At 43.4% G+C, this 144,179-nt stretch overlaps 3 protein-coding genes across 11 annotated transcripts in view; 1 reads left to right on the top strand and 2 right to left on the bottom strand.

The window, feature by feature from the left end:
- Positions 1-21,844, top strand: part of Ctxnd1 (cortexin domain containing 1) — a 43,013-nt gene extending 21,169 nt beyond the window's left edge. Inside the window, exons 2-3 of the mRNA XM_057756222.1 lie at positions 14,996-15,128; positions 16,456-21,844. Of these exons, the coding sequence (XP_057612205.1) occupies positions 16,515-16,694 (180 nt within the window). The 5' untranslated portion in view covers positions 14,996-15,128; positions 16,456-16,514 and the 3' untranslated portion in view covers positions 16,695-21,844. The remainder of the gene's footprint in view (positions 1-14,995; positions 15,129-16,455) is intronic.
- A 1,699-nt stretch (positions 21,845-23,543) lies between these two features.
- On the bottom strand, positions 23,544-45,219 carry Fah (fumarylacetoacetate hydrolase). The gene is made up of 14 exons (XM_057756355.1): positions 45,024-45,219; positions 41,306-41,416; positions 40,262-40,383; positions 40,020-40,069; positions 38,461-38,551; positions 36,703-36,800; positions 36,543-36,595; positions 34,681-34,780; positions 33,645-33,775; positions 31,945-32,020; positions 29,650-29,696; positions 28,453-28,554; positions 27,748-27,865; positions 23,544-23,710 (listed from the first exon to the last, which is right to left on the bottom strand). Exons 1-14 carry the CDS (start codon positions 45,102-45,104, stop codon positions 23,631-23,633), a joined length of 1,260 nt encoding a protein of 419 aa, XP_057612338.1. The 5' UTR covers positions 45,105-45,219; the 3' UTR covers positions 23,544-23,630.
- A 7,317-nt stretch (positions 45,220-52,536) lies between these two features.
- Zfand6 (zinc finger AN1-type containing 6) lies at positions 52,537-115,558 on the bottom strand. 9 transcript variants are annotated; one of them, XM_057756069.1, is made up of 9 exons: positions 115,374-115,550; positions 83,627-83,787; positions 74,147-74,300; positions 66,929-67,099; positions 66,472-66,580; positions 65,235-65,335; positions 59,143-59,187; positions 55,701-55,808; positions 52,537-53,453 (listed from the first exon to the last, which is right to left on the bottom strand). In XM_057756069.1, exons 4-9 carry the CDS (start codon positions 67,080-67,082, stop codon positions 53,305-53,307), a joined length of 666 nt encoding a protein of 221 aa, XP_057612052.1. In that variant the 5' UTR covers positions 67,083-67,099; positions 74,147-74,300; positions 83,627-83,787; positions 115,374-115,550; the 3' UTR covers positions 52,537-53,304. The 9 variants fall into 9 exon arrangements, with proteins under 9 accessions (XP_057612052.1, XP_057612048.1, XP_057612050.1 ...); XM_057756065.1 differs by lacking the exon at positions 115,374-115,550 and adding an exon at positions 104,058-104,123; XM_057756067.1 differs by lacking the exon at positions 83,627-83,787.
- Positions 115,559-144,179: the final 28,621 nt, after the last annotated feature.

Raw genomic sequence — 144,179 nt, 5'->3', positions numbered from 1 at the left:
TTTTTGTTCCAGCAACTCAGATTGACCAACAAAAGGAGCAGAAAGTGAGTCTGTACAAATGCTGCAAGAAAGGCCAATCGGATCTGTAATTTACATTGAGACTGCATTGTCGTCCTAAGGATAACAATAGCCAGACAAAATTCTTTGGGTTGCGCTCAGGTGATAATCACGTGATGCCTATCAGCATTCTCCAAGTTACCTCTTCCCCTCGGAGTTATGTAATATTCTAATCAATAATGAATAGCAAGTTAAACAAAGGAACAGGACAGAAACTCAAATGACCTCAAAGGCACCAGTCACAGCAGCACCCAGCTAGACACAGGAAGACCTGTAGGGACCCTTTGGTTCCATTAAAAACTTGGACATCTTTTTCTCAGCAGAAGTGTGTGAGCATGTGTTCACGCCTGTGACATTTAAGAGGTTATGAATATTTAAGAAATAGGAACTGAAAGTCCTCCTGCTTGCTAATGGAGGCGACACCCACATCAGGAGAGGCTTTTAGCGACACTCATCAGGCCCGCCAGCCCGGCAGGATACAATCTGCAATTACTTCCCCGCAGATCTGGAAACAGAATTGATTTTACCTTACGTAATCCTACTGACCCTACAGCTCTAGAAAGCCACCGTGGAAATGAGTCAACAGATCCGGGGCCTATTCAGGAAATAACTCCCAAGCCCAAAAGTTCAAGTCCTTAAAACAATTCTAAATATGATCGCGCATTTCTGGCATGCTTTGGCGGAAATTGAGAAGGTTGACCTCACAAAAATGCATAAGATACATGACATGGAGTTTCTAAAATATCCACTTTCACTTATGTCAAACAAAAATTCTATATTTCTATCTATGTCAGCAGTATTTTCTTACTACGTGAAGAAGGTTTGCAGTCAAGACAAAATATTGCCTTTAAAATCCCAAATAAAGAGAACCAATGATGCTTTTACATCCATGAGTTGCCACTGCAGTATCTAGACCACAGTTTCTTTGTTCTGTGGGGGAGCAGATGTCTCCACACTCACACCCCATTGTGGCTGCCCTGGCTTGTGGCTCTAGAGTAGAATATCATGCACACTGATACACATCTCAGGTTTGCCAGTGAATGCATGCTTATTGTTTTTACTACTTTCCCACTGGTTATGGTTTTGTACATGGCATATCTGTGTTACCAAGACCCAAGAGGCGCTATGTGCAGCCCACACAATACGAATCTATGCCCTGTTCAAAGACAGAGTGTCCCTGCCATGCAGTTACATGCCACTATGATAGTGGACTGCTTTAAAGCACTCTCTTGTGTTTACCTCAATGTGAGCCTGTCACAAGATGTCAAGGAAAGATCAGATAGAACATTTAGAAGCCCTAAAACCCTGTCCATTTCAATCTGGGAGCCTTGGAGATAGAAGGAGGAGACAACGTGAGAAGGCATTAGGAACACAATCTCCCAGCTTCACTCTAGTCCTCCCTAAGGACTTTCAAAACACCCAGACTCATATGGAGAGTTCAAGGGCATAATACCAGTGCTCATTCACTGAGCATGGCCCAGAGGCTGCAGGACTCTGGACATGCCCAAACCATAGTTAGCATGTATGTAAGAGAAGAATGGAATGGAGGTAATGAGTCAAACACACACGAACTCATGTTCTTATTTCCATCTTCCTGTTTACAGTAGGCAGGGCACCCCGATATCTCATGCAGTCATCCTCCAACAAGCAATGGCAGGACAGCAAAGCTTCAATGTTAGAAGAAAGGGAGAGCATTAGCGAGGACTTAGCTACAGGGACAATTGTTCCACTTCTCCCAAAAGGCTGGATGGACCTGACATATACAACAGTCACCCTACCAGGGAACAGAAGCCAGCATGGGTCCAGAACCCTCTGTATGGATCTCAAAATCCTCAGCACCCCACCACAGGGGCATAATGACCCTATATACACCCACATGTCAGCTGGAGGAGAAGAGAGGAGGCGGGGCTTAGAATGCCTGAAAAATGGAACACTGAACTCTTCCTGGGTCAAAAGCAAGATAATAATAACATCATCAACAACAAAAGGCAGATGGAAAAGGACATTTAGTCTAACGCAGGAAGTACAGGTGCATTTTCTTCATGCATCACAGGACTATGGACATACGTCTTGCACATCAGTTTCTTACTTTTTTGCTTCATAACATTAAAGAAGAAACAAGAATTTAGGAGTCAAAAGAAACACTGAGAAAATGATAGATTTCCCCAAACCGAAGTAAAAATTTAAAAGCATCTGCTGTGAGCATGCAATGAAACTCAGTAAGCCACTAGCTCCATGAATAAGATATGAGGAACAGGCTAGTTAACAGGCAGAGGAGCCAAAAGAGGGGGGCATCCTGCTTATCACAAAAGGGTGATTGATTACTCGTTCCTCTCTCTTTTTTTACATCCCGGGGAAACTGGCAAATTAAGAAAATAATAGATGCAGACGCTGAAGCAATATTGGCAAACAAGTTAGGATGCCCTCTGAGAAACTGCAGAGTCAGAGTAGCAGACAGGGGCACCCCCATGTCAAAGGGAGACCTCCATCAGGAGAAGAGCAGAGTTCTGTCCCCAGAAGAAGAGCCACCGAGCCTTGGGTCATAGTGAAAGATATTTCAGTAAAGAGGACCCGGAGCACTCTGCCCTGGCGATAGGAGAAACTGAGGCAGTCCAGAGTTGGAACTGGTTCCTCTCATACACAAAAGTCTTACTATGCACTCTAGGCTCATGTGTCATGCTTCTTCCCATCTGAACTAAGGAGCATGCTCTAGGAGTCTCCTAACACAGCCAGGAGAACTGCAGGATAGGAAGGACAGTGGTTTGAGTGACCACAGGAAACATGGCATGGGGGATCATTTTTCAGAAAGAAAATATCCAGGACTTATTATCTTATTTCCTGCTAAAATATACGTCCTCGTTAATATTAGATCCCTCTCCAGATCTCAACATCTGGGTCTGAGGGAAGAGCAGGCACAGAAGCGATGCACAGCAGAGAACGCCTAAGAAAGTTGATGAAGCTCTGCCCTGAGCCAACCAGGCTGCTAACATGTCAAGGACTCACTCTCATCTCTTTTCTAAAGTAATTTTTATTGCACATGTGCTCACGTGCACATGCATGCATGGGGCACGAGTGCACCCATACTAAGGTGCATGTCTGGAGGTCAGAGGGAAACTTGGGAGAGCTGAGTTTCTCCTTCCACCTTATGAACTCTAGGGATTGAACTTGGGTTGCCAAGCTTGATGACAAGCTCGCTTCCCCATTGAGCCATCTAGCCAGCCCCATCTTTATACATATATAAATCTGTATTGTTCTACATACCAAAACAGTCTGAAGATATAAAGAGAAAAAGATATTACTGATTATATCAATGCTAAAAACACAAAATATCTTGAAATAAACAGAAAAATAGCTTTCTTATTAATAAAATTATAGAACACAACTAATTGACCTGATTGAGAGTCTAAATAACTTTCCACGAATACAAAGGCTTGATATAATGTACATAATAATTCAGTACAAATTCAATTATAGTTTCAATGCAAATTTAGTCAACATCTCTATAGAGTTCTTCATTGACTTAACAAGATGCTCCTAGCCTGTATGCAGTGAGGAGTTAGGATATTCTTGAATGAAAATTACAAGGGGAACCAGCAGCAGCATCCTGCAAGATGCATGATAATGCTATTTTAATGCAACTCCAGACAGTGTGGAATTGGCTCAGATATGGACAGTAAACAAATTCAAAGTGATAAAGCATCCAGAAATGGACGCCTGTGGAGATATGAGTTGGGAATGGCATTATAAATTCTGAAGGAAAGGACAGAGTAGTCAATAACCAGAATAGGAAATTGCTGATGTATATAGGAAGATGCATAGCTAAAGTTCTACATGGAAATCAATTTCAGATGCACTATAAACCTGAATGTGAAAGATGATTCTAGAATATGCAGGTAGAACACGCAAAATATCAGGGAAAGAAAGAAGTTTAAGAGTCACACAAAGCATAAACAATTAATAAAGGAATAGGTTAATTAAGCTTGCTGCATAAAAGCTGTGAATAGAAACAACCGTAACTTTACCAAAATTATTTACAGAAACAGACACACAACATCATGAATTTAACAAGGATTCTCCATGGGCTTTGTCTGGGCCTGATCTTGGGAGACTTGTTTCAATTTCATAGACTTTTCTTTCATGGTGGAAGCTTGATTTGTTGCTATTCTACCCACAATGATAGAGTCCCAGATTTTGACAGATGTGCAGGTGAAGAGAGAGAGAGAGAGAGAGAGAGAGAAGAAGAAGAAGAAGAAGAAGAAGAAGAAGAAGAAGAAGAAGAAGAAGAAGAAGAAGAAGAAGAAGAAGAAGAAGAAGAAGAAGAAGAGAGGAGGAGGAGGGAGTGAGGGAGGACAAGTTTTGTCTGTTGTGTCCTAGTGGTACAAACTACCTTCTCTGCAGCTGGAACCAAGTCAAGGAAGCCAAACATTGACTGAGTTGTCAATGTTGTGGAGAGCTGCTGCATCAGCAACCAGAGTCCCAGGGTTCTGTTTCCTGTGGGGGACATATGGGAATCCTTTATCAAGTCTCTCTCCCTGCCTGAGCCTGGTTCTCTTAAACTCTGAGATGGCCTCCCTAGGTTGAATGATCTCACGGCTTCCAGCTCTATGGGAAAAGATGGATGATCCGTTGTCAAGGCCCACATCCTTCTGTGAAGACAGTGCAGGATTGCTCCCCTGGTTTCCCCCACTGCCATTTAGCAGCTGTGAAGTTTCTAAGGAGGAATGTGAAGAACTCAATGCATGGAAGCACAAGAGAGATGATCTTGGAGCAAGAAACAGCTCTTCCCTAATCTGCAGAACTTGGGGCTTTTGTCCACGTACAGAAATTCAGAATCTCAATTTAGCTCTGCAGAGGGAAATCTGCATCAGTTTAAGGAAAGTACTACTGAAAGACAGTGTGCTTTTGCCCTGTGTCTATTAGGAGCAAAGTCAGAAAATACATGCTCTGTGTAGTGTGGTAGAGCCCTCAAGAATGGAGACACCATACTAAAAATTTTTTTCAAGAAAGCTGAGATAAAGACAGACTTTAAAATAAAAAAAAATCATCTTGGTTCTATATTGCTGAATATACAAAGAGATAGAATTTACCATTTCTTTCTGAGACATAAGCTTTAGTGATCAGATCTTGGAAGATGCCAGAAAGATCCAGGCACATACACCAAAGGTGCCAAGAACCCTTAAAAGTGAAGACTTAACTAATGGTCCTCTCCATTCTCTGAAGGACTGAAGACATAGACGTTTGCTTCTATATCTTTGGTACCCAACATTAAGGTTTCTGTCACCCCAGTATCTACGGTCCTAGCTCATTTCCTTCCTAAGGGTATGCATTTGTTTTTTCTTTTCTAGGGTTAATGTAGCACAAGTTTGTCTAGGGCAAGCTTTAACCAAGAGCCTGCTCTAGGGCTTGTTTTTAATTCTGCTGGTTTGCTTTGTCAATTATTAACTACCACTCTTAACTCAGCTAACCTCATCCTCCAGCTGTCCTTGATGCTGACTGCACAACTTCTTTGGCTGGGTCTTTGTTTCACTGTGTTTGCTTCCTCTTGCTCTGTGACAAGCAGCATGATTTTGCCTCTGGGTATAGTCAACAGCTGCCACCCATAGGTTTTACTATATCCTATTCTTATAGAAAGTTTTTCTAAACATTCTATAATTGCACTTTGCCATTAACCCAATCAGTATTTTAATGCTATTTAAATCACAAAGCTATTGGTTTGTTCTGTTGTTTAATCCTTTGTGCTTAGAATGGCTGCCATAAAATTTCAACTTCTTAGAATTTATGGGTAGTTTTACGTATATTCTTATATTAAATCATTGCTCTTTGGGCATCTAAACAGAATGAGTAATATCTCCCGGCAGTGAGAATGTCCTTTAGAGAGAAAAGATGACCCAGTAGACAACCAGCACATTTCTCCATCTCTAAGAGACTAAGAAAAGGCACAGATATAAGCAGAGGGAGGTGGTGTGGAAAGACGCGGGGGAGCAGTTGGTAGACAAAGATCAGGTGAAACTCAGAACAGGTGTTCAAGTTTTCAAAGAAACAACTCTAACACAGAGCGTTTGGCAACACTCAGGGAAAGGATGAGATCCCCTCAACAGGACTTTAAGCCAAAGAGCGTCCCAAGGTGTGCAGTCCTGCACTCTGCAAAAAGAGTTTAATACAAGAGACCTGAGAGCTGCACAGTAGGCAGATGCAAACGGGATAATTGCCCTTATCTTCTGGTTTGTTCAGTGGTGCTGGAGCAAAGAGCCGTCCTAAGAGGGTCTTACCATCAAGCCGAGTCCATGTAAATGAGAAATGACCCCGTGTCTCTGATATTTAAATGCATGGTCCTCTGTGTGGTTGGTAGCCCAGTTTGGGTAGGTTATAGGAATTTTAGTCAATGGAGCCTCATTGGAGGACTAGGTCACTGAGGATGGACTTTGGGAGTGTATATCCTCACCCACTTCCAGTTCACTCTCTCTGCCTCACGTTTCTCACTCTCTCCGCCTCACGATCTCTCTGCTGCCAGCTCCAGCATTCATTCAACCATTACAAACTCTTCCCCTGGAAACAGAAGCGGAAATAAACTCTTGCTGCTCAAGTTGCCAAAGTCATGGTATTTGATCACAAAACCAAGGAGTAACTAACACAACCTAATAGAGATGAAACCTAACAAACTGGCCAGTGACATTAAACAGAGAAGGAGTGAACTGAGGGGTGGGGACAGAGGAAGGGAGGAAGGGAGGGAGGGAGGGAGGGAGGGAGGGAGGGAGGGAGGGAGGGGGAGAGAGACTGGGAGGAGGGGCTGGAGGGGAAACTGGCCAGAATGTAAAATTAATGAATTTTTAAAAGCCATTGTACTCAACAGGGAGAAAACAGAAAACACTTCTTCTAAAACTAGAAATAATATAAGAATGTTCACTGCTGCCGCTCCTAGAAGTGCTTGAAATCTTGGCCAGAGCAACACAGAAAGAGAAACAACTAAACGGAACACATTAAGGAAGAGGACCCCTGAGTATCCCTGTGTGCCAATTATATGATTCTCTCCCCTATAGAGCCCACCTGAAAATGCCAGCATTGGAATACAATGTTTCCGCAAGTGTCAGAATAAAAGTGACCATCCCAGCAGCAGTGGCTTTCCCAGTGGCTTTCCAACACACCACAGCTGCCTTACTAAAACAGAAGGAGGGGAAGCAACTGTAGCCACAGCAGTCATAACAAATGAGAGGCCTAGCGATTACTATCATCAATGGGGTTAAAGACTGCCACAACAGGGGGCTGGAGAGATGGCTCAGTGGTTAAGAGTTCAATTCCTGGCAACCACATGGTGGCTCACAACCATCTGTAATGAGACCTGGTGCCTTCCTTGCCAACAGTACATTGTATGCTTAATAAATAAGTCTTTAAAAATAATAATAATAATAATAATAATAATAATAAAGACTTCCACAGCAATGGAAACTTTCTAGCCCTGACTGGAGGAAGAAGCTGGTGAAGACTCTAGAACAATGGTTCTCAACTGCCCTAATAATGTTTGGACCCTTTCATAGTTTCTCAGGTTGTGGTGACTCCCCCCCAACCATAAAATTATTTTTGTCTCCACTTTATAACTGTAATTTCATTACTGTTAAGTATAGTAATGTAACTATTTTTTGGAGAGAGGTTTGCCAAAGGGGTCGCGACCCACAGGTTGAGAACCACTGTTCTAGAAGCTCAAAATAGACCTCAGTGAAATCAATACCATTAAAACGGGCACATCACTGAAAGAGATTTAGGGCTTCATTACAACCTCCTAAAATCCCAATGACATGCAGCATTTGCATCAGGTTTTCTCAACTTCAGGGGAAGCAAAGCTCTCCTTGATATTAAAGGTTGACGATATCAGACAGGAGCCAATCATGGACAGGAGTCAGCCTCCTCCTGTGTCATCAAAGGCTAGGTGTGGAGGGTGGCTTTGTGGTGTCCTCTCCCTTTCAGTGAGTAACACCGGAGGGAGTCACTATGGGCCAGATACCAGAAGGATGTTCTTAGTAAGGCAACATGTAGGCCAAGCTGGAGCCAAGATTGAGTATCAAGACAAAACGGCATAGGGCTCTGGCCATATGTGGCCAGAGCCAACAAGAGAATCCAGATCTGTGGTTATACACCAATTATGTGAACCAAGTAGAGCAAGGTTCCACTAGTGGAGGACTGAGGAAGTATAGGCCCCGGAAAGATAGCTCTTGTCTCCTGTCCACGTGAAAACCCCTTAAGATAGACCTGCCTTATTTGACAGACAGGGAGAGATTCACTCTTTCCCAAGGTCCTCCAGCGATGCACACAAGATTCGCACTCACACAGAGGTGTCTCCGCAGTGTGTGTTTATCTCGCGTGAGACTCTGGTACAATTGTGGAGAATACTCATTCCATTGGTTCTCGCCCTTCACAAACAGTGCAAGGCAGTGTCCACCTGTGGGTCTTTTTAGTTCCCCATCAATTACAAATGAATATGTTATATGTGAGAGTGATTCTGTAAGGGACAAGAACTCTCCAAATCTGCTTGGAGGAGAGGGTCTTTTAGCGCAAGGCCAAGCAAGATCATTGCCTCACTTTTCTCTCATAGCCTTCCAGGGCTGTTCCTGGTGTTCTTACTTGAGCGTGCCAATGTAAGGTAGACGCAGACTGCTGCACCCTGATGGGTCAGTGGGTCAGAAGACAGGCCGTGTAGAGCTGCACTAGTAAGCATCCCTGCCTTCACCTTGGTGCTACAGCCTCTGGATACCATAGTGAAGGCTCTCCTTGGCTTTGCATAACTTCTTTCTCCCCCTTTCTCCAGTTGTACGACTGACATTGTCTGGTGCGGTCCATGCCCAAAGTTGGTGTGCACTTCCTTCCCTCATTTTGGTCCTTGGTTTGATTTTAAGGTGCAGTGTTTCTGACAACATGCCAGTGTGTGGTGCTTCATCTAGTCAGTAAACACCATGCTCTTGTGTGCCCTTGGCTGATTTGTTCCCATTCCTCTGAGCTTAGGGGAATAGTGCAACGAAGCTTGTGTCTTTTATAGACTGGACATAAAGAGCTAAGGGATTAGCCAGGCTTAGGTGCATGGTGAGACCCTGTCCCGAAACAAAGCAGAACCAAAGCAGACAGTGGCTGCTTGTTGTAACCACACAAAAGTAGTGGCAAATGGGCAATCTGGATTCCCCAGATTTATAGAATCCATCTTTAGCAATGGGCCACCCTAGGGTGACAATTCCCAGGTACTCTCAGCTCTGTACATGGAGTATGTACATATGTCTTAGAAGCCCAATGATAAGAGTCTAGGAAGTTGTGGTAGTGAGCTGTTAGGAGAGAATGGCACAGGGGCTGGAGGTGCTGTATATGAAATGACAAGGGGGAATCTGGATGACCAACAACACAAGCACCATGTTAGAAAATCACACAGTGAACTGGTGTGGGGGCGTGCGCCTTTAATCCCAGCACTCGGAAGGCAGAGGCAGGTGGATCTCTGAGTTTGAGGCCAGCCTGGACTACACAGCGAGTTCCAAGACAGCTGGGATGTTGTTACCAAAAACCAAAACAAAAAAGTTTGTAGTAGTTAAAAACGTGGTACAATGGCTGACTACATGTGCTCCTAGCAGAAATACTGTTTTCTCTTACCTGAAGCAGTGCTATGACATGTTGCATTCTTGACTGGAAAGCTTCTAACCCAGAAATGCTCAGATGTTGGAAGTTAAGCCCTGACCACCATACTGAGTTCCCCCAGCTCCTCTGCCAATGTTCTGCCCAGTCCTAATGGTCGTCATGGTTTCCATTATCAGTTACCATGCACTCATCACCTTCCTCTGAGAGCCCAACTAGGTGCTCTGACAGAAGAGTGAAGGGGCCGGGTACCCTCCCACTAGGCATGTGATGGGTTCCCTATGGCCTGAGAGAGTGTCATCCGCTTAACCATTTTCTTAAGCTGGGGAGGTGATGCAGACAGGTCACCTTCTATAATGGTTCTGCTTCTATTTATAGAACTAACTGATGGATGCTTATGGTCAGCCCCGAATCGTGTTGGCCTGCATGAATTCACAATGCCGCTGTAGCCTGCTGCTTGTGCCTTCGGTGGCATGTGCCCCCAGCACCTTCACTTTCTGCCCTTGGTGTCCGGAGGGAGGCCAGGAGGGGTGGACCCAGGCCTGGTCTAAGGTGACTCAGGAGGCAGAGGTAGGCAGATCTCTGTGAGTTCGAGGCCAGCCTGGTCTACAAGAGCTAGTTCCAGGACAACTAGGGCTGTCACACAGAGAAACCCTGTCTCGAAAAACCAACAAATTAAACAAACAAAATAAGAAGGCTGACAAGAGAGGATCAGAAGCAGTCAAATACAGATGGCACATGATTAAAAAAAAAGATGCTGGGGGAGGAACTACAAGGAGGAATCAGAGGTGGGAGAGATGGGGAGGAGAATCACTGAAACACACTTGGTTTGAAAATGTCATAATGACAACTAATACCTTATATACTAATTTTCTTTTTTCTTTTTTTTCTGGTTCTTTGAGACAGGGTTTCTCTGTGTTACAGTCCTTAACTGTCCTGCAACTAGCTTTTGTAGACCAGGCTGGCCTCAAACTCACGGAGATCTGCCTGCCTCTGCCTCCCGAGAGCTGGCATTAAAGGTGTGCACCACCACCGCCCAGATTATAGGCTAATTTTAAAAATAAAAAATATACAAAAATATTAAGTCTGCCACAGTAGTGGAATCTCAATCTAACAATAGCATTAGTGACCTTGTGAGGAGGTACACATACCAGTTGTGTCTGGTGGTTCGTGTGTGTAATCCCAGTTAAGGAGCAGAACAAACTCCATTTTGAGAAAGAACTCCCATTTTAGACAGGACCTAATGAGGGGAGTGAATCCAGCCCAGAAAAGTCACAAACACTTCTAAGGAACTGTGCCTGTCTTGGTCAAAGTGACCCACCAGGGTGTCCAAACAACATCTGCTTGCTTCAAACATCCTTGTAGGTATCTGATTAACCGCTGCTTTGAAATTCTTGTCTGCTCACAGTCACTCTTTTGAAATTCTTCTATATCCCAACCAACGAATTCAAAAGTTGTATAAGTTTCACCCAATTCTGAAACGCCAAGGCTTGTGTCAACCTGTTTTGTGGTTTCTTTCTTTAAAAATCCCTTCCCTGAAGGCTCAGGGCTGTTGTCCCCACGTGCTTCATTGGTGTGTTGGATTGCGGTCCAAGATGTCTTGTATTCAATAAACCCCACTGTGTCTGCATTGCATAATGGCTCTGGGGTGGTCTCATTTGGGGGTTCCGTGTGATGCGGGCACAGCACCAGCACTCAGAGGGTGGAGGTAGTAGAACAGCCTGAGGTAGTGAGTGAGACCCCGCCTCGCAAAGAAATGGAAAACCAAACAAGACCCACAAAACCACTTCTGGCTCATTGTGTCTGAGTTTTGCTCACAACACTTCCTGATACTAATATGTGTGGTCATCTCAAGTTAATTTACATCAGTGCTTAGTAATAACTCTTGGTACACTACCTGGAAAAAGTCTGGCTTTGCCTTGTGACCACTTAGCTCCCAGAGAACAAGAGCAACAATCAGAGAACAGCAAACAAACACAACCAAAGACACTCATCAAATGTTTGCCACGACAGACCTGTACTGATGTGGACACAATTGGAGAGGGAATTCCAGAAATGTATTCTAAATTCTGAGGATGTTTAATGTGATTCCCAGCCCTTCTGCAGCAGACAGACAGACAGAGAGAGAGAGAGAGAGAGAGAGAGAGAGAGAGAGAGAGAGAGAGAGAGAGAGAGAGAGAGAGAATGAGAATATATGCATGTGGAGGCCAGAGGACATGAAGTGTCATTTCTCAAGATCTGCCTCCCTTTTATTTCTTCTCTTCTCCTTCATTGTTCGGGAACTCATCAAATAGGTTGGCATGCCATCAAGCTTCACATCTGGGTCTTCCTAAAGTGGGGTTCTGGAGATCAAACTCGGACTCTTCCTTGTGCTTCCAGGTACCTTACTGACTGAGCCATCTTTGTAACCCCTCAATCAAGCAGATTTTGACTCTACAACTTTTTGCTGAGTTTGGATTCATATTTACATGACTAAATACAAACAAACAGATAAGGTCTCACTTTGCGGGGATAAATGGCTGTAATTGGCAAGTTAGCAAATGTTACCAATGCTGTTATGAGTTCAGCTGAGGTTCCTCCAAGCCAAAGTCAAAGAGACGAGGATGGGCTGACAGCCTGCCCTGGGCATCTCCGATTTGGCCTGGTGTGGTACACACATTTGCACATAAACCCTGTGTCTGTTCACTAACTCAGTTGGGATTACCTTATCCCTAGGTTTTTCTACACTTCTGACTCAGACTTTGGTCCCAGATGCTACATTTTGTTTTCTTTATCTCACCCCCTAGCTTTCCATAGCATGTGGCAGGACTCTTTCCTGCTTGGCTCTTCTACGCCCCAACCACGCATGATACTACAGACTTTGACCAGTATGCAGGGTCAACCCAGAAGACACTTCTTACCTAAATGTCACTTGTTCACCATGGTCAGAATCACCAACACCGACCCTTCTCCCTGTAGCTAGAGAGTGGAGGACAAGCACTGGCTTAGAACACACAGTGAGAGAAGAGGATGCAGTTCTGTCCGCACCGACTGTGCAGGTGACTGTGACGGCCTCCAGATCAGTTCCCAGGATACAGCAGCTGAGTGCCAAGTTGAGTTCCCTCCCAGATGTCACGTCCTCACTTTGAAACAGAGCTTGCTAGGACAGGTGCCTTTCTAGTAATTAAGGCTAATGATATTTCCCCTCTGGGGAGCAGCATGGGGGAGTTTGCTCTTTGAGGCCACATTCCTGATTGACACTTGCCCCTGGACCAGGAGACACTGATCATATTCCCCTGGGGTGAGTCTCCAAGATCTAGAGCCAGACAAGATAGGAGAGGGTCACAGGTGCGTCTGCTGAGGTCTGACCCACACAATGTACAAACTATCTGATACTAACCTGAGGCCACTTGCCTAGAACGTCGGTCGGCTCTTGAAAGACCAGAGGGCTTAGCTCTGCTCTGCAACCCAGGAGCAGAAAGCTCAGCGTTTCTTCCTCTCGGTGACCACGTGGAGGCGACGCTGGCTGCAGGGCCTGAAGCCTAGGGAGGGGTGACAGAATCCTGGGCTTGCCACAAGTGCCACTGTGGCAACATTCTGCATTCCGAAACCACAAACAAGCCCCGTCCTTTCCCCGCCTCCCAAGTCTCTTCATCTCTGAAATTCTCAACTTATAAAAACAGCATACTTTTTTAAAAAAGAAAACTCTAATGAGGCCCAGTGAGATGACTGCCCAGCCTGATGATCTGAAATAAGGCACACACTCACATGGCGGAGAGACAAGCTTACACAGGTAGTCTTCTGACGTCCACCATACATGAGCCATGGGATGTGTGAGTGAGGAGACACACTCACACCGAAAGTGTGATTTGAAAAAAAGAGACAAGGGACAGAGAGTGAGTTCCAGTTACCGGTGTGAATGCTGCAGTCTCTGGGGGGAGATGCACCTATGTCTGCATCTCACCTAGTGCACACTCGACAGAGAGAGCAGACAGGCAGCTCACTGGCTCTGAGTGTTACAACTCATTCAGCTTTTCTGCATGTTTGAGAATACTGATATATATACCTCTAGAAGATGTCATCCCCCAAATTGGCAAAAAATTAAAAGTTTAAAAAGCCCTGGGCATGTAAGGAAGGACTCTAAGTCAATACTATGCCACAAAGACTTGTACATCCATATTATTATGCTATTCGCAATAGCTAAGAAATGGGTCCAACTTAGATGTCCAACAAATGAAGGAACAACAAAAAAGGGACACATATGTAGTGATATCTTATATGTATTTTTTAATAAATAAAGCTTGCCTGAAGTTCAGAGAGTAAAACAGCTGCACTGATCATCCTTACAGACCAGGCAGTGGTGGCACACACCTTTAACCCCAGTAGCCACACTAGTTTGCGATAGAAACTGGGCAGTAGTGATGCACGCCTTCAATCCAAGCCCTAGAAAGGAATAGAAGATGGGAGGAGACAGCTCTCAGACTCAGTCTCATTCTGAGATTCCTGGAGGCAGGATCTCCATTTCAGACTGAGGTAGAGGTAAGAGTCAATGGTTGGCTCTTTTGCTTTTCTGACTTTCAGACTGAACCCCAATTTCTGTCTCTGGGTTTTTATTAAATCGTGCTACACACATACACAAAGGATTTTATGTGGCCATAAAGAAAATGAAATAATCATCTTTGCAGGAAAATGGATATGACTGGAAGCCATTATGTTAAGTGAAGTAGCTCAGATGTCTCTCCTCTGAGAACTTTAATTTTATAACTGTGTATAGACATAGGGAGCTTTGGGTATAGGGCTTGAAACTAAGAGGGGGCAATGGGAAGGGGACGCGAGAGATCATAAAGAAGGGCTGGGGAGGGGAAGGAAAAAAAGGAGATAGAATAAATGTGACATGATATCACGATAGGAGCATCTCACCAGGGATCAGCAAGAGCAGGAGGGGAGGGGGAAAATCAGTGAAACAAAATAAAGCATGTATGAAAATTCTATAATGAAACCCATTTCTTTGTATGCAATTTTTTTGCTTCTTTGTTTTTAGAGACAGAGTTTCTCTGTGTAACAGTCCTGGCTGTCCTGGAACTTGCTTTGTAGCTCAGGCTGGCCTCTAACTCACTGAGATCCACCTGCCTCTGCCTCCCAAGTGCTGAAATGCTGAAATTAAAGGTGTGCACCACCACCGCCCAGCTTTGTATGTAATGTTTAAAAACTAAAACTAATTGGAACAAAAAAAGAAAATCCATCATGAGCCGGAGAGTGTGTGGAGGGGCTGCGGTGCACCCTTCCTTCCTGTCCAGTCATGGTCTCACTTGGGGTAGAAGTCTCCAGAAGCAACCACTCCTCTGTTCTGTTCCAGTCACCTACGGCTCTGCTCTCTGAGAAGTCACGCTGACTCGTTGGCTCTGGCTGTGATGTTCTGCTGTCCATCTTGGCTGCCGGAACAGCTCAACCCAGGGTCTTCCTGAAGTGGTGACCACTCCAGCTGGCAGGTCAGTAGTCCAGGAATGGTTGAGGACAGAGGGGGCCTAAGGGCAAATGAGGATGCTTTGAGGTTGGGGTTGGGATGTTGGCTGTCAATTACCTGCTTTGTAGCTAAGCTTCCGTATTTACCAAACGATCCTCTGTGAAGTGCTGGGCAGGCCTCTCATTCTTGCCGCATACCGCGCCCCCGTGTCTGCACTCTGTGCACTGGCACCCAGTTCGCAAGCTTTGGGCAAGGGGGCTGGAGGTTAACATACACAGACAGACAGAGAGACAGCGACATGGGTCTTCCTTGAATTCCCCAAGAATGCTCCCTTTATTGTGTTCAGGGACAGATTATACAGAGATAGCCACGCCCCAGCCAAACCCACCAGAAACCACTCTCCTGCCATCAGGAACTCCTGAAGGTCTCGTGCTCAGAGCAGCTGTAGGCACTCAGATCAGGGGAAAACAAGTTGTTTACAAGAAATTCAGGATCTGGGGTCTCACTGCTCCCAACACATTCTCATGTTCTTTGCCCTGCCATTGGCCTCTCTGGGAACCAAGCTAAACCTCCTCGCCTGTCCCGCCCCAGTCCTATGTCAGCCCACTTATTTGTCAACTGGCCAATCCCAGGGCCAGAGGCTGTGCTGGACTTCTGAACACGGGATCAATTTTACTTAACGCACAGGTCCCCATAAGGCAGGTAGGGTTGGTTGTCTGCACTCAGCAGGGACAGCACTGGGCCTGAAAGTCTGGAAGGCACCCCCAGGTGTTTGAGGGATGGCCCAGACCCGTTACAACAGCAGAACAGCAGACCAGGGCTGGGGTCTGCCTGACAGCTCCAACCTTGCACCTTCTGTCCCCAACACATCTTTCAAGACAGGCTGAGCCCCTGATAGTCCTGGGGAGCCCCGGAAGAATGTGCCCCCACTCCTCAGCTCTTATCTGCCTCTTCCTACTTGTTGGTCGGTCCTCCACTTCTTTAGAAAGCGTTCTACTGAATACTTTAAAAATATTCTCCCATTTTTTTAAAGTGTTTTGATTATGGTCTGCCCCTGCATTTGCTGAGTGGAACGTGTTGCCCTCATGACTTCCTGAAGGGCTTTAGAATTGGAGGTAACCACAGGGCACTGCTCTCAAGGTGGTCCCTCAGCCCATTCCACCATGTCCTGCTGAGAGTCACTGTCACTTCACCACCACCACCCTGGGGTGTGTATTGCTGGAAATAGAGATTGCCTACAAGGTAGAGGGCTGTGACCATCAGCGCCCCTAAATGGGGGTATCTTTAGCAGTAAGCTCTTGACCTTGGGGGTGAATTACCCCGACTTCCTCACTGACTGGTTCTCTCTACAGGGGTAGAAAATGATTCCAGTCAGGCCGGAGCCCTGGGAGTCCACAGTCACAGCTGCAGGATGGAGGAACCCACTCCCGAGCCAGTCTATGTGGATGTGGACAAGGGGCTGACCTTGGCTTGCTTCGTTTTCCTCTGCCTCTTCCTCGTCGTCATGATCATCCGCTGTGCCAAGGTCATTATGGATCCTTACAGTGCCATTCCCACGTCGACCTGGGAGGAGCAGCACCTGGATGACTGAGGCACAGGACGTGTCACAGGACCCTAGGATGTCCCTCTTTCTACCCTGGCCGAGCCCCAACAAGCACTTGGAGGCTGGGAGTGACTATGACCACTCAGAGATGGAGAAGGCTTGCCTTCACCTTATTGCTTCTCGCATGACCGCCGGAGGGAAATGCCAGCATGCTGGAGGCGAGGCAGTTCGGGGAAGCCTGGGAAGTATGCTAAGCCATGACTCGGGCAAGTGGGGTCTATTCTGGGACTCCACTGGGAGACTACAGGGTGACGGTCCCCTGTCTAGGCTCCTGCGCATCTATGGAAAATGAACCAAGAACAGAAACTCTGGTCTGCAAACAGTGGTCAGAGGGGAGACTGCCCTTCAAATACACAGCACAGAGAGGCTGCTGAGAGCCCAGGATCTTACCCACAACCTAGCAGCGGAGGGGCAGGAAGAACGGAAAATTCAGGGGGCTTCTCCTGCAAATTCTCACAAGGCACACAGCTACTTCCAAACAGTGTTTCTTTATTTAACTAAAATAGAGAGGGGATATATTTTTCCTGTTAAGAATGAGATGTGCATTTTAGACACTTGGGAAAATACAGAAGAAATATAAATATAATAAAAGAAAACTACAACTAGAAGGAAGGGATGTGAAAGCACTTATAACCCAACTTCCCAGAAGCCATCATTTGATATACTTCTCCAAGTCTTTTTTACAAGAAATTTTTTTAGTAATTCACACCGTATGCATGATGCTGCATTGATTCATACAACAGCTCAAATACCTTCTGCCTCTCAAGATACCATGGCTGGTTTCACTGACTGAAGAGTGTACTGTCTAGGTCATGACTGAATATAGTCCTTTTCTTTCTCTTTAACATTTGCACAATGTTCTCACCCAAATCACTTCACCTAGCAACCTTCAGAAGCTCTGCATCCCCGGAGCTCCAGGCAAGATTTGGGTTCTAGTCCTGCTTCAGCTACTTAAAGGTTGTACGATCTTGAGAAAGTCACTTCTCCTCCAGGTACCTCAGTTTCACCATTGTAAGATGAGAAGGGGGAGTCTGCCTGTCTGTCAGGGTAAGCAGCCATGCTACCATGGGAGCTGAAACTAGGCTGCTGGTGATTACTCTTCTCTGGTTTCCTTCATCCACTTCTCCCACACACTGTCACCGACATCTATGACCTTGCTGCAAGGGTTCTAGGTCAGAGCCCACATCCCCCTCCCAGCCTCTACTCCCGTGCTCTTGTTATATGACCCCTCAATAAATCAGCACCTGTGAGCACCAATTTCCTCATCTATAAAACAGGGGATCACATCTACCTCACACGGTTGTTGTAGAGAGAAGATGTAGAACGTGAGCAAACAGGGGTATCCCTTCCTGAATTTCTCACTCTTGGGAAAGAACCCTGCCTTCCAAGAGCCAGAGCTCCCAGCCAGTGCCACTGGCCTACAGGACATTCATAGCCACCTCCTCGACACATGACACCCCCGGGGTCTCCCGACTCACATGGTTGTCGCTACTGTCAGTGTTATTGCATATGTGAGGTGCATCTATTGTGTCCTTCCAGGGTAGGACCTGCTGCCGTATCAAAAGAGACCTGTGCTGTGGACCTTAGACCTCCCCCATCACCTACACTCGAGCCACGGGTCCCCATGCACCTCAGGCTACCCAGAAAAAGGTTTCCAAAGCGCTGTCACTGCTAGGTGATCCCTAAAGGTGGACAGATGCTGTTGAGGTGGCTTTCCAGGGCATGCCCAGTCTCTCTCTCTCTCTCTCTCTCTCTCTCTCTCTCTCTCTCTCTCTCTCTCTCTCTCACACACACACACACACACACACAGATGCACAAAGAGACAGCTGGCACAGACTCCAAACATGGCTATGAGGCATCACCTTCAGCCAAGCCCTTCCTCAGAAACCTACCTCACAGATGGGCAGGCATTTCTGCAGGAACCTGTTAGCATGGGTTTGCAAAGTCAGCCAAGGCCTGTTCCCAGCTATTAATGACAAAGCAGCAGGAATTGAGAAGATATCTGAAGAGAGCTCTGAAGACTTGCTTCAGGACCTCTTCCTTTTGGAGGGAAAAAACAGGATGCCCCAGGCTGTGTTCCTCAGACTGCCTGCTGAGGGAAAACCACACCTTCTCAGGAGGAGCCTGCTAGAAGCCCCTCTTTCCTCCTCATGCCTACAGACTTGGTAGACTAGAATCAGACTAGGCAGCCTGGGCCAGACCCCTTGATGACAGCACATTCCTGTTTGAGAAGCACTGCCAGGACCCCTGGTTTCTGACAAAGTCCCAAACCTAGACGTCCTAGTACTTTTCACCTTATCTCTGCGCTGTTTTCACGGCGGCATGGGGAAAGAACGTTTGAGAAAAGAGGTGATTTTAAAATCCACTCCGCCCCTCCAGAAGCTTCCGACAAGCCAACAAAGCACTCTCCCGTCTCCTGTTCATCCTCTTGCCAGCTGTCCCTTGTTTGAGACAGTCTCTTCTTTGTTCACACTTTAGAGCCCAGGTTAGATGGCCCACGAGCTTTCAGGGATTCTCCTTTCTCCACCTGCCACCCCCCACGGGAGTACTGAAATCACAGCTGTGCACTGCTGGCCCCACCCACCTTTGCACATACGTTCTGGGGATTCAAACTCAGGCCCTCACACTTGCACAGCAAGCACTTGGCTTCCTGAGCTAATCTCCCAGCTTCCCCTTCTTCCATCATATTTAAGGTCTGTTTTTAAATGGATCCCCTCATGCATGTGCATAGCAATGCAGACCACGACAGCAAATACATTGTTTTCCTTTTTCCCATTGAACGTGCGCTGAGAAGGATTTCCCATTGAACGTGTACTGAGAAGGATAGATAGAAGTGGCTGGGCTGAGCCTGGGGTTGGCTCAGGAAGACTGAGAGCCCACTTCCGGCAAGAGTGAAAGGGAGGTCCCTATCTCTTTCGCTGGGCCATGCAAAGGCAAGAGAGGTGGAGAATTTCAAGGTTTTCTTCTCTTGTGCTTTCTGTTCTGAAGGATGGAGGAAGTGGTCCTTTAGTGACCAGAGCACCCGCATCCGTTCCTGCTAGCTAAACAAAAGCCTGTAGCTGTGGGTAGAGAAGGAAACACTGCAGCAAAATATCAGGCTGCAGGCTGGAAGCTGGCAGAGAGGAAATGAAGAGAGGCTGGAGAAAGGGATAGCTGTGGAGCCAGCTACAAGCCAGAGAAGAAGGCAAACTCTGGCAGGGAATGGATGACAGACAGAATCTCCAGACAGAGGCATCTAGAGGCTGGGTTCTGGTTGCTGCCTGTGATGTGCTGTGTGGAAGTCCCTAGGTGTCACCTCACGCTCTCGGCAAAGGCAGGCACACAGTCCTTTCACGCCTGTGTAACCTCAACAGTGGGTCCATCTCCGTAGACGGCCACAGAGAGGGCCCAGGTGGCCCAGAGACAAATGGGGTAATAAAAATATTCAGAAGCAGGAAATCCAGATGATAGCCACCAGAAGGAAGTTGGTCCCTGGGCATGCTTAGAGGATGGGAGTGATGGATGTGAGTGGTGGGACCCAGCTGCCCGAGCATGGCATATAAATTGCCATCACACCATTTTACTTTTCCAGTTAATTTTCTTGTTTCCTTTTTTATTTATTTTTTTAAAAAAAACTTTTTTTCATTATACATACCAATCCAAGTTCTTATTCTCTCCCCTTCTCCCAGTCCCACCCCACCAATTAATTTTCAAATGTCTCCATTTTGTTTTGTTTTGGTGGAGTGGTTGCATCGTTGGGTATGGAACTCATGGCCTTGTACATATGAGGCCAGCATTGTGTCGTTGATATTTGTCCCTAGCCCCACGTGTCCTTGCTGGAATGAAAACAAGTTGCTCTTCCCCCATAACTGCCCCCAAAACCCCAGAGGTTTCCAAAAGAGGCCAGCCCTGCTTTCAAGCACCAAGTGGAGATAATTGCAAAGTCTTTTGTCCATGAGACCAGGTCCCTGTCCCATGGTCTTGCTGTTGAGGATTGGTCCCGCTGTGTAGGATGCATAATGGCCATAGTAGTCCCTGTAGCTGATGGCCCAGGCCACTGGGAAGTGATCACACTGAACCTTCCACATCAGTTCTGGCACTGATAGAGACAGGCAGCCTCAGTTATACACCTGCTCCTGTCCTTCGGTACTGACTCCATAAGTGCTTGAGAGTCATCTCCAAAGACCACAGAACTAATTAGGAATTTGAACCCTAGACTTACAGATGTATCAAGTATCCCAGTGACCCCTTGGGCTCTAGCGTGAGCTCCTTTGCCCTTGTGGGATATCAGTAATCCCGTAGCTTCTAGGCTATGGGAAAATGTTGCCGGACATGCGGCCATCCCCTTTTCTGTACACTGGTTCACCTAATCGGCCCCAAATGGCACAAAAGTCATCTTCCAAGTTACCAGACTCCCACCATGTTCGCTGGTGGAAGCATTCATTCTGAGTCACCACGGATTCCCAATCCAGAACATCTACGGTTATTATAAGGGTGGAAAAGTCAGTTTCATGAGTCACAACCCCCCTAGCTGGAAGATACATTAACACAGCCATGACAGAAACAGCATGGGGGTTCCTTATGATCTTAAAAGTAGACATACCATATGATCCCTCATTGGGGTTTATTGGTGTGTCTAAAGGAAATGAAACCAGTATTTCTAAGGACTCCAATCCCACATTGATTGCAGCACCAATCACAGTAGCCAAGAGCTGCGAAGCTTATAAATATTCATCAGTGGATGAGCGGATGAAGAAAATGTGGTGCCTAAGCACAGTGGAAGGATGAAGTCTTGTCATTGGGACATGGATGGAACCGGAGCCAAATACAGAAAAGCAAGGCCTCGTGATGTCACTGATGGAGTTAAAACTGTTGCTTCCCCAGAGACTGAGAGGAGAATGGTGGTTACCAGAGACTAGGGGAGGAGTGGGGACCCTGGTCACTGGATCCTAAGGAAATAAGTTCTATTGTATTTCTATGCTGCGGATTCAAAGGAGCTGGGAGAAAGGATTTTGAATGTTTCTACCACAACGAAGTCATGTTTGAGGTGATATATAGGGTTGCCCGGACTTGGCTCTGCACAATATACACATATCAACACACCCTATGATATGCTATAAATATGTACAATTTGTGTATCAGTTTTAAAAAATAAAATATAAAAGGCGTAGATATTGCTTTTTTTGTATGTCAGTCACTGAAATGAAGTCTTCCAAAAAACCCATTCTATACTACAGTTTTGTCAGCCGTTTCTGGGGGTGGGAGGCAAGGTAGATGGAGAAAGTGTCCCCTGGGAAGAAGGCTGCAGCTTCTGCACTCCCTACACATTGCTGCCCATTGCTGCCCAGAGTGGTGACTAGGGCACCGTAACCCATAAAATCTATTGCCTCTGGGTAGGTTGCATGCCGGAAGTAGACGTTCAGTCTGTATTTCTGAAAGCACACACATGCTTTGGCTAAAGGACCTGTAGGAATCAAGCTGAGACTGACCTGGAGGCTCCCCCTCTGAGTGGGTTCTGCAGAACCCAAAGGTGCTATACAGGCCTCAGAGGAAAGCTTTTCACCGATGGTCCTCCTTGATTATTGACCTAGTGTCTACTGTACCATGCTGTCAACAGGCCAGGCAAGATGCGCCTGCTGGCACAAAAGTGGAATGGTTGCGAGAAACGCACTCAACCACGCTCTGAATAGAGTTAAGGTCTGCTCTATGTTTGGAATGAAAGGTATCCTATGTCTGAAACTGTAAGCCAGGGCATAACCCAGCAGTTGGGGACGTGACTCTTGTTTGTTAAATAGAAATACGTGCCTATCTTATGATCTCCTGAACATTTGCACACATACCCTGTGATTACTGCAACTATCAGGGGAACTTTTCTTTGTAGTGGGCAGGAGTTACTCTGGAGTTTCATGAGGGGTCGAACTGGAGAATAAGTGGCTGTTGCCGTGGCATAGTGGCCCCACGCTAAGATATAAATGGAAGGAAGTAAGCAGACTTCTATAGCATCCTCTCTAAGGCTCAAGGAACACTCCAGAAGAGAGAGGGGAAGGCTGGAGGAAGGGGCGGAGTGCTGTGTAGATATTTCCTCTAAAAGGAAGGTAGGAGTAAGGGTTATAAGACACATCAACAAACAAAACGAGGAGCTCAGGAAACTCCTAAGGCTCAGGAAGGTCAGAGAGGTACAAAGCTCATGAATGAATAATGAAAGGCATTAATTATTAGCAGGCCTGAATTCTCACTCATCTAGCCCAAGTAGAGTCATGGTTATCTTATCCTCTTCCATCTCTCAGAAACTAGGCCAAGGCGACTGTGTAGACTGGGTGGGGACAGAGACTGGGCAGCATCTGAGCTTCAGTGGGTATGGAGGATAAAGGTGAGCACCAGGACCCTCGCTCATCCTGTCCTTGGCTCAGGTATACACGTTGGACTGGGTTACCTGGTGACAGCCACAAGAGAAAAGAGAATTTTGCCAGATAACCTGCACTACAGATTTGGAGCTTTAAGTCTCTATAATAATCCCCCCCCTGTGTGTGTGCGCGCGCATGTGTATGCATGCATGTGTGTGTTTAATGTGTCTTTCTTTCCATCCATACACATGTGTATGTGTACATGCATGCATGCCGTGCATACATACACACACACACACACCCTGGCTGTATCTCTCTGGGGAGTACTGAACACTTCAGGGGCCATTCTCTTCCCATATTCCAGGGAGTACTGAAGGCCTGAGGAGTCTGATGAAGAACCCCTACCAAGGCCTTCAGTCCTATGGCTGGAAGAGATGAACTAATGACCATTATCATGGGAGCAGCGACCCACTGTACAAAACCAAGGACAGAGAATTCTGTGGTCCTTCCCACAAGCCAAGGACTTTATTTGTTCCCAGATGAAGGGCAGTCGCAGCAGCGTCCGCAGTAGGCAAGGCTGTGGTCTGTGGTTTCTGGAACCTCAGGCTGGCGAGAGGGCAGGCAGCACCTTTCCAGCGCACTGGCCGAAACCAACACGGTAGCCATCCCCCTGGCAGTAACCTGAAACATAGTGAGGCAGGATCAGCCATGGAACCGCGGACCTCCTGGGCTCAGGTGCTTCAGAGCACGGACTGGGGCAACATAAAGACAAAGGCGGCGTTGCTCAGGGTGGAGGGCAACCTGTGGCTTTGCATACCCCTACCCCAGAGACAGGTGCCCTGCCTGGAACTGTGCCTCCTGCTACTCAGTGGGAGAAGGAAAAAATGGAGAGAAATGAGAACTCAGCTGCCAGTGGAAGAAAACACAAACAATCCTGAGAAGACAGGAGGTCAAAAAGCCCAATGGTTCTGTGGACCAGATGGGCAGCAGATCTGTACAGGGAAGGATTAACAGACACAGAGGCAGGTGTGAGAGATGCCCTGTCACATGACCGCATGGAGGGAAATGGGTTTCTGTCACACTGTTTCAGATGCTGAGACGGAAGTCTCAACTAACAGTAAGCTGAAGGGCAGTGGGCAGTGAAGTGCCAGTCTCCGGGAACAGATCCCTGCGGGTCCAAAGCAGAATGCCCAGAGAGGACAGAAGGCAAGGCTTGGGATTGATGCCTGAAGCCACTTGCTCAAATGGATAGTGTTTGGTTTCTTTCTTCTCCTGTGTGACTCCCTGCAGGGGCCCAGATTCAAATCCTGACTCTGTGCGACGCTGAATAAGGATGCAGATTTCCGTTGTGGTCTCCATGTGTGAAGGATGAGGACTGAGTACACATGGACACACCTTGTACCGTGTTTCATATGAACTGCATGAGAAGCTACCGCATACTCGGTCATCAGGGAGTGATGTAGGGATTTGTCTCAGCAAGGAAAGCAGAAAGCAGGGAAATGACAAGATTAAGGAAAGTCAGAGGAAGTCAGTAGGAAAGAGCCAAGGAGAGCCAGAGTAGGTGAAGCCGGAAGGCAGTATATGGGCCCTGGGCTCCTGTGGATCCTGCTTCCCACGACCACACAAAAAAGGACTTTCCCTGCCTTCTGTGGTACAAACATCCAAGAACACCATGGGGCTTGCTGCCTCAGCCCTGGGGCCCTCTATTCCAGGCCTGACCTGAGAGCTGCAGAGACAATTCTGCATTGTTTGAGGCAGCTTATTCAGTCTCTCTCTCTCTCTCTCTCTCTCTCTCTCTCTCTCTCTCTCTTACACATCAACATTGTAAAAAGCACGTTCCATAGGCCCCCACAGCAGGACCTGAGGTTGGCTGGTGGGCACTGAAGCAACACCAGACACAAAGCAGGCGTACAGCAGTTGGCGTCCTTGCTGGACAGGCAGAGGTCTAGCCTTGGAGAGCAGCTCGCAACGGGAACTGTATCCTGACCTTGCCGTCTGTGTGCTCTGCCATGAGTCACCTCCCTTATACGCTGCTAGGTTTTTTTACTTTGCAGAACTGGGGCAACGACACATTTCCAAAAGGCTCGGGTGAGTAGGAAGAGAAAGCATGGAAGCAGACACACCTCCAACACCGCTGGGCCCTGCAGACATTTAATAAGCACAGTCAGCCCTCGGCGTCTCCAGGGTAAGCCCCTGGGCAGTCTGCATAGAGCCTACACACACACGGTCCCTACACACTTCAAGTCATCTAAGGGTGGCTTACAGTGCCTAAGACAATACAAATGCCATGTCAAGAGTTACACTGTATGGCTTAGGGAATAATGACAAGAAGACTGGCCATTTTCAGTACAGACACAATGTTTCTTAATATGTTGCCTCTGTAACTGGTTGGATACATGGACATTGAACAGACACCACGAGGCTCTACATAGTTAACCAGAATTAGGATCAGTGGGAGCAAAGCGGGTAGTGATCAACCCTGGGGTGCTGCTTGCTGTTTTGAGCTCTGACTGTACCTTTCTCCTTAGTTCAGCCCACTAAACAGTATGCCTAGCTTGTCACTATGTACTTCAGATTGAGCTATGAACTCCAACGATATCACATCCCACACTGGCATCTACTTCACAGAGCAGAGGCTTTCAGGTGTGACTATGGAAAGAATCCTCAAATAAGACTATCTGCATGGGTTTGGAAACTAACACAAGTATGTCATAGGAGGCAAGGAGGGAGGTTCGAGGAACAGAACAAGACTGTGTGTTGATGTGAACAAGGACTAGAGCTCTGCTGGTGGCGCTATAGCTGGAAGGCCAAGAATAGGCCTTTCCCCCAGACATCTGTAAGGAGCGCAGCCCCCCATCAGCTCCACAGTGGACTTCTGTCTTCCAGAACTATGAGAGAAGGCCATCAAGCTCACGAGCTCTTAGCGCAGCACAGGAAAGGAACAGGAGACCTTGGCTGGGTATGGAAGCTGACAGTCATGCTGCCATCTTGAATGACATTGAGCTGCTAGCAGAGGACAGAGGTGGCAGGGAAAGCTGTGCCAAGCTGTGCCAGGCTGTGCTAGGCTGAGGTTGGGGTCCACAGCTCTGAGAAAAGTGATATGTGATAGCAGAGGGTCTGCAGGAGAAAGAAGCTGAGTGAGCCACGCAGAATCCCATGCTAAGAGGTGATAGATTGTATGTGGCAGCAGATGGGTTTCACGAGGGGATCTTGGACAGAATAGGAGCGTTGTGGAGCAAGCAGGAGGATTCCGTGAACAGGACTGACTGAAAGGTCTATTGCTGAAGCCCTGTGAGGGCTTCAGCTGTGGATCCATAGGCGATCTAGGGCACACCCTCTGCACAGAGGGGACAGGGCACCTTAAAAATATATCCAGCAGACTACTATGAGGAAATGAGTCCAAGGTTCCAGTCCACAGGACAGAGACTTTTGGTACCAGGATGGCATCAAGGAACTACGGGTCATCAGAAGATACCCAAAAGGAAACAAGTGGCTGATGAGAGCAGACCAGGCGGGAAGGTAGGAGACAGTTATAGGTTTCATCAAAGAAAGGTCAAGATCCTCATCTCTCTAGAGACAGCCATGTAAAACAGCAGAGGGCAAGAAGACCTAAATACACATCAGCACTAGTTCAAGTACTTTAGCTGTAACATACACTCCAGGTTTTAGATGCCCCAAGGTGAGAAGAATTGGGACTGGACAGATCCACTGCCTAGAGGGAAAACCAGACTTCCTTATTCACAGTCTACAAAACCTCCACGGAGTGCCAACTTCACTGTGTAACCTGTATAATAGTGCACAGGCAACACCGCAGTGTGAGCCAATGAGAGTCACCTCAGTGTGAGTCAATGAGAGTCGTCACCTCAGTGTGAGCCAATGAGAGTCACCACAGTGTGAGCCAATGAGAGTCACCACGGTGTGAGCCAATGAGAATCACCTCAGTGTGAGCCAATGAGAGTCACCACAGTGTGAGCCAATGAGAGTCACCAGATTCACTGCAGTGTGAGCCAATGGGAGTCACCACAGCATGAGCCAATGAGAATCACCGCAGTGTGAGCCAATGAGAGTCGCTGCAGTGTGAGCTACTCCTCATCTCTAGAGTTCCAGAAAGTCCTCCAGGGAACTCAGCAGGGGTCCAGCACACTTCTACCAAGAGCACAGCTGTTGGCATAATCCCAGAACTCTGCTATCAAACTGTAAAGATGAGGACAATCAAGTCCCAGAATGTTGAGTGACTCAATTGTCACACTGTTGGTGAGTCCCTGGGAGGTCACCGGAACGGTGATGACTCCAAGAAGTGGTCTTCTAATCATGGACCATGCCTTTCTTGCTATTAATAAACAGGAGAAAGACAGAATGGCAACCAAAGATATAGAGCCTCCAACTTCCTGGAAAGGGCTGGTGAGAATATTAGGTACTACCATAGTCATGCCCTCCTGACCCCAGGTTCAGATCAGCCCCTGATACATTGTCCAGAAAGCAAGGGCCCCACCATTACTGGGTAATTTGCTCTGTGTGTATGTGGTGGTGGGAATGCAAAATGGGCTCTCACTATGTTTCCTATGTGGACACTAACACATGAAGTTTCCAGAAGTCCAGGCAATAGCCCAGGGCATACAGTGCAAACACAGAATCCAGAAACTCCAGTAAATGCACAGCAGACAGATTGCTCCATTGCCAGATGGGTATTCTCAGCCTGAGGGGTTTGTGGGCCGCACCTGTTATGATGACTTCATCACCATCCAGCAGGAAGGTCCTGGTCTGGCCCTGGCCCAGATCGATGGCCTTTGTTCCCCTCCAGGACAGTTCTAGCATAGAGCCAAAGCTTCCAGGTTCCTTTATAAGAGAAAAGGGGGGGGGCATGCATTTATATCTTGGTGATATAAGAGGTCAGCTCTAATGTGACAGTACGGTGAGACACAGGGGCCCGTAAAACCTTTGAGGCCACTGCAGATGCGTCCTGGTGGCTCAAGAGGGTGTGCCTCCAATCTTCCTGTAAGCATGTTGTCTATTACGGGTTCTGTGCCTATAGCATGCTCAGGGGCCTGCTTTAGTGTGCCTTCTCTTTCCACCGACTGCAGCTCACAACCTCCATGCAGTACCATGCCCAGCACTATGCCACTGACGAGAGACTGTCACCTCCCAGGCACCAAGGCAAGGATCTCACTGAGTGAAGTCAACCTATTCACCACCCCACCTCACTATTTCCAAGTTGTGCACCCCTGTCCCCAGGCCCATGGTGGTGCCAGGGCAGATGAGAAGCCTGCAGCAGTGAGGTCACCTCCTTCTGTGTTAGATGGAGTGACTGCTGCTTTCTGGGGAGACAGTCAAGCTCTGGTTCTCACACAGGTCTCCTTTACCCCCAACTTGCTCAACTGGCCTATCTTTGGCTTGGGGACCCAGCGGGTATTTTTGACACTCACGGATCCACTGATGGTTCCGGAAGCCAGGAGGTCCCCGGGTCTCAAGTTGCATCCATTAGCGGAGTGGTGTGTGAGCTGCTGCAGCATGGTCCAGTACATATGCTGAGGGCACAGACACAGGAGGACATGTGTGGGCAGCCTGCTTCCTGGGCGGGATGTCGTCACTTGCTCCATGCCCATGCCTTTCCTACCCCCCCCCCCCCACTCCATGCATACTTACAATGCCTGTCTCATTTCAGTTGAGATTCTGCCTTCCTCTAGTCTCTCTCCAGATGACCTGCTGTCCACCCGCCTAAGGTTCTGAGCCCCCTTGTCTGTCAGCTTCTACATGGCTTCCTCTGGAACCTCATCTCTCCCAACATCCTTTTCTAAGTTGCCTGAAAGCTGCATCTTCTTAGCCTTTTCTGTCTGCTCAGGTCTACATGTTCATGAGCACCTCAGGCCTGGGAGTTCCTCCTTACTGTCCCTCCTGCAGTAAGGCCTGGCTGACCACCCCCCACTCCAGGACTTGGATCTGACACTATCCCCGGAGCCGAAGTGATTTTAACAGAATGTCTGAGCAGGATGGCAATGACAGGATGGGACGTGAGGTTTTATTTTTAAAGGTTTGATCAAAAATAAGTGGGCTGCTGAGATGTCTCGGTTAGTAAAGCTTGCTGCACGGGTATGAGGGCCCAAGTTTGACTGAGTCCCCGTGGCCCACAGAGTGTGGTATGAGCCTGTAATAATCTGGGTGCGATGTGTGCCTGTAATCTCCGCACTAGGGTGGAAGAGACAGCAGGATCCCTGAGATTGCTGGCCAGTAGGCCTAGCCCATCCGTGAGCTTCAGGTTCAGGGAGAAACCCCGTCTCAAAAATAAAATGGAGAAAGACTAAGGGAGACAGCCACTGTCAGCCTCAGGCCCCTTCATGTATGCATCCACACAGCACTTCCAATCAATCCAGTCCGCGAGGACACGGGATCCAGAGGCTGGACCTTACAGAATGCAAAATGCACCCAGAAAACTTTGGTCACATACATACAGCATCCTCCATCTTGACAGGACTCTGTGATGCCACACATGTCTAGAAAGGACCAGGGTCATGGGGACTTCAGGCTTTCACGATGACTGTCATCTCATCCCTAGTGGCTGCTATTCTCCTGTTCCTGTCCCCTTCTTCCCCTCCACAAAGCAGTCCAGCAGCCCCCAAACTCACCTTAAAGTTGGACCTGCAGATGGTAGCCGCCTGGCTCATTCCTTCTCCTGTCAGAGATTGAGTAGTGACACTCATAAGATTTAGTCCCACTGATCGGAAAGGAAAACTTTCAAATTGGCTCCACTTGTCTGCTAGGATTACACTTAGTCTGTGGAATAAGCTTAGAGGGTGTCAGAGCTTGGATATGCCCACTGAGGCTACCTAGTCCAGGGAGGGCAGAGACGTGCACCTAAGCTACCAGTTTTTCTTCCCATCCAGAACAAGCACTGTGTGCTGCTGAGTTTAGACACAGCTTCAGAGTACCCCTTCCTACAGTGTTCCTAACATCCACCACATAGGCTGAAACTTACATATTACCTTGCTCAAACACAGCCTGAGACTCTCTGGACAACTGGTCTACCTGCTACACTTCTGTACTAATAGATAGTGTAGTCATTCACCATTAATGTCGCAGTCCTTCCTAAGCACCTACTTCATTCAAGAGCACTGCCATCTTCTGATAGTATGAACCCCTACAATGTGCTTTCCTCCCTCAAATCCAGCCCCTCTACCACAGGAGGTATGCTCTGCAGCCCCACGGGAAGTCAGGGTGCCTACAGTGCAGCTTTGCCTCCCTGTTATTCTGATGTCAGCTTGGAACCTCAAAACTGTGACTTGAGCTCTGTACCCCCGGATGTTGTGGCTTCACTCCCATCCCATCCCTCTCCATCAGTGCCCTTCATTGACACAGGGAAATGACCAGAACAGGAGCAAGATAGGAAGGCACTGCAAGGATGTGTCTGGGAGTGAAAGCACAATCTTGGAGCTTACAACACTGGCACTTAGATCCAGTATGAGCCTAGCCAGCCCTGTCGGGAGCAGTGAGACCCCAGATCCTGAATTTCTTGTAAACAACTTGCTTTCCCCTGATCTGAGTGCCTACAGCTGCTCTGAGCACGAGACCTTCAGGAGTTCCTGACGGCAGGAGAGTGGTTTCTGGTGGGTTTGGCTGGGGCGTGGCTATCTCTATATAATCTGCCCCTGAACACAATAAAGGGGGCATTCTTGGGGAATTCGTTGTCTCTCTCTCTGTGTGTGTCTGTGTATTTTAACCTCCAGCCCCCTTGCCCGAAGCTCGCGAACTGGGTGCCAGCACACAGAGTGCAGACAGGGGGGCGCGGTGCGCAGCACAGCCCCATGACTCAGGGTGATCCTTCCTCTCTGAGCCTGTTTCCTGACTTGAAACATGAAAGTATGGGGCCAGCAGATTCCCAGAGGAGGGTGCTGCTATGGCTCTTAGATTTTTCCTAGATGGAGCATCCTGATATTTGATCCTTAAGAAAAGAAAGAAAGAAAGAAAGAAAGAAAGAAAGAAAGAAAGAAAGAAAGAAAGAAAGAAAGAAAGAAAGAAAGAAAGAAAAAGTCGTTTCCTGCCTCTCATGAGGACTGAAACCCAGGAATTGGCCTTAAGGACACAGAACAGAATGTGTGTAATCACAGACCAAAGGAGAGAAATTGAGGGAACAAGGATCTAGCTAGAGTTTGGCCTTGAGGAACTAAATGTCTCCAAATGTGTCCCCAGGCAAGATCTCTTCCACCCCAGACATAAAGATGACACCTGCCCCTTCCTAGTGAAGGTTCTGTTCTAGGTTTAGGTCTATGAATTAGTTTCCTTGGTCATCACATTGTACCATAAACCAAGGCTATAGTTCCCCTCTAACACAGACGGCAAACTAGTGGATTACCTGGTAACTTGCCCAAGCCCCAAAGCTGGACAGGAGTGATGCGGAGACCGGACCTCCACCACAGCCTGCACAGCAGCCCCTCCCACCACAGCTTGGTCTGTAGAGCCACTCACTCCACAGTTCAGTCTGTGGAGAGGCTCAGTGGAGGCAGGTCATCAGCATCGGATCTCTGGGCTGCCCAACCTGCAGTTCAGGGCTGAGCCCTGCTTCCCACAGTCCCATGAGCCTCTGAGATAAGGCTTTCCAACAGGCATTTGATGAAATGTGCCACACCTCTGGGGTGCAGGGTAAGGGTGGTGGCAGGGACAGATGTGACTAGAGACTAGGGTAGACTCTGGCTGGGAGAGCAGGCAGACACAGAATGAAGGACCAGGGTTCCCATGTGGGACAATGCCTCTAAACTGGAGGATGGCCCTCACATTCTTCTTTTCTTTACAAGAGCCCTGTGTGGCTCCAGACTGAAGCAGGTGCCTCTAGTGTCACTCAGCAAAGCTCAGAATCCATTGGGGCAATGACACCTGCTCATGCCTGCCTGCTGAACATGGATAACACCGCTCACCCTGAAACATACCTTTCAAGGCAACAGACAGGTTGATATCAAATGTGTAGGGCTGGCTGTGGCAGAGATACGGCAAGGGCTTGGGGTCCTAGAGGGAAGAGGAGTACATCAGAGAGAAGTGCTGAGTTCCAGCAGCCTCTGCACCCCAGCACAGAGTGTGCCAAGTGGCAGCAATGTTTCTTTTCCAGAGACCCAATCCCTGCTCACTATTCATAGATAGGACAGGAGGTCACATGTGCTAGATTTGAGAAAGTAAGCCGAGGAGGGGGTGCATAAGCAGGTTAGAAGTCACAGGGCCAAAGGAACAATGCTGTAGAGATCTGGGGGATGACAGACTTGGGAAGGGGACCATGGGAAGCAAGATGGTCCATAGAGCCTGTAAGGAAAGACCAGGACAATAGAGGGGGAAGGCAGATGCCCTAGAAAGCAGAGTGCCTAGCAACAGTGAATCTGGCAGAGTGAATTTGGTGCTGGGACACCTGGGGAGGCAGCTGATGGCCAGGCAGAGAGCAAAAAGAGCATTTCCCCAAAAGACAATACAAAAATCATTTAGCGGGACGTAAGATCATGCTGGGTGATTTGAACAGTTGTGTGTTTCTAACAGCCAGTGTGACCTGTGATGCTAAGTGGGAATACAGCTCTTTCCCAGTGAATGAAGGGTTAAACTCGAAACTGCTTTTGAGGAGAAGCAAACAAAGAAGCAAACAAACAAAAATTATGATTAGTTGGTAAGGGACAAGAGTGGTGACAGCTATATATAAATGGTACTGGGCAAGGACAGAGACACCTGGGGTCCAGACAGATCTGTGAAGATGGACCGGGAGGGAGGACAATGAGGGAGGATGTGGGCCATTGAAGGCAGGGGCCCAACAGGCCCTGCGAAGGCAGAAAAGAAGAGGGAGGGTGGAGGGAGACAGAGAAATGGGAAGGAGACCAGCAGAGGGGAGAAGTGGGTGCTATGATGGGGACAGCTAGGGAAGATCCAAGGAGACGGAGTGAAAGTCTTGCAGGGTCTTTTATGAAGGGCCGATTTGCAGGGAAAGTCCCCCAGGTTGTGGAAGCACAAAGATACATGGATGAGTGAGGGAGAAAAGCGGCAGCACACAGGCTCAGGAGACAATGCCAGGGAGAAAGCAGAGAGCCCTGAGCAGAACCTTCTGGACGAGAGTTGGACCCAGAGACAAGGGAGAACCAGAGAGGTCATCTGACAGAGCTATGTTTAAGAGAACATCCATGAAAGCTGGGGCCTACACAGTGTTGGCCTTAAGGCCATAAAGGCAGGGTGACTGCAGTGAAGGGGTGAGACAGGGCATAATGGGACAGAGTGGGGGATGGCAGCGAGGACCACTGGCCCAGCCCTGGGCAAGGGGGTTGGGAAGAGTGACAGAGACAACGCACTTTTCCCTATACCCTCTACTCTAATGCATTCTACAAATTAGACTCCAGAGGGAGCCATTGTACAAAGCTAAATTGTGCTATGGCGCAACCATTCAGTTTTGTCAGGCAGTTTCTTGAGTGCAGAGAACTCTAAAAGCTACAAAAGTATGTTTTCCCTATGAACTGTTAGAGGGACAGAAACCCCTGATGTCACGGCTGCCTGACCTGCACCACGATCCTGCAAGCACGGCACTGTCTCTGTATTTGCTCAGAGGGCAGCAGAAAAGGGCAGAAACAGGAACGTAGAGCAGAGCTTTCGGCAGAGGGGCGTTTACCTGCTCCGGGTTGGACACCACAAAGGGCATGAGGGCATCCATGGGCACCACCCATGGGGAGATGGTGGTTCCAAAGCTCTTCCCCAGGAACGGCCCGAGAGGGACGTATTCCCATTGCTGGATGTCTCGGGCTACAGGAGAAGAGCAAGCTTAGGGTTCATGATGATGTACAGGCTCACTCTAACCTGCTTCTTGACCTGCATGTGATGGAGGTGGGTCTTGTATTAATCTGTTGCTTTCATTGGTTAATTAATAAAGAAACTGCCTAGGCCCATTTGATAGGCCAACCCTTAGGTGGGTGGAGTAAACAGAACAAAATGCTGGGAGAAAGGAGCCGAGTCAGGCAGTCGCCATGATTCTCCCACTCCAGACAGACGCAGGTTAAGATCTTTCCTGGTAAGCCAGCTCATGGTGCTACACAGAATATTAGAAATGGGTTAGATCAATATGTAAGAGCTAGCCAATAAGAGGCTGGAACTAATGGGCTAGGCAGTGTTCAAAAGAATACAGTTTCCGTGTAATTATTTTGGACATAAGCTATGCGGGCGGCCGGGTGCCGGGGACGCAGCCCTGACGCTCATATTACAACATGCATGGACCTCTCCACAGGGCTCTGGCAAGCCAGACCTCCCAGGGTGTCCTTCTGTATATGTGTTGCTTTTATTGGCTAATGAATAAAGCTGCTTTAGCCTATGGCAGGACAGAATATAGCCAGGCTGGAATGAATATATATATATATATATATATATATATATATATATATATATATCCCTCCACACTCAGCTCTTCATCAGCAGAATGAGATGCTGGTGCTGGCAACAGGGAGTGGAGATAGGTGGGGCTTGACAAAGGTTTAGGTACTGTCAGCACCGTCCTTCCATTTATGAGGAAGCCCCTAGGGGAAGCTGTGACTGGCCCACATCCCCAGAGCCACACATCTGTGCAGCAGCCCCCTTGTAGTCCTTGGGCTTCCTGTCCCACAGTCAATCCCCATGTGCCTGTGCACAGAGCAGCGGTGGAAGCCACCAGGTATTACCACTCCAGTCATTCATGAGGACCATCCCAAAAATGTGCTCGTGGGCTTTGGAGATAGGGATCGGCTCTCCGTATCTGTTCCCAGGGCCTACAAAAAAAGCCTGTCACAGGGAAAGTCGGTTAGAATCAAGACAGCCTGTAAGCCGAGTGGTGGTGGCGCACGCCTTTAATCCCAGCACTCAGGAGGCAGAGGCAGGTGGATCTCTGTGAGTTCGAAGCCAGCCTGGTCTACAAGAGCAAGTTCCAGGACAGGCTCTAAAACTACATAGAAACCCTGTCTCAAAAAAACAAAAAACAAAAAAATAAAACAAACAAAAAGACCACCTGTCATTTGGGGTCACTGCCGGTTGCAGGGCAAGGGGAAAGTATTTCCAGCCTGGGGACGAGGTACTAATTCACTGGATCTCTAAGACAAGAACTGCACTCACGTGTGCCCTGTTTTCCTAGCAGCCCCATGATCGTTTCCTCCTGACACTCAGGGCACCGCAGGCCTTTCTGCTCCTTTCTTTGTTCCCTATAACTATAACATGACTGCATAACCTAATGTCTGACAGACAGCTCTATGATGCTCGTGAAGAACTGAAGCATCAGGTAGACAGACTGACACAGCACCTGACACAGTGGCACACATTACAACCTGTCCCCAGAGGAATGAGATGTGTGTGCCAGCCATGAACCAACAGAACCTCCAGTCATGTCCATGGGAAACTAAAAGGTGCAGGCAGGGTGGGGTGGGGGTTGGGGGGTGGGGGGTGGCTCCTTCATCGGCACAGAATCAGCTAATTCATGAAGTCAGGGTTGGTTTTATTTGTTCGGTGACAGGGCAAAGTTTTCATCAAGATAAAAAAAAGAAGAGAGATCCAAGGGCAGCGAGGCATGAAGGATGCCATCACGTTCAAGACCAGGGGATCTCCACCTCATTTCTCATAGCTGCACACGGGTCTTTGGCACTCCCATAATAAAATGTGTAATTTAAATAAAAAGCAGAGCCTGACTGGGAGGAGAAACTTTTGGGGAAAAAATGATTTTAAAATATAAATAAATGTTTAAAAAAGCGGAGCCTTGGTGTAAGCATGTTTCTGAAACGGTGCAGGCCGTGCCACAGGAGTAACAAGGTGACGAGGGCTGCTTGATGCTTGTTGCTCACATATGAACATATAATATCACCATGAATGCCAACAGAACAGGTGAGACTCTGCTCCCCCCAGAGGCAAAGAAATGGTTTTTTGCATCTCCGGCTGCAGCACTCATCAACAGACCAGTCAGCCGTTTTATCTAACCACACTTTAGTTCTTTTTGTTAATGGCATCTGCTCTAGCGTCAGCTCATCAGCACTGAATTCCCCGTCGAGGGCTGCAGCTCAGGGGTGAAGGAGGGTTTTCCAGCACGGGTCTATAAGGGACCTCTGCCCTCTTGCAGTTAGGAGCGCACAAGGGCTCTCCACTCGGGGGACATAATAAATAACAAAATCAACTCAAAACACATGAGTATGTGGGAAATACGGGGGGGGGGGCAGACCAGAAAAATAACACGTGTTTATAGAATGAGATCTGAAACAAGAAGACAGGGAGCCCAGTGTGACCTCCACCGAAGACAAGTGTATGCATCAAGGAGACTCAAATTTTCCACTTCTCCCTGTGGCAATGACTTGTGTTACTATTTGGGTTGCAAATAAGTTTAGCGAGTAGGTGAATTCACGAACACAGGACCTGAAGGGCGAGCATCAGCTTCCCTCAATGGTCCCATGGGGTCACGGGGCTGCTGTCTGTGACTGGACAGGTGTGAACTGCTGCCCCAGAAAGAGAGCTCGCCCGCTGCAGGCCTTTTTGGATCCCACTCAGTAAGGCTTGGCACGTAACTCACCATCTCCAACTCCATGTCCAGGAGTTTGCAGGCACCATACACGGGAGGCTTTGCTGGGGAAGATAGCACATAAAAGGAGCCATCAACACCAGAGTACAGAGCTCATAGCAACAGGGCGGGGCTGGGCGTTGCCAGGGCCTGGATATTTGGAGTCCCTTACAGTTATCAGGTCTCATCTGTCCCATGGGTCTTCGGATTGGGGTGCCAGATACCACGACGGAGGAAGCTCGGCCATGGTATCCCACAGGTAAGTGGAGCCTAACAAAGGAGGGAGAGAGGGGTGTGGGTGCCAGAGATGTTACATGTGGTGTAAAATAAACTTCAGAAAGAAACAATCAGTTCACACTTACTATTCAAAAGTTCAAACATGTGCCCAAGTGTCCACGGACAGAGGAATGGAGAAACCAAACGCAGTACATCACAGGGGGCGGGGTGGGGGTGGGGGGTGGGATGATTCAGGTTTAATAAGAAAAGGCGGCAGGGTGTGCCTGCAATCCCAGCACTGTACTCAGAAAGAGAGCGCGGGCAGAGGCGGGAAGAGGACCACAAGCCTGTAGCAGCCTGGTGTACATGGTAGGTTCTAGGCCAGCTAGGGCTAGCTCCACAGTGAGGAAGAGAAGGAGGAGGAGGAAGAAAAATAAAGAACCTGAGTTTCTCTGACTACAGACAAGAGTTCTGCTGCTTCCTTTGTGGACCCTGCTTGGAACAATAGCTATCCAAGGCTGGGGAACACTTTCAGAGGATGCTTGGAAGACAAGACTATGGAGAGGAGATCAAAGAGCTTTCCCAAATATCAAAGCACTACCGAGCAAGGTGGGGCCGGGGTGCTCTTAGATGAACACACGGACCTACATGTAGCGTATGATACACACCAATGGTTATTTTGAATAAAGCAAGAGGTTATGCCTGCAGAGCAGTGAGTGGCGGCTCCCTCGAAAGCTCTGCCTACCTATACCCCAAACCCCCAGGAAGATGGAGGAATAATCTTTTTAGACGTAACTAACAACCTTGGATCATCTGAGAGTCCCTATATCCCAGAGGGCCTTTGTACAAGGTAGAAGACACGGAGAAGACAGGGGCAGCTAAGAGTGATATAGCCACAAGGACTGTCCACGGCAGCAGGGAAATGGAGAATAAAGGTCAGTCTTGCAGGACACAGCAGGCTGGGCCCGGTCTCCAGACTCCTACTTCAGGTGTGTAGTTACGACAGACTGCCGTCCTGTGCAGGGCCAGGGTGCACTTATCTATCATAAACCGTATGTTCTCATGACCTCAGGGAAAATGATACACAGACTGTCTAGTCCCCAAAGGAGCTGCCTGTCACCAAGTTGCCAGAACGTGTCTAGCCAAAGACCAGGGCTCAGGAAGTAAGGGGCAAGGCCAGTGAAGATATGCTTCCTTACCCTCATCTGGACCAAACTGGGAGCCACAGCCTTTGACTGGCAGCTCCTTCACAGAGTAGGAACAAAGGCCTTCTCCGCGTGATTCAGGGTGGTCCCCGTGCTGCCTTTGTTTATATTATGCACAAGTTCTTTACTACAAAGATCATTTGGGTTGAGCCTCCCTCCTCTAAAATGCTTGAGACTGGAAGTATTTTTGAGTTCTGATTTTTTACCCAGAATGCTCATGGGCTAGACCATAGGCAGTTGGCCAATGAAAGAATCTAGAGATCAAGCATCGCAGGGGATTCATTCCCATGTCTGTTCTCCGGGGGGAGCTGAAGGGACTGACCCACAGGCTCTTGACAGCCCTCCACCCCTAAAATCTGAGAGAACCAGAAGCTAGGTCTGCTGTTTCTAGAGGCCGTGACTTCATCCCTTCTAGTTTTCCCCCCAGACTGCTTTGACCAAAGAGGGTCTTTGCAGCTCCTGGGGAGAGATGATTTCGAATTCATCCCAACGTCTGGTCTAGGACATACCAATTGGGCATCAGCGCGTTCTCCTTGCCCCTGAACATAATGCCAACGTTAGTGGCGTGCTGCCGAGAGGAGTAGAAGTCCGTGTAGTCTCCTGCAGAAGGAAGACCCAAAACAGCCAGTGACCCAAGAGGAGGGATTCACACCCCTCTTCAAGATTCACGGACCCCTTCAGGAAAAGTAGCCCACACTTCCTGATTCAGACAGTGAGATTTAAATATGAAATGGCTGCCCCCACTCCCTCCCACCTGGACCACATAGAGCTGCTATGGCCCTCACTGGGCAACCCTTGGCATGCCTTTGTTTAACATATGCCTGCTCCCTAGCCTCACTTCTCCCTCCCCTCTGTCAGTTTAAATCCTGGCAAGGCCTAGGCCCCACTTCTATTTTTTTTAATCTTTTTTTTAAATTAATTAATTAATTTATTTATTTCTTAAAGATTTCTGCCTCTTCCCCGCCACCGCCTCCAATTTCCCTCCTCCTCCCCCAATCAAGTCTTCCTCCCTCACAGCCCAAAGAGCAATCAGGGTTCCCTGCCCTGTGGGAGGTCCAAGGACCACCTACCTCCATCCAGGTCTAGTAAGGTGAGCATCCAAACTACCTAGGCTCCCACAAACCTAGGCCCCACTTCTGAACCCTTCTTTGGGGTGGGCTTCACTGCGCTCCAATCCCATGCATGCAGATCTTCGAGAAACTGTCACCATTCAGGCCGGTCCCAGAGCAACCCTCAGCACCAAGAACAAGGCATCTTGTATCTGTATTTGGACTTGTATATCAGTGCCTAATGATTGTGATGAACGTGGAAGTTCATGAGCTTCAGGTGCCCTTCTCTCACATGTGAACGAATTACTGAGATCTGCCAGGAAGCCCACTTACGGTACTTTGCTTACCCATCTTTCCTGAACCTTGTACCAACCCCCCACACACACACACAGCAAAGCTGAGTACCCCAATCCAAGCAGCTTGGACAAGAAGTGGAGGTGGAAAGAGAAGGAGAGGGCACAGTCTAGGAACCAGCTAAGCAAGGGGCGGCCAGCCTGAGACCTGCTCACTACTTCCCACCTTCAGTCCTGGGCACAGAAGCAAGAGCGAGTGTGTTTGCCAGAAAATAAACAGGTCCATGACCATAGAAACAGGAAGTCACAGTATCCATTAACTAGAAAGGATGAAGGACCCCGAGAACTAGTTTGCCTTGAAAGTAGAGCATAGTCCTGAAGGGAAGCAGGAGATGAGCCCATCCTCAAGCCGGTCTTCCACCTAGCTGTGGGCATTAGAACCTTTGCAAGACTTTGCCGAGTGGAGAAACGGGTTCAGGAAATTCCATCCTTCCAGGCAGAATTGTGCAGCTCTCAGACCACAGGTGTCCAGGCAAAAGCAGAGGCTCCCTCTCTTGGCTGACATAGAAGGATGCACCCTACGCCTGGCCTCAGGCTGGTGGGCCCATTTCATTTTCAGTCAGCAACTTGCTGATTCGGTCAAATCGGATGCCATGCCAAGCATCTGCCCAGCCAGCCAGGCCCACTAAACTACTCTGGATGACCTAACAGGGAAGCAGGACTCACCTATGGTCGCAGGAAGGTGCATTGTGGCAGCAGCCTGGGAGACGAAGGCACTGAAACACAGAATCAGGGGTTCCATCTGGTCTTCCAGACCCAGAGCCCCCCCCACCCCCACCCCACCATGTGCAACCCAGAACAGGGCTGGGTGAAGCTGCCAGACAGCCAAGCAATGATGCATAAGGCACTGCTAACTACCCCAGCCTCATCCCCCCTGCCATGTCCCTCTTTCCCCGTGTGTTCCTCACCGCTGCAGAAGCTTATTGTCATCTCGGAGCCTGGCTTGGCTGGCAGACAGCAAGTCCTGCAAGGATGCTCTTGCCTCCTTCCAGGCAGCTTGACCCAGGCCCATAAAGCTGTTGAGAGTTGTCTAAGGCCAAAACAGGATTAGAGATGGTTATGCCCGAGAAAATCCTTGAGCCATCTCTTCTGCCAGAGTCTGAGTTCTCTCCATGCACTCACAAGCTGGGACCCTTGTTCATATGTTTGTCTTCTCTGCATAAAGCTAGAGAAAGCTGGTCATCTTTCTTGACACCCCATCTGTTCCTGAATATGCCCCCCCACAATGCTTAATAGCTATTATGTGGACAGCCACCCCAGAACTGCACAAGTCCCACTTGTCTAGTGACAAGACTGACTCCAGGCCAGAGGATGGCCAGGAGGACCGACAGGGAAGATGTGTGCAAAGTTCCTGCACAAAAGAGGTCCTCAGGGAACACCACAAGCACCCCTGCCTGTGTGTCAGGAAAAATCGGATCCTACAAGCCGACCTGTGATGAGGGAGGAAAGTTAGACCCATCCCCCATAGACATGGAGGCCAAACTGGCTGCCTCCAGGCACAACTGCACACCTAGAGGGCAGGGCAGTCACTCTACGTAGACACAAGCAAGGACGGATGCTCCAGGACTGTTCTTTTGAAGGACTGGGCAGCCATCCCCCATGAACAAGAAAGCCAGAATGACTGTATCAAGCTGTACCCCAAATCTGGACTGTAACAGTCATGGTTCCTTATCTCAAGGTTTTCCTGCCTTAGAACACCAAAGCGTGAATAGCCCAGGATAAAAAGAAACCAGAGTTATATACTATCCTCATCTCGTAGGCAACTTGAGAGACCCACTGGAGTCAGGGGCTCACATTCTGCTCAGAGACCACCCTAAGGTGTCAAGGCTACCTCCTGTCACCTCTATGTGTCAACAGCTCCCACTTACCCAGGGATAAGCTGTGACTAAGGAAACACTATCTCATTCACAGTAGGTAGTAAAATGGACACAATTTATGACACAGTGTCCTACCTCATCGAAGACATGTTGGTGTTTGGAAAGGACAGGCCCGGTGAAGAGGTGTTTAATGACACTGAGGTCCAAGATCTGGTCACCGATGGCCACACCAATCCGTGGCTTTGGCTGGGAGGAGAAAGACACAGTCAGTTCTGATAGGCCAGTTCATTCACTGTAACAGAAACCCAATACTCAGGGACCCATGGGTTCCTTTGGGACAACCCTCATAAGGAGAGGACTGAGGACCAGGATCCAGGATAAGAAAGAAAGCAAAGTTGTGACCTCTTGATGGAAAATTAATCAAACACCCCCCCATAGACTAGAGGAAGACCAGGGAGCCTATGGAGGCAAAGTTCCCAGCATTGCTTGCCTGCATCTAGTGATGAGCTGCTCACCACCTTACCAAGAACCTGAATTCCTTTTCATACTGGTCCTAGGACTTTGCTCGGGGCCATTCTCTTACGAAGCAGAGCAGCGAGTGCTCCACATGTTGTAACTTGGAGCGACAGCTCTGTGGTAGCCTGAACGCAGCAGAACTCAGGTGCTGAAGAAGCAACGGTGCTCTGACCACAGGAATGAATTTTGCTTATGCCCCCATAAAAGCTCTGCAGGAGTTTAGATGGATACAGCAGACCAAATATTTTGTCAAGGCTGGCCCCTGGCCCCACAACACTAAGCACATCAGAAGACTTCACTTCCTGGAATTCTGTCCTAAGTCAGGCTTCCTTGACACCTGAACCAACAGTCCAGCCATTCTAGGGATTTCATGGGAGTTGAAAGGCAGACTTCTTGGCTGACCCTGTCTCCAGTGCCTGCTCCTTTCAGTGGGCAGAGAGAAGTACCTGCAAGGCACACCCTAAGTGTTAGGGATAGACCAAGGCCACACGACCCTGAGAAGCTTCACCAGAGAACCCATATGTCCTCAGCTCTGTAACTCTGTGTGCCTCAGTCTCCCCACTCTGCTTCAAAAAACACAGAGCTGAGCTACACGGATCCTGGTGACAGTCAGCTCGGGTGATATATAGGACAGTGTTACAAGGAGAGGGTCCCTTGTTTGTCCCAGCCGCCTGGCTAGCTTATATCCGAAATAACCACACAGAAACTGTATTAGTTAAAACACTGCTTGGCCATTAGCTCTAACTTCTTATTGGCTAACTCTTACATATTAATTTAAGCCATCTCCATTAATCTGTGTATTGCCACGTGGCTGTGGTTTACCGGAGATTCTAACTGATACCCATCTCAGGCAGAGGATTCATGGCTTCTCTGACTCTGCCCTTCTTCCCAGCATTCATTTCTGTCTTCTCTGCCTACCTAAGTTCTGCCCTGTCAGGCCCAAAGCAGTTTCTTTATTCATTAACCAAGGAAATCAACACATGAACAGAAGGACCTCCTACACCAGGACAGACCATGGGGCAATCATCCTATGCCTTGCTGAAGGCAAGACAGAACCTCTATCATTGTATCACCTCTGTGACCTAATCACAGGCATTACCTGCCTGGTCATACATGAACCAAGCCTATACTGCGTCACTTTGGTGCTATAACAGCTGTCAAAGGAGAGGAGTAATCGGTAGTCCTATCCAGACCTAATGCCCATGAGCCACAGCTACCACTGCAATAGCACACTATCCACAATGCGGCAATAACGGCACTTATATATTTCCCAAGGCTAACCAATAGCTGTCTAATTGGACTTAGAGCCTGCTCAACATGAGGGAATCCATGCCTGTTACTATAAACCAAGTCAACTGCCCATGGCTGGCGAGGTCACAGACCCAAGAGAAGAACCTAGTATTGTCGCCCAAATCCCATGCTATATCTGCAATGCAATCCCAACTCCGACGGCTCAGGGAAAATCACCCAAGAGGGAGCAGAGAGACAGTAAGAGTCAGTGGCCCAGGACACCTGTTGACAGATCATTTCCCCTAGACATGACCAGGGAACTCCACCTAAGAATTCTCAACAATATAGTTGACTAAACAAGACCAGCACAATGACACCAGTTGACCTGCCAATCCTGATGCGAAATTCTCCATGTCCCCGCCCCTAGATGAAGAGCTACAGGTCAATCAATAGTTGTCTCCAGGAACAAACTCCTATATAGATGGACCAATTCCAAGCAGTCAGCCCTGGACACAGGTACATATGAACAAAGCTAAATGTGTCCAAGGGGTTATATATACATATGAATATACATGTAACAACAATAAAGAAGGGATCATGAATTTGGGAGGGGGAAGAAAGAAGTTGGAGGGAGGAGCTTCCAGGAATGATGTAGTGCTTACATAAGAAATTCTCAAAAAATTAAAATTTAAAATTAAAAATTAAATTTTTATTACTACTAAAAAAAAGAAGCTGGGCATAGTGGCACATGCCTTTAATCTCACACTCAGGAAGCAGAAGCAGGCAAATTTCTGAGTCTGAGGTCAGCCTGGTCTACAGATCTAGTTCCAGAAGAGGCATGGCTATTTCAGAAAACCCTGTCTCAAAACAACCAAAATGATGATGATGATAAAGAAACAGCAGAGTATAGTGTCTGGAAAGCCTCTAGTCGCATATAAAAGAACAGTAACTTCAGATTCCCCTGCGAGGGCAAGCCAGAGTCCCTTACTACTCAACCAAGTGCTGAGGATGGGCTTGCATGCACAAACTTTCCTGCCTGACCCACCTGGTGCTCCCAGAAAAGACTGAGAGCATCTCTACTGAGGGTAAAGTACTTTCTAGGGGAGGCCAGAGGGAGTATTCTGCCCCCAGAAGGTGGTTGGCTGGCACAGGTTAAGGCTCCACACACCTCCTATGTGGACAGGATGACCCATTAACTTTGCGTCCTTGCAACATCTACTCATGCCTGGTGGTTGTGAAACCACCACTTAGCTCTTCTGACCAAGGCATTAAGCACAGCAGGATACAAAAGGGCAGTCATCTGGGCAAGAGATGTGGAGAACCCGACCAATTGCCAGGAGTCCTTTTCTTCCTTCCTTCTGTTGGTGCTTGCTAGTCAAGCACTCTGCTACCTATCAATCCTGGCAAATATATATATATATTTTCTGACTCCTATTAGGTGCAAGCAGTTCCCTTGGCTCTATGACTTACAAAACTAAACCAACAGTGCTAGCAAAAAGCAAGCAGAAAATGCCACAAACATTTTGAAAGGATGTGCTTTGCCTATCCGAGGATCCCTTTATGTATTTGTTGATAACTCAGCTCCACCAAAACCGTTTTCAAAGATTTCTTTCTAATCAGACTATGTGTACAAGTCAAAGTTCATTTCTCTTGCCCCACTGAGCTTGTGGTCAGTTCAGGGAATGCCCAGCAGGTCACACTAGAGCAGAAAGAATTTAGGCTAGAGGTAAAAAACCTGGTGTCTTAGACTGCACAGTTTCTATGCCAGAAAGTGCTTGCTCAAAATTTATGGGGGTCAGCTGGTACTTTCCAGGTTGTAGGGTCAAGGACTAGCAGTAAAATGAACAACCACCCGGCTTCTTGGAAGGAAACGGCCAGCAGGACTACACGTCCGTTTTTGGGTCACAATAATCGCACGGGACTGCTGTCTAGGCGAGGGGTGATAGCTCCCCTTTCTCTTTGCAACTGGTTCTCGCACAACCCCACAGGAGCTGAGACTGAATTTCAACATCCTGCACAGCCGCATTCGAGCCACAGGCGCCTTCCACCGAGGCTCGGGAGGAACCAACCGGAGCTCCCACCTCCCCGTGCCCGAGCCCAAGCTCACGTGGCTTTGAGTGGAGAAAACGCCATAGGGCAGGTTTTGGATGGGAAAGTCCGAGTCCTCGGCCACCGGAATAAAGGACATGCTGACGAGCACCCAGCAGGAAAACCCGTGGCGGGCAGGGTTTGGCTAGCGGGGCTGTGTTTAGGGCGAGTGGAGCACTCAGACGCAGAGACCGCCCCAATCCAGGGATTGCTCTTCCCCGAGGCCCGAACCCAGTACCGCCTGGCAACACCCCTACCCGCCCCTCAGGACCGCCTCTTCCCCGGCCCCGCCCCACCGCCCCTCCACCTCCAAGCACGCTTTGCGCCTCCCTTAACCCCGGGCCCACCCTCTGTACCACCTAGCACCCCACCCGGGACCACCCTATTCCCATGCCCCTCGACCGCCTCCGCCTCTATACCAGCCCCCTTCCACCCAGGAACCGGCCAGCACCCACCCTGGGACGATCCCATTTCGCTCTTCTGTGACCTCCCCGCACCCAGGACCACCTCACCCAATCGTACACATAAAATAGTCCTCCTTATTCGGCCCAGAGATGACCGGAACCCAGAAACGCCCCGCCCCCGGCCCTCCCCCAGGACCCGTCTACGCCCCGCCTTGGTCCTGCCCCCTTTCCATCCCGGAACCCAGGACCGTTCCGCCCCTGTGTCCATAGGGCCATCTATCTATCTGGTCCAACCCCTGGGTCCAGGTATTCGTTCTCACCTAGAACACCCTAGCCCTAAGGCCCTGTCCCTGTAGGAGCCTTATTTCCAGGCCCTGCAGTGCTTCAAAGCGTCCCTGCCTCCCTAGGAGCCCTGCTTTTTCTCCAGGGCTGCACTTGGGGATCCACCTGGTGACCCTATTCTTCTGTCCAGAGTTGCCTCCAGCTCCTCCGGCGTCACTGGATACTGCAGACGCCCCAGCTCATCTGCCTGCAGTAGCTTCACTCAGGGTCCGCAGAGATGCTTTCTAGAGCTTTTGTTGGTGAAGGGTGGAGTTGGAGCCAAGATCAGGAAAAGACCTCTCAGTGGTCTTCTGCCTCACCATTTTCCCCCTTTATAAAACTAGCAGGAGGTCCGCTTCTGAGTAGATAAAAGAATTCAATTAGTTAATGTTGGTAGACTGTCTAGAATCGTACCTGGCATACGCGCGCACGCGCGCGTATGTGTTTGTGTGTGTGTGTGTGTATGTAATAAGAGGGAGGGAGGAAAGACTATGGACTCTGGGTCCAAAATATTAGAAGTAGGATTAATCACTGACTAGAAATTTGGGCGTGCACGTTAGTTCAAGTAAGGTCTATGGGGGTACCGCTCAGATTATGGCTTTGTTGGTGCAAATGCTTCAGGAACGCAACCCGCTAAAATACAAAGGATTATTTGAATTCTTTTGTATTTGCGAAGACGTGCTTTATGGCTTAAACTGTGGTTTTTTTGAGAAAAAGTTCTATGGGCTTCTGAGAATTTGTACTCTCTAGCTGTTGGAGGGTTTAATGTTTAATATTGTCAACTTGACTATCGGATTTAGAATCACAATAGAAACACTTACCGTCTGTGTGTTCCGCAAAGGTTAACTGAATGTGGACAGCACTGCTCTTTGGGCTGGAGGCCTTGAATAAGTGAAGAAGTGGAGCTAGATGCCAGCATTCATCTTTCTCTGCTTCCTGGTTGTGGATGCAATGTGATTGGCCTCTTCCCTCACGTGCCATACCTTCTCGGGTTCCTTCCCCAGTGCATCTCCTCAAACTGTAAACCTAAATAAACTCTTCCACCCTTAAGTACCCCTACCAAGTATCTGGTCACATCAGTGAGAAATTAATTAATACAGATGGAATATTCTGTAGATGTTAAGTCGGCTTCATCTAAATTGACCTCTGAAGGTTTTTTTTTTAATCGATTTTTAGTCTGTATGACCTGCCTACTGATGAGAGTGAAATATTAAAGTCACCTAAGATATCAGAATCTCTCTGTTCTTTTTAAGTCCATTGGTGTTTGCTTTTTGAAACTGGGAGCTCCATTCAAACTATAGTGCGTATGTGTTTATGATTGTTGTATCTTTTCAGTGGATTTTTACTAATATGTAGTGACTTTGTCTCTTCTAGTTTTGGTTTGATGTCTACTTTTTCAGTTATTAGAATAGCTATGTAAGCTTCTATTCACTTGGTAAACTGAGTGCTGTCACACAGATATGTTTCTTAGAGACAAGAGACAGTTGGATCTTGTTCTTTAATCCAATCAACTAGTCTGGCTCTTTGAATTGAGTGTTATAGTTTACTTTAGGCTATTGTTTTTAACATTATTTTTTTCTTTTGAGTCAAGGTTTTCATTCTGGTACTAAGGCTGATCTGGAACTCAGTAAGTAGTCCAGGCTAGCCTCGAAGTTGTAGCTACCCGTCTCTTGAGTACTGGGACTTTGGCGTCACCATGCCCAGCAATTCAGGCTATTATTGTCAATTCCTACATATTTTGTTGGCTTTTCTGGTTGGTCGGGATGTTCATTCTTTTCTTCCCTATTTTGATTAGAAGTTTGCTTATTAGTTGTGTTGGACACGTGATTGTTCCTTAGTTCCCCTTTGCTTGTGTTTATTCCTCTGATGAAATTTATCCTTTCCCATGTTCTCTTGGCTGAGCCTATCCTTTCCTCTCTGTCTAGGATTCTCCAAGTACACTCTGTAATTATGAGTGGCAATAATGTGTGCTTGTGTGAAAAGGCCTTATTTCTCCATGTGTTTAAAAAAGATAGTTTCAGGTTGGTAGGTTTTTTTTTTTCCCCTCCAGAAATCTATCATCCCATGCTTTCCTGACATCCAGGGTTTCTGTTGAGAAGTCTGATGTTATGCTGATGTTTCCGTTTAACTTGACACTTTTCTTTTGCTTCTTTTAATGTTTTTTTGTACAGTGTATACTGAAGAAGTGCTCTGGTCATGCCGATTGGGGGTTCTAAATGCCCCTTGCCTTTGGATTCTTTCTGTAGCATCGAAAAAATTTCTCCTCTAATTTCATTAAGTGCATTCTCTGTGTTTTTAGTTATTTCAGACCCTTCTAGCCCATGGATTCCTAGATTTGGTCTTTTGTTTAAATCTTGGAAGTTGCGCCATGCTTTACCTTTTATTTACTTAATTTATTTATTTAATATGCACTAGCATGAGGATGTCAGATCCCCTGGAACTTGAGCTGCTATGTGGGGCTTGGAATTTAACCTGGGTACACTGGAAGAACAGCCAGTGCTCTTAAACACTGAGCCCTCTCTCTAGCTCTGCTCACTCCCCTTTAAAGCTTGCCTTTAATCCCAGCATTTGGGAGGTAAAGGCAGATGGTTGAGTGTGAAACTAGTTTGGTTTACATGAGTTCAAGGCCAGCCATGGCTAAGTAGTGAGATCCTACGTCAAAAAAACAAAAACAAAAAAACCCTAAACAAACAAAAAAAAACCCAAACAATTCTCTTGCTTATACATCCATTTAGCTTACTTTCTCATCCGTGTTGCTCTTTTCTGGGTCCTGAATGGATTTCCTTCCTTCATTCGGTTATTTGTATACTCTTTGAAAACAATCTTTTTTTTTTAACATATAAATCTTTTCATCCTTACTATTTTCCCCTACCCCCCCTCCATTGACTCTACTCCTTACCTCACTTCTCCTTGTCCCTTTCATCATCTTTCGCTGCTGGGTAAAAAGGCTCATCAAAAGGTCTTTCTCTTCTGTGTGAGATCGGCTGTGTTTATTGGTTGATTTCTGAACTGTTCTGTTGCACAGTATCAACCTTCCACCAGTACCAATCTTCATTATGGGAGCAATGTAGTTAAATTTTGGAGTATCGACTTTATACTGATTACTCTGGACCTTTTAAGCCATGTTGATGTCCAAAATGTAATTTGCTGGGATTACTGGAATTGCACTGAACTTACCAGTCAGAGTGGAGGACTGAGCCCCCCATCAATGTACACCAGCTCTCTCATTTCATCTTTGATTTCTCTTTAGTCCTAGTTTTTCCTGACATAAATCTTATACTTTACTAGACTTACAACTATCTTTTTGAAGGTAATTGTTAATTCCTTATTCAAAATGCTCTTGCTGGTATGAACACTGACTTTTTTATATATTGAAATCCATAGTTGCTTCTTTGGATTTTGGAAAGTTATGCTACTTCTTTCAGGCTTTTATAGAGGATATGCCATTTGTAAATGAATACAGGTTCTCTCTCCCTTCCCAATCTGAGTAGCTTTCCCTATTACATGAGTGGAGCAATACGAAATCAGATGTAATGGGGGAGGGGGCATTTTCGCCTCGTTCTATCTCAGAAGGAAAGCACCCATTTTTCTCATCTCTTAATATACTAGGTAGGTTTGAGGTATTTTTTTTTCTTTTCTTTAAAGTTTCTCTTCTAGGATCTATCAAAATGATCATAATTTTCTTCCTTAGATTGATGTGATATCAGATGTACAACTAGCCCTGTAGACCAAGAATAAATCCTGCCTGATGGTTGTGTGTAGTTTTTAAAAGAATACATCTTTAGGATCTACTTGCCAAGTTTCTGTTAAGGACTTTTGCATTGACATTTATGAAAAGCACTGATCTACTATCCCGTAATGTATTTAGTAGAAAACATCAGAAAGCATTCTCCCAGGGCTGGAGAGATGGCTCCGTGGTTAAGAACACTTGCTGCTCTTGCACAGAATCTGAATTCAGTTCAGCACCCGGTACATAGTGACTCACGACCACCCGTAGTTCCAGCTCCAGAGGATCTGATGCCCTCCTCTGACCTTTGCAGGTACCAGGCAGGCATGAGATGTACACACACACAGAGAGACACATATATGTAGGCAAAATACTCATACATTTTAGAAATACACATAAAATTTAGAAATCTTAAAAAAAAAAAGCACTCCCTTTGCCACTGCATTTTACATGAGATTTCAGACAATTTAATTTCTTTCTTGTTTAGATTCACTAGCTTACCAGGGGATTTTTTTTTTACTCCCCCTTGGCAGATTATATATTCTTTTTAATGTATAAAACCCTGTTCGGTCTGTGGATTTAGAAGTTTGTTCCTGTGGCTAATTTTTCATCAACTTGACACACACTAGCATCATCTTGGGAGAGGGAAGCTCAGCTGAGAAAGTGCCTCCATCAGATTAGCCAGGAGGAAAGTTCATGACATTCTCTTAATAATGTAGGAGAGTCCAGCACCTATCCAGTTGTAGGCAGCGCCACCCTTGGGCAGGTGGTCCTGGGCTGTATAAGAAAAGCAAACTGAGCAATTCATGGGGAACAAGGCAAGAAACAGCATCTGCAATTGAGCGGTTCATAGGGAACAAGGCAGGAAGCGGCATCAGCTGTTTCTGCTTCGGTTCCTGACATCCTCAATCATTGATGGACTGGGACCCTTTCCTACCCAAATTGCTTCAGGTTACAGTGTTTATCCCAACAGGAAGAACACTAAGGCTGGACTTTTTAAGGAACTGGGCAGTCATCTAAATTATCCAGTTTGTGGGCATAGAACAGTCCATAGGATTCTTTAATCTTTTTTCCTGGGATCTATACTGAATGGCTCTTCTTTGCTCTTAAAGCGACCGCTCTCCCCTTTCAGCACTACAGAGGTTACTGAACGCTGGGGCCTCGGGTTTCTAGTTGTAGAAGTCTTTCACTGGTTATATTCTGTTCATCTCATCTCCATGTTCCTCGCTTACTCCCACGGCCCACTTAGTTCACCATTTAAAAACATCTTCTTTTAGATTTGTGTATGAATGTGTACCGTACACACAGGGAGCCCAGGAATTGCAGATCCACCATGTGAGAGCTGGGAATTGAACCCATATCTGTAAGAGCAACAAGAACTCTTAACAGTTGAGCCATCTCTCCAAGCCCCTCTGAGTTAATCTTAATGATTACATACCAAAAAAAGCATAAAGCTAAGAAGTCAGTATGAAAAAGCAGCAACAAGCTACATAGATCCTTTCCTAAATTCCCCCCAAAAATTAAGTTAAATGTTCTACTCAGTCAAGAGCTGACCTTATCCTAAGGTCTGGGAGGGTCTAAGCATTAATCTTATTCTCTTGGAGTTCTAGAGCGCTGCTTTCCCTCTCTCCCTTTTAACATTCTTCTCTACCGTGTGAAAGGATTAATCTCCCTTTTCTGAACCAACTCTTCCCTCTGGCTCTGTCTCCCTTCCCTGAAGCAACAACACACTATCTTTCCCTGAAACCAGGGCTCACTTAGGTCCTTTGTGAGGCAATCGAGTGGACCCCAAAGCAATCTCAAACATACTGGTGACGCACGCTACCGCGGAAGGTCTTCTGGCTTTTCAGTTAACTCATGTAAAACTGTGAAAACTGGCATCCTGACTTGCCGCCTAGCTAAACCTTACTACTGATTTCTTCCTTGATTTATTAAGGTTTGCCATTTTTCAAATAAAAATCATAAAATGTTCAATGAGGCTGGTTTCAAACTCACAAAAATCTGCCTGCCTTGGCCTCCAAAGTACTGGGATTGAGGGCGTGCACCACCACTGCCAGGCCGTTTTGTTTTATAAATTTACTATTTTGTGTGTGTGTCCCTGCCCATGATAGTAGTTAAAGTCTCTGGAATTTGGTTCTAACAACAGGCTTTTGTGGCAATCACTTACATGCACGCAGCTATTTCACTGGCCTCAGGAAATCCCTGCCTAGTATGCAGTCTGGACCCCATCTCCAGCATTACATACATACACCTGCATAAATTAAGCATGGTGGAAAATGTCCTAAGCTACATATTAAATCTAAGGCTGGGATATAGCAGACTTTTAACTAATCAACCAATCCCTTTCTAATCCTGTCATTTTGTTAACTATGAAAGGAATTTCCCCCCCTTTTCAAGACAAATTCTCACTATATTACCCAGGTCTGACGTTTATTACAGAGACCAGATTAGTCTTGAATTTACAGTAATCATTCTGGTAAGTGCTGGAATTACAGACACATACCACCATACCTGGGTTACTTTATCTGAATCTGCTGAGATAGTCACAGTAGTTAATCCTCATTTAAACTTATTTGCATGATCAGCTAAATATATAATTTTAATATTAAACTATATTATACACACTAGTCAGTAATTAATATTAAGAAATTGTACATTAAAAATTATATTGTAAAACAAACCATCGTCTGTTTTTTAAACAGGTTAACTTCCAGAAAAGTTTGGAAACCAGAGGACAAATAGGTCTTAGGAGGGCTTATAATTTCTATTTTATAATTCTACTGATGCACAGTTTTAATGTCTTTAATCCTATGGAGTAAAAAAGCCCCCATTAGATGTTAATTTGGTGTGTCGGAGTGCAGGACAGTCAGACGAGGGCCAGAATATATGACATCTCAGCAACCTAGTTTTGAAAAAAATGCTAAGGTCTTCAACTCATAATTTGTCATAACAAATTAGCATGAATAGATAGATATAAGACAAACAGTGGTACTCTTAACAAATTAGGAAAGCAAAATTGTAAAAGGTTTAAAAAGACAAAATTAACTACCAGAAAGAAGAAAAAGAAGCAGTAATTTTTCTCGTTTTCCTTTTTATTTAATCAAAGACTGGTGAATAAACATAAATACAGCACAATGACTTGAGATCATTCTTTATACTGTGCACACACAGACCAATCAACAGTAATCTGAAAGAAATTTGCAGTCAGCAGTGAAATGCATTCAGCTTTTCTTTCCCTTGCAAAATAAAAAGAAAAAAACTAAAAAGAAAAAAAATAAATTTAGAATCTCAACAGCACATATTCTCCTGTGACAAATGATTCAGACATAAATAGTGGTGCAAAGAAACTATATGCTAACAACACATGTATAACCTTTGTTAATAAGAAAACAAACAGAAGCAGCCATAATGATTAAGATACATTCAGTTACTGATAACTAGTTGTGCCCAGAAGGGCATTATCAAAAGGGAATCGTGCTGCAGAGAAAAGCTATATATACATACACAATGAGAAATAAACTGCAAGATCAACACATGCATGTTTAATACTGGAAAAATCACAGCCCTCCAGAATTTCTCCACATTTGTTATAAAAGCCCTCTGCACTCAACTAAAATTAAAATGATCTTAAAAGGATAATACTTCTTTTTCAGCCACAGAAACTGCAATGGAAATAAATGTTCAGAGTCATTTTCAAAACAAAAACAAAAATCTATTCTTCTGATGACATGCATGATTCAAAGGTCTATGCAAGATACGGTGCTCTACATTCCCAAGGACTAGGAAAAAAACCTCAAGTCAATTTTTAGTTTGCAGATGGTCAAAGGGTTTTGTATTCCAGCAGGAGCTCAAATCTTCTGGATCTTTTCACCAACAACTACTGGATTTTCTTTTCTGATTTTTTCAGCAGCATCAGCTTTGTAATTGTAAGAGCAATTGTGCACGTCTGAGTAGCGGTGCACACCGCAGTAAACATTTCCACACCGGCATTCAAACCCTGGAGGTGGAGGAACATGTGTACAGCACGGGTTAGGCGGGAGGGCGAGGCTAGTTCTTCCCACAGCTAATGCTAAGTAACACTGTCTTCAAGTCTATGAGGAATCACTGCAAAGTTCCAGAGCCACACTCTCAGCTCACTAGCAGAGCTCCTCTTTCTTTTTCTTTCTCCTATCCTCAAATATGTTTGTACTTCTCTGAATCGGGTTCACTGCTAAACTGAAAATGGGTTGTTTTTCTTTTTAAACTGAAAAAGTGTAATATAAAAACAAGTGCTACTGTCAGAAGGCAACTGTGACACTTATTAAGGCCAGACTAGTGTGAGTCCCGAGGAACTGCTGTTGGGTGATAATGTAACTCCTCCTCCTCTAACTTCTCAGGCAATGTGAACTTTGGGGAGACCAAGAAGGTGGACTCCGGGGTCAGGTTTCTGTGCATCAATGGCCTCAGTATCAGAGGCAAATCACTAAGCTTCCCCGAGACTCACATGTGCACTTTTTATGGAATCATGAATTACTATAAGGATCAAGTGACTGTCCAATATACAATAAACACCCAATAAAAGCTACTTAACTAGCCAGGCAGTGGTGGTGGTACACACCTTTAATCCCAGCACTCAGAAGGCAGAGGCAGGTGGGTCTCTGAGTTTAAGGCTAGCCTGGTCTACAGAGCGAGTTCCAGAACATCCAGGGCCACACAGAGAAGCCCTGTCTGGAAAAAACAAAACGACAACAACAACAACAACAACAATAAACAAACAAAAACTAAAAAGCTACTTTAGGGATAAGCTCTATGGGCTGAAACCCAAATACAGCCACAAACAAAGTGGCAGTCTTTTCCATCCAAATCAGAATTAGGTTATTATGGATTTGGGGAAACGTAGCTCAGCAAAAATCAATATTTTAACCAATAACTGACAATCATTTTTTAAACCACATTTTAACTGTAAATACATATTCTGAATCTTCATGTAATAAAAAACTAAAGCAAACAATAGACAAATTAGATAAAAAGTTAAAGTTCTAGACCTGTGGTCAGGAAGTCTAAGACTCTATGAATATATCAAATATGCACTTGATATTAAATTTGTTTGTTTTAAATTAAATATATATTGGAGAAGAAGGACAGTTTAGGTTAACTTTAATCTCCTTCCTTAGTGACAATACATTCTGAAGTATGAAGTGATCCCAAGGTATCATTTTCTTTTCCATTTTTATGAGGCAAGATCTGATGTAGCTTATGGCCTGTGATCATTCTGTCCCCACTTCCCAAGTGCTGGAATTACAGGCATGTGCTACCATACTCCCCTTTGAAGCACAATTTTCACTCAAAATTTTAACTGTTCTCTATCCATATTTCTAATTTTTATACAAGTATTTGCCATGATGCCTAAGTAAACAATCAGCAAAACTATTTGTAGCTGCATCACTCTCCAGAAGCCAAGTACAAAGCTTGCCGTGCTCTTAGCACACAGCTCCCTTGTCAGAGAAGGGACAGCACTTTTTCCTTTACAGGCCTCCACCCCGCTTTGTTACTTGATTACAGAACTCCTGCCCTGAATGCTCAGGGCAGTCTGACTGTACTTAACATACATTCTTTTCTAAATTCTTTTGAATAGTTACCCCTTAACAATTTTGACAACTTACAGGCATGCACCAGTAAGGTTTTCTACATTGCACCAAGCTGGATTGCTTTTAGCTCACTGACCACGCATGGTCCATGATCAGCACCGTTTCACATAAAGCACTTTACAGCTTACCAAAGTCCCTCCAAAATACCTTCTCTTTGAAGGTAGGAGACATTTCTGCCCTTCACCAGCATTTGCTACACTGACTTTATTTATTAGCAAATACTCTCAAACCCAGTTGACATAATTTTTTTTTTTGGAGGGGGGAGGTCTTTGAGATAGGGTTTTTTTTTTTGGAGGGGGGAGGTCTTTGAGATAGGGTTTCCACTGTAGCTTTGGAGCCTGTCCTGGAACTCACTCTGTAGACCAAGCTGGCCTCGAACTCACAGAGAGATCCTCCTGTCTCTTGCTAGGGTTAAAGGCATGTGCCACCACTGCTTGACCAACATAAATTTTTAAATGCTGAAGAAGAAAAAAAAAAGAAAAAAAAGAAACCCAGAAGCTGACCATGTATGTACACCAATGCTCACAAAGGCAGTAAAAATCTGATTTGGCCAGTAACAGCAAGCATATGTTTTCAAAACATGATCTTAACTTTAAACCGTCCAAGGAGGCCCTTACCAGTAAGTCCCACTTTCTTCCTGCACATGAAACAGCGATTCTTTTTTTGTTTTGGTTTTTCAAGAGACTTGCTTTGCTCTTCAGATGGCTGCTGCGTTGTATCTGATACTGAAGTTGAAAAAAACAAGAAGGTGGCAAATTTAACTATTCAGTAAGAGTTGGTGTTTGGGCGCTGGTTGACCCTCACCCCATACTATCTCATGGATTTGTAATTTAAAGACTAGCTAAGCAACAGACTTAATAGGTCAGGAAAGATATTCATAAATTTGTGTTATTATAAAACACGACCCTCCTTTCATTACATGCATGTATACACATAACAGAATACACAGTGATTCTAAACAGTGACTTACAAATTTTCTTTTCTAATCTAAAGTGGGCAAAGAGACAGAGAGACAGAGATAGACACTACCTATGAAATCTAAGTTAGAAAACAGCCTAAGAAGAAAATAGCCGTATGAAAGCATAACACTGTTCACTGTCTGGTCTACATGGGACTTCTCAGAAAGCAGAAATTTCAATGTTCTCAGAACATGTCACATAAAACCACTTAAGCCAAGTGTTGTGGAACATGCCTACAATCCAGTACCCAGAGGATTACTGTTTACAGAGTAAAAGGCGAGAGAATGAGACTCTTTCTCAACCTTACCCCTACAAGATGTTAGGAAAAATAATCAGACACAAGGAAACTTTAAAATGACGCAATTAAGACTGAAACTAACAAACAATGCATTTTCATATTAAAATCAAGAGCAGAAGCATTGCAACTCAGTCACTGATACTAAACTGTTAATGTGTCCTTTCCTGTCACTTGTCACCCTGGCCCTCCTGGGTGCCCCAGAGACAGCTGTAACCTTGCCTGGTACACATGACATCTAGCTAGGAAACAGTTAAGTAGCCTATCATGGTTCAAACTCCAACTTGCCCATTTTGTAACAACCAGGGACTTTCCCAGGAGTCACCACTCTGACTATCCTGGCTCACCTCTACAAGCTACCCCAAGAGGCTTTCCCATTCCAACCAAGGGTGTTCTTCAGAGTCAAGATCCAATAGCTTTCCCTCGTCAACACTCTGTGGCTTTCCACCCTATTACCCAGGCTTCATGTGTTGTAGGTGAAAAGTAAATAGTTTAAAAGATTCTGATGGTTACCCACTATTCCCCAGGCTAATGTCCAGGGATCTTCACCACTCCTGCCACCCTCTCCCTGGCCATATTATATCACTCCTTAAGCTGACACATGCTTGTGCCACACTGCAGTGCCTGACTTTGACACATCTCTCTCACACCTGTGTGTGCTCGTTAGAGGTCCTTGTTGTGCCTGATCTTTAGCAACTAACTCCATCTTGTCTTTCCTGTTTATACCAATGGGGCCACCCCTACAGTCTCAGAGCAGGAACCCCTCCCTATCCTGTACTCCTATCCAGGTACTTCCTAGGTGCCTAGAACTGTCCATTTTACCTGGCCTAAGTGAATTCTTTGATGGCAGGAACCTGTCCCATCATCCCTGTTACCAGAGACTATCATGATTCCTCTACCACTCAAGGAATAAATGTTTGTGGACCTGCATTAAGTCACTTACCCACTGTATCTACAGCCAGAGCAGAGCACCCCTTATAACCATCTACTTCCAGCAGACACTCACATACTTGTTAGTGGATCATATGTTAACTCATCTAGTATTTTAAAAAGCATGATGTCAGACAAAACACCAAACACTATGAGTGAAATATGGTAATGAAGAATTCTGCAGCGCAACTTCTCTACCAGAAAAGTTAAACCCAGGCCAGAGTAACTTCTACTAATATACAGCCTTATTTCTTATGGCTTTTGAGACAGGGTCTTACTCTGTAGCCCAGGCTGGCCTCAAACTCAGTCTTCCTGCCTCAAAACAAGTGCTGGGATTACAGGTATAAGTCACCACACCTGGCCACATTGTTATTTTTAAAAACAAAACAGAGACACAAAGCTTTTTATTCCTATAAAAAGTGCCCTTAGACATGTCTTTAACAATGTTCATAGCATTGTTTGTCATAGCCAGAAGCTGGAAACAACCTAAATGCCCCTCAACCGAAGAACGGAAAATGAAAATGCGGTCCATTTACACAATGGAGTACTACACAGCAGAAAAAATAACGACAGCTTGAAACTTGCAAATGGATGGAGCTGGAAAACATCATGTTGAGTGAGGTAACCCAGACCCAGAAAGACAATTATCATATGTACTCACTCATAAGTGGTTTTTAAACATAAAGCAAAGAAAAGCAAGCCTACAAATCACAATTCCAAAGAACCTAGATAACAATGAGGACCCTAAGAGAGACTTACATAGATCTAATCTACATGGGAAGTAGAAAAAGACAAGATTTGAGTAAATTGGGAGCATGGGACCATGGGAGAGGGCAGACGAGGAGGGGAGCAGAGAAAAATGTATAGCTCAATAAAATCAATTTAAAAAAAGTGCCCTTAGAATGTGAGATCATTATGGACAAGGGTGCCTTGTTTTTGTCTCTAAAACAGAATTAGGTAAGGCTTGGGTGTATAAATGAACTCAAAAATATATTTATTTTTTTAAATTTGTAAGCCATTACAGCTAACCTGTTCTCAAAAAAATATAGTAGTCAAACAAATTAATACTTAAATGTCAGTAACACTATCCCTGATTTCTTTTCTAAACAGAATTGGTTTAACTACTGGTAAATTTTGAGTAGTATCTGGAAATGGAGAAGCGTAAAATTTCATGCCCTTCCTTTGAACACAAGCAGTGTTACATACTTCAAAGTGAAACTCGATTAGCCCTAAAGACCTAACACAAACTACTGATGGCAGATGCAACTTTGAAGTTAAAAGACTGGTCAGCTGTCTGAAAAGGCCCATACGCCAGAGCTTGCATTTGGCTTGCTGAGTATCAGATATAGCAGAGAGATGATGGGAACATCTGCTCACCCCAAACTATTAGCACAGCCTCAGTTCACAAGCGAGCATTCTGTGAAAGACTGATTCTAAGAAAATACTGTTTCCTTGGTTATATATGTAAGATATTAAGACCACAGAATGCCCTATCCAATTCTGTTTATAAAAGGAACTATTCAATCCCAACTGGAGCTATCTAGTAGCAAAGAAGTCAAAGAACCACGGTCTTACCGACTTCAAAGTTAAGAACAGTTTCTTTAGTACTAGACAGGTTTTCATACAGGGAAATGAGAGCTAGAAACACACCGTATATTGTTAGTAATTATAAACTGGTGACTCTCTATGTCATACCCACTGATCATACAGGTATGTGGTGAGGTCGATGGGACAGCATAAAGGCAGCAAAATCATTAAGAATATGCTGGCCAGCTGAGCTGCTAACTGGAACCCTGACTAGACATGGTCTACTGGCCATTATTGTTAAGAGACTTCAGAAAGCACTGGACAGGTAAGAGTGGTTTAACTACCCACATGGAGGATCACATTCAAGAGGAACAAGGCCCTCTGCTCTGGGTCCTGCAAACAGAAAAAGAATACAAATGTAACAGTAAGTACACAACATGATTTAAACACTACCTATTGGGGCATATTCATAAACACAGTGAAAAACCAAAACTAAACTTAAGATGACATGATAGGTAACCCCCCAAACTCTATCTCAATATGCCCCCTTTCTCTTGGTGGGGGATACAATATCCCCCTCTCTCTATTTTTTCCTCAGTCTTGACAATTCCCAAGAACTAGACAAGGCATTTTTGGTGTGTAGCATTTGCAGGGCCCAAACACGTAAGACAAGCACTCTACCACAGACTTCCAGCCCAGTGGAGGATCAAAACTGAGGAACTTAATTGTTCTGCTTACTTCTGCTCTGAACCCAGTGCTAACACAGAACAAATGCTCTTTAGATACTCATGGTGGTTAAACCACCAACTGGGAATTTTTTCTTTTCAAAAGAGAATTCATTTTCTTTTTTTCTTCTTTAAAACACAACTTTGTGTTGACATTATTTTTTTAAGATTTATTTATTTATTATATATACAATGTTCTGCCTGCATGTATGCCTGCAGGTCAGATCAGAGGGCATCAGATCTCATTACAGATGATTGTGAGTCACTATGTGGTTGCTGGAAATCAAACTCAGGACCTCTGGAAAAGCTATCAGTGCTCTTAACCTCTAAGCCATCTCTCCTGCCTGAGAACTCATTTTCTTATATGGAGATTTAAATTAAATAAAATTTAGATTCTTCCCAGTTTTAAAATTCTATGTAAAATGAGAAAAAAAAATTAACTTCCAAGAGAAAAATCAGACTAGCTCTGGTACTAGCATCCAAAATAAACAAGTCCAATTTTTATTATTTTCTAGGACTCATATTCAGTAGAAACAGGCCTGAGAAGATGGCTCAGCAGGTAAGGCTGTTTGTTGCCACACCTGACACCCTGAGTCCAGTCCCCAGAAGCTACACGGTGGAAGGCAAGAACAACTCTAGTGAGTTCCAGCACCAAGGAAGAACATGCTTTTATTCTCTTCAGAAGTAAGACTGAAGATATTAAGTCACCTGATAATTATCCTTAACTTTTTGAGAAACACCAGATTGCTTTCCAAAGCATCTATACTATTCTGAATTCCCATAATGAGCAAGTGTTTCAGTTTACACACAGCAAACCAACACTTGTTATTACTAGTGTTTGCAGCACCCTGCAGAGGCGTCACATGACAATTCATTACGGGGATGCTTTCCAGTTCCCTGGTGACGACTGATGCAGAGCATCCTCTCACTTGCTGACTGTCAGTTTGTACATCTTCTCTGGGAAAGAAACTACTCAGACCCTTTGCCCATTTTTCTTTCTTTTAAAAACATCTTATTGGGGCCGGCGAGATGGCTCAGTGGTTAAGAGCATTGCCTGCTCTTCCGAAGGTCCTGAGTTCAATTTCCAGCAACCATATGGTGGCTCACAACCATCTGTAATGAGATCTGGTGTCCTCTTCTGGCCTGCAGGCATATATGCAGACAGAATATTGTTTAATAAATAAATAAATAAATAAATAAATAAATAAATAAATAAAAGTATTTAAAAAAAACATCTTATTAATCCTTTGAGAACTTCCCACACTGCATTTAATTTTTTATTAGACATATTTTATGTGAGAGTGTTCTGACTGCCCTTGGAACTAGAACTGGTTGCAAGGCCCTATATATGGGCCCTGGGAATAGAACCCAGTTCTTTGCAAGATTAGCAAATGCTCTTGCCCACCTAGCACGGTTCTACCTATTTTCACTGAATTGTCATATTCTGCATTCTTTCCCTCTTTCTTTCCTTATTTTTACAGCTACTGCAGATTTAAACTAGGATCACATGCATGCTGCCCAAGTGCCCTACCTCTGAACTATATGCTTCAACAGGAAATTTTTCTTTATGCATTATGAGATAGATGGTGTAAAACATTTTCTGTGCTGTTTTTCTATTCTCTTCATGAAAACAAAAGTCATCAATCTTTGGTTGCTATTGCTTTAGGTGTCTTATCCAAAGGCACAAAATTTACACTTGCTTTAAGAGTTGTTACAGTCTCAGCTCTTATAATCGTGTAGGCTTTGGCTAGGTTGTGGGTGAATTTTTACATCCTTTATGAAATAGGGATCCAATTCATTCTTTTGATTAGACTTTCATTTTCTGACTGGATGACCTTAGACGTTTAAGTTCAACTGCCCTTAAGCTTCTGGGTATTATTTCTGGACTATCAATACTATCCCAATGATCTATGTGAGTATCCTTATGACAGCACTTCAGTTTGGATCACTATTATCTTCTAATAAAGTCTGAAACTGGGAACTATTAAGTCTTGTAATTTTTTTCAAGACTGTCTTGGCTGTTTTTACCCATTCTTCAAAATCTGATAAAATTCCTGATTTCGTTTCTTTTTTCTTTTTTGGCTTTTCGAGACAGGGTTTCTCTGTACCTTTGGGGCCTGTCCTGGAACTTGCTCTGTAGACCAGGCTGGCCTCGAACTCAGAGATCTGCCTGTCTCTGCCTCCTAAGAGCTGGTATTAAAGGCTACCACCTTCAGACATGAGATCCCTGATTTCTACACTATGTAAGCTTTCCTAAATAATAGTCCCAAGTTAGCCCAAGAGTTCCTCTACTATGAACTACTGATTAAACAACTCTCCTAAGAATCCAGGTTCTCTCTGCTTTGTCCTTGACAGCCCAGCCCTCCAAAAAGCTGACTCATTCTACACTGGAAAGCTTTACAGTCATCTTTTATTCTAAGTCTCTAACTCTCAAATCATTTGGGTAATATACAAAACAAGAATATCCTTCATTGCTTGTATAGTTCATTTTGCCTCTGCAGTCTGAATTATTTTAAATTTCCTGTAAGGTGGACTTGATTAAAAGATAATGAAAATACAGTGCAGAAATGTTGTCAGTGGTGCATGAAGATATGAAACCGGAAGTTCTACATCTAAACCCCATCTTCTTTTCAGTCTGTACCACCCAAGACCGGGAGGGCTGGGAGGGTAACCAAAGTTCAGCTCTATCATCAACAGGGCAGTCAATCTAGTATAGTAGCATAGAATAACTGATGCGTATGTATTTTGTCTTTAAACTAGTTTTTGTGAACTGATAAGTATGATTTAGATTTTTAAGAAGAGTTTGAGATACAGCTATCTTTTTTAATTAAAAAGGGAAATGAAATAACCAATATAAAGCAATAGGCTAGCTTTTCATTTAACATGAGAAAAGTTCTTTAGAGCCATCATGCCAAAATAAAAGCTGCACCTACTTGGTGGTACCATATTCTAATTATAAGAGGATACCTACAGAGGAAATGCTATTCTGAAAGACCCAGTGACACTGGAATACACACGGATACCAGTCAGCTTGCCTAACCAATCAATCTGACCTACTTGGGGAACAAAGGAGGCTGGGCACACCAGACAGATGCATACAGTGAATCCCAGTCCATATGCACCACAGTGTCTAGTGAAGGGAACAGAGCCACAGTGGATGCTAGGTCCCAGCTCCCCATGTGTGCTGCAGGAGCTTTTTCTGTTTTTATTCATTCAACAGATGAAGACATCATTTCTCTGATTTGGTCAGCAAGGAAATTATGTACAAAGTGTGTGTACAAATAAGTAGATATATATACAAAGAAGCATATTACATTTGTTGACAAAAAGAAAAATACATTTTAAATTTAAAAATAAAAAAAATTTAAAGACAATTGTTCTGGATAAGGTCTGTAAAGTGCTTTGTTCTGCAAGCATGAGGACCTGCGTTTAGCCCCACAGAACCTATGCTTATAAAACAACAGGTGGGTCCAGTGATATGTGTCTGTAATCACTCCAGTCTCTACACAATGTGGTCAATTCTGGCCAGTAAGAGGATGTCTGATAATAAGAAAAGCAGATGGCAACATAGGACAGACACCCTATGTTCTAGCCTCCACACGCGCGCGCGCACGCACACACACACAGGAGGCTGTTAAGAGACTTTAGGAGTTGAAGACTAATCCCTTCCTAAACTTAGGTAAAAGTGAAACATATCTGACTTGTCAAAGAGTCTGTGTGCTTAAGTTATGAATGCTAAGTCTTTAGGGAACTTAATACTGACCCTAAATGTCATTCAAAACATACTTGTAAAAAAGAAACTCTAACTTTCAAAATCATTCCACAATCTCTCCTAATACGACATCTCAAATCACTTTCTCAGTTAATACGCTCAAGGTGGGCTGGAGGGAACTAATATGTTCTCCATATATCAGAATGAGATGAAGCACCTACAATAAATATTATTGCACTATTAATTCACCTACCAATAATCTTTATCTTTTGTCAAACTGTTCAATTCTTACTGCACCTCTAATCTTATTTGTTGGTTCTGGTTCATTTTATCAGGACAGGTCTTACTATGTAGCTCTGGCTGTTGTCCTGTTGTCCACGAAGAACTCAGAAATCTGCTTGCCTCTTCTGGGACTAAAGGCATGCACCATCACAGCCAGCTGCATCTTCAATCTTTCTGAATTCTTTTCACAGACAACAATCTAAAAGGTATTCTGTTCTAACTCCTGGGTGAGCAGCAGCCTTTCTCTTCCTTCTCTGCTAGCCTCCCGCTCAAAACCATTTGCTCCTTGGAACTCCCCTTTGGTGGTGTCTATGGCCTGAAACTAATCAGGACCCAGATAAGTGACCCTGTTTCCTGCTCCACTGCTGGCTCACCTTCCTGCTTTGCTTTCAAACTCTCACTTCACCCAAACTGCAGGAACAATCCTCATCACCTTTCTTCTACCTACCTACATCTTCCAAATAAGCTCTCTCAAATTCTAAATTTATCACTTCTTCCTCACTCATTAACATTTTCCGTAGCAGACTAGAGAGATGGCACAATGTTTAAAAGCACATACTGCTCTTGCAGGGGACCCAAGTTCAATTTCAGGGTCTACAATGAGCAGCTCACAATTACCTGCAACCTCAGCTCCATCAGATGCCTCTAGCTAGCATCTGCCCTCACATGCACATGATCACACACACAATTAAAAATAAAAATAAATATTTAAAACCCTTTCTGTAACCAGTATCTTCCTCACTTCCCTGCCTAGGTAATCACATCACTGTCGCTCTTATAAAGCAAAGCTTTGATACCACCTGTTTTAGTTTATGTTACTAGTGGGTAACTTAACATTTTTTATTTTATGCATTTAAAATAACCCACACATCCCTACTTTTCCTTAAACTTTTCTATTTACAAAAAAAATTGTACACTATATTTTATGAATTTATAGTGCTATGTGGGGGTAGGTTAAAATATTTATGTTGGTCACACAGCAAAATTCACTTCCTGTAGCAAAATCTGCAAATAGGTAAATCTGCTTAAGTAATGACTGGGCAAGAAATAAATCAAGGATAACTATCTATATTATTTAATATAAAATTCAACAAACTTCAAATGAATACCATGTCACCAGGATGCCCATGCGATACAGGATGCAAACAGAGGTCAGTGTGCTCTCTCCTTAAACCCTGCCATGGTGTCACACATCCCTGAACTTGTCTTTGCACAGTACACTCCCTTGATGGAGCCAGGGGGGAAGGGCATGGGGTGCCACCCTAGGGTTGCAAGCAGCTGGACATGTCTGCTGCACTGCAGGTCACATGGGGAGAGGAGTGCCTGGCCACCCGGAAGAAAAGGCCTCAGATAAGCAGTCAAAACCAGAGACAGTCAGCTTCCCGCAAGCCAGTAATCCCAGTGCTTGGAGAACAAAGGTTTTTATACTTAACTGAAGAAAACAACAGAACATAATAGTTTAATGCCTTTACTGGTCATTCTAATTATATTTTCAAACAGATTTGAGTCTTCTCTTTATGTTGATCTCATTATTTAAGTGGGAAGTGGATCCCAACATTCTAGTCAATTAAATATCTGAGACTATGAAATATTCTTCTCAAAACTATCAAAGCGTGTACTCATAAGCAGGTACTTTTCTAATACCCACGTCTATGCTAACCTCTGGCCTCGAGAACTCAAGTGTTAATAAACAACAAACATATGCTCTATCATATGCAAACCTTGCAGGTCTTCTGTCTCGGATACTGCTTTGTCCACAGATGTACTGTCCACTTGGGAAGGTGCTACAGATTCTGATAAAAGTGACTGATTTGATACAGGGCTAGAAAAGCAAGAGATATTTTTATTTTTTTTAACATAAAATTTTAAAAATTATTTTTCTTCTTTGATTCTGAAATAGGGACTTATTCTGTTTCCCAGGATAGTTTAAAACCCCTGGGCTCAAGAGAATCTCCTGCTTCCTTCAGTTGAGTTTCACTGTACCCAGTAATAGTTCAATTTGAAAAGGCCACCTTCCAAATATCCATAATAACTGAAGGGACATAGTAAGTACCACTTACTATAGAACACAGAGACACTTGTAACCTAACAAATCATGGGGGCTTGGAAACCACAGGCTAATTTGGGTCTAAAGTTCATGCTTTGGAAACCAAAGCAACAGCATATATATATATATATATATATGAACCACATGAACAGACTTAAATGAAAACTAGAAAGATGCAGTCTTGCTTCAGAAATTCTAAAACAGAATTAAACAGAGTGGTGAGTGTCTAGTTTAGATTTTTAAAAAGGAACCATAGTGAAAAAGTAACAGCCTGATTTGTAAGAGAAAAAACAGACAAGTCTTTCCGGCCCTCCCCCTTCTTTCTCTTGTCTAGAAGGGCCTCAAATTGGCAGTGTAGTTGAGCCTGGCCTTGATCCTCCATTTCTTAAGCCTGAGATTACAGGCATGCACCAGGATGTTCAGAGGCTAAAACATGTACTTCTGTATGCATTCCTCTATCTCTGACTTCAGAGCTAAAAACAAAGTATATAAAAAAAAAACAAAAACCAAAAACAACTGAGTATTACCTCGTGATAAAAACAAAAAGAAACAGAGACAGGTTCTTCTGACTCAAGGCACTAGCACGTGCAGACCATGCACTGCGATGTGAAGAGCTAACCCGACACTGGACTAGACTAAAGGCACTGCAGCACCAGGTCAGGATGCAGTTGAAGAATAAAGAGAAAGATGTCTCAAAAGGGGATTGAAGACTTGGAAGATCTCTCCCTTGACATAAAAACAGCAAAAAGCATCTTGTAACTAGTGAGTAGCAAGAAGTCAGATACAGTTTTAGGTCAATAGATCCTGCAGTGGCTTTAAAGTGCTCCTTAATGAAGTGATTAGGAACAAAAGACCAATACTCTTTAGTTTTCATCAGTCTTCGAGTTACCTTTCAGACAGTATAACCTTACCCTGGTTGCAGAGATGAAGACGTAGACTCTAGTGCTGACTGAGCGTCTGGGACACTGCCGTCTGTGCACTGTACTGGTAACGATTCAGACAGACTGCTGACAGAAGCTGCTGCAACACAACCACACTGCATGTTAGTAATTCCAACAGCCCAAGACCTGATCCAAAAGCAACATGCAAGATCAACAGCCCACAAAACATAGTATACACATTTTCCTTCTTTAATTTACAACTTTGTAATAATTTGCTGATGGGGAGAAAACTTGTGGGGAGTGTACTAGTGGTTAAACTTAGGGCCTTGTGCTCTACCACTGAGCAATACCTGTATCCCCCACCTCTTTTTAAATGGATTCAGTGGTAGGAGTGTAGCACTGCACACATGAAGAACACGAAAGGGGGTATTGCACACAGTCCATGTGCTTGTCACCAACACTGCTGGGCATCAGCTGGATCACTTACCAGGAGGACTTATTCTACCACTGCTACTGTTCTGTCTTTGAAGATGTTCTTTATAGCATACTGAACACATGCCATTTGTACGAGGGTTGCCATAAAATCCGCAGCCAGTGGAGCAAAGCATAGGTGCTTGGCTGTGATTAGTTTCTTGAGCCATGTTCTTCTGTTGTACACCTGAAATTTGCAAAGAATAAGAACTCAATACACGACTTCAGTCTTATATCATCCAAATATCTTTTTATAATGAAAGGAAAACCACATATGTGCCCTTTCCCTAAGTATTCTATGGTTGTTCCTAGAAATGACAAAAGTAAAGAGCAAAGGATACTTGGTAACTTCTACTTCAAGCTATCCTATATAAGCAAGTCTGTGCTGGCTCAGAAACATTAACTTCTCTAGAGCAAGGGGCCTCTTTCCGAAGAGACTGCACCATTCAAAGATTAACTTCATTTTGGACTCTTACAATAACCAGCAATCACTGAGTTTTGCTGTAAGTTATACTATTTAATTTCTAGCTATTTAAATTTTGTTCCAAGTCCACATTAACTTGTGACTGATTCTGTTTAAAAATTACAGCTGAATGTAATATTCATTCTGGTAACAGTATGTAGAACTGGGCAGAGTGCTGGTAAAATGAGAAATGAATTCAATAATTTTGGAAGGCAATTTAGCAATTCACCTCAAGAGCCCTGCTAAATTGCTCTCTGAATCAGTCACACTGTTTTTCCTTAAGGGTCATTTATAGAACAACATCTAAAGTATAATTCAAAACAGAACAACAAATGCAGATATGCTTCGTGGGCTATCATGATGTTCATAAACTGACAACACCTCAAATTCCTAACATTAGAATAAAGGACTAATGACAAAAAATATTAATGACGAAAAATTCCAGAACCAGTAACATTATGAATGACTTTCTCAGAAAAAAAAATGTTGCTAGTGAAAATGTATAGCGAACTTTATATACAATTTGCTGCTGACTGCTGCTAAAGGAGCAGCTATGATTATAAAAGAGCAACAGAAAACATATTCAAGAATAGCAATGCTAACTGTTTTCTGATATGTTCCTTTTTGTATTAGACTTTTTTTTCAAATGAAGATACCACTTGCCCAAATAGGGAAAACTTTTTTACTTTTTAAAGTATTGGTAATTTTCAAGAGTGAAATTAAAATCTAATGAGACAGAAACATTAATTCCAGCAGCTGGGACTCAGAACTGTTGTGAACCACATGGAGCTGACTGTCAACCCAGAAAGACAGAAGGACTTCACTGCTACCTCTCCCAGGAAGCACCTGCTTATCTGGCACAATCAACCCTTCGGAGCAAACACTATAACAAGCTTATTAAAAAGAACCCCTTACTACAGGCACATCCTTCTGCATTACATACCAAGAATAATAAGACACACAAAATAGAAAACACTTTGTCACTGAAACTGCCTTAATTTGGTAAACACCTAAGGAAAGCATTCACTGTTCACAGGAACCAGAGTTTGCTCTATCTTAGTATTTTGTAGATTGTTGAGAGAGAAGATGTACCAAATTTAAGAACCAAGAACCCTTTATCTGGACTATAAAAGGAGGTTGCAGGCCTAGCATCTACCATTAAAAGTACTGTCCTAGTCTGCATGCTGGAGTACTCCTTTAGTCCAGCACTTGGAGACAGAAGCAGGCACATTTCTATGAGATCCAGTCCAGCCTGGTCTAAAAAGCAAGTTCTAGGCCAGCCAGTGTTACACAGTGAGACCCTGTCTCAAAATAAACAAATGAATAAAGAAAAAAATGTCCTAGTTCTGTGTGGTAATTTATACCTGTAATCACAGTTGAATCAAGACAATCCCTAGTCACCAAGTGAACTACATGGAGTTTCAGGCCAGCCTGGGCTACCTATACCTAGAGTGACCATGCCTAAAAACAGGAAATCACAAACAACAGACTATGTCTCAGGCTGTTAATAGTATTTAGACCTTTAGCTAGACAAGTTCTTTCGGAATCTCATCCTTGCCAGAGTGTATGTGTGAAGCACATACTGCATCAGTCATCGCTCTCCTGTAGATTCATATGTCAACTAAAAGACAATTAGAATGGAGAGAAGCTAATATAAAAAGTCTGATGGCAAGATGTTCCAGAGGGACGCTAATCTATTGCATTTTCTTTTGTGTTTATGTTACTGTGTGTGTGCAGGTGTGCTGAGGCCAGAGGTTAAAACTAAAACTGGGAGACTTCCTTGGTCACTTTCTACCTTGTGTTTAAAAACATATGTCTCACTGAACCTGGAGTTCACCAGTACAGCTAGGCTGTCTGTCTGACCAGTGCCAGGGATCCTTCGGTCTGCACTTTCCCAGCACTGGAATTACAAAACTATGCTGCAGTGCTTGGCTTTTTATATGACTGTGGGGGATTTGAACTCAGACCCTTAGGCTTGTGTATCAAACACTTTATCCACTGAACCATCTCCCTAGCCCTGTACTCTTTTTTCATGTTTGTCTAGTTTTCTTATCAGGATGACTGCTCATCATTATAACGGAGCTGGGATTCATCCAGGTAGCCTGGCTATACCGAGTCCAGGTTTTAAGCTGGCAGTTTTACAAGTATGGTGCATGAGACCCTATGGAGGTCAGTATCACCTGAAGATCAACCAGTTATCTGCCCGTGATCCTTAACAGTGCAAAAGTTGCGGTGTATTAAACACCCAAAGTCTTTCAATGAGCCAAACAGGCGGTGGAATAAACCATACTAGCAGACACCATCAAGCCACACCCAGATCAAAAAGCAATTTATTCATTAAACTTTGCCTAGGCACTCATATCTTATTTTCTTTGAGATTGAGTTTTCTGAGGCCACAGGCATGTGTCACTACATAATTTTAATATTTTGTGTAATCAACTGAGGGGGTCACCTAGGAAGCATTTCTACATTCTGGAGAAATATAAAAGAAAAAAATGGTTGTGCAACTATTTCAATTGTGAAGTGACTGAATTATCCTTTTAATGAACAATTTTATTTGAAAGAATGACTGATGAACTGGTTATTCAGATATGATTATATGGCAGACATTTTCTTAAAAATAAAATAAATGAACCTGCTACACCAAAACAACCAAACAAAAGTAGTCTCTGTCAAGGACAACATTCATGCATTCAGACAGAAAATGGCTTAACAAATCTCCAATATTGAGTATTTTAGTAAAATTATTGGTACTATTAATAAAATGATTAAATGATACTGAACCAATCTTTAAAAAGCTCTGTAAATCAGTGAATCAAGTACCCAATGTATGACAGTACAAAACCATTCATGAACAAAAGATCCATTCAAACTGAAAGACAGGCCGACAGAAGACAAAGGGGTTTTATATGATAGCAGGGTCTTAGCTGCAACCATCCCTGAAGAAACTTTGGGATAATATTAAAGAACACCATCTTTTATCATCTAGAAAGGTTTAAGACATTCTTTTCTCAACTACAAGAGACCAGATTTTCTTTACAGACCTGTATTATGTTAAATCCTCAGCCAATTATGAGAATCTTGTTTTATTAAGCCTCTTATTACTAAAAAAAAAAAAAAGTGTACGAAGGAGTGGATGCAATTTTCCATTAAAACATTTTAAATGAATTAGTATTAAATTTTCTCCTCAGTTTTACTTGTCATATGAAAAATAGCACAAAACATAATATTCATTAGAAAAGCTTTTCATGGTACTCATCAGTTTGAGAAAGTCTAAGATTCTGGACCTAACACTGAGAATCCACTGCTGCAGAATGCACATTTCTCAACACAGGCCACAGCACTTCAAGAGGGCTGACACGGATTCTTTTGGGAAGAGGAACAAAGCTGACTTACTCTTTGTGTACAAACAGACACACAGCATTATCTCTGGATGTAAAATTTTATCAGTGGAGACTACATGGGACACCTAACAAGGCTCTGAGGATAGGTAAGGGAGTAAAGACAACTTAGAAACAAACAGGTTCAAAATGTTACTATGCCATATTTCTAAGCAACAGGTTAAAAAAAGATAAAATGAAAGGAGCTTCCCCCACAATAGATAACCATTTCAGTGTGACTGAAAAATCACAAAAACCCCAAAGAGAGAAGATGTACTTCTATGAACACTCAGGTAAACAGACACAGACAAAAGAGAGAGGGATGCATTACTATGAACAATCAGATAAACAGACACAGACAAAAGAGAGAGGGATGCATTGCTATGAACAATCAGGTAAACAGATACAGACAAAAGAGAGAGGGATGCATTACTATGAACAATCAGGTAAACAGATACAGACAAAAGAGAGAGGGATGCATTGCTATGAACAATCAGGTAAACAGACAGACAAAAGCATGACCATCAGGCTTTCCTACCACAACATTTAACTTCAAGACAAACATTAAAATTCTATACCATCTAATTCTAGCTATTTCCTAAGCCAAACTATACCCTGCACAACAGCAAACTGACAATAATTTTTCAGAATTCAAAAGATACAAGGTATTACACAGGTATATAAAAACCTTCCATCTTATTTATTCTTTTTCAAAACTTTGAAAAAGTAACTTTTGTAAAGATTCAAAATTATCAAAAAAAGAAGTCACAAAAGTTAACAATTTGAAGGCAATGGCACAGCAAGAGTACCATGGAAAAACCACAGTCTGCCTTCACACCACACTGTGCTTTTTCTGGTAGGTGAGTTTGCAAGGCATCAATCTAGCACTGAAACGAGTAGGGAGCAAAACAGGTAAGGGAAAAGAAGAGGGCAGATAGATTCTTCATGTTGCGCTGTGGGACTCCACAGCTGCAGATCCCCGAGGTGAAAATGCCAGGCATAAGCTCGAGTACTGGCTAGCACAGTCTAGTAGTAAAACAGCTCATGAGAGTGTTGAAGCAGTTCTTCAGATCAAACACAGCCCATCACTCCTGCTCTCTAATGCTTCAGTCATTCGCAATTTACTGTGGGACTATTGTTTTATCCTTAGGACTCTCCAAGACCGTGCTATGAGACCCCCAGTTTAAAAATGAGGAAAATAATACTCAAAAAACTCAGTAACTAGTCCAAAGTCACATATCTGGATAACAGACAGATCAGTCTTTTTATATTAAAAAAAAAAAAGAATGGCAATCTATAGTATCTAAAAATAAATCTAATTTTGAAATATTCATGAATTTTTATTATTTGCATTTAAAGACTAGCTTAAATTTATGCAATTGTTCAGGCTTAAGATAATATGCAATTTTAACTAGCTGTAAACAACTGTACTCAAAAAGTTAATTTTTTCCTTTATGTATTTTCCCTAACAAAGTCCTTATCTGTATAAAAATTCAAAATTACATCATCCGAAAATGCCAAAAAATTCATTACTATTAAAATGCCTATAAAAATCAGCAATGAATGAAGACAAAGATGTAATTATAAGGGCATGCCTTTATTTCATTTCTTATAGTCAAATCACCAACCAGTTCTAGTGATTTCATCTGGGAATCTCTCATGTTACTTTACTTTCCATCCGAATGGTGATTCTCTTCCCTTCACACTGGAGAGCAAGGGTGGGGGTGTTTTTAGGCGTCTCATGGGCACAATAGCGGCACTATTTTTCATATTTCTGTTTTTCTACCCTGCTTTCAGTCCATTGACTTTAGGCTTCTTTGAACACTTAGTCTGAGTTACTGTATAGTAACTGTCCTTGAAGAATACTCAACCAAGCATTCATGTTCTACATAATGTACCTAGCTCAGCCTACTTTCCTCGCAAAGTATACCGTGTCTAATGAGAACAGCTGTTAGTCTTCAGAACTTGGGGAATGTTACATAGAAGTTTCAGACTTCCAAGAAAAATAGGAAGACCTCATACAAAGTGAGCTCATGTTCTCAACACTGAAGCTTAAGTAGGCTAGGCAGGCCTGAACTCTAGAATGCCCTCTGTGCCTGCCCACTTGGTAATCAGTCTTCTCGTTATTTTTCAGATTTAAAATATAGTTTTTATTAGTTCTTTGAGAATTTTGTACAGAGTGTTTTGACCATGTTCACCCTCCTTCCCCCAACTCTTCTGAAGTCCACCCCACTTTGTGTCACTCCCTCAACCCTATCAAGGCCAATTTGTGCTGGCCAATATTCTTGGATATGTGGCCATCCACTGAAGCATGGTCAACTTCTCAAAGGCTATATACTCTTTGGGCCCTTCATCTCCTAGAAGTAGTAAAACACACACACACACACACACACACACACACACACGCCTAAATATATGTACGTGTACTTCATGCATGCCTGGGGCTGGCAAAGGCCAAAATAAGGTATCAGATCCCCTGGAACTGGGATTACAGATGACTATGGGTGCTAGGAACCAAATCCAAGGTTTTGGAACCACTGAGTCATCTCCCCAGCCCCTGACCAGAGTTTAGGACCAAAGGAGTTGAGTAGTGTGCACACATATAATGTAGCAAGCAATTAAACTGTTAATCATTGCTATAGTACAAACTCCTTAAAGTCCCTCCACTCTTTTTCGGAATTTTTTTTTTCTTTTTTTCTTTTTCTTTTTTTTTTTTTTTGAGAGTCTCATTTTGTAGCTCTGGCTGGCCTCAAGTTCAGAGAGATCATTTCCTTCTGCCTCCTGAGTCCTGGGACTTCCCAGCTGCCTTTCATTAGTCACGAGAAAGCTTAGCACCCAGACATGGCTAGTTCTCTATTACTGTATAAAAGGAAATGGAATCTCAGAAGACAGCAAAGAATCAAGGTACCCCCTACTATAATTTTTAATACACGAACCAAAGATCAATTAATGGCCAATCTGACAGAAAGTAATTTCTCAGAGTTCTGAACATCAGGATCTTTTTAAGATTTATTTATTTGTTTGTTTATTTATTGTATACACAACAGTCCACCTCGATGTATGCCCACACTGCTAGAAGAGGGCGCCAGATCTCATTACAGATGGTTGTGAGCCATCATGTGGTTGCTGGGAATTGAACTCACAACCTCTGGAAGAGTAGTCAGTGCTCTTAACCACTGAGCCACCTCTCCAACCCAAACATCAGGATCTTTAATTCCATGTAAGTGAAGATTTCTCTCTCTCTCTCTCTCTCTCTCTCTCTCTCTCTCTCTCTCTCTCTCTCTCTCTCTCACACACACACACACACACACACACACACACACACAGTTGTGGGGGGGTAAGTTGTATGCAGAGATAAATAGGAAGGTCACAAAGCAAATAGAAAACACACCTTGACAGAAAACTCTTGGGAAGAAAGTTGCTCACTCTGATGAAAGAACAGGGACTTAGGTCAAAGTTCCTACTGTACTTGTAGGCTTGGTAACTCTCTGCATAGCAGCCCCAGATCCCTATATGTCGAGTTTTCTTTCCTGCTGTTGCTTGCACTGAAAGACAAAAAGGCCATTGAGTCCTCCTAACATATGGGTAAAATCTCTAAAAATATTTTCCTAGAAAACATACATCACATCATTCCTACATGCTAACCACATCAACATAAGAAGTGTAATATTATGAACCCCACTTGCCTAGCTACTGCTACTGAAAGTTTCCACAGGCCTGAACGATAAATCTCATCAAAAGGGTCTGTAACAGCTAGACAGGGAGACATGCCCTCCGCAAGTTCAAAGTCAACAAATGGGGCAAGGTGCAAGTGGTCAGTGTATATGCGTTCATGCCTGAGTACTATACTCAGTAGTATCTCTTAAACTTCTGTAAAGAAATTAATAACATCTAACATTGTGGGACTCAGTTATGTTCTTTATGTAACTGTTTATTCTCATCCCTATATAGTATGCTCCATGGCATAAAAGATTATCTCATGTTGATGGGGGTTTTGGAATTTTCTCATCTATGACTTCTACAAATACAGTTGTTGGGAATATTATGTAACTTTTGGTTAACATGCATTCATACTTTGGCTCAGTACATACCTAAGAGTAGAAAAACTGGATCATGGTATGTGGATATTCAACTTCAGCAGAGACCACCAGTTTCCAAAAGCAAATACAAATGCTTACATGTTCCTAGCACCATAAGTCTCAGGCTATTCCTTGATTCTCCCTACACTGGGCTAAATGATGGCTCCAAAGATACCCATACCTTAACCTCTGAAACCCTATTTCCCAAATAGAGTAAGAATCTGAGGCCATCTCATCCTTGATTAACCAGGTAAGCCTTAAAAGAGAGAGACACAGCAAGCTCTGAGATGTTCAGCAGCACTTTCATTTCTGATTTCTGGACTCTAAAATCAAGAGAATGATTTTTCTTTGCTTTTTACTACTTTCCTTCTATTTAATGTCCTTGTGCCCCCATGCCTTACTGCTTCACCATCACTGGCACTAGCACAGCAGAGGGCATCAGCATGCTGACTGGCTACTGGGCATCCTCTTCTGTCTTCACTGTCTTTTTTGTTGGATGATCCTCCCCACCCCCCCCACCCCGATTTTGCCTACTATGTGCCCTGTCTTTTCCATTTTTAATGCAGCTTAATTCTATAAGCTGATGCTTTGAATGTGTGTTCCCTGGCTGGTGGCAGTGCTTTAGGATGTTGTGGAACCTTTAGGAAGCTGGGCCTGCGGAACAGATTTCTGGGGGCAAGCCTTTGAAGGTGATACAAAGTCCCTTATCCTGGGCTTGCACTCTTTGCTTCCTGGTTTGTTGTGAAACAAGGGACCTCTAACACCCTCTTTAATAACATGGACTTCCCTACCATGCTGGACTGAGTCATCTGAAACTGTGAGCCAAAACAGATTTTTCTTCCTGAAACTTTCCTGTCTGGAAGTCTGTCACAGTGATGTAAGTTAACAATGCCCTTGTATTGTTAGGTGCTATTTAATAAGCTATTGTCTATTTCAAGAGCATGAAGATATTCCATACTTTTCTTCTAGATTTTGTTATTTTATCTCTCATTGGTTATTTATATGGACTCAACTTTTAAAATGTAAAATAAGGCAGGACTGAGATTCATGCTTTATTTAGTCATACATAATTACCTCAAAGACACTACTAAAAAGACCATTCATTCCTTGCTGCGAGGCACTATCAGCCTGTCCATATGCTTGTCACTTTGGGGAAGCTGGCTGCCACATCATCAAGACAGACCTATGTGGTAAGCAGTTGGACCTCCAGCTAACATGCTCTCAAAACTGATATTGACTCTACTACTTTTCTTCAAAAAATAAGTCAGTACTTACATACATAAAATCACTCAGTACCCCCTCTATACAAAAGGCAGAAAAATCCACTCAGAGCTCTCCAGTGGCTGCCTCAATTAGACTTTCATATGCTTTTCAAAACACACACACACACAACCCCAAATATAAAATGTGATCTGTAATACACAAGATCCATGCCTATAAGCTCTCTCATTTCCTCCTCTTTGACCTTAAAGTTTTTAAGCCATCCAACTACCACTTCCAGGCAGTCAGAGCAAGGAGTGGCTTTATCTCTTTCCTCCACCACTTTATCTCCTTCATTTCTCACAGCCAACTTAGTTTACAGTCTTTGTGAATGACTAGCTTGCTTAAATTCTTCAGTTCAGTAACATCTTTTTCTAAACCTCTTGGAATTTTGTACAATGACTTTATTATAGATGCAGATACTTTAGGATTCAACCTAACCATTCTGGTCACTACTGGCTACAGTCTACCCTCTAAACCAAGCATGCAAAGCCAACTTGGATTCCCTGAGGCCTTTTCTGAGTTCAGGAGATCAAAACTACTTTCATGGTAATAACAACTTATAGCCCTATGTAGTATCATATACCTGTACTTCTTGGTACTGAAAAGCTGGATAAATAGGATCACTTCCACTTAAATTCAAAGGCAGCCTGCACAACATAGCGAAAACCCCACTTCAAAAAAAAAAAAAAATACCAAGTGTAGCACAGAGACAGTGTAACAAGGCTGAGGCAAGATCAGACAGCAAGTTCCAGCACAGGCAGGCTGCCTTGTCTCAAACAATAAAACAAAGCGTGCGTCTTTTTCTGTGTCGGCATCTGTGCCAGCAGTAGAAGAGAGGATGAAACAGCTGACACCTTAGCAGTGGCACTGAGCTGTGTCAGAAGTTAGTAAACATTTTATCCCTAACCCTTAACATGGAAAAAAAAAAAAACAGCTCTTTTAAAGCATTCTTCATATTTTATGTTCTGTAGGCTCTCCTAGCCCAGGCAGGCCTATGCAGCAATTTAGCTACACATTTAATCTTGCTACCATCCGCCTCTGAAGTACTAGAATTGCAGGCATGTGCTACTACTCCAAAACTCTCGCCGGAGATGGAACCCTGGCCTTCGTGCATAATGGGCAATCACTCTTCCAACTTCACTATATGCAGAACCCCTGGAAAGGTCTTATCTCTTCTTAAAAGTTGATCTTGTAGGTGGCTGGAGAGATGGCTCAGAGGAATAGAGCACTGGCTGCTCTTCCAGAGGTCCTGAGTTCAATTCCCAGCAACCACATGGTGGCTCACAACCACCTGTAATAAGATCTGGTGTCCTCTTCTGTACTGCAGGATACATGAAGGAAGAAACCTATATACATAATAAATAAAAAAAAAAGTTGATCTTGTAGTGGCTAGAGAGAAGGCTAGCTGTTTGGGCATGTTGCTCTGATGGAAACCATTACAGAAAACCATAACCAATCGAAATGCAGAATTGTGAAGTCCCAATGGGTACACCTTTGGACAGAGTTAAGTTTCATGACTCCCTTTTTAGAGAACAGGCCTGCTGGGGGAACAGACACCTACAAACCCAGAGGGATTGTTACAGCATGAATGTCTATAATCAGCAGTGGTGCCCTTCAGATCAACTGACAGATGAAGGAAAAACAACCTGTCAGTGAGGACAGAAAGAATGAAGACAGAAAAGGGAAACATCAAATTCAACACACAAACCACTTTCCCCTAGAGTTATATCTGAAAATAACACTAGACTGATGTTGGCAAACTTTTCCTCTAATCACTAATAATAAATATCAGGCTTTGTGGGCCATATGGTCTCTACTGCAACTCTCAAGTTCTACCTTGGTATTGCAAAGAAGTCACACACAAAAGTTAATTAATGAGTGTGTTAACAATAAAAGTTAACCGAGAAGTATTTAGTTAGTGGACCAGGGGCCAATTCCTGGCCCAGGTACAGTGTATCCAGCAGGCACTCAAGAAAAACCCAGAATGCTTTCAAAACTTGTTTGGTTAGAAATGTTATTAGGAAAGACACAGCAAGACTCCTTGACAGCAAACCACTTTTTCTTTTTTGTTACAGCTTTATTCAAGAATGATATACTGGCCAGTGCTGCCTATTCTTCTGCTGTCATTATAATGGACATTGTATGCCACAGCTTCTACTTGCAAGGGTCAATGTAGAAAGATGAGAATGTGGCTCTACGGTAGGTCATTGGTAAGCATGGGTTCACTCAACAAGGGCAGACATTAATGTTTGATGTTCATGCACCTAAAAAGACAATCTACCTTCAAAACTAAAACATCCACAAAAACCACAGGTCTTAACAAGTAACCAAAAAATTTAGGAATATAATCATTTTAACTTCACAGAGGTAAGACAAAAAAGAGCACAGTGGCTGAGAAGAGTGGTAGAGCTCCTGCTGACACGCACAGGCTCTGGATCTGGTCCCCAGCACCACAAAACAAGTAAGTAAATAACAACGTGCATGCCTGGCATTTCCAGAGGCTGATTTTTTTTTTCAGCAAACATGCAGTCAATTGAAGTAAGGGTTAACAAATATCCCGAGAAGACGCCTGACTACAATTCACTGCAGAACAATTAGATAAGGAAGGCCAACTTTATATACAGGGCTACACGGTAAAAAGAACAGACTGTCTTAATTTTAACGCCAGCTTTGATTATGACACTGTCTACTAATGCTGAACCCAGATTCCTCACATGGAGGTAGGTGTGATACCTGTTTTTTCTACAGGGAATTTTTCATCTTACAATTAGAAGGAGCCTTAACGAGCACTGCTCACCACATACTGCCATTCTCTTATGTATTTCATGTTGTTTTGTAAAGAATTCAGTGATAAAAACGGATGCTGCATGACATCACAGTAGGTAAAAGTGGCTGTTAAAGGAAAACAGTAGGGAAAAAACAAGTCAGATGGTGTCTGTGGTTGCTAATCTTCATTGTCAACTTGACTGGATTTAGAATCACCCCACATATGCCTCTCAGAGTATCTATTACAAGGGTATTTTAGTGGAAGAAAAACCTACCCTGAAAGTGGGTGGAGCCATTGCATGGATCCCAGATTGCATAAAAAGGAAAAGAAGCAAACAGCTCCAGCACTCAAGGCTTTCTGTTTCCTGCCTATGGACACAATCTGACAACTGCTCCACAGACCTATCATCATAACTGTACCCTTGAACTGTCAGTCAACACAAACCCTTTCTTAACTAACTTGCTTTTGTCAATTTTTATAGATCATAAAACAAAGTATTCATCCATTCCTTCATTGATTCAATGTGTATTGACCCAGAGGCTAGCCCTGCTCCAGTAGATGGCCCTAAACCCTTGCACATACTGGTGGTACTAGCGGACTGAGGTGAGTTTATAAAAATAAAAGACACATGGGTGAGACGGTTGGTTCATCATTAAAAGCAAGTACTGTTCTTCAGCTTGGTTCCCAACAGCCCAGCCACATCAGATAGCTCACAACTGCCTGTAACTCCAGTGCTCTCTTCTGGTCTCTATGGGCACCTGTGAGCCTGTGCACATACCCATAGAATGACAAGCAACACACACTTGAGAAATAAAATAAGCTACTGATGGTGAGGTACATGAAACTAGAAGGGAACAGTTGTGTAGAATGGAAGGAGTTGGAAGGGAGGGAGTATAAGCAGATTGATAATTTACTTTCTCTTTTTGGAAGGTGGGATTTTGAGACAGGGTTTCTCTGTGTAACAATTCTGGCTGTCCTGGAACTCCTTTTGTAGAAGAGGCTGGCCTCAAACTCACTGAAATCTGTCTGCCTCTGCCTCCCAAGTACTGGGATGAAAGGTGTGCATCACCACTGCCCGGCAATAATTTTTTTTTAAATATTAAAGTTAAATAAAAATTTAAATTTATATATGTGGTGGTTTGGCACTATGACAGCACGTGTGACCCGTGTGAAAGAAGTATGTCAACTGGGAGTGGGCTTTAGGGTTTCAAATGTGTAAGCCAGGCCCCCTGTGTGTTTCTCTTCCCGCTGCCTGACAATCCAGATGTAGAACTCTCAGCTACTCTCCAGCACCATGTGTGCTTGTGTGCTTCCATGCTTCCTGCCATGATAATGGACTACCCCACTGAATGTATTCAAGCCCCCAATTCAATGCCTTCTTTTAGAAGACTTTTTCATGGTCTTGGTGTCTCATCACAGCAATAGTAGCCCTAAGACTATATTACCTTTATTTGTATTTTCTGAGTGACCTGAATGGCATGTGTGTATGGTGGTGGTGGTGGGGATGACAGTGTATGGAAATCAGAGAACAACTCATAGGAATCAGTTTTTTCCTTGCACCACGTGGGTCCTGGGGATCAAACTGAAGCTGTCAGACTTGGCAGCAAGTGCCTTTAGCTGCTGAGCAATCAATCACCACTGCATAGGGATTCCCTCCCCACCTCAGAAATGAGAAAAGCAACTAAAAGTCACTACATAAAATACAGTAAGCCTATAGGATCTACCTGCCAATCTGAAGCTAATTGATGCTATTCCTCCTAACAGTTTCTATGAATAATGAGTATTTAAGAGGCACAGTATTCTAAAGAAAAACAAATTACTCAGGAGAAACACTTTAACCTTCACCCAGATAACACAATACTGCTTGTATATAGAAAACAATGATATGATCAACAATGCCTATTAAATAAAACACAGGACTCTAGGCTTGTTTTCAGGCATTATTTTCCCAACTACACATCTATAGTGTCATAACTAACTTCAGATAACAGCCAATCTATCAGGAGCCAGAATTATAAAAATTTTTAAAATGCAACAATGTGCACGGTTTCTGTGAACCTCATCACTTAGGTAATTATCTATCAGGTTTATGTGGTCAAAATACGCTTTGTTCCACCAAGTATGCAGCAGGAGGGAACCAGAATGCACCACAAAACTGTTCCAAGTTCAAAAGTGCCTTTTTGGTACTTTTACAAATGTCTGATTTCAATCAAAGATTTTATTTGAACAAAGGAGTTCAAATAGCTAAAAATGCATTTGGCAGCACTATTCTATGTCCCTAAGAGTCAACCCTTAACAACAACAGGTCAAGCAAAGGGAAGGTCAGTCATCAACAGCTTAGAGCATAACAGCACCATCAGACCAATTAGACAGCCATCCTAAGTTTCTCAGTGGAGATGTTTTTCATTTAACAGTTTACCAATCCATCCTACATTTTTCAAACTTTACCCCCAGATTAAAAACTGGAGCCAGGCTTGGTTGTGCAAGTCTATCAACTCAGCACTTAGGTGGCTAATAGGCTAACAGGAAAGTCAGGGCTCGAGAACCTGCTACCCCTTGAAAGAAAAAAAAATGACCAGGGACATAAAACTCTTGCCTAAAAGGTCCAAAGTCCAAATCTTTTGTGTGTGCGTATGTGTGTGTCGGGGGGAGGGGAATTACCAAAAACTGAAAAATCGAAATTATATCACTAACCAAATACTGTCGGACACAACATCACATATCCCTTCCTCCCCCACATATCCCTTTCTCAATCATGTAGCAGTTACACATTGCTCAATGTGCTCCTACTAACATTCTGATAGTCTGCATTACCTACAGTGCTTAGGTCTTGCCAAATTTCTGATAACAGAGGAAATGCCTACGAACAAGCTACCTATAACCCAGGCAGAGGAGACAGGACAGCAGATACAGAAAGTTATCACTGCACTGTATAGAGGCATGGAAAGAAGGGGTAAAACCATCTGGCTGACTTTATTTATTTATTTATTTATTTATTTGTTTGTTTGTTTCTTTCTTTGTTTTTCGAGACAGGGTTTCTCTATGTAGCTTTGGTACCTGTCCTGGCACTTGCTCTGTAGACCAGGCTGGCCTCAAACTCACAGAGATTCATCTGGCTCTGCCTCCCAGGTCCTGGGATTAAAGATGAGCACCACCACCACCTGGCTCGTCTGACTATTAATAGTAATTCCTAGGATGTGAAACCAGGACAGAATGACTCTATAGTGTTGGCACTTAGCCATGGCCACTGGCTCTCCCGTAGGCAAGAAGTTCATTTTAATCATGCTGTATAATAAATGCAGAAGCCAAAGAGGCCAAAATAATGTATCCATCTGGTAACAAGTGTACAACCTTCCTGGTAAGAGAGTGGCTCAACAAGTGTACAACCTTCCTGGTAAGGTAATCGGGCAGGGCAGCCAAAGAAGAAGGTGCACATCCCCACAAAGACCTGATGTTGAAGTAGACAGCTAGGCTACTGCCCTGCCCTGTACACTCTTGACAAGAGTACTACAGAGCAGAGATTCACTTCAGAGTGGCAGAAGCCAGACTAAACCTGCCCCCCATTTGCCTAGTTACTTGGCTCCCACAGCCTTCTGGTTATCAGGCATCCCTTTCCTACAGTCTCCTTTCTGCCTAATCTGACCGTGAGTTCGCCCCAAAGACTTCTTTCATTTCGAGTTTTCTTTATTTCTGACTCTAAAAAGAAAGTGTTGGATTCCTGTGTGTGTTTAAAGACTAGTGCCAAACTGATCTTGGCTTCACAAGTAAGTGTCAAACATTTGGTTAGAGAGTAAAAATGCCCGTTCGATAATCCAGAGCACCAGTTAAGTGAGGCCTGTCATCCTTAACCAAAGGATCACAGCATCAGCCCTCTGAGCTCCTTAGACTCTACATCTGTGTATCGCCTGACCAGAGCGGGCAGACAGAAGTCTTCACCTTTCAAATAAATATCTATATTCAATGTGCATCTCCTTGTTCCCTGCTTTGAAGTATAGTCCATTTGTGACAGCAAAGAGAAAGTGACTCATATTAAATGCAAACACACCAAGCAAACAGCCTGTGCTGCTCTGTGTCTCACCACAGCTAACTGTAACCACCCTGCTCCATCTCACGCTTCCATTTATTCACACACACCACACATTCTTCTAAAGAGAAGGGAATCCAAGTTAGAGCCTCATTCTGAAAACCACCACCACCAACAACAACAACACATGAGAGAAAGGTGACTTCCTAAGAGCATTCTTGAGGTGATAACTTTAGGAAAAGAGAAAATCCCTTTTTTACCGTCACTATGAATTGATTCTGCCCAGTACTTTAACAGTAAAGTATGTTAAAATATTTCAAACTTCATTTATGAAATAAGCATTCCTTTACTTTCAAGCAATGCTCTCTCTACATTATTAAATTATCAGGGACAATTTTCCATACTAATATCAAATTCCTAAAAAAAATTTATGGTTGGCTAGAATTAACTCTAAAATAAACAGCAATCTAAAAGATCATAATCTCTTTCTCCACAAGAAAATTAGTCATGCAGAGTATAACTTAAAGATGTGTGGTCACCAGCATTGTGTTACTGCGAACAGTATTTTATGACTAAATACCTACTATCCACTCCACCCTCAAATCCTACCCACCAGTAAAATGAGGCTTTAAAGTCTTAGCATGCTGACTTAAGTGTATCTTCATGTTCTTTAGAGTTTTTTAAAAGTTAATTTCTATGTCCACTTACATAAAATTACAGGCTTAAGTCTCTACTCACACAGTTGAGGTTGATGAGCAAACAGCTGTCTTGTGTCTTGAGACAGACATTAGCTTCCTGCCTTCCCTATCCTCATAAGCAGCTACTTAAAGTTTGAGTTTTATGCAAGAAAACATTTTAAAGCCTCCAGTGTTTGACTGCAGCAGACTTCAGACTCATTCCTGTAACACATTTAACATGAAACAGAGTTGAGAGAGTTAAAACTTATCATGTCATTTCATTACATTTTAATCATCTAAAAGTTTGAGGAATGCTTTCATTATTTCACGGACACAAAAAAGGGGTGTTGAGACTAATAAATGTACTAATATTAACCATAACGTACCAATTCTACATAGGGAGATAGGCTTAGATGAGCAAGAGTTACTTTTTATAATCATTTAACCCAAAGTTAAACTAGATATTCTTCAATTTTTCTGAAGCTTGGCAATTTATTTAGAATAACTGCCACGTTACAAGTGGTGGATGAAAGGCCTTCAGTTCTCCAGAGACAGAGGTCCTAGTCCTGTTCTGACAGCAGGAGGTGCTAGCTATACTTCTGACATTGCTGTAAAACCTGCAGAACAGGTCCCCAGCCCCTAGAGTATCACCACAGCTATAGGTTAAACAAATGAGAGAAGGCTTCTCTGGAAAATAAGACTACATTTCTGCAAGAATTATATAAAGAAAGGTAGAAAAACACGGGGAGGGGAGAATCTCTTTTAATGAAGTCAATGAGAGAATGAGTTAATTACATGTAGGCTAATTTCCTTAACGACCCAAGCACTAAATAAAATGTCACTGACCACAGTCTTTCCTAAAAAAAAAAAGAATTATGTAATCCTACTCAAACTAAACTTTGAAAGCAAAACCCAAAACCAAAATGTTTAGAAATTAGGAAGTAATTACAGTTATGATAAACTCCTATCTCCATTTCATTAATGTATACTTAGACAGCCAAGATGACATTTTACACTGCAGAAACAAAGATTTTAGTTAGCAGATTCCATTTATTTAAAACAATTATACTCCTAGATAAAAATGATGCATTATTTGAAATTCTGAAGCAGGGACCAATAAGATGAGTCAGCCGGTGAGGGCCCTTGAAGCCAAGCCTGAAGACTTGAGTTTGTTTCCTAGAATCTTCTGATGGAAAAAGAGCTGACTCGGGTTGCTCTTGTACCTCCACGTGCATGCCATGGCACATATGTACCCCTCTTCCACCTGTGCCCTCCATAATAAATAAATTGTTGTAAGAAAACTGATGCAGAGTACTGCTAACAGTATTATTGCCCATACATTTATCCAATGTATTTAAAATTCTGGCCTCACTGCTGTGACAGACAGTTACATACAGGGACAGATTTTAGGCTTAGATGGCTCAATGTTTTTCTTTCTTATTGGCAATAAAAGACAAATTTCAATAAATTTCAGACAAAATAAATTTCAATTGTCCTTGAAAATCCAGATAACTATCTCCCTTCTATATGCACATTGGCTTCAATACATCTATTCTGCTCTCATTATCTATAGTAAAGTTTAGAACAAGCTTTACTACTTCATGAATACAGGATAAATACTTAACATGACTTTTAAAAGTACAAGAAACAACTCTACAAGAATTATAGTAACTAATGCTAAAATACTGCACATGCTATTCTATAAAGATAACTAAATGAGTTCATTCAAAGCAAATGCTTCTTTATAATCTACTTATATAAACACAAATGATCTGAGAAATAACATTTCACAAAGTTTGTAACTTCCTAGAAAACCTTCCACACAAGTTTTACAGACATGCACTATCCTCCTTCCAACTAGTCTCTTGTACAATGCGCACTCTTCACAGACTATGGAACTAGGCCTGGATCTTTCTCCTCAACTCAGTGCTTTTCAGCCTCAGGTAAGATTAGATAACAGGTCACAGTGATCCACTGTATTTATAGCAAGCCATGTCTGGAACTGTCTCCCGTATAGTCAAACACAACACTACTAAATTAGCTTTATCAGGAAGATGGCAGGATGGCTATAAATTTAGGAAAGCCATCTCTTTGAAGGAAGCAATTACGGGAAACTAGAGGGAACGACCTCAAGGAAGAAAAAGAAACACAACTGAAATGCTGTCATAGAGAGGAAAGAAGCAGATACCTCCAATGGTGCAAAAGTTGCTTAAAACAATCTGTACAAGTTCCTGTCCAACACAAAACACTGTTTAAAGCTAAGGATCCAGCAGTTGGAACAGGTTCCCTCTCGCAGTTTTGAGTTCACACTATTAAAGACTTGAGACTAATTGCCTGAGTCACTACCACTGTAGCAAATGACTCTGGTAAAATTATTACAGAGGGTTAAAGCTGGTGGCTGAAGGCTACCTGAAGGTTGCTATACACTGAATCTCAAGGTGCATTCCACAGGTGACTTAGCACACCTGGAAATTAACTGACGAGGAGGACCTGAGCAGATCTCATACTAATCAAATTATCAAAATTTATCCCTAATGAAGACATAGGTGAACACATGCCTCCTGATGTGGAACGCCAAGAAGCGCATACCACAGACTGACATTCCTGACACATGAATGAGCCTGATTTGACAGATATTCTACAATAAAGTTTGCCACCCACTTCAATAGCATCAAAGTCTGTAAATAAAAGAAAATTAAGAAAAGTCCCTAATAACAAGAATTAAAAAAAAAAAAAAAGAGATGTGGCAGGAAAAGGCAATGAGTGGTCCAGATCAGATTTCACGGACATTACTGGTTGCTGGGTATGGTGGTCCATATAAACACCTAGCACCTAGGAAGACTGCCATGATTTTGAAGCCAGTCTGGGTTTCAGAGTGAGACCTGGTCTCAAAAGACAAAATGAAAAAAATAAAGTACCTCAAACAATCATTAAGAAAACTAGTGAAAATTTAATATACAGTTTATAGCAGACAATTAGACAATATTGATGTTACATTATCTTAATCTGGTAACAGTAATGTCCTTAAAAAATGATGTCCTTGTCCTTAGGAAGAACGTATGTGAATGTCCATATGCTAAAAGAATACAAGGTAACGCTGTAATGCACACAAGTCAATTCTCAAGCATCAGGAAAACACTAATTGCTTGTAAAAGTGCTTGCTCTGCAAAAACAGGACTTGAGTTAGATGCCCAGAACCCATGTAAACAAACAAACAGAATACAGTGAAACACAATGCCAGGGAGTCAGGCAGGAGGCTCCCTGGGATTCTCTGGCCAGACAGCCTCATCTAATGGGCTGGCCCCAAGTCAGAGAAATCAACCCTGCTCCAAAATACAAGGTAGATGTCTCCTAAGGAATGCCATCTGAACTTGTGCCCTGGCCTCCAAAACATGTGCATATAACCACAAAAAAACAACAACCAAAGAACATTCTGACTAGAATACAATAATACTTTGGATAAAGTACTAATGGAGGTCGGACCCTCCTAAGAAGCACACAAGGAATTTATATGGTTGCAGTAGCTTTCTATAAGCTTAGGTTTACAATATTTAAAAAATACTTGAAGCTGATATTCTGATGATCCCCAGCGTTGAGTTGTGGAGGCCCAAAAGTGTGAGCTTATTTTCACCTTGTGTAAAGGTCAGAGTTTTAGCTTGTTCAAAGTTGTTGACAACAAGCGTGGCTACACACCCTGACCTAGGGTGTGGTTACTTGGTGTTTTGTACTTTAAGATGGCCCATACAGGTAGATCCACTCCACCCTGACCAATGGTTAGGATATTCAAGCTTACTTCTGCTCCTTCTTTTGAATTAAGAGGTTTGACCTAGCGAGGAGCTGCTTCAGGATACTTGGTCTAGGGTGGGTTCACTGCCTAAACAATAGAATGCTTTTCTCAAGAATTAATGACTTGATGGTTCAAAGTATCGAAGTTCTAGTTGTCCTTTGTATCATGTTAAAGCCGTCTTTTGTCTTCTCCCCCCTGTTGTATTGGGGTATAAATTAAACTTAGAAGGATTTCAGTATTCACTGGAACTCCCTCTAAGCTTCTGTTGTATTATTTTCATTCGTGTCTTTGTTCTCTTTACTTATTTTTCTAATCCCCATGCTCCTACCCTGCTAAGTGGTATCCTTTTCGAAGCTGGTCTCGGACATCTAGTAAAACAAAATGAGACTTCCTACCTTACAGCTGTATCCCTACCCAGTGTAAGTAGGGTTGACATGTGGTCAGCACCCACAGTGAGTTACAGGAAACAGGGCCTGACACAACACCACAAGATAAGTGTTCCCTGACACATGCCATGCAATGGTAACAAGTTCTGATGCACACATTTGAAATTCCCTCCCTTCCTTCCTTATTGTACTGATACAACCTTCCCCATCTCTCATAACAGTTGAAAAAGCAAACCTTTCTACCAGCACCGCCTTTCCTAATCTGCAAACATGTTTTCTTGCTAGAAACGCAAATTATGCTAATTTCTGGTGTGCAAGACATGCGTTCAATCCCTGAAACCCATGTTTAAAAAGCTAGATGTGATAGTTTACGCCTGTAATCTCAGCATTCTTATGCAAGTTCATGGGCCAGCTAGAGTGGAGCCCAGAGTGAGATAAACAAGACAGACTGCTTCAAGAAGGTAGACAAAAACCAACTCCCAAAAGGTATACTGATCTCTACACAAAACTGTTCACCAATAAATAAATTAATAATGAAAGTCACAAAGTTATCCTACTATTATTATTTAAAATAAAGGAGAATGGGAGTCAAAAGTTAAAAGGGATAAAATTTAAAACACTAGGAATTTTCTGAAAAGGTAAGTGAATGTCTTCTGCTACGTGACCTTGAGATAGGTGTCTCAAAGCCAGAATCAAAAGTAACAGAAGCAAACCAAATGACCTCCCATTCAAAGCCAGCACTTCCCAGCTAGTTCTCAGGAATTCTTAAGATTCATGAATCATAAAGGGAAAGATAACGTTTAGCACAGAACACAAGTCCTTATTTATAGTAGAAATGAAAATGGTTTTAAATGACTGTAATGGTGATAACCTCAAATTCTTTCAGTCTACTAAAGTACACATCTCCACAAGATATCCTTCAGGCTTATTAACCCTTAGTTTCAGAAACTTTCACATAGAACCAGAGAGATGGAGCACTGAGTAAAAAAAGCACTTGCTGCACAAGCCGTGGATCCAAGTTTAGTGGACAGAGAGAAATGACTACCGTCTGGTAGTCCTCTGCCTCCACACATCACACACAAAATAATAAATAAAATGTAAAACAAGCATACTTTTGCAGATATTATATTCAAAAATGGGTGTTTACTGAATGTTGGCTCACACTATCAGGGAGGCTGGGCTGAGGCAGGAAGGTTGCGAAAAGTTTATGATCAACTTGTGCTGCACAGTGAAATTCTGTCTCAAAAGCAACACAAGAAAGAATAAATAGTGGAAGGAAAGAATCCACACTTAATGATTCAGGAAAGCTCCAAATTTTCACTGTCATTATTTGTTTGTAATATGTCTCACTAAGTAGCATAGGGTGGCCTTGAACTACTAAGCCACCTGCCTAAGCCTTTGGAGTGCTGAGATAGGCATGCAATCACTATGCCTAGCTAATGCCAGCTCTTAAAACTTGTCTCTTCTTTTGAGTTACTGCATTCCCAAAAGAATTCTCTTAAGGGTGAACAAACAAAACAAAACCTCCATTGTAAAGTTTAAGAAAGAGGATTTGTGATTTTAGTATTAATAAATGCTTTTGGTTAGCTAGGATAAGAATGTGCTGGGGCTGGGATGTAGCTAAATAGGTAAAGTGTTCTACCAGCACAGATGAAACCCTGCACTCAACTCCAAGCACAACATAAACTGGGCACAGTGGCACACACCTGAAATCCCAGTATTTAGGAGGGAGGGTCAGAAGCTCAAGGTCATTCTGGACAGCAAGTTCGAGGGCATCCACCTAAGACACCACCTTTAGAAAATGTGATGGTTAGTTGTATTTCTCACCATCTCACTATTTAGAAGGATACCTAAATCTTTATGTGAATGCTCAAATTAACAATACTCCAATTTTAGGGGAAATTAGGTAAAAAATTACGGAGGTGGAGATTAAAGCATATATGGGGAAGTTATCTAGATGGTCCATCTTGAACTAATGCATAAGTACTCTCTTGGTATGGTGACAATGGTCCACTTCATATGCTCTGTTCTGAACTACTGGACAGACATTGTGATACTAAAAGAGGCATAAGGACTTCCAAATTCAACACTGCAGAGAAAAATGCTGCTCTCAAAACTGCCAAAAACAAGATGAGAAAAAGCAAAAGGGACAAATGGTCTCCTGCAAATAACACCACTGTGAAATCAGCGGCCCGGTAGTAGGTAAGTGTTGTTTTGGATGGTAATATACAAGAGCCCCTCTCTAAGAGCTTCCTCTGAAAAGTCAGCATTGACTAGACAGCTGACAGAATTCTCAAAATCACCTTAAGTTTGAGGAATCACAATTTTCATCAAGTCACATATGGCTCGTATTTAGTACACTGGACTTATGAAAAATGTCTAATTTGTAAACTAACCAGCAAAGCCAGTGATTTCTGGTTTGGGTACCACAGATGAGGTTAAGCTGGAAAAGCTGTGGTACACAGGAAAACTCTCTTGGGAAGAAAAAACTCCTAGCTTCATTTATACTCTCTACCCCAACTATTTCCAGAGAGTGATAGCCTGCTCCACATGAGAATGCTTCTCTCCTACAGTGGGAGGAGACGGAAAGGTCTGCTACATCAAGAGGGCAGTCAGAGGCCTGGGTGCTCCACTCTCCCAGCTTTCTTACTTTGGTTGGCATAATATATCAGAATTTCACAGAATGCAGTTACAAAAGACCCGTGTTTGGATTATTTCAAAACATTCACATTTTGCAGGAATGAGAACGTCTATCTTTAAGTCAGTTCTTTTCCTGCCTTTCTTTCTCGAAACTATAAAACCAAATTCTACAAAGTCCATCAGAAGGGTGGATTGCCCAGTCAGAAAATGACATAGCTCAAGTAAATGACGTGTCTCAGTTAGGCTTTCTATTGCTATAACACCATGGCCAATGGCAAGTTGAAGGGTGTTTATTTGGCTTATGAGTCCACATCACACTATTCAACGCTGAAGAAAGTCAGGGCAGGAACTCAAACAGGACAGGAACCTGGACACAGGAACTGATTCAGAGGCCACAGAGAGGTACTGCTCCTCATGGCTTGTTCAACCTGCTTTCTTATAGCACCCAGCCACAAAAGGTGCGGTGCTGTGGAACAATGTAAAGATTTGTCACTTGTATTTTAATAAAACGCTGACTGGCCCGTAGCCAAGCAGGAAGTAGAGGCAGGGCCTAAGAATAGGAGAATTCTGAAAAGAGGAAAGATTCAGTTTGCAGTCATCACCCAGAAGTAGAGGAAGCAAGATGAGAATGCCTCGCTAATAAAGGTACAGAGCCACGTGGCTAACACGGACAAGTATTACAGGTTAAGATTTAGAAATTAGTTAATAAAAAGCCTGAGCTAATAGGCCAACCAGTTTATAATTATTCACAAGTGCGGGATCGGATGGGACAGAAACCACTGTCAACAGTGAGGTGCTCCCACATCAATCACTAATTAAGAGAATGTCCTACAGGCTTTCCTACAGAATGAATTTATGGGAAGCCTTTTCTCAGCTGAAGCTCCCTCCTCTCAGATGACTCTGGATGTGTTGAACCGACATAAAAACTATCTAGCACATGATGAAATGACCAGATTTCTTGAGATCATAATTTTAGAAAAATTCTCAGCTTTGCTGGAGAAGTGAATCAGTAGCACAGAATTTCCTCTGCATGCACAAGTCCCTGGGTTCTATCCACAAATATAAAAAAAAAGTGGAATAAAAATGCTGCACTGTGTGTAACACCTTACCCATGGTATAAGTATCTTACCTACTTTCTGTTTACTTGGAACATTATTTAATAATCATTCATCTCTTTTACTCTGTTTAAGGTCCTAACAAACAAAGCATTTACTTGAAATATAAGATCTTTCTTCCTCTTCTATCAATCAATATTATCCTTTCTCACGACATTAACATGCAAAGTTCTAGTCAGAATGAAATATTCTTCCTACAGTTACTCATTATTTTAAGACATGACAAGCCTAGATCAAATGACCACATACTAGTAGTGAACTGGATTATCGTTCTTTCTGTACTGACAAACACTCAAGTTTTTCCGTGCTCTCTTGCTCTAAAAAATGGTACTGAAAATGCAAAACAGCTCTTAATCTGTCATCTAAATAGTCATTGTAAATGATTTGCTTGTAGTCCGAGATGTAAGATTTCTGCATTATCAGGAACAAACATTCAAACTCAGGAACATAATCAGTTGCTAATACAGATGGTTATACCAAGGATGAAATTAAATATCTATTAAAATTAGAATGTTTATTAAAAAGAATGAATCAAGAACATTTGATCAAGGAATATTGAGGACAAATCAGTAACCTTAAGTGATTTTTTAAATCTTTTTATTTAAGATATTTCACTTGATTTTCACCGTTAACACTGTATCATTAAAATACTGTTTTATCTCAATGGAACTCTATAAAAATGAACAAAAAGGTCCTGGTAACCCATTCCTTTTAAGGGACATTTTATTGCTCTAAGAAAACCATTCAAATTGTTAGAATACGATGTGACTTGGAGTTTATCACATGGGTGGCCAGTCACTCGGCATCCTGAAGGGCCTTCGCTCCCTAGTTCCCATGTGGTTCCTTTCTTCGCCCTTCTCTGACATAAAAATCACCTAACACTTAGGACAGACTAAGATGACAACAGAACATTAATGAAATCTTCCTGAACCCATTCCCAACCCCTGAAACAGGGTCTCCTACACTGCCCAACTCAGCCCTGAACTCTGGGCTCAAGTAAATTTCCCCGCTTCACTTCCCCAATCACTGGGTCTAAAGAACCACCCTGACTCACTGATGAAATTCTTTTTTGACAACAGTATTTCCTTTGGTGACTTCTGTTTGCAGAATGGAGTCAGAGATATGATAAGAAAACCTTCTAAATCAAAACCTACTGAAGTGTGACCCAACATCAAGGAATATTTTAGTGGAAACCCCAAAACTTTTGGTGACAGGTTTAAGATGGGGCAGGTGAGGGTAAGTTATGAGGATATGCAAAAGAGGAGAAGTCTTTCACACAAGAGACTATGAGAAGCTAGCTGAGAATCAAGAATTCCAACACAAAAAATATCAAAATTTGTGTGAAGACAACACTCGTTTACTATCGTTTTAGAGAGAAGTATGTTCCAATAATGTTAAAACAGTAATCAACAAAGCTGGGCTTTGGGTTACACGTGTGGCCTTATTCCATTCTTGGATTATTTCTGGGACTCACACAAAAGACTATTAACTTTTGTTTACAGTGAAGATACCTAACTTTTAGCATCCCTGTGATCTAGAGCTTGACTTTATCCACTATAATCCTGTCATTTCCCTCAGGAATTCTCCAGTAACTTATTTACATTTTTAAAAAAGTATTACATTTATTTGGTATGTGGACACACACAAGACTCTTAGGAAAGTCAGAGGGAGTCAGTTCACTCTCTACCATGTGGGTCCTGGGAAACAAACCCAGATCATCAGCCTTGGCGGGAAGCACCATCACCATCTAGCCCCTCATTTACATTTCTCAGCAACCCTTTGAAGTTCATAGCTCTGAAACCCACAAAGTCACATATATGACTACTGTGAACACAATAAAGCACAGCTCTACCTCGAGAAGCTCGTACATACACTTGGGTGTGCCTTGTACGTTCCCTGAGTATCTCTCTTTCTAACCCCTGCACTTAAAACCACATTTTTGAAACATACTTTTAGTAAGCTCCATGTTGGGTTCATATTTGTCCACTCTGATATTTCCTATTGTAGTCAAGGATTCAGTTTATCTGAATGGAGGTGTATGAAAAGAATTCAGACTGCGATAGGCAGGAGCACAGAACTGTGTCTACCTCTGCCACCACTGACAGGTCTAGTAAAGCAGCGTTTAAATTTTCAGTGCTGCTTCAGGTACATGGTCTTATATTTTAGGAATGCCAAAAAAAAAAAAAGTATTTCGAAATGTTCTTAAAAATTAAAAAGTAAAAAGAAAAATTAAGACTCTACTTCCTAGGAATGGAGATAGGGCTCAGAGGTTAAGAACACATGAGGGACCAAGCTCAATTCTCAGCACTCACATGGCAGATACAGAAGTGATGGCCTCTTCTGACCTCAAAGGCAGGTTTGCACCTGCTGCATAGACATATATTTGAGCAAAACACTCATATACATAAATACATAATAAAACTCTGCTGCCCAAAGAGCTACAATTCCTAGTATTAAAAATCACAATACCCACCACCTGCTACTTGTTACTTTTTGTTCCCATGCTCCAGTTTCAGAGTTCTAGCTAGTAGCAGGGAACAGATCTCTCTCCAATACAACTCTATTAAGACCTTTCTCCTGGTTCTTTTCTGTGGTGGGGGGAGGGGAGTTGAGGGAGGTGTTAAGTTGGGGGTGTAGCCCCAGCCCCTGGCCTGAGCAAACCAAATCAAAATGCCCACCGTTTTATTAAGTAAGATGCTCTCGGGTGGCCAAGTGCATGGCAGGGAGACAGGACAGCAAAGAGCCCATGCAGACCAGAAAACCACGTGTTCCTCCTCTAGGAGGCCCCTTAAATACCCTGTGGGACTGGTCCTGACCCCCCACCCCTAGGGAGGGGTCAGGACCTTGCACACTGGGATTTGGAGTCCAGAGCAAAGCAGCTCCCAGGCCAGGGGCTGGGGCTACGCCCCCAACTTAACAGGAGGGTCTCACACTACATAACATCAATACCAGAATTACAGGTGTGTCTCCACGCCTGGCTATCTGGGTCCTCTCTGCTAAACTGTCTACTGGAAATTCACTTAGGTAACTTCCTGCCTCTGCCAGTAAAAAGACAATGGGGTAGTACAGACTAAATAAGCTGCCAGTGAGCTCACAGCAGGACAAGATAAGAACAAAAGAGGACTTCCAATGCTTGGTCTGCAACTGTCCCCTCCAATCTTCACAATGTCCTTTGGAGGCAGAAACAGATGGGGAAATTAGAGAAATCATGGAACTGGCTCAAGTCACACTGCTGGCAAGTATTAGTCTGTTTTCTGTCCCTGTAACAAAATACACGAAATACATTTATAAAGAGGTTACTTAGCTTGTTGTTTTGAGTCTGAGAGTCCAAGACTGGGTAGCCCCAGAGGTTTGATCTCTAGTGAGGGCCTCAAGGCAGAGGACATATCACTGAGCAGGAGTCATGCAGAAGAACACATGATGAGATAGGAAGCCAGATTATGAAGCCATGCTGCTCTTTTATAAATATCATTCTCAGAGGAATTCACTCCCATGGACCAATTTATTCTCTTCTGACCCAATTACTTTGTACAAATCCTTTACTACTAAAAGAATCTAACACTTCTCAGTATTGGTACATTTAAGCTTCTCACCTCTGTAGGACTCAAGCAATAGCCAAACCACTGTAGGGGTAAAGCAATGATCTGAACCCAGAAATTCTATCTAAAAGGCCAAGCAAGTGCAGAATGAGACATGGATTCTGATACACGAGTCAAGGTCACTAATCAATCATTTCAAGAGGCATTTCCATGAAGTACATTAAGTACATCTGGGTTGAGAGTACAAAACATACGTGTGCGCGGGCACACACACACACTTCAAAGAATGTGTATAGACACAAGTACCTGGTTCTAATTCTTGTTCTAAGAGTAATAGATATGCAACCTGGAAAAGTTCCAGAGCTACATATTTGAATAAGGAATGGCCACTAGTATCAGAAAGATAAGAAAGCTAGCAAATCACAAAACCATATGAAAAACAAAAGCAGACCAAACAAACACATGTAAACCTAACCAAGGAAGGGAAGCTACAGAACAGTGACTTGCTATGTCACAAGAGGGGATTGTTTGTTTATGATGTTGCCTGGTTAGTATTTTAAAACAAGACGGATATTCTGGGTTAAAGAAAACAGATTCAGCTTAGTATGAGCAAAGCCACAGTGGCCTACTATCCCTGATGTATAATACCTACAGGCTGGATTCGAGATGGACAGTAGAATAATAAAACACAGTTCCAGCATTTACACAGATGTCAAGGTCTAGAGCCCAAACTAGTCTAAAGGAGACTAGGGAGAAAGAGTTCAGGCAGCTACAGGGAAGGCTGGTCACTTTTACAGACATGGGGAGCTACACAAATAGTATATTAACCAACAGGGAACATCTAGAGATAGAGGCGAAATTTCACCTCAACATTTATTTGAATATGAGCTCTGAGGAGACAAAGTAAGCACTGCAAGGTCCCTACTGTGCTGTGCTTTAACATAAAGGCAGACATATTGAATTACAGCCATCTTGTATGATGAGTGAAAAAGAAGTTGTAAACTGGAATATCCTGTCAGGAATATATGAAAGTCTATACACACCAAACAGAACTATGTAAGGATGATTAAGGCAAGACATATGGTATATGTAAAGAATGTATTTAATTCCTTGACCAAAACATAGTATACACACAACTGTTTGACACATGAAGACAAATAGATAAAAAGCCAAAGACCATAGAGGGCCTCTAAGAAAATGCTTCAAATATTAGGCTATAAAAGAATCTAAACATGTGCTGTCCAATGAGTATCAATGAACCACATGGAGTTTTCTAGCCTTTTAATTTCACTTAACTTATATTTAAAAGTCTACCATTATCTACCATGTTAAACAGAACTGGCCTATTGTACATGTCAAGAGAATTTCCTTACCCAGGAGGAATATGTATTTCCCATCATGAAAGGGATGAAGATGAAGGTACAGGTATTTGTGAATTAGGAGGCAGGAACAGGAAGCTGAGAAAACCTCATGACAATCTGGACGGTAACTATGAGATGAAATGCTACGGAAGTGCAAGTCCTATAAAGCGACAACAGTTTAAACCAACCACACAGTTAGATGGGAAAAGGCTATTACCTAAAAGGACATCCAAGAAGGAGTTGTGAATTATAAAGTTCATACTGAAACTTCTATTTATTCTTTGGCCATCTCATACATGTATACCTTTTGGTTAGAAAATCCCCACGTCTCTTTCTGGTCCCTGTTTTATTCCCCTATTTACATCCTCATTCCCAATACATCTCTCTGCTACTTTCAGATCAGTGGTAAAAAAAAATAAATAAATTATGATAAAAGATATTGCTGGGATCTTTGACAAAGCTGAATACAGACACAAGATTATGTCATACTATCCCCAAACATCAACTCATGGAATCTGATAGTTTAATCTCACTAAGAGAATATTCTGTTAAGGAAGTACAAAGTACTTGGGGTACATGTCTCCAGCTTGCTGAGACACAATTCGCATGTACACACACACTGAGCAGAACCCAGCAAGTCAAACTGGAACGAAGGACAGAATGCCAGGGCAGAGCAGGGTCGGCAGAGCTACTGATCATCTCACACAACTCCTGCATAAGAGCCTGAAATAAAGCCAGAAGGGACAGGCAGACAGACCTATGCGAGTCTGAGGCCAGTCTAGACAGCCAGTTCCAGGACAGTTCCAGGACAGCCAGGGCTGTTACAGAAACCCTATCTCAAAAAACAAAACTAAAAAAGCTTAAAATAAAATAAAAACAAAGTTTTACCTTGAATAAAATATTTTAAAATTGCAGAAAAATGGTAGCTGTGTCAAAAACCACAAATATAATGTGCTTTTCTTCTGATAGCTGAGGTTTAGAAGCAGAGTAGATGGAAAAACTGATCGCCAGCTTTATAAGCCTTGAGTATTGGTAAGGAAGAAATGTGATTCAAGAGAGAATCAGAGGCTAAAGGAAAAGATGAGACAAGAAATTGAGTCTTGGTAGAAAGAGAACTGGAAAGACAGAAAGACTATATCCACATGGAGGTAGGGTATTAGCATTAACTATGAACAACTATAAACATTATTAATAGTTAGAAAATGTGAATTAGCATCAGTGAGGTATCTGCCCTATATCCAGAGGATGATTAAAAAATTTCAATCTAATCATAACAAGTACTATGAGAGGAAACAATTTCAATGCATTACTAATACAAGTGAAAGACAAACTGTTTAACAGTTTCTTACTGAGTTATTATACACACAACCAAGCATTTCCACTTATATAAAAAACAAACAACAAGCCATACACATAAAGATTTAATACAAGTAGCTAAAGAGAATGCTTCCCACACTGTGGCTCACAACCATGTACAACTCCAGTTTCAGGGAATGCGATGCTATCTTCCGACCTCCTCAGGCAACAGGCATACATGTGGGTGCACATACATGCAAGGAAAACACTCACACGTCAACTCAAAGAGAATTAAAAGGACAGGTTCAGGGGCAGGCTAGTCATATAACTAGTGGTAGGGAACTTCCCTAGAAGGTTCAAAGCCCTCTGGTTAAATTCTCAGCCCTGTAAAAACAGAGCAAATGTGACTGGGGGTTCAATAGGAGCTGCTATCACGGAACCAATCCTCCTAAGCAGTTCTCACTACTCTGTATAGAAAGAAGCTTTCACAGCTCAGTGTGGCTCACACTCACACCATTCTGTCACCCTAGTTCCTTAGGAGCCTCTTCCCGTGCCAAGAACTGCTCAAGTGAGGCCAAGCTACTGGACAAGTATAATAACCTGCTAACGAGCACGACTTTGGTTGCAAAAAGCTAAAACAAGCTTTTTTTCCTAACACAATCTATTTTTCTCTCCATTTGATGACTTTTTGGTCACATCATTAAAGGTGAGTTATGCTTTTGATTTATAACTGAAATTGTAAAAAGGAGGAGGCTCTCTGCTACAAGGCAGTAGCAAATATATATAACAAATCATTAAGGCCTGTAGGTTACCCCTTTTCTAGTTTCCTGGTCACCTTGGCTTAAAAATCATCAGTCTTCTCTGCTGAGATGCTACAGCAGTAACTTAAAAACCACACTTTGGCATATTTAATTTTCTTAATAAAATATTTATTTTAAGCCAGGAGGTAGTGGCACATGCCTTTAATCCCAGCACTTGGGAGGCAGAGGCAGGCGGATCTCTGTGAGTTCAAGGCCAGTCTGGTGTACAGGAGCTAGTTCCAGGGCAGGCTCCAAAGCTACAGAGAAACCCTGTCTCGAAAAGCCTACACACACACACACACACACACACACACACACACACACACACACAAAATGCTACAGCTACTATATATGCTATATACTTGAAGCAACTGGCTAAAAGGTTCTGCACTCTATCTACATAAAATTCTTTCTAAATTACATACATTATATAACATGAAAATCTATTACAGCATAAATTGTCACACTGTTATAACACATACATTGCTATTTTTCACTATCAAAAACTAGACATTATTTTGGATATTAAATATGCTACCTTAAAATTCTTTACAGCAGTTTGGTAGTTTGTTTCACAAAAATTTAACAGTTAAAAACAAACCCTTTAGTTTTCAAACAACCTATGGAATATTTACTCTACCTTTATTTCCAATGGTGATTAAGTATGTTAATACTTCTTTAAAGAAATTAAGTCCTAGCTCATTACCCACCCCTTTCTTCAAAACTAAGATGGAAAAGCTGTATTTTGCTGGTTTTCAATGAGGGACCCTTTGCTTTAAACACATACATTGTAGGGTAGATAACAGAGGACAGTAAAAGGGAAAGAAATATTTGAAATGAAAATTAATCCGAACCAATGATTTTTTTTAGCTCACCTTCATCCTTTTTATTGACATCATCTGTGGCAAAGTCATCTGATACAGAAGAACTGGTAAGCAGCCTCATCTAGCATGCAATATGTTTACCCAGGAAGCCTGTTTGCCCTGTGCTCCCAAGCAGATACTTCACACACCTGAATGCAGGATAGACCTTTACACAGGGCCCAGTCTATCAGCTACAGAAGCAGTCATTAGCATTTCCACAGCTCAGATAAAGTGCTTTCACACTCTGCCTAATCTTCCACTAACACAGCCTGGTCTCAAGCTTTTATTAAATGTGAGGAATTCAACAGTTTAGAAATTTAAAACAGGCCACATATGGAAAACTACCTTTACGCTTTTCCTATGTCTCATTCTTTTTTCTTCTTATATCATGAAGATGCACACTAAAGTGTCATGTCTTTTTTTGGAAAGTTCCTTCAAAAAATGTCAAAAAATTGAGTCTGTCCTGAAGAGAACTGTAAACAGCTGGTTAAAGAATAGAGTAGTGTGAGGAAAAAAGCAATAAAAATCTAGACAAGTCCTCTTATACTCAAGTCTAGAAAGACACACTCAGCAAGGCACGGTGTCACATCTGTAACCACTGCTCCAAGTTCAAAGACACCCGGGTTACAATGAGACCCTATCTCAAAACGGAACATAGCTTAGCAGTGGAAAAGGACTTTGGTTTCAATCTCATTGTGTTAGCTACACACGAAGGCAATTTTGGACAAATTAGCTAGCCTTTCTAAATGTCCCATGACTTTTAAGGTTGTTTAGAGACTACCAGAGAGAATGTTTAGTCCAGAATTAGCTGGCATTATTACTCCAGAGGCAGGAGTCCCCAGTTAGACAAGACTGTACAGTCAACAGTACATTCTATCTGCAAAGAATGGGCAGAGGTCAGTGAGGTGGCTGTTCTAATAATTTTAAGCAAAAATCAGTGTGGCTCATGCTAAGGAGGCGAGGAAATGAAGTGGACAGATCCTAGATATAACTACTGATTTAGAGTTAAAACTTTGTGGGTACCTGGGGAACAGAAATCATCAGAATGACACCCAAGTCCAAACCCCCTGGTCCCCCCCCCCAACCCACAGCGTGGTAAGCAGGATGACTACAGGTCTCAAGTACCACACCCATGTTAAAGAATTCAGTCCTGGAACCAGTAACAGTAAGGACACATAGCTGGAATGAGGAAAGGGTTAAGAATCCTATCGAGTTCTATTACATGCTGGATGGTTACAAGGAGACACACTTACAAAGGACACAGAGGTTCACAAATAGGAGCACAGATAGTGTCACTGAACTCATGAGAAGATTTTCAAAGCTGTCAAGAGTACTAAATGTTACTGAGGAAATCAGTACAGGACAAAAATCCATGAAGGGAAGAGATCCAGGTGCCTGCACAGGGTAGAACTGAAATGTACAAAGATGGATCTGCTCTCATCTTCCCCACACCACTAACCACAACCTGCTTCAAGTGAACATCCAAACCAAGAAGACCAAATTCACCCAACAGAGTCAGATGTCAGCTCATAAATAAGTACTTCCTATGTTACCAACAGAAGTCACCTCATAAAACACTTAGAAGCCAATACAGGACAGACATTTCAAAACTCTAAAATCTGTTATTATACAGAACAAAGAAACCTCATAAACAACAAGCTTCTAGGTTGCCTCAAGTTTTATCAACTTACTGCCCATTAAAAATTTTCCTCATGAGCCATGCAATGGTGGCTTTAATCGCAGCACTCAGTAGGCAGAGACAGGCGGATCTTTGTGAGTTTGAAGTCAGCCTGGTCTACAGAGCTAGTTCCAGGATAGACAGACTCCTTAGTTACTGAGAAATCCTATCTTGAGAATAAACAAAACAAAATAACAAAAATTTTTTCTCATATGACTGAGGGGGAAAAATCATTACATCCGTTTGAACTGCCTAACAGTAGGGGCTTTGACTGCATTTTTAATCACTTCTCACATGGTTCCCCAACATCTAGGTAAATTTACAAATTCTCTTCTCCCTATATTCATTCACAGACATTTACTCTTTCACTAAGCCAATGAACTGAGAGGACAGTTCCTACTTGTCAACCAGAGACCAATAGAGCAGAGAAGCAGGAGAGAAACTGGTCAGGGTAATCATTTCTCAAAGTGTTAGTGCTCCCCAGAGCACATAAACAGGTAAATCTTTACCTTAGTAACTATTAAAACTTAATCAACAGGCATCGCTTAAGTGGCTGCTACTAAAATTACTACGTATATAATTATTTTCATCTCTACTTGATGTGATAAAGTTAAATTGTAAGAAAATCAAACATTTTTTCTAAGAATAAGGGACATATTTATGATGGAAATACAAATAAAGTGTTTTCTTCTTCTCCAAATATGAAGAAATAAAAATGTCTGGGAAAGAAAATCATTCATCAACTATAACAAAAAAATTGGCATTAAACAGCCCGCCCCCCAAAAAAACCTCTACTGCCCTGGAAACAAACATCAAGAAAAGCACAGCAGTAGCAGCTAGGAAAATAATGATACTAAGTCATCAGTAAATTATAAGAAAAATTTACAGGAAACAAACTCATTTACAATGCAAAATGAGATCGACTAAGTCAAGATTATATGTGCTCATTATGAGTAACAAAACAGTCCATGCTTATCATTATCCCTATTAAAAGTTAGTAATTTCGAATTTTGCCTTAAAACAACTGTCAAATTTATTCTACAACATCAGTCCACCAGCTCTAACTCAGCTACAGCCTATCACACCTAGAGACCAGTTCCTGACAGCACGGATCAGCACTCTTGGAAAACAAAGCCTGTCCCTAAGCACAGACATGGGTGGAAACACTGTGTATAAAAAGTTATCTTTTACCTTTAACTAAAAACCTGCAAATACTGGCAAAGTATTGATATTTTAAAACATAGAACTATATAAATTTTGCCTTTTAAGTACAGAAACACAATTAACAATGGCTGTTTAATTGTTACATGTTCAGAAAGAGGTAACGAGTGCTCTCATTGGGACTCTCTAAAAAAAGTTCCTGATATATTTTCTTTGGAAAAAACATGTTTGTTATGGTATAAGCCTACAGAAGCAGCAAATACTCAGGAGAGCTGGCATCAACAAAGCCAATGTAAAATGTTAAGCCCTGAACATGCTGAGAGCAATATGCATAATAAATAAATAAAACAGCCAACAGATACACAATTGCTTACTATAGTGGGTAAGCTAATTTTAATATCCAGAAAATGGATTTAGATCCATCTGTATCATGGAAAATGAAGTTTAAGATAAAATATTTGTTTAGACAAAAACTAATAATGCGGAGCTCAAAAGGCACAAAGTTAACAGAAAATTAAGGGGTTATTCTCAGGGAACTCTGAAGCTGCCCTATGGGCAGCGATAGAAAAGCGGAAAATCTTCCTGGAAAGCAACTTAGCCAGTGAGGGTTGTCATCCTCTTATCTAGGTAAGCCTATTCCACAGGCGACTTTTTTCCTGAATAAATTAGTATTTTGCAAAAAGTACTGTATTATATACAGATAAATAGTCACTGTGATACCATTTAAAATAATGAAAAATGAACAACCTCAATATGAAAAATTAGAACTAGATCAGTTGAGAGGACTAAACAACTACCAGAAATAAGACCGTTTTAACACAAGACGTCCAATACACAATTACAACTATTGTAAAATGCAGAAATATAAGCTACAGAAGTAGAGGGAAAACGAGGCCATGCGATTGTACTGTGAGCACACGTGTGACTTACTGACTGTACTACAGTATTGTTTAAGCGATAGCCACAGAAGAAAAGCATTCATTTTAAATGCATCGAGTGCTCTGGAACAAGCAGACAGCAAACACACACACACACACACACACACACACACACACACACTGGCTGGGAGGGCTAGGCTGGCAACTGTGTTGATATGAAAAGGAACTTTTTATACCTCGATTCCTGATAGCAAAGGGTACAAGAGAAAAAAAATACTGACGCATACTTGCAATTACTTAGGTAAAAAAATGTTAACAGACCCACACTTTTTTCAAGTTTTGGTAGCCCACATATAGCTATTAAAAATATAAACCCACTTTTTCCTGTTTTAAAGAGATAACCACTATCTTTGCCTTTCAAAAAAATGAATTCTGAAGAAAGCAGTTTTATTTTGTTATATGTACTATCTATCAAAAACGCTTGTACTGAGATACTAAAAATGTCAACATTCCTAAATTTAAAATACACTGGAGTTAAAGGGGGAATGGTACACTAAGAGGAAAAAAAAATCAACAGTGGTATTTCTATTTTTTAAAAAGAACAAATTTCTCATTCTTTTAGCAAGTTAACAGTTTACATTTAAGGAAAATGATATCAAACAGACCTCCTCAAGATGTCATATATAAAAACTGACAAATGGCTGCTTCAATACCCGATTCAAGAGAAAAGCCTGCTAGTAAGGATTCTGACTGAGAGGTTTTTAATGGCAGTTGCATTCTAAAATAAAAATAATAATAAAGTCAGGCTTGATTCTTTGAGCACCTATTTCCTGTTCAAACAGCCCTTTTGTTCTGCTTCCCTGCTTAATTTTAATGTTCAGTTTGCATCAGAAAATACAAACAATGACAAAGCCTAGTATACAGAAAAGCATAAAGAATCAAAAGTATAAAATATAAGATCATTAAAAGATTAGAACAAAAATCCTACCAACAAAACCTCCACAATTTTCTGTTTGCTTCACCTCAGATTAACTTCACTTGGAGCTGAACTCCAAAGCAACCAAACCTGAATACCAAGCTCCACCTCCCGCAATGCTAGTGGCTGAAGAGTCAAACCTCCTCCCTGTTAGTGAGGCTGACAGCTGTGATTGGACGCGACTAATATCCATTATTTTAAAGAACTTTTCCTCGCTAGCAGGTTAGGTTAAACACACTAAACCCCTGGATAAGCTGGTTTCTTAAAGAAACAGGCTGTAATGTTTCAGTTTTCCCATCATAAGCGATTTGCTTTCTTTTGTCTGGGCTAAAGTACAATGAAAATTCACAGAAGCAACTTTCATTTACTCGGTGAAAAGCTATGAAGATACATGCTTTTTAACATAAATAACGTGGCATTTTTACAAAGCCACGAGTGTAGTTATTCTTTTAACAGATTCTCTTTTAACAGAGTTCAGGTTGTTTTTTTTTTCAGAGTTCACATTTTATCTAAAAAATTTTAAACATCTACACAAAATTCATAGTAAAATCTCGCTAAGAACAAAGCAGTGTGTTCGCTAAGATTTAGTGAGGGGACCATTAACTTAAGAAAAAAAACAAAAACAAAAAACCCAAAAACCAGCATTTAAAAAAACAAACCTTCAATGCTAGAGATTCATCTAAACCCTAAATGCTCAACAGTGGCTTCTAAGCTATCTATCAAGCTCGCTGACACAGTCTTGGTATCACAACACACTGAAATTCTTAATGGATTGCTATTTCCAGTTAAAACTGCTTATTCACTGCAAAAGGAGATCTAAAGACACAAGGCAATTTGTCTGATGGCACATTCAGAACAAAGTTAATTTGGTTATTTCACAGTGCAAAGGGAGCTAACCCAGAACCTCAACCATACTATACAGCACCCTGCCAGGTACAAAGTTCAGGAAGGATTATGTCATTTTTACCCCAGGTTGTTTTTTTGTTTGTTTGAAACAGAGTTTGTACTCTATATAGCTGAGACTGGCCCACAACACACTAATGCTGTCTTCTAAGCAAGAGGCTGCCTTAGACTCCTAAGTGCTGAGAAGGAAGGAAATCATTATTACCAAATGTAAAGTGTATTCCCTTTAAACAATCCAAGAAACTCTGCAGGATGGTATCTTTCCTGGACTCTGACTTTAAGAGAAAGGATCTGCTGTCACTTACAGCCGCATCCGCTGGATTTTATGCTTTAATCAGAACTGCTTACATTTTAGTAACTTATCCCAAATTTTGACATTTTTGCATTACCTGACTGACTAGCATTTAAGATGTTTAGTAAAATACACTTTTCAATCCTACCAATACTTTAATATATAAAATTAATTCAAATTAGGATCTTCTGATTATTTTGCTTGCCTGTTTTATGAGACAAAGTGAAGCTGGCCTTGAACTCCTCATTCCTCTACCTCCTGAGTTCCACAACTACAAGTCGAGTGGCACCACGCCTGCTATTTACAGTGGGTTCTTAAAATGTTTTCAATACCCTTACGGATTCCAGAATTTTAGATTTAAAGTTTTCAAAGTTCAAAATCTCGCAACAATCTTTCTCAGAGAAAAATTGTATGTTAGAACAGAAAGCCACCAAAATTGTGTTGAACACAGAAGTCTTTTAACAAACTGAAAATTCACATAATTGCAACTAGACATGAATATGGAGCAATACCCCGTTGAAGCCCAAACAGCTGCATATTCTATTATGCCCTTTAAGTGGACAAACTGAAAGAGCCAATTCACAGAGGCCTCGGCCCAAGATCCTTTGAATGCCCAGCACTTCTTGAGTCAAGTTCAGGTTTTCTTGCTAATGTGTGATACTTGTGCAAAGCAACATTGGAAGACAAGTACCGGAGCAATTGGCAAAAAGAACACATCTAATTTAAAGTGCAGACTTGAGGAAGACAGATTGTGGATGACCAAAATGTTTACAAGTTAGAGAAAAAGAAAGTTAAAAACCGGCAAGTAGGAAAACTGGCAAGTAGGATCAGATTGGTAAGATGGCTCAGCGGGTAAAGGCACCTGCGTCTAAATGTGCCCACCAGAGTTCAACCCAACTCGATCCCTAGAACCCATGTGGTGGAAGGAAAGAACTGACTCCTGCCAAGTTGTCTTCTTCCTCCAGAAGTGCTCAAAGACATGAACTCAAAAGAACACACAAAAAAATTAAAAATTAGCCTAATAAAAAAATGGCAATAATATATTGGTAGACAGAGCACCGAAGAAACTGCTGCTCCGGGTGCAATTTTCCCTTCCAAGTGAATTATTTGTAAGGAATAGATACTAATCATGCTAACATAGCACTAACACTAAAACCAGTCTACTACCAAGACGAAAGGGGAGATGTGAGCCAACTGTGTTGGTACACACCTGTAATCCCAACCCCAGGGAGGCTGAGGCAAGAGGATGACCACAAGTTTAAGGTCAGTCTGGAGTACATATCAAGAGGCCAGCTTTGACTACACTTTTCGAGATTCTCTCAAAAAGACAAAAACAAAAAGGACTTAAGAGACCAAGAAGTGAAAGAACTTCCTGGAGATAATCATGATTTTAGGTGGCACACATTAAAATTACAGTATTTTACTCTTTTTCTAACAGTAGAAAAGAGCATCAAAATCAAGTGCCCAGAAGCAGTATCAAACCCAGGAAGCACGTACCTAAATTCCATGACAACATACTGTGTGGTAAGAACAAGGAGCCTGCATGACACTGAGAAGCTCTGTATGTGAAACTGCAGAGGAAAGACTGCATATTCTTTATGGGAACCTAGGCTTCCCCAAACCTGCCCGGCTCAAAAACAATTCATAAAACAATATGTCACCACTCAACAACTTGGTTGACCAGGTTTGATTTAAAAAAAAAAAAAAATCCTACATAGAGCTGGGAATGAGGGTGGGGGTGCCGTGCAGTTGGAGAATGCTTGTCCACTATACACAAAGCCCTGGGATTGAACCCTAGAACCACAGGGGTATGACCTCCAGCACTACACACAAGGCATGCCAAAAATTCTAGCAATTAGTAGGCGGCTGCAGGAAGATCAGAAGTTCAAGGTCATCCTTGCTATTAATATAGTGTTAGGCCTGCCCACCCCACAGGAGACACTGTCACAAAACAAAACAAAAAAATAGAAACAAAATCTAAAAAGAATAGCATCCATTGTTGTTTTTACAAAAGTAATTCATCCTGGCACTTTCCCTGGAAAGAAAAGGCGATGTGCAAAGTCACCAATGAAAAGACCACCCTGACTTCAGCATAACATGCTGGGATCAGCGAGAATAAGGTCTGAAATCAACTATCTATGGGGTAAGGGAAACAATTTTCAAAACATATTTCCCTGGCAGACACGCATTACTTCCAGCAGCCAGGGATGTGCTTTAGTTTGCCAGCCCTGGTGTGGCATCTTCTGACTGGGGGTGCAGGAGAGCACAAAGCCTATGTGCTTATAGGTTGGCCATGCCCATTCAAGCACACACTGCATACAAAGGAAACATTAAGAAAATGAAAGACAGGCCAGGCAGTGGTGGCACACACCTTTAATTAATTCCAGCACTCTGGAGGCAGATCTCTGAGTTCGAGGCCAGCCTGGTCTACAAGAGCTAGTTCCAGGACAGGCTCCAAAGCCACAGAGAAACCCTGCCTCAAAAAACCAAAAACCAAAAAAAGAAAGAGAGAGAGAGAGAGAGAGAGAGAGAGAGAGAGAGAGAAGAAAGAAAAAATGGAAAAGAAAATTAAGACAAACTACAGATAGGAGAGAATAAACCAAACTGATAGGAATAAACTCTTTATACAAGAGTCAGTAAGCTGCTGTTTAAGGTATGTAAATAGATACCAATAAGCACAAATTAAATGGGGATCAAAACAAAATGTAAGGAAAAAAAAAAGGCATTCATAATCCTCATGTATTGTTCTGGGCTGTAGGCAAACAATACTGCTTAATAACAGGAGTACGAACAATACAAATATTCCACGGGTCTAGATCAAACTACTAGATGGAGAAAAACATACTATAGATTGGTAAGGTTTTTTTCCTCCCTACTTCGTTGCCTAAACCAGAAAAAAATATTTTTTTCAACGATGATTTATTTTCTATCATCTAAAAAAGATGATTAAAAAATATCATTTTAGGTGTTATGACAAAAGCCAAAGACTAGTTATAGCTATCAAAAGACTATCGTGGTTTTTTTTTTTTTTTTTTTTTTTTCCCGAGACAGGGTTTCTCTGTGGTTTTGGAGCCTGTCCTGGAACTAGCTCTTGTAGACCAGGCTGGTCTCGAACTCACAGAGATCTGCCTGCCTCTGCCTCCCGAGTGCTGGGATTAAAGGCGCGCACCACCCGGCCTTATCGTGGTTTCTTTTTCTTTCTTTTTTCAGACAGGGTTTCTTGGTGTAATAGCCCTGGCTCTCCCAGAATGAGCTTTGTGGACCAGGCTGGCCTTGAATTGAAAGAGGCTGAAAGGCGTGCGCCACCACACCCGGCTTTGTTTTGTTTTTTTAATCAGTGATGCAAACAAAGCAATCTTACAACTTTTGAAAGTAGAAATTGAGCAGATAAGTCTCCTGTCACGAGTCCTGCTCCTGGAGAGGACCCCACATCCAGTGCCCAGTACCCACAATTGGGTGCCTCACAACTTCCTATAACTCCAGCTCCAGGGGATCTGATATCCCCTCTTCAGAATTCCAGGGGCACCTGCACTCACACATACATATAATTAGACAATGAAATAAATCTTCACAAAAGAATCTTCTTGTATTTAAGTTAACCACCTCACCATACCTTCTGAACACTGCTTGGGTCTCTGAACATGGTCTCTATCTCTTTAGCAACTGTGTTAAGAGTAAGACCATGTCCAGATAAAAGTAACTAAAGCACACACGTCCTATTCTCTTTGAGTCAGAGTAAAACATTAAAATTGTAACTATATAATATACACCAATATCATTATTCAATATATACTTTTTTTTTTTTTGGACAAGGTCTTTCTATGTAGCCCTGGCTGTTTTGGAACTTGCTATGTAGATGAGGCTGCCCTTGCCTGCCAGGGCCTTGAGTGCAGGGATTGAAGTCATGTGCCACCACACCTGACTACATATTATTTTTAAACTTTCATTCTTGTTTTAAAACAAATGTCAAAAGCCGGGCGATGGTGGTGCACGCCTTTAATCCCAGCACTCGGGAGGCAGAGGCAGGCGGATCTCTGTGAGTTCGAGACCAGCCTGGTCTACAGAGCTAGTTCCAGGACAGGCTCCAAAGCCACAGAGAAACCCTGTCTCGAAAAACCAAAAAAAAAAAAAAAAAAAAATGTCAAGATTGTATTTCAATTCTCACTTATTAGGCATGGCTATTTTAATTACAATAATGTAGCCATTAGCCACATGATTCTAAATCAAGATGGTGGAAGAAACAGACATTAAAACCATGCTTGATTAATGGACTACCATTGCTAACTGATTACAAAAGAACCGCGTACAACCAACAGAAAGATAAGGCCTATTTTGTAGTAATGGTAAAGAATTCTCGAGGAAATCACAAGGATGTAAAAGCATTATAGGTTGCGGTGGGGAGATGGGTGCGTTTGACGGGCTCAGGGGGGCAAAAGTAAAAAATCGTCCAAACAGACAACGCATAGGGATGGTGAAGAAAGGCACCCAGGGCCAAAGAACGCGGAGAACAGAGGTCTCCAAAGTCAGAGCTGAGGGTGTCCCACTCTGCCCTCCCTCAGCTGACCCCAGGTGTCAGAGACTATGTGCTCCCCCCCCCCCCAGCCATTCCTCCCCCGGGCAATTCCAGTAACTCCTCCTCATCTCAGACCACAACCACAGGATCAGCTTTAGGGAGGGAACGGCAGGATGATAGTGGATTCAAAAAGTACACTTGACATTAGGTTTAAAGATTTTGCCAGGTACAATGACATACACTCAGTGCTCAAGAGGCTGAGGCAGGGGGATTGCAAGAGCAGCCAGGGGCCCACAGTGGGAAGCAATCCTCAAAAATGAGAGGGAAAAAAGGTTCCCCTAGGTTGGAGAAACTAAGAAACAACCAACTACCCAGGGTCAACTGTCAATCCTTAAAGATAGATACATACTAAGAGCACCCAGTCAGCACTTATCATATATTTCCAAACACTTGAAAATCTGAAAAGATGTCTGTGACTTTAGTTGCCTCCCTTTCTTACAAACTCCACAAAAAAAAAAAAACCACAGCTTGGTTATTGCTGTATCCTCAACACTAACACAAAGGCTGGTGTGAATCCGGTGCTCAGAGTACGGAAAGGGAAAAACACAGCCAAGGGAACTTGCCAAACTCATTACATAGCAGGGCTCAAGGCAGGCCCGGGGAAAAGTACTTGCCCAGGGTCAGAGACACAGCAACCAAGTTTTGGGAGTGAAGGGAGCATTAATACCAAACCACTGTATTAATCAGAATTGATTAATAAACAGAATCAAGTATATATTCATTTCAGTATGTAAATAGAGGTGGTGGGTTTTGTTTTGTCGGTTTTTTGAGACAGGGTTTCTCTATGTTAACGGTCTGTAGACCAGGCTGAGATCCACCTGCCTCTGCCTCCCAAGTGCTGGGATTAAAGGTGTGCGCCACCACCTCCTGAGTGAGTGTTTTTATTATAGAGAAACAAGGGGGTTGTAGGTAAATTTAAATTTCGTGTTTGTGGGGCTGGAGAGATGGCTCAGAGGTTAAGAGCATTGCCTGCTCTTCCAAAGGTCCTGAGTTCAATTCCCAGCAACCACATGGTGGCTCACAACCATCTGTAAAGAGGTCTGGTGCCCTCTTCTGGCCAGCAGGCATACACACAGAATATTATATACATAATAAATAAATAAATATTTAAAAAAATAAATTTCGTGTTTGTGTGCAAAAGTATACATGATGATGTGAGGATGGAGGGTGCACATGCCACAGGTATGTCTGGAGACCAGAGGACACCTCTGACACTAGTTCTTTCCTTCTCCCTGATGATGAACTCAGGTCACCAGACTTGGGCCTGACCCCAGTAATATTTTTGACAGAATTCTAATAACTGCTCAATCATCTAGTTATTTCAATTTACATTTATGTTAAAACACATCTCAGAGGAACACAGAAATACAGATATGGAAAAAATGAAACTTTAAAGAACTAAGAGAGATGCTGGAGAGATGACTGAGAAATTGAGAGTCAGTGCTGAACTTATAGATAAGTTTCCAGCATCCACACCCACCTTTAACTCCAGCTCCAGGGGAAGGCAAGGCCTCTGGCCTCTAATGATACCTGCACTCATGTACACACTGCCCCCCCCCCACAATTAAACAACAACAATAAAACTAAATATTGGAAGAGAATTAAAAGTTATCTTGGTAGGAGACTACTATAAATACAAAAGCAGTGTAAAGTTATAAAATATAACTGATGTGCTGGCAAGATGGCTCAGTGGGAAAAGTGCTTGCTATGGATAGCCTGAATCTGAAGTTATATTCTGACTTCCATGTTTTATTCCATGCATGCAAGCATTCACCTACCACCCATATCATATACACAGCAATAACTGAGATCCCAACACCCACGTAAGAGAGCTTACAACCAACTCCAGCGCTAAGGGATCCAACACCCATTCCTGGACTCCCAAGGGACCAGTGCTCCATGCATGTGTGTGTGGGCATGTGCGCGCACACACGTGCGCAAGCACACACACAATTTCTAAACAAATCTTTAAAAGATATTAACGAAGATATTTTAAAACTTCAAGGAGGGAAACAGGTTGGGAAAGAAGAGACAGGAGGATGGCCTGTAAGCAAATACAAGGCAAATGAAGAGCCAGGAAAAATATTTGCAACAGAGCAAAGGCTGCTATCCGAGAAAGATAAAAGGCTCCATATGAAAGATCCTACAAGTATAAACCCTGAATCCTGGCCAACCAGAATAGGACACACTACAAGTGAATGATGCACATAACCTCTGAAAGTACAAACTATCCTACAAATAATCTCCCACAGTCACCACTGAAAGCACTATATATATATATATATATATATATATATATATATATATATATATACACATATAGGCTTTTTGAGACAGGGTTTTTCTGTGGATCAGATTTAACTGTCCTGGAACTCACTATGTTGATCAGGCTGGCCTCGAACTCAAAGAGATCCACCTTCCTCTGCCTCCTGAGTGCTGGGATTAAAGGCGTGTACCAGCACTGCCCACCTTGTGAAGTATATTTTTATTTAACATAAGTCTCTTGTCATATGAGAAAATTTTAAATTACTTAACATGGCTCTGATTTGAAATCTGCACTGGCACAAGCAGTGTATATAAAACACTGAATTTTATCTCAAGGATTAAAGAGTCACTGAAGGACTTTGGGCCTGGGAGTACTCTAATCTATAAACGCCTTCAGGACTGGCAAGATGGTTCAAGTGGGTAAAAGTTCTTGCTGTACAAGCCTGATGACCTGAGTTAGATTCCAAGAACCCATGTAAACATGAAAGGGGAGAACTGACTCTCCAATCTGTCCTCTGACCTCCACACACACATGGCCACACTCACAGTTTTTTTTTTTAATAAACATATTTAAATAGCCATATAATCTTGCCACCGGAGCAGCCAGAGAAGACAGACTATAGGGATAAAAACCTGAAGGAAGGGTAATAATTAGATGACTACTGTTATCATCTTCTATAAAACAAAGGAGTTGAGACATCACATTTGGAGTAAGTTTTGAAAGCGGGGCCAGCCTATCTACATTTAGAAGTCTTGAAATGATCACACAATCCTGCCTCGTTCTCTAGAATGGCTGGGCCTTCAGTCGCATATTAACGCACACACACTTTGGTAAAAGTTGTAAGAAAGATTGGGCAACAGTTATCAAGACTTTAAAATGTTCATATGCTCTGACTCAGCGTCTGTACCTAGAATGAACTCTAAAGAAACATGTAATAACTTAGGAGATACAAAATACACACAAAGGCCAAAGGTATGCTTGACAAAATGTTAATTAACAATGCTTACCTGAGGTAGTACTGTGAGTGGTTTTTCTGCCCTTCCTATTCATTTTCAAACTGTGGGGGAAATCCCCAAACTCTCCACCACTGCCATTACAATGAAATACAAAGCTATTTTTTAAAAGCAGAGTCTATAGCCTATAAAAACAAAATGTTTGCAAGCTACAAACATTAAAAATGCTCCTTTCAGTCAGATGTGGTGGCATATGCCTTTAATCCTAGCACTGGAGGCAGTGACTGGGGGAATCTCTATGAGTTCCAGGCCAGCCTGGTCTACATAAAGAGGTCTGGGCCACACAGTGAGACCCTGTCTAAAAATACAAAAAATAAAAAAGCTGTTCGGACATGCCTTCAACAAGTCCTTTAAAGCTACACAGTTATCTTACTTACACACACACACACACACACACCATGTTTGAGAAATTAAAAAAATATTGCTACATAATTTGTCTGGAGTATTAAGAATGTGACATTTTTTAAAAATCCCTAAAAAATACTTCAGCGTGTGGTTGACAAGTCTTGAAATATCTACCACAGAGGCACACATCCATCTCAAAAGCTGCAGAGTGACACGGGGGTCCTAATGTTTCCCTTAAAGGCTCTGCACTCTGACAGATGCTCCCTTCCGCCAAAGCCTGTGCCAACTAGATAGAGAAAGCTTGGTACGTTTCTTTTGCAAGAGTGTTTTAAGGCCACGAAGATTCCTCAGTCATCTGCCAAGGGCTGTGCGGAGGGGAGGAGAAAGGGTGGCTTTACAAAACAACAAGGGTTTTCTCCAACTTGCTCTTTTTGCACTGAAAGGGGACCAAACAGTGCCAGACTTTCCACAATCTGTCTGAAGGACTTCAGTGTAAAGAGATTAACAGGAATCTTAGCTCCTTGTGCAAATATAACCAGGAGCCAATCACAATGACAAGGAGTCTTACTGATTAAAGGAAGCAGAACCTCAACGTTTTCATTCACTTGACTTCTATTTTACTCCTGATTGCCTAAAACTTCCCCCATGAGCGACAGTATTTACTTTAGATGAGACAGCTTGTGCAAGGACAGCTGCAAGAAGGAAAGTTCGCCGAGTACATTTGTTAGAAGCAAAACAAGAAACACTATCGCAACACGGGGTTAAAGATGAACACATTATTAAAAAGCAATGAAACGTGAACCACAACCATATACTACCTGCCCAAAGTTCAAAGGGAAAGGGGCACTAAAATGTCATGATTGGAAGAGACGAGCATATGACAAAACTATTTAAAAAAAAAAAAAACAGAATGATAAACAAAATCCACAAGTCTAGAATGTTTACCTCAGACAGAAACAGTAAACTGGGGTTGGACAGATAAGAAACTCATGAGGACATACAAGTCTGGGTAATGTTCTAGATTCTTGCTTTGTTCTGGAATTTTTCACGTGTTATGTACTCCCCTGGCTATTAACCATTACTTTTAAAACTGCGATATAACTCACATATAATAAACTGCACAGACTTAAAATCTAGTGAGTTTTGACGTTAACTAACACAGGAAAGAATGGCTGCAGTCAAAATAAAAAACCAAACAAACCCGAACTTTTCCTACCTGTGCGCCTTACCCCACTTACAAAACAGGTTACCCTAATTTTCTTTTAAAATCGTTTCGTACTGTTAAATGTTCATGGCTTACAAAAATAGTGTCCTGGTAGGCCTGGAGACAATACATAAAACAATAACTGCCATAAAATACTACATAAGTAATCTCAAAAGCCTACGTGGCATTTTACATTAGGAAAAAAAATAAATTTCGAATCTGGTTTCAAAGTGGCGTTTAATTTCGCTTTTTTTTCGGAGCCACCAGGTGCTGACGACCGAGTATGCACGGCTTGGAGGTGACCCCGAGGCCCCAGCTCCGCACACGGGTGACAACTCTGGCGGCTGAACGCAAATCACGGAGCTTTGATAGAGTTAAATTGACTTCAGACGCCACACACCGCGGAGCTCGTCTAACGCATCCAATGGTGAGAAACTTGAAAACGCTCTCAGAGGAGCAGAGACTGGCAGCGAGGAGACTCCATCCGAGTCTTCCCCAGTCTCAGGCGACAAAAGGGACGCGGCGGGGACACAGCTCGGCCGGCCTCAGCTGATCCGAACCGGCCCCGGGCGCGCCCACCACGACCCCAGCGCGCGCCCGGGGGAGCCCGGGACCGCGCCCCGCCGGGACCGCGCCCTCCGCTCGCCGCCGCGGGGCCACCTGCTGCGCCGCCGCCGCTTCCGGCTCCCAGGCCGCCCGGAGGCTGCGCCCTCTGCGGCCCGCGCTCCTCACCTGGCGGGCGGCCCTCTCCACCGGACGCGCTGCCGCCGCCGCCTCTCGCCGCCACCGACTGAGGACAGGTGAGGCCGCCGAACCCCCACTCGCTCCGGCCAGCCGCCACCGCCGCCGCCGCCGCCGGCCCTCCGTCCGCTGTTTATTAAACTTTTCTGTTTGGCTGCTCGGCCTGTGACGCGGCCTCCGGGAAGCGCCCGCGATTGGTTCGCGATGCGCGCTGACGCGGCGGTCCCAGCCCGCTGCCTAATTATGACCGGGCCGGGCGGGGCCGCGGGCCGGCGGCGGCATGGAGGCGGGGCTGAGGCTCGGAGCGTGCGACTATTGGTTATATTGGTTAAGGCGTTGGAGGGGCGTGACACGGAGGCGCTGCCCCTTCCTTGGCCACGCCCCTGCCCTCTTGGAGGTCGGCCTGGCTGGGCTTAACTTCTCCGTTGTAGCCTCGTGGCCGGGAGGGTCCCGTGCCGGTTTGGGGGGTGTCCGATGATGTGGCTCCAGACTCTGCAGCCGCTCAGGGAGCGGTGCCCACGTGTGCTGTTCACCTGAATAGCGTGAGAGGAAATCTTGAGCTTCTATTTTCCCGGCCTCCAGGTGGGCCCGAGCAAAGTCCAGGGTCTGAACTTAACTGAGCCAGGATTTACAGAGAGGAGACTGGAGGTGTGTGTGTTCGCTTGTGTAACACACACCCACACACACGGGCTCTAGGAGCCTCCTGGACCCCTATCTTTCGCAGAAGTGTGGATTCCAGTCTCAGCTACCCCTGCACAAATCGTGCGGGGGACGGGGGGGGGGCGGATTTGGGGAGCAAGTGTGATGTCGTGAGCGACTCCCCTGAGAGTCCCCAGCCCAAGCAGGAGTGCCAAGAGTCCTGTCTTTATTTGAAATTCTGTTAATTTGTCAGTTAATTAATTTTGGTGTTTTAAAATGTTTCTTTTGAAGTTTCTGCCCTACTTTTACAGTAGCAGGGCTCACGGGCCTGATTGGGATACAGCTGACCATGTGTTTGGGCTGCTTTCCATGGTCCTGCAGAACGAGAGGGTAGTTGGTGTGGGGGACGTGCTGAAGGCCAGGAAGAATTATTCCAGGAAGAGCTAACCTTTGAAAAACTACTTGGAAAGCCAGGGGACGCTCTCCTGAACAGGGCGTGAGAGATGACAGACAGCTTCTGGGGCAGGGTATTAAACTGCTAAAGCTAGGCCAGCCATGGTGGCCCATGCCATTATAATTCCAGCAATGGGACAGGCATATCTCTGAGTTTGAGGTCAGCTTGGAGCACCTAGCAATTTTCAGCATGGCCAGGGCTACTTAGTGAAACCCAGCCCCAAATAAATATCAATAAAGCTAAGCCTACTGCATGAAAACGGAGCAGAATTGGAGGCCCTTACTCAGCTCCAGTGAGTATCCTAGGGATGTTTTTGAGAAGCATTCAACTTCCTTTCAAAATTTCTGTTTACTGCCGGAACAATGACTCAGCAGTTAAGAGCACTTAGTGCTCTTGTGGGGGACCTAGATTGGGCTCCCAGCGTTCACGTGGTGGCTCACAACTGTCAAAACACTAATAACACTTGAAAATAAATCTTTAAAGCCAGGTGCGGTGACTCTTTAATCCCAGCACTAGGGAGACAGAGGCAGGTGGATCTCGGATTTCGAGGTCAATCTGGTCTACAGAGTGAGTTCCCAGACAGCCAGGGCTGCTTAGAGAGACCTAGTCCAAAAACAAAAACAACAAATGTCCTTCTCCCTCCCTCCCTCCCTCTCTCCTCCCTCTCTCTGTCTCTCTAACAGGCTAAAAACCACCAAGAGAATTTTGCCCAAGGAGGAAAATGTAGAATTTGGTCTGGGGTTTAAATTGCTGCTCAGGCGCGTTGTGACTTACTACATTGAGCCATGTCTAATCTTTCGAGGTCTTCAGTTTTCTACCCATTGGGAAACTGTCAGTGAGGGAAGCAAAGATTCCCCACCTCAGTAGAGGGAATGATGGAGGGCATGCAAATCAACCTAATAGCAAACATCGGTTGTATCTTAAGGCGATAGGTGACCTAGATGGAGAAGGTAGCCATCCAAATGAAGGCTTGGGGGCTGTAGCACGGTAGTCAGGACAGGCCCAGTGTGAAGAGGAAGTTTGAACGGAAGTATAAACCGCGAGAGTGTCCTGGGTAGGATTCCAGAGTGTGAGAATTGGTAGACCTCATCATCAAGCTAGGAACGACAAAGTGATGGTGGCGGGTCCTGGGGCCCGGGAGGGTGGGCAAACTGTCAATCGGGTAGACCTGTGAGGTTCTGTATCTACTGTGGGCTTGCTGTAAGTAAAATGGACCAGCACAGGGTTTTGAGCAGAAAAGTAACATGGAACACTTTAAGGGATAATTCCATGTTAAGAGTAGTCCCGCCAAACAGTGGTGGTGCGCGCCTTTAATCCCAGCACTGGGAAACAGAGGCAGGCGGATCTCTGTGAGTTCAAGACCAGCCTGGTCTACAAGAGCAAGTTCCAGGACAGGCTCCAGAACTACAGAGAAACCCTGTCTCAAAAAACAAAAATAAAAGGGTGGTCCCAAGAACGCTTACGTTAGCAGCAGGAGTCTATATATAAGATTCTGTCTGACTGTGTGTGTTAGAGCTGATGGCGACTTACACCATGGCAAAGAGGGAGGCTACCGGAAGAGACCAAGTTGTGGGTATACTTTAAATAAAATAGAGCCAACAGAGTTTCCTGATTGGATGATACTGTTTCACTCCTATGGAATGTGGAGTGAGAGAGAAATGAATCAGGCGAGATTGAGTTTTGGTTCATGCAACTGAGAGGTAGAGCGAGAGAGAATCGAGATCCCAGCCCATCCAAACGGTAAGATCTGTAGGTGGATATCTGACATGTTTCAGAGGTTCTGGAGCCTTTAGATGAAGGGACCCAGCTGGAAGAGGTAGGAGGTCCTTGAGGATACCCCGCCTCTAGCCCCCTTCGTGTCTTTCTCTGATTTGCATCCATACCAAGCTGAAGCTCCCCAACCACATGTTCCCCCCTCTGTGTCATTTGCTTCTAGTGCGCAGGTCCAATACATCATGAACTGAATCTTCTGAAACCATGAGTCAAACTAAATCCTTGCTTAAACTGTTTCTGTCAAGTATTTGGCCATAGCAACTGGAATAACTAAAATAATCTTCCTTCTTTCCAGTTCTTTCCCACACCCCAGCCCTAGGCAACTACTGATGGAACCGTAGCATGATGCGTGGCTGCTCCCACTCAGGATGATGTTTGCAAGATCCATTCATGCTTGCGTCGGTGCTGTATGTCGTTTCACTGCTAAGTAATATGCCGTTGTATTTGATATACCACGTGCCACGGTTTATTTATCCATTAGTCAGCATATGAACATTTGAGTTGCTTCTTTCCGATTGGGAGCAAAATAAATAGTACCATGGTGAATATTTCTAACTTTTAATGAGAACATATATGTGTATCTCTCTCTCTCTCTCTCTCTCTCTCTCTCTCTCTCTCTCTCTCTCTCTGTGGTTTTTGTTGTTGTTGTTTTGGGGTATCTATTTATTTATTTGGGACAGGGTTTCTTTGTGAAGCTCTGGCTGTCCTGGAACAACTTACCTTGTAGACCAGTCTGGCCTTGAATGTAGAGATCCCAGTCTGGCCTTGAACTCAGAGATCCACCTGCTACCTGACTGTTGGGATTACAGGTGTGTGCTACCAGTATGCATTTCTCTTGAGTATATGATTGCTTTTTTTTCTTTTTATTGAAAATAGATTTTTTTTCTCACATGATATATCCTGATTATGGTTTCCCCTCCTGTTGCTCCTTTTTCTTACCCTTAACTCTTCTCCCAACCAGATCCACCCTTTTCTGTATCTCATTAGAAAACAAAAGACAGGCAAATCTCTGTGAGTTTGAGGCCAGCCTGGTCTGCAGAGTGAGTTCTAGGACAGCTAGAGATACACGGAAAAATGCTGTCTTGAAAAACCAGAAGAAAGAAAAAAAGAAAAAAAAACAGGAAAGAAAGAAAAAAAAAGAAAATAAACAGCCTTCTAAGGGATAATAAAATAAAATAAAACACGAGCACATTACAGTTGGAAAAAAACAGAAGGTAAAGAGCCCAAGAAATAGCCAGGCAGTGGTGGCGCACGCCTTTAATCCCAGCACTCCGGAGGCAGAGGCAGGCAGATCTCTGTGAGTTCGAGGCCAACCTGGTCTACAAGAGCTAGTTCCAGGACAGCAGGACAGGCACTAAAGCTACAGAGAAACCCTGTCTCGAAAAACCAAAAAAAAAAAAAAAAAAAAAAAAAGCCTAAGAAATGGCACAGCCCTCAGAGGCCCACTCATTTGCATACTCAGGGATCTCATAAACACAGTAAACTGGAAGTCATAATATATACACAGAGAGCCTGGTGCAGACCTGTGCAGGCCTTGTACAAGCTGCTTCAGTCTCTGTGAGTTCATATGAGCTTTGTTCAAGCTGATTAGAGGACTCTGGTTTCTTGGTGTCTTCCATGCCTTCTGGCTCTTACACTCTTTTCCCCTCTTCTTCCACAGGGTTCCATGAGCTCTGAGGGAAGGGATTTGATGAAGACATCCCATTGGGGCTGAGTATTCCAAGTCCCTGCATAATATCTGGCTGTGGGTCTCTGTATTTGTTCCCTTTTGTTGCAGAAGGAAGCTTCTCTGCTGACGGCTGAGCATGGCACAGAGTGTTACTGTTGAATCTTGACGTGGATTCTTTTCCGCCTTTTGAGGAACCAGCACACTGATTCCCATAGCGGCTGCAGTATTTTTCACCCCCATAAGTGTTAATAAGTGTTCCCCTTATCTCACATCCTCACAAGCAGAACTGGTATTACTGATCTTGGCCTTTCTGACTGGGGTAATAAGAAATCTGAGAATAGTTTTGATTTGTGTGTTTCCTTGATGCCTAGAAAAAGTTAAACATTTTTTTAAGTGTCTCTCAGCCATTTGAGTTTCTTCTTTATAGAATTCTGTTAAGCTCTATACTCCAGACTTTAATTGGGTTATTTATTGTCTTGATATATAGTTGTTTATGTATTTTGGGTATTAGTTCTCCATCAGAGGTGGAGTTGATAAAATCTTTTCCCATTCTGTAGACCGCTGCTTTGTTCATTGTGATGTCCTTTGCCTCACAGAAGCTTCTCAGTTTCATGAGGTCCTGTTTATTACTTGTTGATCTTAGTGCCTGTACTAATGGTGGTCTGCTCAGAAAATCCTTTCCTGTGGCAGTGAGTTCGAGTATATTACCACATGTTCTTCTAGCAGGCTTAGTGTGTCTGATTGTATGTTTAGGTCTTTGATCCATTTGGAGTTGAGTTTTGTGCAGGATGATAAGTATGGGTCTATTTGGATTCCTTTACATGCTGACATCCAGTTATGCCAGCACCATTTATTGAAGAAGTTTTCTTTTCACCAGCGTATAGTTTTTGGCTTCTTTGTCAAAAATCAGGTGGCCATAGAAGTGTGGATTTATGTCTGGGTCTTCAATTTGATTCTGTTGATCAATGTGTCTATTTTTTGTGCCAATACAATGCGGGTTTTGTTTGTTTCTTTCGAGACAGGGTTTCTATGTAGCTTCGGAGCCTGTCCTGGAACTAGCTCTTGTAGACCAGGCTGGCCTTGAACTTACAGAGATCCGCCTGCCTCTGCCTCCTGAGTGCTGGTGTTAAAGGTGTGCGCCACCACCACCCGGCCTAATTACAATTCTGTTTTAATTACTATACTTCTGTAGTACAAATTTAAATCAGAGATAGTGCTACATCCTGAAGTTTGTTTTTTTTTCCTTTTAATCATCATTCAGGATTATTTTAGCCATCTTTGACTTTTGTGTTTGCTTATGAAGCTAAAAATTGTCCTTTCAAGGTCTGTGCTGAAATTTTCATGAGGATTGCATTGAATCTGTAGATTGCTTTTGGTAGAATGGTCATTTTCAATATATTAATCCTAGTGATTCGTGAACACAAGAAATCTTTCCATCTTCTGATATTTTATTCAATTTCTTTCTTCAGTGTCTTAAAGTTTTTTTATCATATAGGTCTTTCATTTGCTTGGTTAGAGTTACCCCAAGATGTTTTGTGTTATTCACAGCTACTGTGAAAGGTATTGTTTCCCTGGTATCGTTCTCCGTCTGTTTGTCATTTGTGTATAGGAGGGTTACTGATTTTTGTGATATAATTTTGTATGCTGCTCCTAAAAGGACTGAGTCGGCACAAGCACACACCAAACCAAGGATATTTATTTGCCCAGGAGGGACAAAGGGCAGGGAACAGAGACAGAGACAGGGTATAGAGGACAGGAGAGAAGAGAAAAGGAGCAAGGGGAAGAGGAAGGAATATTTGCCCCAGAAGTACATAGATGTGACCCATAGGTAAATAACTGTTTATTAAAGGAAAAAAGGAAACGGTTTGTTTTGATTGGGCATGTTAATTTTGTTAGCCAAAAGGGGGCTTTTGATTGCTTGACTTCAGTACTTTGATAGGGGTTATATGCTGTAGGATAAATCTCTTGTACATTGTAAAGATTTGTCACTCTTAATGGTTTAGTAAAATGCTGATTGGCCAGCAGCCAGGCAGGAAGTATAGGCAGGGTGACCAGACTAGGAGAATTCTGGAAAGAGGAAAGAAAGAGACACAGTCTCAAGTTAGACTCAGAGGAAGCAAGATGAGAATGCCTCACTGAGAAATGGTACCAAGCCACATGGCTAAACATAGATGAGAATTATGGGTTAATTAAGTTGTAAGAGCTAGTTAGTAATAAGCCTGAGCAATGAGTCAAACAGTTTATAATTAATATAAGCCTCTTTGTATTTATTTGGGACTGAACGGTTGTGGGACTGGGCAGGACAGAAGCTTCTATCTATAGTTATAGATCTGTTGTAATTGCTTATCTGATCTTGATTTAGTTTTGATAAGTGGTATATACCTAGAAAATTTTCCATTTGTTTTAGATTTCCCAATTTGGTGGAGTATAGGTTTTCAAAGGATGTCCATATGATTCTCTGGATTTCCTTAGTGTCTGTTGTTATGTCCCCCTTTTCATTTCTGATTTTGTTTATTTGGATATTCATTCTCTGCCTTTTAGTTTATTTGGATAAGGTTTGTTGATCTTACAGAGTTTTTCAAAGAAGCAACTCCTTGTTTCATTGATTATTTGTATTGTTTTTGTCTGTTTATTTCTATTTTATTTATTTCAGTCCTCAGTTTGGTTATTTCTTGCCACCTTTTCCGTTTGCATATGATTTCTTTTTGTTCTAGAGATTTCAGTTATACTGTTACATTACAAGTATGAGATCTCTATTTTTTTTTTAATGTAGGCACTTAGTGCTATGAACTTATCTCATTGTGTCCTATCTGTTTGAGTGCACTGTGTATTCATTTTCATTCAATTGTAGGAAGTCTTTAATTTCTCTCTTGACCCATTTTTCTTTCATTAGAGATTTATTCAGTTTTCATGGGTTTGTGAGCTTTGTGTTGCTTTTGTTATTGATATCTAGCTTTAATTCATGGCTGTCAGATAGGATGCAGTATTATTTCAATTATCTATCATCTGTTGAGACTTGCTTTGTATTCAGATATGTGGTCAGTTTTGGGGAAATTTCCATGAGCCGATGAGAAAAAGGTGTTTGGATAAAATGTACTCCAAACATCTGTTAGGTCTATTTGGTTTATAATGACAGTTGGCTTCAGCATTTCTCTGATTAGTTTTTGTCTGAATGACCTGTCTTTTGGCAAGAGTGGGATATTGAAGTCACTGTGTGAGGGTCACTATGTTATTTAAGCGTTACTTTTAGGAACTTAAGTGTCCTTGTGTTTGGTGCCTAGATAATAAGAATTCAATGTTCTCTAGAATTTTTCCTTTGATGAGTATGGAGTGTCCTTCTCTATCTTTTCTGATTAGTTTTAGTGTGAAGTGTACTTTGTCAGATATTAAAATGGCTACATGAGCTTGAGTCTCAGGTCTATTTGCTCAGGATTTTTTTTTCCATTCTTTTACCCTGATGTGGGTGTGTTTCTTGGAGGCGGTAGAAGGGTGGATCTTGTTTTTGCATCTATTCTGATTTTTTACTGGGGAATTGGTAGCACTGATATTGGGAGATATCAATGAGCTGTGTTCTGTGTGTGTGTGTCCCCTCTTTTGATTTGCTGCTCTGAGATTATTTATTATTGGGGGCCATGTTTGAAACTCATGGAAACTGCTCTTTCGCTAGCTAGCGTAACCATGGTGGGTGAGCCTTGGAAAGGCAGAGCCCCAGAGACTGTTTCCCAAGGATCTCATGCTGTTATCGAGCATAACTCTGCTTATTGCCCTCGGAATCACCATCCATCATAATCTATAAGTTGTAGGAAAACGCTAAGGGGTTTTAGCCCCTCACTGGGCAGTGTCACCAGTACTTAAGATTATAGTGATTGCCTTTTTCCAAGCGTTGCTGCTGAAGCAGGTTAATGATTCAACCACCACCCTTAGAAAGAATTTAGAGATGTACACTGTTAGTAAACTTAAGGTGTTTTTGTTAATGGCTTTGTTGCAGAAAATCTTGAGGGACAATTTAAAGTTTAGAAAGGCATACTTTTAGGCTGTGGTGGCACACACCTTTAATCCCAGCACTTAAGAGGCAGAGGCAGATGGATCTCTGTGAGTTCAAGGCCAGCCTGGTCTACAAGAGCTAGTTCCAGTACAGACTTCAATGCTACAGAGAAACTCTATCTCGAAAAATAAATAATTAAGTAAATAAATAGATAAATAAAATTGATAGAATGGAAGGAAGGAAGGAAGGAAGGAAGGAAAGGAAAGGAAAGGAAAGGAAAGGAAAGGTAAGGAAAGGAAAGAAGGAAGGCACACTTTTATGGCCTAGTTTCAGACCAGTATGTGAGTGCTTGTCCAACGGGTCTCCAAGTGAGCCCATGGGGACAGTCTCACTTGGCAAGGACCAGTGGACTTCAGGACATTGCTGAGTACCGCTGGGACCATGCAGCCTGCACACTTTCTTTTCTTTCGTATTATTGATGATTCTCTTACAGGTTTTTAATGTCACATTGTCAGTCATACATAGGACAAATATGATCATTCCAGAAACCCCATTTTTTTCTCAACTGTTTTCCCCTAAAATTCATTGGGTGCTTATCCTTCTCAAGTTTCTCTTTGGGGATGCCCCCTGTCACTCCAGACCCTGAGAACTGTCCTGATTCAGTGCTGACAGGCTCGGAGGCAATTTACCCGTTTCTGTAAATATGCTTTGTTAAGTTTTGAAGAATATTGTTGTTTTTGAAAATGTATGCCTATGTTTACCACCTTTTAGCTTTGTAAAGACAGAATGTACCTGGCTCTGTATTTTGTAAGCTAACAAAATGGTCAGTGTTGTTTTAATTTAAAGATGTTTTGATATAAAAGTTGGGAAAAAAAACATATTAGACATATTTGTTTTTGCCAGAGGTTGAAGGATGGAAAAATCATTTTTGTTAGTATGGAAAACATGCGTGTTTTTGAAGTATAAATAGAGATGGCTCAAGCTGTTTGGGCCTGCAACTTGTATGACACTTACCCGGCGGGTCAACAGTTCATTCTTCCACTGGTGCCCTTCCTTGGCGCCCTTCCTTGGCTCAGGACCTGAACCTGGGCTGCAGCCAAGAGAGCATGCAGCAAAATGGCTGACTTATATAAGGAAAAGAGAAACTAGGGGAAGGGAAGTAAAGGCCAGGAGCTAGAGAGGTTTAGGATGGAGGCAGCGTATGCTAGCCAAGACAATTCTGAAACAGGTACTTGCAATAAATATTGAGAGATGCTGGGAGAGCCTGGTAGCCAGGGTCCATGTTGATATATTAGATAGGCACTTTAGCGACCATTTGTCCTAGGTTTCTTTGAAACTTAACACTTTTTAGTGCTTCCTGGATGTTTTGTGACAGGAGTTTTTGTTTGTTTGTTTTGTTTTTATTTTTGTTTTCTGAGACAGGGTTTCTCTGAAACTTTGGAGCCTGTCCTGGAACTAGCTGTTGTAGATCAGGCTGGCCTCGAACTCACAGAGATCTGCCTGTCTCTGCCTCCCGAGTTCTGGGATTAAAGGCGTGCACCACCACTGCCCAGCGTAACAGGAGTTTTTAAATTTCACATTTTCTTTGACTTTGGTATTCATTTCCTCAATCATATCTTTAATGAGTTTCCCTTTTGGATTCCTAAATTTTTCATTCTCTCCCCCCCCCCTCCCCGAGACAGGATCTCACTATGTAGCTCTGGCTGTCCTGGAATTCACTGTGTGACCAGGGTAGCCTCAAACTCACAGAGACCTGCCTGCCTCTGCCAAGGGCATGCACCACTAAACCCAACATCAAATTCCTAATTTTTTCATCTCTAGATTTCCCACAGTTTGGGCTTTCTTTATTAAGTCTATTTCTTCTTTAAGGTCTTAAAGAGTTTTACACTTTTCCTTCCACTGTTTTGTTTATGTGTTCATAGATTTCTTTAAGGGATTTTCTTTCCTCTTTAAGGGCCTCTGTCATATTCATAAGGCTATTTTGTGCTTCAGCTGTGCTGCAATACTAAGGGCCTGCCGTGGTAGGGTTGCTGGCCTCTAGTGGACTCATATCATCCTAATTGTTATTTTTCTATGCTGGCTTCTAGGCATCTTGGTTGGGATGATTGTAATTCTAGGTTCTGATGTCTGGTCTTGTCTTCGTTGGGTGAGCATTTTGTTTCTTGGTTTCTATTGCCCTCTCTGGTTCTTAGGAGAGTGTGGTGGCTGTGTGTTGCCTGGTAGAAAATTCTTTCTGGATCCTGAACAGTGTGGCCACTGGGGATTTCAGGTAAAATGTGTTTTAAGGTATTGGGAGCTGACACTTAGGAATAGGGATGGACATGGGAAGGGGGTGTGGCTGAGGGGGTCCATAGGAGGGAGGAAAGTAGTATGTTCCCCTGGGATCTGCTGGTACCCCAGAGTGGGGGCAGAGAATGAGGAGAGGCTGCAGCAGGGGGTTTGTTAGAGAGCTGGGAGTGAGACTGGGGGATTGGAGCTGGATTAACGGGGGGGGGGGGGGGGGGAGAGATGAAGATCTGAATCAACAACCTGCTTCCCTGGCTGGAATTGCTGGAGGGTCCCAGAGAATGCTTGTTGGAGTTGGGGGCTGGGATGAAGCAATAAGTCTGGGAAAGGAAGTTTAGGAGAGAACATCCACTGGAGAAGGTTGGGGGAGCTGGCTGTAGCAGATAGTCTGCTGCAGAGCTGAAGATGAGACTGGGGGATTGGATGAGGAGGCGCTGAGAGGTGTAGATCTTCAGTGAGCCAACCAGCTTCCCTTGGTAAAATGTTTTTAACCATTTTAAGAACTACCAGGGTGATTTCCAGAAGGAAATCGTGGATAATATATTTCACTGTGACATATGCATACATGTGTTTAGTACATTTCAGTCATAATCACCCACCCTCCCAGTGCTGGGATTAAAGGCGTGCGTCATCACTGCCCTGCCCAATTAACTAACGTTACACATTCCGATTTCTTCAGTGTCTACATAACGTCCTTCATCTGTTGCTGGGTCCACCCCAGGAGTCCATGCTGTATTTCACTGTCAATTTATCCTCAGGGTCTTCCAGAGGGGGACAATTCTTTCTTCCTTGTCTTGGATGACCTTGACAGTTTTCAGTATCAGTCCCAGCCCTGGGAGACAGGCAGGGGAATCTCTGAGTTCAAGGTCAGCCTAGTCTATAGAGTCAGTTGTCGGTTCCAGGAATACGCACAGAAATCCTGTCCTGAAAAGGCTAATAATGATAATGATGATGATGATATTGTGTCAATACTGGTTCATTAATTGTGACAAATGTACCACTAATAAGAGGTTAAATGAGAATTTTCTGTATCATCATTTTTTGGTGACTCTAGAACTCAAATAAACTTTAACATATAAACTATTCTAAAATAAAAATTTCATTTAAGAATGCATTTATTCCACTTACTCATTTAAGTGACACCTCAGACATCCCTTCCCTAACCTATTTCTTCTCCCACAGATGTGCATTGGTGGCCTGCTTTGGCCAAGTCTCGAGTTAATGAATGTTGCTTATACATTAAGGAAGATGCATGGACGCCCAGCTAGTGCCATGAACCCGGTGCCCATGTGCAAAATACAGGCTTCTCTGTCGTTTTTGATTATCTTTTTGGTAACTTTTCCATGTTGTTTTTTTTTTCCCCCAAAACTTCTCTGAGAGGTGAGCCACATGAAATTCCTCAATGAGCTCCCTTGAGCCCCCATGTCCTTTGCCCTCCAGCTGTGCTTGGTCTATAGAAAAGTAGGCAGGAGGTAGGGTGGGGGAGTGAAGTTGGCATGTTGATTCTCACATCTAACCTTGGTGCCTCGCAGAAGACTGAGGACATTCTCCTGCCAAAACCACAGCGTCTGTTAGCTGTCCTTTCCATCCATCTGCTCCTTCCAGGTGCCACTGCAGCTCACTCCTGTCCTCTGGTGTCCCTTATCAGTCTGAAGCACAGCCCCTGCTTAACAGCACGGGGAGAGCTTATCTCTACCTCTGAGCAACCTCACCAGTGCCCTGGGCACCAGGCAGATAGGTGCTTGCCGCATGGACCTGAGTCAGCCAATGAACTACAAACAGTTCACATGGTGAGAACTTGCTTCTCAGCAGTTAGAGCAGTGGATCGCCAGAACCAGGCTCACACTTCTCAGGTGAGGTTAAGTGATTTTAGTTCTCCAAGACCTAGTTCCTTATCTTTATGCAGCAGGGTTATCTTGTTCTCTTGGTTGATGAAGTGTGAACAGCATAAGCAAAGTGCTTAGCACCTGTGGGAGAGTGAAAAGTGCTTGCCAGTCTTACTCAGCTCAGTTGTAGCTAAAATTAGCTTGTCTTTTGCAATAGATAACATAAATAAATAGTTGATGAGCAACCCAAGCAATTGGTTTAGTGTGTGTGGTGCCGAGGTTCAACCCTAGTACCACTAAAAAAGAAAAAAGAAAAATGAACTTGGCAAAAAAAAAAAGTTGTAAACTTACTCAACCTAGCTGGTTAGGCAAGACAATGGAACTAATAGAAGAGAGAATGTGCATGTCTCCCTTCCAAAAGGAAAATATTGTCTTGATAGTACTCAAAGCTGTTAGAACACTGCCTTTAAAAAAAACAAAAAACAAAAAAACAAAAAAAAACAAAAACTTGGGTTTATTAAGAAAAGCCTATTGCATAGTTTTAAGCATTGGCATTAGTATGAGAGAGAATTGCTCAGGGAAGCCTGGGACACACCCCAGTATAGGTGTAGGCGTCTCAAGAGGCAGCTACCAACAATGCTGTGTTTTTTTTTTAAATAACCATTGCTTTTTTATTTACTTTGTGTGTGTGTGTGTGTGTGTGTGTGTGTGTGTGTGTGCGCGGTACATGTGAGTATACACAAGTGCTCACACCTGTGCATGCACATGTGGAATCCAAAGCATAATGCAAGTCAGGACCTCTCACAGAACTAGAAGCCCACTGTTTGGGCTATGCTGACTAGCCAGGAAACATTTAGGATCCAAGTTTCTCCATCCTCCAATGCTAGGGTACAAGTACGTGAAATCACACGAAGCCTTTGTTTCGTTTATTTATTTATTTATTTATTTATTTATTTAAGATTTCTGCTTCCTCCCTGCCACTGCCTCCCATTCCCCCCCCAATCAAGTCCCCCTCCCTCATCAGCCTGAAGAGCAATCAGGGTTCCCTGCCCTGTGGGAAGTCCAAGGACCTCCCACCTCCTTCCAGGTCTTTGTTTCATTTTTGTTCTTTGTTTTGGAGACAGGGTCTGGGTCTCTCTGTGTATCCCTGGCTGTCCTGGAACTAGCTATGTAGACCAGGCTAGCCTCGAACTCGCAGAGATCCATCTGCCTCTGCCACCAGAGTGCTGGGATCAAAGGTGTGCACCACTGCTCCTGGCATGCCCAGATTTTTATCTGAATGCTGGAGATAAACTCAGGTCCTCATGCTTACAGAGTAGTCACTCTTCCACTTAGCCCATCTTCTCAGTCCCTCAATGTCTTTGTAAAGAAAGAAAGGTTTACAGTTGCTGAGAGTCTAAGTCAATGGTAGATCACTTGCTTGGTGTCCATGGAGCCCTGAGTTCAATACCCAGCGTACACAGAAAAAAAATTTTAAAGTTAAGCAGGGATCAGCATCATGCTCCTGAAATCCTCATGCTAGGAGGTGGAGACAAGAGTCCCTGGCATTTTTTTAAACTAGCCAAGCTAGAAGAATCAGAAAGGGGCTGGAGAGATGACTCAGAGGTTAAGAGACTGACTGCTCTCTTGTAGAGGTCCTGAGTTCAGTCTCCAACAACCACATGGTGACTCACAACCATTGTCAATGAGATCTGGTGCCCTTTTCTGGCACACAGGCAGAACACTGTATACATAGTAAATAAATAAATCTTTAAAAACAATCAGAGCCGGCTAGTGGTGGCACATGCCTTTAATCCCAGCACTCGGGAGGCAGAGGCAAGTGGATCTCTGTGAGGGATATTCAGAGCTACACAGAGCAACCTTGTCTCAAAAAAAACAAAAAAGGCGAAGAAATTTGATAAAAGTCATACTTTCATTTTTTCAAGTATAAGTTTTGTTATTTTTAGAATTGTATACTAAAAGGCATGAGTTTATAAGCTACAACAATAGTAATAATAATAATTAAAGCTACAAGGTACACAATAAATTAGGGATAACATTTGAGCTTCAAAAATAATAGAATGTGAAATTTTTCAAAGTATAAGCACACCTCATATTTTTCAAAGTGGCAGGGTGGGCAGGACCACCCAGGTCCTAATAACTCATCTCCAGTACACAAACCCACTTTCTAGCTTCGTAATCTCCCTTCTCCGCTAGTTTTAGGCCTAACTTTAGACCTGCTGCCTCAGGTAGGTCGCTCACCTTGATCAGTAGTCTTTTTGAAGGTAAATCTGCCTATGGTGCTTTGAATGAGAATGGCCCCCATAAGCTCATATATTTGAATATTTGGTTCATAGCTGGTAGACTGTTTAGGAAGGATTAGGAGGTGTGGGCTTGTTGGAGGTGTGTTTTTGGGGGGTGGGGTTGCAAAAGCCTACACCAGGCCAAGTCTCTCTCTCTCTCTCTCGCTCTCTCTCTCTCTCTCTTCCTCTCTCTGCCAAGTGCTTGTGGATCAGAGTGTCAGCTCTCAGCTACCGCCTCAGTGCCATGCCTTCCAGCCAGGGATCATAGACTCGCCCTCTGAAAATGTAAGCAAGCCCCCAGTTAAATGTGTTCCTGTCTAAGTTGCCTTGGTAATGGTGTCTCTTCATAGCATAACTAAGAACATAGAACAGTAACTAAGACGCTGCCTCAGGTTGTCTTAACTTGAGTGGGATCCTGGTTGGTACAGCTAGGCATGGTAACATCATGGAAGGGAGATATTACCCCAACTCTCAATGGCACCAATAGGGTAGACTTGCCAGAATCCAGCCTTGGATTACAGTTACCACACGTACCACAAGGAGCTGCCTCCTTCAAAGAGATGAATATGGGGTGTGTGTGGGGGGGGCATTCCTACCTATCAGCTGGCAACAGGAAAAGAAGGAAACATCCATCCAGGCAGAGCAGAGCAAAAGCCGAAGCCGCCTTGGTGTGCATAGTACAGCAAGAGTTCCATAAAAATGAGGAGCAGGGTTCCGTGCCTCACCCAGTTTCTCCCAGTTCTGAAACTGTGAGGCTACCAACAGCTCCTCTTTCTTCTGCACCCTCCTATAGAGTGTGTGTGTGTGGGGGGGAGGATGGAGGGAGGAAGGGGAACTAGCTACCTGGTGGTAAATGTGTTGATTAGGAAGAGGAAAGATTGGCACTTTCCTCGGTGCCTCATTTTCACCTGGCTAAGGGTGACTGACCTTGAGGGTGCAGCTGGGTGGGGGTTGGGACAGAACCTAGGGATGGTGCCAGCTCAGAGGTTCAGAAAAGTCAACATGCAGATTTCCTAGCTGCTTAGCCTGAAAAGCAGATCCTCAAACCAAGCATAAGGAAGCCTGCCACACACTAGAGATTTGAGTAGGATGTGAAAATCCCAGCCCCGGACCACAGGAAGTTTGGCTCACACAAGGTAAGGTTACTTCGGAAGTCAAGGGTAGTGGGGTATTGTGGGATACTGGTCCGAAGGGCCTGGGCGGAGTATGCCAATGAAGGTGGCCTGGGTTTTAGACAACAGGGTTTTTCTAGGCTGACCCTTGAGGTAGGGATGGAAGAGGGTGAATTGAGGAGGGTGCCATGAGGGAGGGGTTCGAGGATTTGCTCCAAGCCTGATTAGAGAGAAAGAGACCAGGATTACTGGTCATCTATTCCTCCCTGGTCTCTCTGTTGTGAGGCACGCAGCTGTAAACCAGAGCAACAAGTCCGTCTCCACTCTCTAGAGTTCAAAATTGCTCTTCCTGTTGCTGCCAGGACAACTGACTTGGCAGCCCAGGTGTGGCTGAGTCAGCAGGCTCCAAGGTTCCAGTGGCCTGGATCTAGGGTACTGCGGTTGGCTGAGTGCCTGATCTGAGAGCCAGTTCCTTCGTGCGACAGGCGGGCGCTGCCTCTCCCTCTCAGCCAGGTCAAGCCGCCTGTTCTGGAAGGCTTTGCAGCAAAGAACACAGACTTGAGTTAGACCCACTGTTTCGGTTTGCCCAGGACTGGCTTGGTTTTATCGCTATCCTTGGAAACCTCTGTGGTATAAAATGATGAGGTCTGAGGACTGAGAGCCTTGACAGGAGTGAGGAGTGGCCGTGTGCAGAGCAAGCTAGTGATGGTGCCAAGACGAAGCCCTGGGGCGTCATTGTCCCTGCAAATAGGGCCAAGTTGGTGTTTGTGTCTAGCTCCTCTGAAGGACCACATGGCTGGGCATTTCGGAAGCAATTAATTAGTGGCATCTCTGACCTAAATACCTCCGATTCTGGCTTGTTACTCATCTTCATCTATGAGGAAATACATCTAAGGAAAATATCGAGATTAAATAGTATAGGCAGGATACAGGATCATACCTGTAACCTCAGCCTCAAGGGAAGCTAAGGTAGAAGGATTGTGAGTTTCAAATAGTAAGACCCTGCATAAACAAACAAGCAAATAAATAGAGAACACTGTATCGTGACTTAGTATCCAAGACATGCTAGGGTCTCAGTAAATATTTACTAAGCCGCACATGAAGAGTCAGGGTAGTCTTTGCAGAGACAAGGAGCCAACGGGGCAGAATGGAATGGATGGGCCTGAGAATTTTGAAAGGCATTAAGTCAAAACAAGAGGAGCAGAACAGGCAGTGTAGGAAATCGGATTTCCAGCCATTCAATGGACTCATTCAGGCACGCCACAACCACCTTTGCAACCTAGTATTGGTATCTTTCCCATCAAAGTTCTGTTGGTCTTGGAGGTCTCCTTTCAACTGAACTGGTCACTGGTCCAGAGCTTAAATTTCTCTAGTAATTCTTTCTGACTCTTCCAAAAGGCTGGCCACTGGGCTGGGCAGTAGCAGCACAAGTCAAGAGGAACAGAACATTCATACATGGGTGTGGGGGAAATTTGGCCTGCACATATGTGTGTATATGTGCACACACAATCTCTTCCCTAATCCTCTGTCTGTGCAGAAGGCTAAATGTCAAGAGCAAAGCTTCTTGAAAGCCACAGAATGACCTTAAAGCTATAAATCAGGCTCTGTAGAGCAGCCAGAAGGATGCCATACCCTAGAAGGCGTGGGCCCACCCTGTGGCCCCTCCTTGAGTCCTTTGCACCTGCTCCCTCGCTCACCTGCAGGCTCTGGGCTTGTCTCCAGACATGAATGCTGAATGCCCCTGGCATGTGTGTGCTCCACTTGGCGCTCAGCCCCTCCTGTGCTGGCAGCTGACTCCTATGACTCACTCTCAACTCCACCCTCTCCTGCCCTCCTGACTTTGATGCCTACCAACTCATTAAAATTTATATGCAACACTTCCTCTGTGCAGGCAATGAGCCGGGTGCCGGGGCTCTATTGGTAAACAAGACAAGAGCCTATGGCACTCATTATGGGGGAAGAGGAGACAATCACCAGTCAATTATATACAGCCTGATAAGTGCCTGGGTGGCATAAGTGGCTGTAAGGTTGGGTAGAGATTTGAGACTGCAGATTAGCAGGGAGGATGCAGCCCTGCCTCTCAGTTGTAGGTTGTGCTGTGAATGACGGCCACCATCTCTTTGTCCACATATCTCTATCATCCATCCACCTATCTATCCATTTTCTCCTCCAATAAACCATTGAAGCCGCTGTTGTATGCCGGGCATGCTGCCCAGTTCTGGAAGTATAATACAAAGGATAGGCTCCTCTGTCGTATCAAACTTTTGACTTCCCAGATGTGCCCTGCTTCTTCCTATCTGACAACATCTATACTCACTGTTTCTTTTGTTCAGAAGATCTTAGCTCCGCCCACCTAGGTCAAGTGATCTCCTCCATCATTTGACCCTCCTCAAAGGTCATCTCTTTAGGATTGGCTTCCCTGGCCTCTTCACGAATGCGGGGGCCCCATTGTGATGCTCTCACAACACCCTGTAATTTTCTTTCATAGCATCTTTGATTATGTATTTATTAGAGGAACTGTTTTATTAGTGTTTATCATGTCTGCCAGGGATTCATTTATTATAGTAGTTATGCTGTCTGGCACAATAACATAAGCTGAAATGGTAGATGAATGGTTGGATAGTGTTGCTGGGTCGGTGGATGGGTTAACTAGTTGGCTGGCTGAGTAGAAAGATAGTTGGTTGTATGTAGATGCATGGATGGATGACCGGGTGGGTGGAGAGATGATGGGTGTCTTAATGTATGGACTAGAACTAAGGCAGAATGAAGGGCAGTTAATAGACTGATCTAGGGTCAAGGCAGAGTTATTTAAGGATTGGTAAACAGGCCACAGTGGGAAGGAAGGAGGGAAAGCCAAGGAAGGGTCGGCTGGAGACAATCTGTCAGATTTGGTCAGTGGTTGCATGATGTGAGCGGCATCAGGAGTGAAGCCGAGGAAGGAAGGAGTGACAGGTAATAATCAGGGTTCTGGCTGTGGCGAGGAGATTGACAGTAAGAGAGAATAATCTGAAGGTACAGAATAAAAAAGATTCCTCAGGGCTGGAGAGATGGCTCAGAGGTTAAGAGCATTGCCTGTTCTTCCAAAGGTCCTGAGTTCAATTCCCAGCACCCACATGGTGGCTCACAACCATCTGTAATGAGGTCTGGTGCCCTCTTCTGGCCTGCAGGCATACACACAGACAGAATATTGTATACATAAATAATAAATAAAAAAAAAAAAGATTCCTCAGTGACCTTGACGTCTCTGTTGGAGCAAAGAAGTGGGAATTCAAATTGTTTTTGATTTGACTTTCTTTTGTTTCTGTGGTCCCCATGATGGTCTAACCATCAGTGTGTGGGGTAAGCACATATTCTGACGTGATGACTTCACGGTCCCGACTCCTCCATATGTTATTACTGTAGCACTGTAACCCCCAAATGCATCTAGCATCTAATCCCTCCCCTGAAATGATGTGTCAGAACCATAAGGCTAAACATTTGAAACTCTCAAATTTTCAAGGCTTGGGCGTCTGACTTCTCCTGTGTTGTTTAGTTGCTTTGCCTTCTGACTTTGGTTTGGAAACCATGGCATGAAGAATCAACTGGCTCTGAGAATGCGGTCAGCCGAGGGAGGCAGCAGCAGTGCCCTCCACAACCAGGAGAGGCGGAAGTGGTAACTGCATGGGCTGCAGCATATCATGTCAGGGGTGCTAATCCTTTTGTCTACCTGTTCCACCTTCGTGGAGTGGTCTTAGACATTGCACTTTGCTGTTCTTGATTGTCTCTAATGATTGTCTCTCAGGTTCTGTGAACTTCTTAATATATACTTTTTAAAAAAATGTTTAGCCGGGCGGTGGTAGCGCACGCCTTTAATCCCCGCAGAGGCAGAGGCAGGCGGATCTCTGTGAGTTCGAGACCAGCCTGGTCTACAAGAGCTAGTTCCAGGACAGGCTCCAAAACCACAGAGAAACCCTGTCTCGAAAAACCAAAAAAAAAAAAAAAAAGTTTATTACTTATTATGTATACAATAGTCTATCTGTGTGTATGCCAAAGGCCAGAAGAGGGCACCAGACCTTAATACAGATGGTTGTGAGCCACCATGTGGTTGCTGGGAATTGAACTCAGGACCTTTGGAAGAGCAGGCAATGCTCTTAACCACTGAGCCATCTTTAATATAAACTTTTACAACCATCTCTTTCTCTTGTACAAACTCATCAGTTCTCTCTACTGCTTTTAACCAGGCACTTGGTCCCATATAGACCTTCAAGTATAGGTCACACTTGGATTGACAGGAGCAGGGTTTAGGAGATCTAGGCCAGAGCGGTCATGGAGGAGACTGACACTAAGGGATTAGATAAGATTTGTTGAGCAAGTTTTTATCATGCAAAGCAGGAGGCAAGGTGGATAGGGAAGAACTATCTACATGGAACAAGTGTGATATATGCAGACCTCTAGTTCCAGCCAGTGATGGCCCTGCATGAACTTTGATGTTTGGGAAACCAACTCCTAGTCCAACAAAGGAAGCCCCTTGCTTCTCCAAGTCACATTCTTCTGGGGCTGCTATCCTGTTGCTCCTTCAATGGCCTTGTGTTTTTAAGGTGGCTGCAGATGACATCTGACATTATGATGATAGCCACAACACCTACCTGTTGAGAAGAGTCATGCCAAATCTGTGACATCAGCGACATCCTCCTTGCTAATCAATGCCCTGCCGCCAACAGCCTTTCATAATTGCAACAGGCATTTCTGTTCAGCAGCTGCTTCTTCTCAGTGAACCCAGAATCCTTCTCAGCCCAGTTTGTAAACAGTTCTGATAACTTCATGACGATCAACTCATGAGATGTTGCCCTGGTCTTAATAGATCATGAGTTAGCTCCTGAAGTATATCCTACTTAGTAGCCTGGGCCCTCCTATGTCAACTAGCAATCAAGAAAATGCCCCATGGTTGTCCCTACAGGTCAGTCTGATGGATTCAATTCTCAGCTAAGGTTTCTTCTTCCCCAGTGTGTCAGGTTGACAACAAAGATTAATTATGACAATTTAGAATTCTCCTACCACGGCTTACTTGGTCACTAGGATTCCAGGTCCCGCTTAACCAAAATTTCAGTGTGTTGCCTTTGCTTTTCCTGCTAGTTTTATGAAAAATATTCTTTCTTCAGTATTCTTAGGGTCCTGGGGTTGAGATCCCTGAAGCTGGCCAAACCTGGAGATTCTCAGTCCCTTCTATAAAACTGCATTGTGTTTGCGTTTGGCCTATGCATATCCCCCTCTATCCTGGGACTTATCTCTAGGTTACTTGTAATACCAGATATTATGTAATTGCTTTGTAAATAGCTGCTATGTTGTAATTTAGAGAAGAATCTCAAAATAAGAAACCTGTAAATGTTACTACTTTCATTTATTTTCATTACTTGAGATAGGACCTTGCTATGTAGCCCAGACTGGCCATTCACGGTAATTCTCTTGCCTCAGTCTCCTCAGTGCTGGGATTATGGGCATATATCACCATACCAGACTTACATATTTTTCCTATTATTATAAGTCTGTCATTGACTGAATCAGTAGATGTAGAATCCACAGACATGGAGGGTGGACTGTGTTTGATAGTGGGATTGTTTTAGGAACTGAGAAAACGAAAATCTCCAGGACGTAAGTGAATGAGTTGATCAAAATTACCCATGTAAGTAAATTATCAGAGAGTTAGGACTTGAACTCAGGCCTTTTGTTTATAAATCCCAGGTCTTTATCTCTGCCAGTAAGATATTCTGCACCCATGTGTCCTAGAGATTACAAGAGCTCCTTAATGAATTTCAAGGAACAGAAGAAGCCAGATCAGTTGCCAAATCTCCCGAGCTGGCTGTGTGAGAATAGTGGTTCCCGTAGCTGGGGATTGTCATGCTCTAGGTTAAATGGGTGAACCTCAAAATCTCTCACCAGATTAGGACAGATGTCTTGTGCTGTAGCCTAAGAAGCCAGGAGCGTACACCTATAGGTGACTAAGCACAGTGACCCTTCAGCGTTCCTACAAAGGGCCTTGAGCCTCTGAGAAGTTGGACCGTGGGAGGCAGTGCCATGGAGTTCTGTTGTTTTTTTTTTTTACTTTAACTAAGGACAACTTTGCCAGAGTTTTAAAAGAAAAATCCCAGGTCAAGCAAGCTGTAAATCTCAGCAGCCACCTAGAGAAGGAGGATGGAGACTAGAAGGAAGAGAAAAAAATGTCATTCTTGTGCTCGGCTGCAAATAGGACGTTTATACTAATCCCCACTCCCCCACCAAGGCTCAGGGAGCATTTTGGGAGGGAGAACAGAACAACTGTACTAGCCAGAGGTCAGGGAGGGCCATACTGTGTCATCTGAACATAGAAGGGCTTCTGCACTCATGAATTCAGAGTGGCTGTGGTTGCCTGCACAAGCCCATTCAGCATTTTAGATCCTGATCCCCGACCCCCAGCCACCAACTGTCAGGAGTTCTTCAGTTTTCTTTAAGGGCATGGCCACGGGTAGACCAGTTGTCCTCCAGTGGTTAGCCCCAAACTCATAAGTCTATGGGCAGCACAAACTGAACTTGGCAGCTTATAAAAGAAGTTAGGGCCTGGTGGTGATATATCCTGAACGGGTTTGTAATCCCCACTAGTTGAAGAATTAAAAGGCAGGAAAAATCTGGAGCAAAATAGGTGGCAGCAGAGACGTCTCAAAGACCACAGGCAGAATTAACACTTAAAGAAAGATGTTTGTTGGGGGCGAGGAAACATAGGCTTGCAGTGAACACTCAGGGAAAAGACCCTCTATAAAGGCAGGGCGGGGCTGAGGAGTGGGGTGGCGGGCCTCAGAAATCCAGTCTTTTCTCAAGGCCTAGGGGTTTTAAAGTCTTTGAAGAATTTTTCTCCCTTAATTTAGGGTTGGTCATTTTGGAGAAAGCTGGATTGGCTGTATAGCCAAGAACTGTTTTGTGACGTGTTCTGAGAAGGCCTTGAACTTGTTGAGCAGTCCATCAGCAGAGGGCCTGCTGGCGGGAGACAAAAGCCTGCAAAACCTTTGTCTCAAGCTATTAGGTTTTAGTCTCAAGTCAGAAGGGGTGAGAAAGAAGCTAGAAAGTTTGTAAAATTACCATCTTTACTACCTGGCCATGAGCTCCACTTCCTGTCTGTCTACCTCATAGGGGTCTGTCTAACTTCTTGTGTCTTAGTAAGGTGGGAAAATGGTCTACAATGCCTCATTGAAAGAGTTGAGGGAGGAGTCAGAGGGGATTAGGATCAAAATACACTGTCTGAAATTCTTAATAGATAACACATAAATAAAATAAAGTAATATTAAGGAAGATGTGCCATGGGGGTAAAAACATGCTAAGTTAAGCCTCATGGAGGTTAACGAGCCACATGGTGGACAAGCATCCCATGGAAGGGAGGGGAGCTTCAGAGAACCACTTAGCCCAAAGAGAGCACACTTAGAACAAAGATGGAAGAAAGGAAATACCACACTTTTCAGAAAAGTGGACAAACTTACGAAGCCTCTTGTAAGCTATTGCTATAGCCATGGAGTTTGGGAGACAGAAAAAGCCTCAGCAATTCACAATGTTCAAAACACAAGCAAATATAAACAAGTTAGGTGTGGTGGCGCACGCCTTTAATTCCAGTGCTTGGGAGGGAGGCAGAGGCAGACAGAGCTCTGTGAGTTCCAGGCCAGCCTGGTGTATGTACCAATTACAGGCCAGATAGACCTATGTAGTGACAGCCTGTCTCAAAAAAAAAAAAAAAAAAAAAAAAAAAAAGCATGTTTTGGTCTTCTGGGGACCAGTAAAACTAGAGGAAAGAGGACATAATAGATTGGTACATTTCCCTTCTATTCTAAGAGGTGATAGTTACAAATAGTATTTTCTAGATTCCTGTATGCCTGGAGAAGACATGAATTACTTTCCACAAATCTTGTGTGTGTGTGTTTTATTTATTTATTTTGCACGTAATAGTGAGAATAATGAATTTGGAGAGAGAGAGAGAGAGAGAGAGAGAGAGAGAGAGAGAGAGAGAGAGGTGGTAGGGCTGCACAGAACTGGAAGTTGCTTCTGGATTCTTGACTTGGGAGATGTCTTCCTGGAGGTGACAGGAGTAGCGTCTTCCTGCTTCTGAAGCTTCCTGGCAGCACTGAAGCAGGAGGGGACTTGAATGCACAGGTCTCTGTTGTGGTTTGGAGAGTCCTTCTGGAAGGTTCCTCCAGTGTCGGCTTCCTTTGTGCCTCCAGCAGTTCTGTGAGCCGTCTTTAACCCTTAATAGATACTTTTCTGTTTACACTAGCTGGGGTGGATCCTGTGGTCTGCAGTTGAGAAATCTGACTAATACCTCACGTCTGTAGCTGGACCCTTCCGGGTTACTCACAGGGTGGTGGAAGTTGGCTTACTGCCCTCTACTGGGATGGGGACAGACCACGATTCTGATGCCAAGCGCTGCTCAGTCTTCGGACACAGGCAGAAGTCCAGCTGCTGGGAGCTAACTGGATCTTATGGGTGGATCTTAACTGTTCCTAATAACCTTGGAAGAAAGGAAAAAGGAGGGGCGACCTGTCCTCTTTACTCCTGGAAAATTGAGAGCTGCTTTTGAACACCTCTCTTACTATTGTTGGCCCAATTGCTGGCGAATTAGGTCGTCATGATAAGTAACCGGGCTAGGTCAAGAGTAACGGGAATACTTTAGTGGTTAAAGAGGGGAAACTTACACTATAAGAATGGGAGTTCCGAAATCCGGTAGGTCCAGTGGTCACCGTGTAGAGAGAGCACGCATAGGCATCTCCCGATCTTTCTACCTTTGCTCCAGGTGGCCACACCCTAACCAGATTTGATTGGTTGAGCTTCCCCACCACCCAAAGGCTGTTGTCTCTGATGCCAAGTTCTTTGGTTGGGTACAGTTGTGTATATAAGTGTATAACACACACACACACACTCTCACACACATGGGGAATGTTATAACTTAATCCCTGAGTCTCACCCCTTGTACTTATTAGTCACATTTCTTGTTTTCTACTTTCAGAAAATTAAACATTCTGAAGCTTTGATGGACTTGGCATGACTGCCCTCTCAGTTATATAAGTACAACCCAGCCGATCCAGAACCTAGATCTTCAACCCCCTCCTTTCCTGGCCTCTTCACTGCCGTACCTACTCCAAGACCAGGTGCTTCTCATAGGAGCCAATACAAGGGCAGGAAAATCAGAACTGTAATTGAAGAATTTCTGTGGACTCTGAGTAGATGGGTCTAATGGCTAACACGGTTGGAGTCGATCACAGGGGATACCTATATACCTGGATATTTACTCAACTTGATGAAAAATGTCAACACAAAACTCTTCGCATTTGGCCTGGGGTGTAGCAGGGTGCTTGCCCACCATTTGTGAGGGTGTAGCTTTGATATCCAGCACCGTGAAAAAGAAAGCAAAACCCCCCAAGCAATAACAAAACAAACCACAAAAACCGGCTCACGAGTATCTGCAGCTTTATTCATATTGCCAACAACCAAGTGATGGCTCACTGTCATTGTCTACTTGGTAACACCTAGAATCTTCTAGGAGACACACCCCTGAGAATTTCAATGGAGGTGTGTCCAGAAGGGTTTAACTAAGGAAGGAACACCCACTCTGAATATGGGCAGCACCTCCCCCCTGCCGCACCACCAGGTTTCTCTCTGTAGCTTTGTAGCCTATTCTGGAACTTGCTCTGTAGTCCAGGCTGGCCTCGAACTCACTGAGATCCGCCTGCCTCTGCCTCCCAAGTGCTGGAATTAAAGGCATACGCCACCACTGCCCAGCTGGGCAGCACCTATTCATGGGCTCATCCCCAGACTGAATTAAGGGGAGGAAACCCCAGGAGAGCTGCATTTATATTTTCTTCCTTCCAGACTGCAGGCACAATAACCAACTGTCTCATACTCCTGCCAACAGGGATATGAGGTGGGAAAGCCAAAGGAAACCCATCTCTCCCTCAGAGAGCCAAAATAAAGCCCTCTATAAAATGCTTTTGTGAGGTATTTTGTCCCAGTAACAAGAACAAGTAAGTAAATGTAGGTAAATGTAATAGTAAATGGATAAGCAATGTAACTGTCGCACATCTAGGTAGGTTGGCACTTTAGCAATTAAAAAAGAGATCTGCGAGCTGATGAAAAGATGAGGCATCTTAACTCTAAGTGCGTAGACTATGATTTCAGCTGTTTGATGCCCTGAGAAGGGAAACCATGTGTCAGTGACTACGGGTGGATTAGGGTTATAAGGGCTGGATAGAGAAAGATAAGAGAATGAAGTCCAGAGGGATGTCAGAGCTGCAAAAATGCTCTGATGCCATCGTGGTCTAGGTACATGCCACTGTACATTTGTCCAGACCCATCAAGTGCCCAGTGCCCACACGGAACTTGGTGTGGACTACAGACTTCAGGTGATAGTGACATTTCCATGCCGATTTTTCAGTTCTTACAAGTGGAACATTCAGTGCTGGGTGCTGATAGTGGGGGGGGGGGGCATGCTTGTGGAGGACCGAGATTAAACGGGAAAGATCTGCATCTCCTGCTCAGTGAACCCACAACTACTCTGAAGAATGAAGTCTATTTTTGGCTTTGGTGATTTTTCTGTTTGTTTGTTTTCCAAGACAGGGTTTCTTTTTGATTTTTCGATAAAGGGTTTCTCTGTGGCTTTGGAGCCGGTCCTGGAACTAGCTCTTGTGGACTAGCTGGCCTCGAACTCACAGAGATCTGCCTGCCTCTGCCTCCCGAGTGCTGGGATTAAAGGCGTGCACCACCGCCACCTGGCTATGAAGTCTAATTTTAAAGGAAATGTCTACCTCTCCTCAAGGTCACTTCTTGTTTTGGGGGGCCTTGTCCCATGCTAGGAAAATGCTCGATCACTGCTACACCCCTTCTCTTCCTTTCTTGGTACCAAACTGTCCCATCCTCAAAGAGTAAGTAACTAGTTTTTCTACTGCAAAACGAAGGGGACTGTTTTTTTTTTTTGTTTTTTTTTTTTTAAAATTTTATTGGGGTAAGGTTTATACCCATTTTAAATGCACCATCTGATGTGGGTTTGTTTGTTTGTTGTTTTTGTTTGTTTTCAGTTAGAAGAGGTTTTGCAATTCAAAACCCGCTCTGTAACCACAGCCAGCATATTGAAGATGAAGAATATTCCTACCTCCTGAACACACCCCTCCTACCCTGTGCAGCACCCTCCAGACACCGGCACTGGGAACCACTGATTCCTTTATTCTGCCCTTCCAAGACTGGCTTTGCCTGTTTAAGAATTTCACATAAACAGGTTATGAGGTATGGACTGTGTTTGTGGCTGGCTTCTTTTATGCGGTGTAATGTTTTATAGTTTCCTGTGCTGTCGCCTATCTTAACAATTCCTCCCTTTCATTACAGATTAGGGTTCCACTTGTGGTTTTTGGCTGTTATCCACTTCCCTCTGACCAGACACTTGCGTTCTTTTCAACTTTGAGTGATTGTGAATGAACCTGCTATGAAATTTGAGTACACCTCCTTAGAGACACTATTTGCATTTACCCTGACTGCAGTGCCGACACTGGAACTGTGGATGACATGGGGATTTTTATGATTATGCTTATGCGTTCCACCTTCTGCCAGTTCAGGTGAGTGTTCCAGTTGCTCTGCCTGCTTTACGCTTGGTGTCAGGTGATTTAAGTTCTGCCCCTATGGAAGGCACAGGGAGTTAGTCTCTGGGTATGCTTTTAATCCATGTTTCCCTACAGGTTCATGACAGTGAGCTTTACTAACTGACTTATTTGATGATAAGATTTAAAATGGCATTTAAATCCTCCGCCTCATCATAAAAGTTGGGCTTATATTGTTCCTGAATTTTAAGAGTTCATGATATATTTGCGAACTGACTTTTTTTTGTAAAGTGAACACATTCCTCCTTCTACGTACCCCAAGACCCTTGTAAGATAACAATTGAGAATGTGGATATTTGTTCTCCAGAAACAAAGAAGAATTCTGGATAAGAATATTTCTACACTCGCTAGGACCTTCCCACAGTCCTGGACCTAGCACCTCTGTGTCTCCTGCCTCCAGGTCCACGTCCAGCTCTTTAATGGCCTTTCGATCCCTTGACCTTTGTTTTGTCTTCAGTTCTGGGAAACCTACTTGGGCCCTTTCAACCCATTACTCACTGTCTGAGACCGAGAGCTGGAAGGAACAAGAAGATGCCAGATAGATTTTGTACTTCCGTCTTGATATGCTAAGTTGCTGGCTACTCATTATAGAGTTTTTATTTTTGAGACCAGGTCTCATGTAGCCCAGGTTGGTCTCCAAGGCGATAGGCAGCAAAGAATGAAGTTGGAAATCTGACTCAGGACTTACTAGGTAAGCACTCTAAGAAATAAGCTGAGTCCCTAGCCTCACTTTATAAAGAAACATGAGGGTTAACACACATTTCAGAAGATGACAGGAGGAAACAAAACTTCCTTTTTATCTTTTTATGAGGGTGTTATGGCTCAGGACCTCATGCAGATTAGGCAGATACTAGTGATCTATGCCCTAGACTCTGTTAACTTTGAAGCTATGTGAAAAGCGTGCACCTTCTCAACTCAGTCATCCTTCAGTGTGTTAGGAAAGGGAGCTGTCAGACACACTGTTGATGATAACAAACTAGAAGAAACTTACTGCGTATCATTGAAAGGTTCTCTTCAAAGATTGAAGATTAAAAATTACTTTAGCTGGGCCCAAGCCTCAAGGGCTCTAAATGAGAGCAATGAGCTATGAAAAGTATTAGTAAGTCAAAGAGTTGATACAACGTGGTTGAGCTTTTAA

This window comes from Chionomys nivalis, chromosome 23, assembly GCF_950005125.1.
Source record: "Chionomys nivalis chromosome 23, mChiNiv1.1, whole genome shotgun sequence".
Classification (NCBI taxonomy): domain Eukaryota; kingdom Metazoa; phylum Chordata; class Mammalia; order Rodentia; family Cricetidae; genus Chionomys; species Chionomys nivalis.
The sequence above is the reverse complement of the archived record's forward strand: the minus strand, read 5'-3'. Positions and strand labels throughout refer to the sequence as shown.

Excerpts from the sequence above, each read along its gene's own strand:
- Zfand6 (XM_057756069.1), bottom strand. The coding sequence starts at position 67,082 with ATGGCTCAAGAAACTAATCACAGCCAAGCACCTATGCTTTGCTCCACT. Across the intron at positions 66,581-66,928 it reads TGGTAGAATAAGTCCTCCTG|CAGCTTCTGTCAGCAGTCTG; the intron begins GTAAGTGATCCA and ends GTTGTGTTGCAG. Across the intron at positions 53,454-55,700 it reads GAAGAAAGTGGGACTTACTG|GGTTTGAATGCCGGTGTGGA; the intron begins GTAAGGGCCTCC and ends CTCCACCTCCAG.
- Fah (XM_057756355.1), bottom strand. The coding sequence starts at position 45,104 with ATGTCCTTTATTCCGGTGGCCGAGGACTCGGACTTTCCCATCCAAAAC. Across the intron at positions 41,417-45,023 it reads TTTTCTCCACTCAAAGCCAC|CCAAAGCCACGGATTGGTGT; the intron begins GTGAGCTTGGGC and ends TTCTCCTCCCAG. Across the intron at positions 29,697-31,944 it reads CCTGTCTGTTGCCTTGAAAG|GAGAAGGAATGAGCCAGGCG; the intron begins GTATGTTTCAGG and ends AATCTCTGACAG.